Source organism: Schistocerca cancellata, chromosome 7 (assembly GCF_023864275.1).
Source record: "Schistocerca cancellata isolate TAMUIC-IGC-003103 chromosome 7, iqSchCanc2.1, whole genome shotgun sequence".
NCBI lineage: Eukaryota > Metazoa > Arthropoda > Insecta > Orthoptera > Acrididae > Schistocerca > Schistocerca cancellata.
In genome coordinates this window covers 152046140-152190318 of record NC_064632.1, presented here as the reverse complement: position 1 = coordinate 152190318, position 144179 = coordinate 152046140, and the positions used below count along the sequence as shown (strand labels likewise).

Genomic DNA, 144179 nt, shown 5'->3' with positions numbered 1-144179 from the left:
AACTTGTAAAAACATCGGGTGGTGAGAGTTCATTCTTTGAATCACCAATAACATAGTATGAGATTAAAACGCCAATAACCTTTTACACATTTCAGACGTGGAGATACCACAGTAACACTTGACAAGCATCTTACACAATTTAGATGAAGAAATACTTAAGCTGAAGGTTCTTTGTGTCTAACACCAAGTGCAAGCCTAAAACTGAATTTCATTACATTCTAAAAGCAGCGGAAAGTAATTAAGACTGCCAATTCGTTTGTGTGCTTGCCTCCCTAGCGTAGTACTTTAAGCAACATGTATTTTGTGCAGGTAAAAGCTTGGTCACGTTAGTTTTGCTATACGCCTCATTTAGGTCTAACACGAAATGTCATTTTTTAGCCGCGCATGTTTGGTAACTACCCTCGCGCGCAAAACTTGCGGACGAAAATAGTTTTCACATAATGTTTCACACTTGTGTAGGAACGCAGCGCATTATCATACAAGCTTATCGTATCTAGGAAAATAATAATGTGCCGCATTCCTACAAGACATTAATTTTGTGCCATTTATATCTTGTTAAGCAAATGTGTTCCTGCACAGTACAAAACAACATACTCTACTTGATAGTAGCGTGGAAGCCGTAATCCAGATTGTACCCAGGAGATATACAGAAATATACTATCAAATGACGGTATTTCACGTATTCCTTAAAAAAAAAAAAAAGGGTCGGGTGAAGTTGTGAAGTTACTGCTGCAGATGTCGCAGTGCTCGTGTGTGGTCCGGCACTGTCGTGCTGAAGGAGAACTCTTAGAATTCGAAGCTCGATTACAGCACGCTGTTTCTCACGCTCCGACACAGTTACGTTACACACCGCCATGTTACACCATACAGTTTGGAGTTCTCAAGCGACAAAGAGCTGCAAATAATTAGTCACGAATAATTTGTATGTCGAATGTCAATAATGCTCGTTTTATTTAAAAAGCTTAAAGAGTTTTCGCACAAAAATTCGGAGGCATTACTTTTCAGTATGCCTTCCTATTCAGATGTAGATATCAAAACGGCAGTAGATTCCGGAAGTCATATTTACGCTGTGTTTCTTGACTTGAACGTAGCTTCGATAACGTCACGTACTAATCAAAAAATGTCTATACTTCATATATGAAGAGGTATGCTGTTGTAGTGAAGGCTTCCTAGTAGACGGAATAGAGTTCGTCTTTCTTAATTTTGACCCTATCAGAAGCCATGGTAGCGTCCTGTGAACCTCAAAGTAGGGTGATAGGGCCGCCGTTGTTCATCATATAGCGATGTTTTTAGTTCTACACGTCTTGTAATCGTTCGATGGAAAGAACTGCACCTTTTTTCCATTCAGTTTATAAGCTTTCTGCTTCTCGTTTAATTTCTAAATGGTTCAAATGGTTCTGAGCACTACGGGACTTAACTACTGAGGTCATCAGTCCCCTAGAACTTAGAACTACTTAAACCCAATTAACCTAAGGACATCACACACATCCATGCCCGAGGCAGGATTCGAACCTGCGACCGTAGCGGTCACGCGGTTCCAAACTGACGCGCTTAGAACCGCACGGCCACACCGGCCGGCCGTTTAATTTCTGATTACGTGCAAACATGCCCTCTTGTATACGTAGTTTAGACCAATGAAATGTCAAGATAATGCTGTTTAACTAAAATTTCTTAAACTAATAGAATAAGAGAAGGCTGGGAATACTTTGCGCAACATAATAAAGGTGGACATAAATAAACACTTGACTGGATTCTACTAGCGTACTAATTCTGTAAAGAGCGTCAACAACAATACCAATAACCTGTAAGTAACACAGTGTTCGCCAAGTTACATGCAGTAAGTATGCTTAATAGTCTATTACCCTAGCTTTTCTGCTAACAAATATAAAATTCAAAGAAACGAGAAATCATGTCGTATATAAAGTGATGAACCGCCGGCTGCCTCTGCAATCCCAAATGGTGACTTAGATTCTGATCTGTAAAACATGCAAAGAAATAGACAAAGTGTACTAGTGTCTGCAATTTTGAAAAACATATATGATGACAAATAAGGGATCACGGAAATTGGTATCTCTGATGAGGGCAGGAAATATACACTCCTGGAAATTGAAATAAGAACACCATGAATTCATTGTCCCAGGAAGGGGAAACTTTATTGACACATTCCTGGGGTCAGATACATCACATGATCACACTGACAGAACCACAGGCACATAGACACAGGCAACAGAGCATGCACAATGTCGGCACTAGTACAGTGTATATACACCTTTCGCAGCAATGCAGGCTGCTATTCTCCCATGGAGACGATCGTAGAGATGCTGGATGTAGTCCTGTGGAACGGCTTGCCATGCCATCTCCACCTGGCGCCTCAGTTGGACCAGCGTTCGTGCTGGACGTGCAGACCGCGTGAGACGACGCTTCATCCAGTCCCAAACATGCTCAATGGGGGACAGATCCGGAGATCTTGCTGGCCAGGGTAGTTGACTTACACCTTCTAGAGCACGTTGGGTGGCACGGGATACAAGCGGACGTGCATTGTCCTGTTGGAACAGCAAGTTCCCTTGCCGGTCTAGGAATGGTAGAACGATGGGTTCGATGACGGGTTGGATGTACCGTGCACTATTCAGTGTCCCCTCGACGATCACCAGTGGTGTACGGCCAGTGTAGGAGATCGCTCCCCACACCATGATGCCGGGTGTTGGCCCTGTGTGCCTCGGTCGTGTGCAGTCCTGATTGTGGCGCTCACCTGCACGGCGCCAAACACGCATACGACCATCATTGGCACCAAGGCAGAAGCGACTCTCATCGCTGAAGACGACACGTCTCCATTCGCCCCTCCACTCACGCCTGTCGCGACACCACTGGAGGCGGGCTGCACGATGTTGGGGCGTGAGCGGAAGACGGCCTAACGGTGTGCGGGACCGTAGCCCAGCTTCATGGAGACGGTTGCGAATGGTCCTCGCCGATACCCCAGGAGCAACAGTGTCCCTAATTTGCTGGGAAGTGGCGGTGCGGTCCCCTACGGCACTGCGTAGGATCCTACGGTCTTGGCGTGCATCCGTGCGTCGCTGCGGTCTGGTCCCAGATCGACGGGCACGTGCACCTTCCGCCGACCACTGGCGACAACATCGATGTACTGTGGAGACCTCACGCCCCACGTGTTGAGCAATTCGGCGGTACGTCCACCAGGCCTCCCGCATGCCCACTATACGCCCTCGCTCAAAGTCCGTCAACTGCACATACGGTTCACGTCCACGCTGTCGCGGCATGCTACCAGTGTTAAAGACTGCGATGGAGCTCCGTATGCCACGGCAAACTGGCTGACACTGACGGCGGCGGTGCACAAATGCTGCGCAGCTAGCGCCATTCGACGGCCAACACCGCGGTTCCTGGTGTGTCCGCTGTGCCTTGCGTGTGATCATTGCTTGTACAGCCCTCTCGCAGTGTCCGGAGCAAGTATGGTGGGTCTGACACACCGGTGTCAATGTGTTCTTTTTTCCATTTCCAGGAGTGTACATCACGTGAGATAACGCGACGCCGACAGCAAAATGCGTACTAAGTTGTCGAGATATTAGAATTTTAAAGCAGTGCCTAGGGATCACGAGTAAACGTTAGAATCTCTGATCAAGAAAATATAATTGCATTTTAAGCGTAGTTATGGTCAGCACGACGCGCACAATATCCGCAGGTGGAACACGTGGTACAATAAATCACCAAAAACGAAATATTGAAACATGAAATTCGTCTGTGATGACCTCGAAGTCGACGAGACGGTATACTTTCATCTTCGTTCCTAAACAAAGAAAATTTCATTTGCATTACAAAATATTGGAAAAGGCTCACTAAACGCAGATGTGATGAATTTAACTGCTTTAGTATTGGGATGAACTAATGCAAGCCCGATTCTGTACCACTCTTCGGAAACTGCCCATCTTACCAAACTAAATACCTCAAACTACTGTAAATATTACGCCAACCCTTGGAATATGTAGCAGAACCTAGGCACCTAACATTTATAGCGTGAGATCTGAGAATGAGCAATAGAAAATGACTTCAATTTTACTTAATATCTTGCTCAACCACAGCAACGTCTTCACGCACTAATCCATACGGAGCGACAGCGGTCGGGCAGATTTTTTTTTTCTTGATTGGATTTCAATCCCCCCCCCCCCTATGGGGGGGCGGCGGGGGGGGGGCTGGCAGCAGCGTAATATGCTGAAAAACATAATGAGAATAGAAACAAACAAGAAAAACAAGCGATAAAACGGTGATATTGTAAAAAACTGTGAAATGGCAGTAAGTTGTGGACTTTAAAATATAAAAACACTGCGGTGACGATGCGGATGAAGGCACACAAGAAGTAGACGGGCACAATTAAAAAACACGGCGACAGTCTGATTTCTCTTCGCACGAGATAAAAAAATACACAAGTAGCGACAGTATGGCGGCTGTTCGCAACACTGACACAGTGGACGCACAACACTGAATACTCAGTTATAAAAGCACTATACAGATGACATGGCGGCAGAAAGGTGGGGGGGGGGGGGGGGCGGGAAGACCCGGACCTATGAGGGGGAAAAGGGAGAGGAGAGGAAAAGAAAAAAGGGGGAGCCGATAGAGGGAGGGACATAGGAAAAGGGGGGCTGGGCGAACGCGAGAAGGAATAGGAAAAGCAGTAGAGGGGAGCGTCGAAAAGAACACACTTTGTGCCTTTAAACTAAATGATTCCAGTGAGCCACGCGGCGCGTTCGCCCCTGATTCATCCGCCTAAACTGCTGATCAAAGTGTTTAGTCCTATACTCCTACGAAGTGAATCAAAGACGTTTATGTTTTCAGAGATCGATTGCTAGGTACAGAATTATAGTTGAGGAGTGCCTGCGATTTATAGAACGTGAAAGATAAATCAGTACTGAAAGTTGAGATTGTGACAGACAACTTTCAACTTGGTAGGCGCATTTCTTCCAGCAACGTATGGTTACCTGTTGCCAGAAGGCCAGGCAATTCCTCCGCATATACGTACTAATATCATGGGTGCGAAAGTAAGTCTGCCTGTTACGTTTTCACGACTAAACCGCTGAACCTATTTCGATAATATTTGATATGGAATTAGCTTGAACCCTGAGGAAGAAAATAGGCTACTTTAGAAACTGTGTAGCGCAAGATATTTTAATTAGGTTGGAATGCATATGACCCCACTCTGACCAGCGATCGTTGAATATAAACAATGGAGAAAAGAAATGCAATCTTGTGGTTTTATTGTTCAGTATATTTTTAAATAAAATTCTTTAAAAATTATATAGCTTCCTATTATTTTGCTATTCGTCGGTGTCTCAACAGAGAGAACCACACGTCTCTGGCGTCATGTTTTCTTCATGTTGAACCACGTAAGCAACGGCTTCAGTTCATCTTAGACTCCAGTATGCTCTACATCTATCAATATTGTTTACCACGTGACACTTTGGACTAAAGTTACTTGTGTGCTGCTTGTTTCTTCACGTAGGATACGTTGTTGAACACCTTATATTCCTTCCTGATTCTCCTGTTCTGTAATTTGTAACGCTGTGGATGAATATGTAATAGAATCTGCTTTCATAGAACGACAGATTGCGCGATCGATTGCTGTTATTTTCTCCATTGTCTACGGGATATTTGTTGATTTGAAGAATATTAAGCGAATTACGTAGAGAGAAGTATTTGCTCTGTGAAAAAGTTACTTACTCTTTGACTTTTGAACGTTATCGTATTTGTGAAAGTGCTTTTATTGGCTGGTTCAAATGGCTCTGAGCGCTATGGGACTTAACATCTATGGTCATCAGGGAATCGAACCCGGGAACCCGGGCGTGGGAAGCGAGAACGCTACCGCACGACCACGAGCTGCGGACGCTTTTATTGGTTGATATGTTCTACATAATACGATTCAATGTAATGAATATAATGCTTATACAATCATCAACGTGTCTGATCCACACGTCCATACTAATATCATTAAATGCAAAAGTAACTCTGTCTGTTACGTTTTTACGATTAAATCGTTGAACCCAGATCGACGAAATTTGGTACAGAGATAGCTTGAATCCTGAGGAGGAACTTAAGTTACTTTAGGAGATAAAACGCCTCTAAGAGGGTGAAATAGGGAACCAACACCTTTTACGTCAGTCATCGTAAAAAATGTTAAAAACTTAGTAAATTTGCTGCATAATGTACACGTTGTAGAATACACAGGTACTGCAGCAGCAAGATGCATTGGTACTTGCTCCTGCCCATGCCCCTCTGCACACATTACGTTGTGCGCTGGGGCAGTTGGGAGGGCGCACATCACAAGCTGTGCTTGTCCGAATTGACACTTGATGGTAGCTCACGTTATTGGACGTACAGTAGCTTGCTTACTCAGCTATAGTCGTCACAATAAAACTGTGGGTAACAGCTACTTCAGTAAGTAAGATGCTGTCAGACTAAAACCAAACACCCGCCACAATGGGACCGTGAAATGTTTCCATTCAAACGTAATCATCACACGCATTAAGACATTGATCCCACGAGAAACGAAACGATCAACTGCTGTTCTGTAGAATGCAATCGGTCGCTTATAAACCCACAACTGCACCCAACCTTACCGGCCGCTGTGGCCGAGCGGTTATAGGCACTTCAGCCCGGAACCGTGCTGCTGCTACGGTCGCAGGTTCGAATACTACCTCGGGCATGGATGTGTGTGATGTCCTTAGGGTAGTTAGGTTTAAGTAGTTGTAACTCTAGGGGACTGATGACCTCAGATGTTAAGTCCCATAGTGCTTAGAGCCATTTGAAGCACCCACGCATGCAATTCCTCGAAACTAAATTCCATGCTTGCATTTCTTTATGTCGCCAATGATGTGAAAACCACATGGTGAACGATCTGACCAGTGCTTCTCAACCAAATCGCTAACGTGTAGCCTTCGTTCAATTGATAGGGCGTGGGATGTATTATCTTGCAACAGAATGACTGTCCGACAGCATTCTGACATCCCGAGAGCGAATGACAAAGCAAACAATGCAAATAACCCAGATCCTCCCCGCCAAAGAAACCCAAAGCACAAGTTCCAGTAAGGTCATGGTGACCTTCTTCTTTAGCTACAGAGGCCTCGAGGATGGAGCCACAAGCAATGCGTAGCACTCTGAAGACTTTGCACAGACTGTGATGCGCTATAAAGTCGTAACACCTAGGAATGCTGTCAGACGGAATCATCCAGTTCCATAATAATGTCCATCCGCACACTGCCAACTGGACAAGGGCTAACTTCCAGCGATTTGATTTGGGGAACGCTGCAACATCCTCCGTGCAGCCCAGAACGTTCACCGTTTGATTTTCACATCTTTGGCAACCTGAAGAAAGACATTTGTGGACGTCGGTTTCAATCGGACGAGGAAGTGCAAGAGTGGTGTGGCTGTGGAGTCGTCAGTGGCCGGTCGCCTTCTGAGAAACAGAAGGATAAATGTCTTAATGCGTTTGGAGATTACTTTTCAATGGAATCATTCCATGGTCCCATAGTGGTGCTTGTTCGGTTTTCACTTGGCAGCTCCTTGTAGGATATAACGTGGAAACAGAATCCTTGAGAACATATCGCCCCCGACGCCCTTCTGATTACATGGCACGGCTCTCAGGGACAGATAGTACCACACAAGAGTTTCACATTACATCGATTTTAAGTCAGTGATCATGAAGTGTTGTGTGTCCCTCCTAATCGTTTGTGTACTGTGTGCTTGTCCTGTGGTATAAAAGGCTGTTTCAATCCTGTGTATTCTTCTTTTTGTAACAAGATTCGCACATGCAATGAATACCGCTTAAATCAAACACATATTCCGCTCCAGAGTGAAAGATTCACCTACATTGTGGCTAAGCTATTTCTCCACAGTGGTTCGGGTTTTGAGTATTTTCAGTTTGTTTTTCCTGTAGGAGTAGACGCTTCTTTGCGTCTGTATTGACTGCCAGTTTTGCAAGGCGATCGGGCACATCGTGGGTCGCGGACAGTTGTTTCTGTAAGAACACCGAACACTCCAGTAACGACTCTCGGGCCAACACAGTTTTAACTTTCAGCAAGTTTCAAAGAAAAATTCATTCTGCAAAAGCAGCTGGACTAGCCGTCAAGCACACAAGACAGCGTAGTGAGGTACAGAAGGAGTGCTTCAGAGCCGCTAGGAGGGCAGAGGTGGGGAACTCCGGGCCCGCCGCCTTGACCGCTGCGGTGGCACCGCCGGCGGATCACTGACCCGCGCGCCGTGACCGCCTGTGATTGCGGGCCAGGCTACTACGTCTTGATAAGCGCGCCGCCCCACCTGTTGAGCGGCTGATAGCTGCCGCCGCCGCCTTCTCCTCCTCCGCCCCCGCACTGGAGGCGCCGCGGCTGCGCGTCCGTCTTCGCCGTGCCAGCTGCCGAGACAACCACCAGCCCGTAAGCGTGGAATATACGCTGAGTGCCTCACGGCATGTATCCGTCTACATATACACCTATAATCTGCAAACCGTGTGAAGTGCATGGCAGAAAGTAATTCTCATTGCGCCATTTCTTGCAGCTCCAATTGCGTGTCGAGCGAGAAGGAGCACAACTGTTTTAATACCTCTGTGCGTGCTGTAACTAATCCAAACATTTTTGTTGAAGTAATCAGCAACCAGTTGCGCAAAAGAAATTTTATTCCTTTATCGGTTTCATGCACCTAGTGGCCTTCTTCAAAAGGATTATTGGCGATACATTCCTTGTTAATCTTAATATGGTTGGGGTTTTGAGTATTTTCAGTTTGTTTTTCCTGTAGAAGTAGACGGTTCTTTGCGTCTGTATTGGCTACTTGTACAGGAGAAACAACCTAAAGACTCTCAAGATCTCCAGCCAAATTAATTTGAATAAGAAATGTATCGCCAATAAGCCTTCTCAAGAAGGGCACTATATCCCTAAAACCGGTAATGGAGTAAATTTTTTTTCGTGCAACTACTTGCTGATTATTTCAACAACTAGGAACACAGCTGCTGAGCATGGATAAAATACTAATCCAATGTTGTCATCGCTATCCCTGAAAGAGCAATAACTAGATTGTCATTTTTATTAATTTATTTATTCGTCGTAATTACGTCATATTATCTGAAAATCTAAAACAGACCATAAACACATTTCCTTGGATAGTAATAAATTTATATGTTAACTATTTATTGCCGGCCGCTGTGGCCGAGCGGTTATAGGCGCTTCAGTCCGGAACCGCGCTGCTGCTACGGTCGCAGGTTCGAATCCTGCCTGGGGCATGGATGTGTGTGATGTCCTTAGGAGAGTTAGGTTTAAGTGGTTCTAAGTCTAGGGGACTGATGGCCTCAAATGTTGAATCCCATAGTGATTAGAGCCATTTGAACTATTTATTCCTGATACCTTTTAGATACTACAACTACTTCAATTACTAAAAAACTAAAATAAAACCCTTTACCAGTTACCCAACTATTAATACTGCTATAAGCCCCACAGAATCTGTTTTCTCTGGTTTTTTTTATTTCTTTTGGTGCATTTAACTTATGCATTGTTCTCATACGTCCCCTCTCAACTGCCAACGATGGGGTTGCAGCACTATCCTAGATTCCTCACTTAATACTGGAATGTTATTTCAAATGTTCGTGGAACAGTTGGCGTCTATCTTCGAACACCGGCCAGTTCATGTTTTTGAACACGTCCAATGATGCTCTTGGTTCAAATGGCTCTGAGCACTATGGGACTTAACTTAGAACTACTTAAACCTAACTAACCTAAGGACATCACACAACACCCAGTCATCACGAGGCAGAGAAAATCCCTGACCCCGCCGGGAATCGAACCCGGGCGTGGGTATGATGCTCTCCCATGGGTTAAATAAACCGTACGTGCTGCCTTCTTTGCAAACGTTGCATATCCCTAGGTACTCCTATTTGGTACAGATTCGACACACATAAGCATTAATCAAGGATGGGTTGCACTAATATTTTGCAAGTAACCTCCCTTATGGACTGTACTTTACCGGTTTCCTACCAATTGATTGAAGTCTCCACCTGTTTTATCTACAGATGAGACTATGTGATCATTCTATTTCGTATCTCTACTAACTGTCAGACTCACGTACGTGTATGAGGTGAGTGATACCAGTTGTGACACAATGATATTGTATATATGAAGTCTTCACGGGTTGTCAGCCGAGTAGCATCGTAGTCTCGTAGTAACGTTTCGATGGAATGCGTCTCCATTATCTTCAGTCGAAGATGATGCCAACAGTCCGCACTATCCTTTGAATATCTACGACCATGTAGCATCCATACCTTGATCCATCTGTATTCCCTAAGTTTATTGTTCGCTACACGTACTGGTAGAGTTTGAAAGCGTACTATTTACCCTGAAAGTTGTTGCCAAGTGCATGGTTACCACTACCTTTGAGTACATTCCATCCACCTGAGATGTGACTAAAAACTCTGCTGTTGCTCTAAGAAGTAATTAATCCCTGAGAACTGTCGACGAACATCTTTCAGTAGTAACACTAGCTCACTAGCTACCATACGACAACGGACTTTGATACTTGCCCTGGAGTACTAAAAGTAGAAAGCAAGCAATTTACGTAAATTTTGTTCCACTTTTTCCCGCCATTTGAGCAATATCGACTTGTTCAGGACGATATATTATCGTCGCCAAATCCTAATATTTTATTGCGCAACAGTTATGTCTCTGTGATGTGGTTACACGTGAAAATCTTATTAAACGCTATTTTGAGTCAGATAATTCTTGATTCCTTTACACTTGAGGTGAACAATCATAAGATGCAGCAGTGCATGGAGAGGGCAGAAATTGGGAAAGCAACCTTGGTTAAAATTTGTGTTTTATTACAGTAATCAACAATCAATATGAAAGAAACATGAGCTGATACCATACCAATTCTAAATTGTACAGTCCCTTATTTGCATGGTAATCACACTTAAAGAAGACTACAGGGAAATCCAGCGCGATTATTTCGAAGGCAGAGACTTGGAGACTGGGAATGCATTCAAAAAAGAGAATAATTTTGCACGGACAACAAAATAATCACACACAACATAGTGGCCAAAAGAGACAGTTCCCTCACCACCACCTCCACCGCCAATGAAGCACCCAAGTGAAAGAGAGTGAACTAAAACGTAGCTGAATTCGATTTCAGAGCCTTTCGACTAAAATTGATGCATTCCATAACTACCACCATATTTTTAAATAAAATTAAGAAAATAAGGAGTTCACTGAGTAAAACCACTTACTGTACTTAGTAGCAAAGCCTGTGTTCACAATATATTTCCTTTGTTCACATATGGTGACAAGGTAACACACAACAGCTACTTAAAATTTGACCATGACATTCACATCATACTCTTTGCGACTACAAGTTGGCCAATGAAGACAGTAACTTTGAGTAGTTGCAAACTGTCTTTCTTGTACACCAGATTCAACACACAAAATCATCAATCTGCTTATGTTGTAAAAATTGATTGACATCAGCACCGTTATGCTCGCAAACTGAAGGAAACTCTTCTTTTAAATTAATGCGAAAGAACCTCGAGTAAATAAACGCCAATGCTTGTGGCACATGGTTGATTCAAATGGGCCTGAGCACTATGGGACTTAACTTCTGAGGTCATCAGTCCCCTAGAACTTAGAACTACTTAAACCTAACTAACCTAAGGACATCACACACATCCATGCCCGAGGCAGGATTCGAACCTGCGATCGTAGCGGTCGCGTGGTTCCAGACTGTAGCGCCTAGAACCGCTCGGCTCGGCTCGGCCGGCGTGGCTCATGGTCATGAATCCAAGATTCGGAGTAAGAAACAGTCTCGAATATTTAACGAAATTAATGAAGTGAGAAAAGTCAGGTACCTGTCCTCAATAATCGAAACTGAAATTGTGCCACAGCATGCTGCAAGGAACATTCATGCTTACGAGCCCGGTAGCTAAACCCAAAATGTATTCCAAAACCGCCAACTAATGGCCGTTGCCGTGAGGGCCCGTTTCCTTAAGAAGAGAACAGCAGTGTTGGCACTACTCTACCCCAGAGCACAAGAAGGTCTCGGTTTCCCTCAACGCCAGATTTGAATACGTATAGCCACACATTCACAGTTGTTGAGATTATTTTTGGATATGAAATGGACGAGAAAAGGATGCTTGTTTTTAAGCATAACAATTATTTTCGCACCTTGCGTGTTCTCCTACAAAGAGACTACAACAGACGGAATACGATCTGTGCAACCAGCTGTGCATGAGGTTATCAAGCAATGTTATACAAGAAACATGAAAGTAATTATCACTTCGAAAATGTCAGCTGCGACCATTAAACTTGGTGATGATGTTACACCTTCTTTAGATATTCATCCTTCAATGGGACACGTTTTTCTCCAACGATCCATGACTTGGCGGAGACCTTAAATGTACAAGACTGCCTTTAGGCTATTCAGGAAATGATTCACCTCGAAAACTTCCTCGTCGTCATTCTGGGAATTGCTGCCATGCATTGGTTCCTTTATCTCGGGAAAGATAAAGAAGGTACTGGGTGTCATGTAAGTAGAGTATGGCAGTGAGGAAAAATCTGATAGCGGAAAGAAGCAATATGAGTATACTTTTCCGTGTAATGTGCAGAATGAGCTAGGGCGTTGTCGTGAACCCCTTGGACAGCTTCCTACGACAGAACCTCCCGTATCCTCGGGAAGAGAGTCTGTAGTTTGCTCCTGTGACGGTTTGACTGTTACGAGTGTAATCTGTCAAGCACCATACCAAAACAGTGCCGAAAACAGTAAGCATAATGACTGGATTTATATCTTCTTCAGTGGTGGTGAATCCAGGTGTTTCCACTGCTTGCTTTCCTCCGTTGCCTTGGGATCATAGTGATACATACTCCTACAACACTCATCCATGATGATCAGGCGGCTAAAGAAGTTAACAGCTTTGACCTGAAACAGTTGCCTACCTCGGTTCGGGAGGCTTTCTGAGTGAGTGGAGCAGTCGCAGTACCCAGTGCGGTACGGAAGGGGTGGGGGGGAGGGGGGGGGCGTCAATCAGTACAGGTAATTTTATTTCTCTTTCACCGTCACAATACCCGGACGGTAGCCACACGGGGCATGTTTCCAGAATGAGATTTTCACTCTGCAGCGGAGTGTGCGCTGAGTGAAACTTCCTGGCAGATTAAAACTGTGTGCTGGACCGAGACTCGAACTCGGGACCTTTGCCTTTCGCGGGCAAGTGCTCTACATCCCCCAGACTGTGGCTAAGCCATGTCTCCGCAATATCCTTTCTTCCAAGAGTGCTAGTTCTGCAAGTTTCGCAGGAGAGCTTCTATGAATTTTGGAAAGTAGGAGACGAGGCAGTGGCGGAAGTAAAGCTGTGATGACGGGGCGTGAGTCGTGTTTGGGTAGGTCAGATGGTAGAGCACTTTCCCGCGAAAGGTAAAGGTCCTGAGTTCGGGTCTCGGTCCGGCACACAGTTTTAATCTGCCAGGAAGTTTCAAGAGCATATGTTAATCGAAAAGCGCACAGTTCGCGACTTAACACAGACATGGCAATCATTATTGACGATGGTTTTTTTATTAATTCGGGAGGGCTGAAAACTTTATCTAGCCATGCCAGTTGTTACTCTGTGGCATTCTGTAACCTATTACATAGCATTTATAATTGCACCAGAACATGCGACTAAAATGTTGCGAAACTGGTTATGTGGATTTATAAGTGACCTGAAAAATTCAGATACAGCGGACCATTGGACATTTCATTCAGTTTCATTTGACTAGTTTTAACACCTGTATTTTTTAAAAAAAACTGTTCACTTTATGAATTGTCAAGCAACCATGGACGTCAGTCACGTTCAAAATGTCGTACAATGCTGATATACCAGACTTTGAATAACAGGACCCCGCACTTCTCTTCCAATTCCAGGTTCTTCACGGATAGTCTTCGTTCTCCGTCACAGCACACTGGAAGTTTCTGTGTCACCTAACCACTGTGTCATCTGGTGGTATATTGTTGCTGTACGCTTCCATCAATTCAATGTGGATTGTTGCTGCTTTGTTCTTTAACACTTTCAGTACGATTTTTTCGGAGTGAAAGACATTAATGTATGGTTATCATAAGTAATATAGTCAGACGCAAAAATAACAAAAAAGTTATTCCCGTCGTTCCATTTTCCAGCGCGGGGAGGGATGGGACATTTGCGCCCCGCTGGTATTTTGATGTGGGACCCTCAATGGTTTGACAACCACATGGAAACACTGTAAGAAATGCATGCTTGAACATGTGTGCAGATGCCAGCCGAGACTACAGGCCGTGCTGTTGTATTTGTCGACGAACGGCACCTGTGAAGTGTCCTCAATACGTTGCAAGTTGTCAGTCGTGTCATAACAAGTGTTCTCTGCAGCTGTGACAGCGTATGTTGTGGCTAAGTGAATTAGAAATGGGCAAATTGTTGGTGCATGAATAGCGGTTGTTTTCGTAACCGAGAACTTTTCTAAGATTTAAAGAGCATACAGGGAAAGGAGAAAAACATCAGCCGCTAATTCACAATGCGGACGAAACTGTCTGTTGGGTGATTGTAATAAACGGTCATTGAAGAGGACTGTAACGACGGTAAGGCAGATGCCAGACTGAGATTCATTGGAAGAATCCTAAGGAAATGCAATCCGAGAACAAAGGAAGTAGGTTACAGTATGCTTGTTCGCCCACTGCTTGAATACTGCTCAGCAGTGTGGGGTTGATAGAAGAGATAGAGAAGATCCAACGGAGAGCAGCGCGCTTCGTTACAGGATCATTTAGTAATCGCGAAAGCGTTACGGAGATGATAGATAAACTCCAGTGGAAGACTCTGCAGGAGAGACGCTCAGTAGCTCGGTACGGGCTTTTGTTAAAGTTTCGAGAACATACCTTCACCGAAGAGTCAAGCAGTATATTGCTCCCTCCTAAGTATATCTCGCGAAGAGACCATGGGGATAAAATCAGAGAGATTAGAGCCCGCACAGAGGCATACCGACAATCCTTCTTTCCACGAACAATACGAGACTGGAATAGAAGGGAGAACCGATAGAGGTACTCAGGGTGCCCTCCGCCACACACCGTCGGGTGGCTTGCGGAGTATGGATGTAGATGTAGATGTAGACAAATGAGAGGGCGACAGCTGCAGAAAGTTACTGCAGAATTAAATGTGCCACTTGCGAACTCTATCAGCACGAAAACAGCAAGAAGGGAGCTCGATTAGATGGGAATTGCTCGGCGAGCTGGAATTCCAATATCACTCATCAGTTATGCAAATGCCCGCAACAAGGAAATGTGATGTATAAAAACGGGACTCTGGCGTAACGAAGGAAAGTCTTTCTTCAGACAGTTTACTGACTTGGTTTACGTCCCATGAGTGAAAAATGGCTGGGGTTCGGCGATGTTTTGGATAGCCACATCGTGAGATTCCATGGACTCCGTCTGTGCTCTTCGAGGTCGCTTTACTGCCAAAGAAAAAGTGACCGGTTTGGCTGTTCAGGTCCATCCCATAGTACAAAGTTTGTTCCCCAGTGGTGATGCTGTAATGAAAGAGCCCTTGGCCACACAGCTCACACCGTTCAGGACTTCTTTTGTGAGCACAAGGACGAATTGTCACGCCGCCCACGCTACCCCAGTCACTAGATCTCAATCTTATTGGGCCTGAGTGGTCTTCTTTGGAGAGGAGGAAGCATGATCGCAATCCACTTCCAGCATCGTTACCTGAAATTGCCACTGTTTTTGAGCAGGAGTGGTTAATGATTACCTTGAAAACCGTACAGGATACATATTTATCCATTCTGAGACCGCTGGAAACTGTTTTGAATGCCAGCTGGTTCTCTCCACCGTACGCCTATTAGAAGTGTTCCCACGTAAGGTGCCCATTATTTGCAGATAAGTGCCCATTTTCTTTACTTCCAGATTTGCTATTTCACATACGTGAAGTGAACGTATCAGCGCTGCAGTACGTACGGAGTAAGGAGCGAGCGGTAGGTTCCCATGCTGGACATCTGGCGCTTTCAGAGTCAGTGGGATGAGGTGCCGATGCAGAAATCGCTCGTGAAGTCAGCAGAGAAATACGCAGGGAAAGTACATTTATTCCGGCACGAATGAAGTAGTTGTTATTAATACGAGAGCAGTTCAATAAGTAATGCAACACATTTTTTTTCTCGGCCGATTTTGGTTGAAAAAACCGGAAATTTCTTGTGGAATATTTTCAAACATTCCCGCTTCGTCTCGTATAGTTTCATTGACTTCCGACAGGTGGCAGCGCTGTACGGAGCTGTTAAAATGGCGTCTGTAACGGATGTGCGTTGCAAACAACGGGCAGTGATCGAGTTTCTTTTGGCGGAAAACCAGGGAATCTCAGATATTCATAGGCGCTTGCAGAATGTCTACGGTGATCTGGCAGTGGACAAAAGCACGGTGAGTCGTTGGGCAAAGCGTGTATCATCATCGCCACTAGGTCAAGCAAGACTGTCTGATCTCCCGCGTGCGGGCCGGCCGTGCACAGCTGTGACTCCTGCAATGGCGGAGCTTGCGAACACACTCGTTCGAGATGATCGACGGATCACCATCAAACAACTCAGTGCTCAACTTGACATCTCTGTTGATAGTGCTGTCACAATTGTTCACAAAAATCTGAACGAACTTCTCCTTCTTCATGACAACGCAAGCCCTCACACAAGTCTTCACACCCGAGAGGAGCTCACAAAACTTCAGTGGACTGTTCTTCCTCATGCACCCTACAGCCCCGATCTCGCACCGTCGGATTTCCATATGTTTGGCCCAATGAAGGACGCAATCCGTGGGAGGCACTACGCGGATGATGAAGAAGTTATTGATGCAGTACGACGTTGGCTCCGACATCGACCAGTGGAATGGTACCGTGCAGGCATACAGGCCCTCATTTCAAGGTGGCGTAAGGCCGTAGCATTGAATGGAGATTACGTTGAAAAATAGTGTTGTGTAGCTAAAAGATTGGGGAATAACCTGGTGTATTTCAATGCTGAATAAAACAACCCCTGTTTCAGAAAAAAAATGTGTTGCATTACTTATTGAACTGCCCTCGTAAATACTTGCTAACAAAAGTTGCCTTTTACCACTCAGAAATTACGAGAAGTGTGTGGGTCATAATTGCTACCTTTGAGTAAATTTACGATGCCAGAAAACGTTGATATTAATGAATAAATGAATAACTTTGACATAACGAAGATGTAGGATACTATACGAACTTTGTCGATTGTATGCTCAAGTCACAGACTGTGCGCCATATTCGGCTGTCGTCGATAGGATACCTTCCGATCTAGTCATGTGGTAGACCAGTCGCTCGTACCATTAATAGTTGGCTTATAATCAGTGTGAATAAGTTCATTTTACGATGTTTCTTGAATAAACGCGCCATAATGGCTAAAAAATGGTTCAAATGGCTCTGAGCACTATGGGACTTAACATCTGTGGTCATCAGTCCCCTAGAACTTAGAACTACTTAAACGTAACCAACCAAAGGACATCACACACATCCATGACCGAGGCAGGATTCGAACCTGCGACCGTAGCGGTCATGCGGTTCCAGACTGTAGCGCCTAGAAACGCACGGCCACACCGGCCGGCACTCCATAATGCCGTCTCGTGTAAAAATTTATTTGCACAACAAACACCTTCCCGGTTCATTACGTAAATCACAGACATTAGTGTCTATTAGACCGTCAGTGACAGAGCAATTCGAGTTCCTGCTGCTAATAAGGCGAGTACACCGTTCGTTTGTTACATATTTTTACGAGCTTCAAAGAGGAGCGACTTCAGTAATGGATAGGAAATGTGATTGCTGTGGACAGTTGCGAGATGAGTTGGTGACCCTTCGCTCACAGCTCCAGGCAGTGTTGGCTTCCGTCACACAGCTCGAACCTGCTGCCAAGGGCCGGCCGCTGTGGCCGAGCGGTTCTAGGCGCTTCAGTCCGAAACTGCACTGCTGCTACGGTCGCAGGTTCGAATCCTGCCTCGGGCATGGATGTGTGTGATGTCCTTAGGTTAGTTAGGTTTAAGTAGTTTCTAAGCCTAGGGGACTGATGACTTCAGATGTTAAGTCCCATATTGCTTAGAGCCATTTGAACAATTTTTTTGCTGCCAAGGGGCATCACTGTGATGGTTGGACGCGGGATGCGAGGGACGTCGAGCCACTGCTATGGCCGCCCCGGGTACTGCCTGCACTGTTGACCTCTCACCTGTAATCGAGTGAGAGATCATTCCAAAGACTGGCAGGCAGCGAAAGATTTTGCGTGGGGGCGATCTTAGGGGCTCCACGGTTCGTTTCACAAACAGGTTTCGGGCGTTATCTGTGGCCGGATGCAGTCGTCCACCCTGATCCAGAGGAAACTTCTCGGCTTACAAGGTCTGGGCATTCAGAGATGGTGGGTTTGCTGGTAGCTGCGAGGTCCAACCTTAGACGCATAATGGTGCCCCTTATGAACATGGCTGCCAAGGAGGGGAAGGAAGCCAGTGTGCACTCCGTGTGCATACCGGGGGGAATCATTCCGGATATGGAAAGGGTGATCCGGATGCCATTATGAGAACAGGGTGCAGCCAACTGCAGGTCGGTTCCAATGGCGTGTGTCGCTTTGGATCGGTGGAGATTCTCTCTGGTTTTGTGCGGCTAGCGGAAATGGTAAAGACTGCCAGTGTTGCTTCCGAGATTAAGGGGGAGCTCACCCTCTGCAGCTTCGTCGTTAGAACTGACTGTGGTCCTTTGGTGCAGAGCCGAGTGGAGGGTTTGAATCAGAGGCTCAAGCGGTTCTGTGACTGTGTAGGCTGCAGATTCCTTGACTTGCGCCATCGGGTGGTGGGTTTCCGGGTTCCGCTTAATAGGTCACGAGTCCACGACACACAGGAAGCGGCTACACGGGTAGCGGGGGCTGTGTGGAAGAGACTGGGCAGTTTTTTGGGTTAGAGGGTCTCAGGAAACCACAAAAAGGGCGTCCGTCTAAAAGGGGGCAGGTAAAACACAGTAAGGTAGTTGTAAAAACGATCGGTATTGTAGTTGTAAATGGTTGTAGCTGTGTTGGGAAAGAACCAGAGTTCCAAGACCTAATAGAAAGCAATGAAGCTCTAATAGTTGCAGGTACAGAAAGTGGCTAAAGCCGGAAATAAGTGCAGCTGAATTTTTTCAAACGACCTAACAGTTTTCAGAAAGGATCGATTAAATACAGTTGGTGGTGGAGTATTTATTGCTGTCGGAAGTAGTTTATCTTTTAGTGAAATTGAAGTACATACTTCCTGCGATACAGTATGGGTAGAGGTTATACTTGACAGTCGAACTAAACTATTAATTGGATCGTTTTACCGACCCCCCAACTCAGAAGATAGAGTTGCTGATCAGTTCAAAGAAACCTTAGGTCTCATTTCAAACAGGTACCCAACTTATACAGTTATAGTCGGTGGTGACTTTAATCTACCCTCGATATGCTGGAAAAATTATACGTTTAAAGCCGGCGGCAGGCATAAAACGTCATCCGAAATTATACTGAATGCTTTCTCAGAAAATTAGTTTGAACAATTAGTTCATGAGCCCACTCGAAGCGTAAAAGGGTTTCGAAAGCATACTTTACGTCTTAGCAACAAATAATCCTGGACAAATAGGGAGTATCATGACGAATACATGGTTTAGCGACCACAAGGCAGTTGCTGCTAGGCTGAATACCGTAACACCCACAACCATCAAAAAGAAACGCAAAGTACATCTGTTTAAAAAAGCTGATAAAAATGCTCTGAACCCCTTTTTAACAGACAGTCTCCACTCCTTCCTATCCGATCATGTAAGCGTAGAAAAGACGTGGAATGATTTCAAAGAGATTGTATTGACGGCAACTGAGAGACATATAACACATGAATTAATAAGTGATGGTACTGATCCCCTACGATACACAAAACGGGTCTGATCGCTGTTGCGAAGCAACGAAAAACGCATGCCAAATTTAAAAGAACGCAAAATCTCCAAGACTGGTAATGTTTTGCAGATGTTCGAAATATAGCGCGTACTTCAAGGTGAGATGCTTTTAATAACTTCCACAACGAAACTCTCTCTCGGAATCTAGCAGAAAACCCAAAGAGATTCTGGTCACATATAAAGCACACCAGTGGCAAGACGGAATCAGTACCTTCACTGCGCGATAACAACGGTGAAGTCTGCCACTAGAGCAGAGTTATTAATCACGGTTTTCCGAATATCCTTCACCAAAGAAGACGAAGTAAACATTCCTGAATTCCGTCAAGAACAACTGCCAAGATGAGAAGCATAGAAGTAGACATCCTCGGTGTAGGAAAGCAGCTTAAATCACATAATAAAGGCAAGGTCTCCGGTCCAGATTGTATACCAGCCATGTTCCTTTCAGAATATGCAGGAGTAATCCGCTGAATTACAGACCCATATCGATAAAGTCGATTTGCACTAGGGTTTTGGAAAAATACTGTGTTGACACATGTTCAGCACAGATTCAAAAAACATTGTTCTTGTGAAACACAACTTGCTCTTTATACTCATGACGTAATGAGTGCTATTGACAGGGGGTGTAAAATTTATTCCATATTTTTAGATTTCCAGAAGGCCTTCGACACCGTTCCTTCCAAGCGTCTTCTAGCCATACTGCGTGCTTATGCAATATCGCCTCAGTTGTGCGACTGGATTCGTTATTTCCTGCCACAAATGTCACAGTTCGTAGTAGTAAACGGAAAGTCATCGAGTAAAAAAGTAGTAATATCCGGCGTTCCCCAAGGAAATGTTAGGCCCTCTGTTGTTCCTGATCTATATTAACGACATAGGAGACAATCTAAGTAGCCGTCTCAGATTTTTGCAGATGATGCTGTCATTTACCGTCTTGTAAAGTGATCAGATGAACAAAACGAATTGCAAAATGATTTAGATAAGATATCTGTAGGGTGACAATTGACTCTGAATAAAGGAAAGTGTGAAGTTATTCACATGAGTACTAAAAGAAATCCGCTAAATTTCGATTACGCGATAAGTCACACAAATCTGAAGGCTGTAAACTAAACTAAATACTTAGGGATTACAATTACAAATAACCTAAATTGAAATGATCACAAAGATAATATTGTGGGTAGAGCAAACCAAAGACTGTCATTCATTGGCAGAACACTTAGAAGGTGCAACAGGTCTACTAAAGAGACTGCTTAAACCTCGCTTGTCCGCCCTATTCTCGAGTACTGCTGTGCGGTATGGGATCCGCATCAGGTGGGAATGACGGATGACATCGAAAAAGTTCAATGAAGGATGGCTCATTTTGTATTATCGCGAAATAGGGGAGATAGTGCCACAGACGTGATACGTGAATTGGAGTGCCAATCATTCTAACAAAGGCGTTTTAGGTTGCGACGTGATCTTCTCACAAAAGTTCAATCACCAGTTTTCTCCTCCGATTGCAAAAACATTGTATTGCAACCCACCTACATGGGGAGAAATTATCATCACGATACAATAAGATAAATCAGGGCTCGCACAGAAAAATTAGGTGCTTGTTTTACCCGCGCGCCGTTCGAGAGTGGAATGGTAGAGAGAGACAGCTTGAAGATGGTTCATTGAACCGTCTGCAGGTACTTTATTGTGAATAGCAGAGTAATCACGTAGATGTCGATGGGTACTGTACTTTCTGAATCCGACGGTGCAGGTACGGCTCGGCAAGTGGACATAATACCACGAGAGCATCTTCACTTAACAAGCAGAAAGAGTCCCTACGCCGAAGCTCACTAAGTCAGTTCAAGAATGGACTGGTTTAATTATCGCAAAACTCGGATGGCATAGCGTGGCCGCCGGCCGCAGTAGCCGAGTGCTTCTAGGCGCTTCAGTCCGAAACCGTGCAACTGCTACGGTCGCAGGTTCGAATCCTGACTCGGGCATGGATGAGTGTGATGTCCTTAGGTTGATTAGGTTTAAGTTGTTCTAAGTTCTAGGGGACTGATGATCTCAGATGTTAAGTCCCATAGTGCTCAGAGCTAAGCCCCCTTATACCACCACCTACGGCGTCACCGAGACTCACTGAGACATTTCTGGAGGTTTAGTACGAAGGAGGGGGGAGGGGTCTTGCAACACCCTGCACGTGTCCCAGAGGTAATGAAACGAATGATCACCCTTTATTTTTCATTTATGATACATACTTTCAGGAAAGCACTTGGTTTGTATTAACGATTACAAATATTTGACATTAGATAGATTATTCCAGATGGCAAGCTGTTTAACATTACATGCAAATTCTAGTGTCATGTCGCTTCTCCTACTTCTGATACAGTGTGGAACAGTTTTTGCACAAAACATGTACATCTACATCTACATTTATACTCCGCAAGCCACCCAACGGTGTGTGGCGGAGGGCACTTTACGTGCCACTGTCATTACCTCCCTTTTCTGTTCCAGTCGCGTATGGTTCGCGGGAAGAACGACTGTCTGAAAGCCTCCGAGCGCGCTCGAATCTCTCTAATTTTACATTCGTGATCTCCTCGGGAGGTATAAGTAGGGGGAAGCAATATATTCGATACCTCATCCAGAAACACACCCTCTCGAAACCCGGACAGCAAGCTACACCGCGATGCAGAGCGCCTCTCTTGCAGAGTCTGCCACATGAGTTTGCTAAACATCTCCGTAACGCTATCACGGTTATCAAATAACCCTGTGACGAAACGCGCCGCTCTTCTTTGGATCTTCTCTATCTCCTCCGTCAACCCAATCTGGTACGGATCCCTCACTGATGAGCAATACTCAAGTATAGGTCGAACGAGTGTTTTGTAAACCACCTCCTTTGTTGATGGACTACATTTTCTAAGGACTCTCCCAATGAATCTCAACCTGGTACCCGCCTTACCAACAATTAATTTTATGTGATCATTCCACTTCATATCGTTTCGTGCGCATACACCCAGATATTTTACAGAAGTAACTGCTACCAGTGTTTGTTCCGCTATCATATAATCATACAATAAATATGACACGTCATACATGAAGTCATTGTTCTAGTTTCTTTCTTTCTCTTAGCACGTCCGGTGCACCTTCTTCTTGTTCCAACTTCAGATGGTGGGCGGTCCTCAACAGATTTGTGCACAGTACTTGAGCTTCCAGCATTTGTCATCCTTTTGCGAATCGCGTCTTTCTCTCCCAGTGTAATCGTTTTCTCTGCAAGTGAGATAAGAAAGAGTTAATTTAGAAACGAAAAAGTTTAGCACTGCTACTATGGCAAACTGATATTTCGGTTTTTTAGTCAGTTACCAGTAAAAAATTGAAACGCCTGTCATTACGGAGTCCAAACATTTACCGAAAAATACCGGTTATTCAAAACTAAAATACTGGTATCGCTTTTATCCGGCCGGTTTTCCCATCTCTTATTTTTGTAGATAACCAGTTAATAACAATACCATGTTGCAGTGCATGTGTTATACTGATTACCATTCAAAATTCCTTTGGACATGCATGCAGCAAACGAATTCGCAATTGCGAATAAGGACAACTGTCGGCTGTAGAATGGAATGAGGACATTGAAAATTTGTGCCGACCGGGACTCGAATCCGCATTTCCCGCTTATCGCGAGCTGTTATCTTACCTTTGTTTATCAGAATGATTTGGTACTATCATGACACTTCAGTAGACCATAGTCATATTATCATGTAAAATAAGCTGCAAATGGGAGGAAAAATTATTTATGATAACAGAATAAGAAAAAATGAAAAGAATTAAAGAAGAAAAAAAAACAGAACATTGCCGACAAACCACCACCAAACTCACACGATAAGTGCTGTTGTTGTTGTTGTCTTCAGTCCTGAGACTGGTTTGATGCAGCTCTCCATGCTACTCTATCCTGTGCAAGCTTCTTCATCTCCCAGTACTTACTGCAAACTACATCCTTCTGAATCTGCTTAGTGTATTCATCTCTTGGTCTCCCTCTACGATTTTTACCCTCCACGCTGCCCTCCAATGCTAAATTTGTGATTCTTTGATGCCTCAGAACATGTCCTAGCCAACAGGTCCCTTCTTCTAGTCAAGTTGTGCCACAAACTTCTCTTCTCCCCAGTCCTATTCAACACCTCCTCATTAGCTATGTGATCTACCCATCTAATCTTCAACATTCTTCTGTAGCACCACATTTCGAAAGCTTCTATTCTCTTCTTGTCCAAACTATTTATCGTCCACGTTTCACTTCCATACATGGCTACACTCCATACAAATACTTTCAGAAACGACTTCCTGACACTTACACCTATACTCGATGTTAACAAATTTCTCTTCTTCAGAAACGCTTTCCTTGCCATAGCCAGTCTACAATTTATATCCTCTCTACTTCGACCATCATCAGTTATTTTGCTTCCCGAATAGCAAAACTCCTTTACTGCTTTAAGTGTGTCATTTCCTAATCTAATTCCCTCAGCATCACCCGACTTAATTCGACTACATTCCATTATCCTCGTTTTGCTTTTGTTGATGTTCATCTTATATCCTCCTTTCAAGACACTGTCAATTCCGTTCAACTGCTCTTCCAAGTCCTTTGCTGTCTCTGACAGAATTACAATGTCATCGGCGAATCTCAACGTTTTTATTTCTTCTCCATGGACTTTAATACCTACTCCGAATTTTCCTTTTGTTTCCTTTACTGCTTGCTCAGTGTACAGATTGAATAACATCGGGGACAGGCTACAACCCTGTCTCACTCCCTTCCCAACCACTGCTTCCGTTTCATGCCCCTCGACTTTTATAACTGCCATCTGGTTTCTGTACAAATTGTAAATAGCCTTTCGCTCCCTGTATTTTACCCCTGCTGCCTTTACAATTTGAAAGAGAGTATTCCAGTCAACGTTGTCAAAAGCTTTCTCTAAGTCTACAAAGGTCAGTAGTGCCTCACGTGTTCCAATATTTCTGCAGAATCCAAACTGATCTGCGCCGAGGTCGGCTTCTACCAGTTTTTCCATTCGTCTGTAAAGAATTCGCGTTAGTATTTTGCAGCTGTGACTTATTAAACTGATAGTTCGGTAATTTTCACATCTGTCAACACCTGCTTTCTTTGGGATTGGAATTATTATATTCTTCTTGAAGTCTGAGGGTATTTCGCCTGTCTCATACATCTTGCTCACCAGATGGTAGAGTTTTGTCAGGACTGGCTCTCCCAAGGCCGTCAGAAGTTCCAATGGAATGTTGTCTACTCCCGGGGCCTTGTTTCGACTCAGGTCTTCCAGTGCTCTGTCAAACTCTTTACGCAGTATCGTATCTCCCATTTCATCTTCATCTACATCCTCTTCCATTTCCATAATATTGTCCTCAGGTACATCGCCCTTGTATAGACCCTCTATATACTCCTTCCACCTTCCTGCTTTCCCTTCTTTGCTTAGAACTGGGTTTGCATCTGAGCGCTTGATATTCATACAAGTGGCTCTCTTTTCTCCAAAGGTCTCTTTAATTTTCCTGTAGGCAGTATCTACCTTACCCCTAGTGAGATAAGCTTCTACATCCTTACATTTGTCCTCTAGCCATCCCTGCTTAGCCATTTTGCACTTCCTGTCGATATCATTTTTGAGAAGTTCGTATTCCCTTTTGCCTGCTTCATTTACTGCGTTTTTATATTTTCTCCTTTCATCAATTAAGTTCAATATTTCTTCTGTTACCCAAGGATTTCTACTAGCCCTCGTCTTTTTACCTACTTGATCCTCTGCTGCCTTCACTATTTCATCCCTCAAAGCTACCCATTCTTCTTCTACCGTATTTCTTTCTTCCATTCTTGTCAATTGTTCCCCTATGCTCTCCCTGAAACTCTGTACAACCTCTGGTTTAGTCAGTTTATCCAGGTCCCATCTCCTTAAATTCCCACCTTTTGCAGTTTCTTCAGTTTTAATCTACAGTTCATAACCAATAGATTGTGGTCAGAGTCCACATCTGCCCCTGGAAATGTCTTACATGATAAGTATGAACTATTATTCTTATATGGTTTTTTCAATAATTTTTTAATTTTTTAATTTTGTGTTTTTATTTATTTTTATAGTTTGTAATGGAATCTACAAATAGAAGGAAATCTAAAGCAGATTACATTGGAAACAGCAAACTAAGAAAAATCCAAATGTGATTGCAAAGATTGTCGACGCTCATGTGTATCCATACTTCATCTATACACATTTAACAGTAGAACTGGAGCGATGCTGACTCAGTACACAAAACAAAACGAACAGCGAAACCAGGAGAGCACAAGCCGAAGCAAAGCATATGGGAACATACATAACAAGAAAAATACTTATCAGAAAAATGAAATTAAACAACACCTTGCCGACGGAAAACAAGATTCAACATGCTAGCGAAGAGATCTCGATATCGATGCATTCGCAAGCATGCCCAATAGGCAGTGATCATGTACTGCATGAAGTTAATGTGATCTTCCCCCTCGCCTTCTACAACATAATGAACGAAGTGTCCCAGCAACCACGTAATGCCATGAGTTTTCGAGCGTGGAAAGAAAGAAGAATCTGGGCGCAATATGATGTCGGTAGTGTATGCAGCCTCAGAAGATCAGGTAAGGAAGGCCAATTGTGTCCTCATCCAAGACCAGTTTGCCATATGACCTCCACAAGTAAAGCCACGTCGTATCGTATCTAGAGACTTAAACAACGACTACATAAATCCATGTCACTAAGGCCAAAACGGAAAAGTCGCTCGTTCGTTGGAATCAAGTTATTGACTACCTTATACCACGAGGAACCTACGCGCATCGGCAAAATTGGAAGACTGATATTGAACCAAACTGTCGTCCAGGTTGTATGCGGCGATTCTCTTTCAACTTAATTCGGGCAAGGGACTGCTTCCCATCGAGTCTTCAGGAATTTCATGGTGAGGACAGGTCGCCATGAGATGTCAGCCCCTAAATAGCTCACCGAAAGATAGAAGTCACAAATGTGTTTTAACTTATAACTTATTGGACCAGCATCAATAGAGGGTTCAAGACTAGCAGGACGGACACAGAGAAATAAATGAGACGTGAATGTGTAAGTTTCTTGAGTCATCGTCAAAACAGTACGCCGCACATACAGCATCTGCGTCTTCCTCCGTATATCATTCAGGCCTAACCCTCCAAAGATGCGAGGTGTCGTGATCACCTCATCCCGGAAGCGAAATATATACGTCTCTTCCGTAAGAAAAGACCAGACAATTGGTGTAGTTTCTTCGCCATCATCGCGGGATGGGGATAAACTTGGACTACGTAATAAGCTTTGCATCAGACATATGTATCCAGTATTCGGACTCTCTGGAGTAGATTAAGAGAACGCCTTTCGTGCTTAGTATCACTCCCAGAATTTTTTCCCTAACGGACTTCCAACTGAGCGTCGCCATTTTGAGTGGACAACGATCAATGATGATACCGAGAGACGTATGCCTATGCACCGCAGTAGCCCATGGTACAACCGCAACATCAAAACCTCGCAAGGGAAAAAGCATGCATTTACCTTCATTAAGTTTTACACCTTAACTCCGACAAAAATCGTCGATTACAGCCTTCAGTCGAGGTATCTCAGCAGGATTGCGAAGTAGAACCATCTCGTCATCCGCGTATGCATGAACTGCTATAGTTCCGCCGGGAAGCGTCCAACCTGTCAGCTGGGATGCTAACATCCGAAGGAGAGGCTCCAGAGACAACACAAACCAAGTCATTGACAGCGGGCTTCCTTGAGGCACTCCCCTACGGACATTTATTGGGGAGGCGTCAGTTGGCCATTAACAACCACCGAAGCCGAAATACCCCTAAACAGATCTTAGAGCATTCGCCGTGTGTCAACAGTGAAACCAACTGCCTCCAGAATCCGAAGCAGCAAGTCGTGATTAACACGATCAAATGCCTTATCGAAGTCTAGAAAAGCAAGGGCACAGGAGACGGACTTTGCAGCAGCAACCGAGACCACATCACGACACTCGACTATAGGGGTAAGAATGGTACGACCAGGTACGCAGCTTTGATGTTTTGCACCAATCTTCTCCATCAGAGCCGACATCCTACTATTAACTGTCCTCGCCACAGTCTCATAATGAAAGTTTAACAAAGTAAGGGGACGAAAACTATCAGGGGCAGCCGGTCCAGTGCGTTTCGGGATTAAAATAATTTTTCCCACTTTGAACGAGGTCGGCACGACTCTACCCTGTACCAATTCATTCAAAAGGGAGTTAAAGGTAGCACCCAACAACGGCCAAAATCGCACGGAAAATTCCTTTTGAAAGCCATCTAGACCCTGGGACTTTTGAGAAGGCGATCCCACAATAAGTTTGTAAACTTCCTCAGGCTGAAAGGCAGCTAAGAGCGTTGCATTATGGTCAGGTGTAATTGTCGTATCCAAGATACTGACAAGTGGGTCGTAAAATGTTTCATTGGACTCATCGATGTCACAGATGCCTACGTAGTACTGGTGTAAGATACGCACTACATCAGCTTGCGCCATTACGGTACGTCCATCGTTTGTCGTGAGAGAATGAACACAAACGCGTCGGCGATGGGTCTGATGCCGAAGCAAATGATATAAGGAAGTGAGTTCTTCCCTCGCCAATGAACGCGGCTTCGATCGATTTTTCAAACCTTCCATTTGTATTCTCTTCAAGTTCAACAATTTTACTTTTACACGCCTCACATCCGCAATTCGCAGAGGGGCGTGATCCGAGGCAACATAAAGTTAACGCAGGATGGAATAGTAATATTCATAAGTCCTCCGAAAGTCTAGCGCTTTGGCAGCACAAAAAAGTATCTAAGTTTGCCTGACCCTCGGTTTTGCTAGCTGTCTACCATTCACGGGTGTAAGAATATTTCCTAGTGGACCGTAGAGTGCGCTCCCACACGACTCGCATCACGTCATCGAGAGAGGGGTTAGCTAGGTGAGCGACGTTTACCATCCACGGAGGTCGAAACAATCTGACTGGTTGCCGTTCAAGACTGAGAGCTGTGGCCACAGCACAGTGATCCGTAAAGGAAGCTGGGATGACTTCAACATTAAGAATACTATCGCTGAGGCAGTCTGATAAGTAATACCTATCTAACCTGCTACTAGAAGTCGCAATGAAGTGGGTAAATTTAACTAACGTCGGGTATTTACATATTCAGATGTCTTTTAGGCGTAAGGAGCGGACCAATTCATGTAATTCACGAAAAAATTAAAATTAGGAGGTTGATCTGCAGGACGCAATACACAGTTAAAATCACCACCCAACAGAATACCCAGAGGACTCTTACGCAACAGATAAACAATATCCTCTTTATATAAACGCGAACGATCCACCGCGAGACCAGTGCCAGAAGGGGCATATAAAAGAACCGAGGTAAGATTAAAAAGTTGACAACCTATGCCTCTGCCATAATCAAACATTTCCACCTCAGCAATAGGAATGCCTTCGCTAAAGCATAAGGCGCTCCCCATAGAATATTCGGGTGCTACATTAAAGATCATACGAAAACCAAGTAAGCAGAAATTACTAAATAACACCTCCTGTAAGAAGAATCATAAATGAACTGACACAGCGAGTCAATCGCAATTCTGATTCCAGCCGGCCGTTACGGCCGAGCGGTTCTAGGCGCTGCAGTCCGGAACGGCGCGACTGCTACGGTCGCAGGTTCGAATCCTGCCTCGGGCATGGATGCGTGTGATGTCCTTAGGTTAGTTAGGTTTAAGTAGTTCTAGGGGACTGATGACCTCAGATGTTACGTCCCATAGTGCTGAGAGCCATTTTGAATTCTGATTCCACACGATTAACGTTTACGGAAAGGAACGTGTAGGCTTGGGACATTGATCACAGCTGGACAGGGATGTACGGAACCGCCGAGTAGAATTAAGTAGACAGTTTGATAGTCAAAGTCCATTGCGGAATCCACAGAGGAATCAGACATCGGGGGACCAGAGCCCCCGTCATTGCAACCTTTTTTCTTAGATTTCTTACGTGCCACCTCAAGGTCAGGTTGTATACGCTGTTTCTGTCGGCTACGTGGGATGGCGGCCTCTGCAGACGGAGGCGTGGGAGGGGTCATAGGCACAGCGTCAGCGTCCTTCCTTACAGAACTAGGGTCATGTAATGCATTTCCAGTCACTAAGGCGGAAGCATGCTGTGGAATTGCTAAAGCAACAGGTGATACTTGGTCGCTAATTTTATTCTCCTTGGGAGTTCCTGTAGTCGGCAAATGCAGGAAACCTTCGGCGGCTGAAGACGAAGGAGCAGGAGTACATTGCATCGTCTCAGACTGTAATAGAGGACACAAAGACGAAGGGGGGGGAGGGGGACTCCGCTCCCTTTCCACACACCAGCAGCTCTGAAGGAGCCATCCCGCGAGCACGAGGGGTGCTGGAGATAACTTCTTCGCCACTCACCGAACCACGCACGGAAGGTATCGTAGCATCGAGAGGAGCAGGGGATACAATCGATGCGGAGGAGGCTGGCGCAGAAGGCACAGGCAAGTCCTCACCATCACCATCCTGAGTGCGACGTCGCTTGTTTGTCGCCGTTATGTGTTCTATCCTGGGGCCAATAGGATTCTGAACGCCAGACGGAGTGGCCGAGCGGTTCTAGGCGCTTCAGTCGGGAACCGCGCGACCGCTACGGTCCCAGGTTCGAATCCTGCCTCGGGCATGGATGTGTGTGACCTCCTTAGGTTAGTTAGGTTTAAGTAGTTGTAAGTTCTAGGGGACCGATGACCTCAGATGTTAAGTTCCACAGTGTTCAGAGCCATTTGAACCGTTTTTATGATTCTGAACCTGTCGCGGAGGTAAAGGCGTAAATTCATTGACACGATTATCAGAACTGACTGTTTGTTCATTATAATCCGAAGCAGAAGTAGGCCCAACGGCGGGAGTGGAAGGAACAAGATCAGCAACCGGCGACGCTGCAATAATGACGGCTTTAATACAAAACCCTCCGCGGATAATTAGACCGAACGTGTCCACTTTCATTACATAGGTAGCAGGTCCCCTCTTGACCAGTATACATGATACGAATGCCGTAACTACACACTTGTAAATGCGATGGAATATTGCGTTTGACATGCATTTCCACGGAACGAATTCCACTATAACACTGTAATCTGTGTTGAGCAGACCAGCGCTTATGACGGACGTTTTCACGTTACCATATGCAGTCAATATCTGCGCCAGAAAGTTGTCATCAACTTCCGGTGTGAGGTTTGAAACCTTCCCGTCTCCTCTATTACGCAACCTTCCCTTCTACAAAAACCTATGAAACCTTCCGTTAGGATTACTATCTCTTGCTTAATGATAACAAATGAAATCTTCCCTTTGAAATAAATTCTCTTTCTCAATAATAATAAGTGCAGTCTTCGCATACAAATTTAAATGCTGCTTTTTAAAAGTGATTTGCTGATTATTTCGACGAAACATAGAATGTGTCTTCGTCGTGGCCCTCAGTCGTTACCTGCAATAATCCAAAACTGTTCCTTACCTTTCTTACTGTTACTGGATCGCCATATGACTACTACATCGAACTGCGACATGAATATACTTACTCTGTTCTACTATACTCTAATAGCTGCTGGTGAGGTGTCATAATAAGTGGCTGTATTTATTACCAAAGCTGACGTTATTCTTTAATTAATTTGACCGAAGTTACGTAATTTTGCAAAGTTTTAGTTGACGTTTATTGGGATGGATTATAATCAGTAATGCAATATTGCTGGCAAAAATTAATTATATTCTGAAAACGATTCTTCAAATATTTACTGTTGGTAATGAAATGATTTTACAATCGTTCAAATGGGACTTACTTTTTACAATAATCTTACAACTAGCATTGCGCAAACGTACCTTCAGTAGTCTTGAGTTTCTCAAAAAAAAAAAAAATAAATAAAAATAAATCAATAATATTAGTTCCTCTTATGATAATAGTTAGCTGATGTCTCTGTACATCCGTTTATAATCCCTTGTAAATCATAGCTGGTGGCTGGCAGGCACACCGCTCCTCTCAACCTCTCGCTTCACATCTCGCTTACTACTGACTTCCTACGAACGCTAAAATGCGGTCTCTCCCGCCAACAATGCTTTCTGGTGCAGACAATCCCTGCTACCATTACAAAATGTATCAATGCGTGGTCTTTCCCGCTCTTTTCTTAAAATGTATCCATACGCGGTCTCTCCAGCCCATTTTAAAATTGTATCAATGTGCGGTCTCTCCCGCCAACAATACTTTGGTGCAGACATTCCCTGCTACAACAATTATTTCAAAAATGACAAATATTAATTACTCCTACTTAATCCTATTAATAAAATATAAACATCTGTCATAAATTGTGGTTTACAATAGACAATAGAAGTATACACGCCTTACAGGTTGAATACTCGAACACTGGTATATTCGATTTCAGCATCTGCGAGGGACACCGTACTAATGGAATTATCGCGATGTTTGAACGTGACTTGAGAACCGTGTCGCGACAGTAATCTTTCAACGTGAAGGGGATCCACAAATTTCACGTAAAGCACGTACTCGTCTGCGTCAAAATAAGCGATGTGGGCCTGATGAGAGTTCACATGAATTGTATCGACAACCCAATCTTGGATTCCTAGAGACGCGGGCTGCACGAGTCGCGTTGTTTCATCGAAAGTAAAGCACACAGTACCTTTCCGTGGAACACACTTGGAAACCATGGTAGCCATAGCGGAGCGGCCGACGCCGCTGCAAGTAAACGAACACAGACAGGCAGTAAAGGCGGAGCGGAGGCGCTACGACTCACTCGGCAGAAAGAACAACACTAACGAGGAAAACTCCACACAAGCGACGCTGCGGCAAGTAAAATAAACAAGAACATTCCCGCTACGTGCTGAAAGCGGAACTGCCATTTGGGTATTCGTGCACGGGTCACGGCCAGACCGAAACTTCCATATGTCGTGAACCATGCGTCTACGACCTGTACTCGTACGTCCATTGTGCATATTCTCGTACAGGTCAGACGTTGTATTTGAAAATCGCTTGCCCAGTATCGGCAGATAAATACGATATTGCAGTGCCAGTGTTATTCTGATTACAATACAAAGTTCCTTTGGACATGCATGCTGACCCGTACGGGAATATACATAATGGATGTACGAGTAAAAGTCGTAGACGCATGGTTGGCGACATATACAGGGTGGTCCACTGACCGTGACCGAGCCAAATATCTCATGAAATAAGTGTCAAATGAAAAAACTAAAAAGAGCGAAACTCGTCCAGCTTGAAGGGGGGAACCAGATGGCGCTATGGTTGGCCCGCTATATGGCGCTGTCATATGTCAAACGGATATCAACTGCGTTTTTTTAAATAGGAACCCCCATTTTTGTTACATACTCGGGTAGTCCGTAAAGAAATATGAATGTTTTAGTTGGACCACTTTTTTCGCTTTGTGATAGATGGCGCTGTAATAGTCACAAACATATGGCTCACAATTTTTGAATAACAGTTGGTAACAGGTAGGTTTTTTAAATTAAAATACAGAACGTAGGTACGTTTGAACATTTTATTTCGGTTGTTCCAACGTGATACATGTACCTTTGTGAACTTATCACTTCTGAGAACGCATGCTGTTACAGCGTGATTACCTGTAAATACCACATTAATGCAATAAATGCTCAAAATTATGTCCATCAACCTCAATGCATTTGGCAATACGTGTAACGACATTCCTCTCAACAGCGAGTTCGCCTTCCGTAATGTTCGCACATGCATTGACAATGCGCTGACGCATGTTGTCAGGCGTTGTCGGTGGATCACGATAGCAAATATCCTCCAACTTTCCCCACAGAAAGAAATCCGCGGACGTCAGATCCGGTGGACGTGCGGGCCATGGTATGGTGCTTCGACGACCAATCCACCTGTCATGAAATATGCTATTCAATACCGCTTCAAGCGCACGCGAGCTATGTGCCGGACATCCATCATGTTGGAAGTCTTTCAGTGAAACATCTTGTAGTAACATCGGTAGAACATTATGTACGAAATCAGCATACATTGCACCATTTAGATTGCCATCGATAAAATGGGGGCCAATTATCCTTCCTCCCATAATGCCGCACCATACATTAACCCGCCAAGGTCGCTGATGTTCCACTTGTCGCAGCCATCGTGGATTTTCCGTTGCCCAATAGTGCATATTATGCCGGTTTACGTTACCGCTGTTGGTGAATGACGCTTCGTCGCTAAATAGAACGTGTGCAAAAAATCTGTCATTGTCCCGTAATTTCACTCGTTCCCAGTGGCAGAACTGTACACGCCGTTCAAGGTCGTCGCCATGCAATTCCTGGTGCATAGAAATATGGTACGGGTGCAATCGATGTTGATGTAGCATACTCAACACCGACGTTTTTGAGATTCCCGATTCTCGCGCACTTTATCTGCTACTGATATGCGGATTAGCCGCGACAGCAGATAAAACACCTACTTGGCCATCATCATTTGTTGCAGGTCGTGGCTGACGTTTCACATGTGGCTGAACACTTCCTGTTTCCTTAAATAACGTAACTATCCGACGAACGGTCCGGACACTTGGATGATGTCGTCCACGATACCGAGCAGCATACATAGCAGACGCCCGTTGGGCATTTTGGTCACAATAGCCATACATCAACACGATATCGACCTTTTCCGCAATTGCTAAACGGTCCATTTTAACTCGGGTAATGTATCACGAAGCAAATATCGTCCGCACTGGCGGAATGTTACGTGGTACCACGTACTTATACATTTGTGACTATTACAGCGCCATCTATCACAAAGCGAAAAAAGTGGTCCAACTAAAAGGTTCAAATTTCTTTACGTACTACACGAATATGTAATAAAAATGAGGGTTCCTGTTTAAAAAAAAAAAAAAAACGCTGTTGATATCCGTTTGACCTATGGCACCGCCATGTAGCGGGCCAACCATAGCGCCATCTGGTTTCCCCCCTCAAGTTAGACGAGTTTCGTTCTTTGTAGTTTTTTCGTTTGATGCTTATTCCGTGAGATATTTGGCCCGGTCACTATCAATGGACTACCCTGTAGAAGATGGAGACGGGCCGTGAGACATGCACGGATAGCAAAATGGTAAGGCAACCGCTCGCGATAAGCGGGAAATCCGCGTTCGAGTCCCGATCCGGCACAAATTTTCATTGTAGTCATTCCATTCTACAGCTGATTGTAGTTCTTATTCGCAGTTCGGAATTCATCTGATGAGTTAATAGTAAGATCGCCACGTATGCAGCTCTCATTGCCGCTCCACAGTGTCTGTAGTGGCTCTTGAACAACAAAGCTTGACGACCACTGCTATAGATCGATTGAGTTTTACTTCGCTAATAACATTTCGTGTATTAATCTTCACTGATTCCATCCCGATTACCCCCATTCATTTCATGTCACTCAAATGTATTCCACTAACCACTGAATTACGCTCTGCTGCTGAAGAGTCCTTTAAACACTCGCGTTACTGGAGCACAGTAGCGAGGTTGGGCCCGATCGATTTCGAACAAACGGCACCTGCCTTTGTGACGATTGTCGGTACGCGCCGGGGGACGAGTTATTTCGATCGGCGCCGCCTTGCGGAGCAAAGTGTGTGGGCGGTCGCTAGGTGGGCGTGCGTGGCTGCCGGCTACCGGCTGGCGGCAGGTGCGCCGATGATTTAGTGGCAGTAGCGGCGGCGGCGGCGCTGCGCGGGTCGAAGCCCGGGTCTCGCGGGTGCACGCCGCAGTACGCGCCCCATCCCACTGCCCCGGCCGCCCCCACCCCGCCCCCTCCGCCCACAGCTGGCGGCCCCACCCGCCCCCAGTGGCCGCCGCCGGGCCCGGGCTGCGGTGCCGTGGGGTGGGGTGAGTCAGCGCCGGAGCGTCGGTACAGTCGCGGCGCGCTCGCGATAGAGCACCGCCACACGGGGGCAGGTGCCGGGCTGCGCCGCCGCCGCCTCCCTGCCCTCGCGACTAAACGTTACACTGAGATGGCAGAAGCCAATGAGATAGCGATATGCACGTACACAGATGGCGGTAGTACCGCACACACGAGGGATAAAAGGGAAGTGCATTGGCGGAGATGTCATTCGTACTCAGGCGATTCACGTAAAAAGGCGTCCGATGTGATTATGGCCGCACTACGGGGATTAAAAGACTTTGAACGTGGAATGGTTGTTGGAGCTAGACGCACGGGACAATCCATTTCGGAAATCGTTAGGGAATTCAATATTCCAGATAGAGGGTGACAATTATTGAACCACATGAAATAAAAGGGTCATAATTCCTGAACGGTTTGCGTTAGGACGTTCAAACTGCAGGGTTGCCTGCGGGACATGATGAGAATTGTTGGTGTGAATATGGTTTGGTTTACCTACGAACCCACTTTCATTTGGATGGCTTTGTCAGTAAATTGGTGTATTTGGGGGACTGAGATTCCGCATTTCGTGGTCGAGAAGTCTCTTCATCTTCAACGGATGACTGTGTGGTGTGCAATGTGCACTCACAGAATAATCGGTGCGATATTCCATTACGGCACGGTGAACACCGAACGGTACATGAAGCTTTTGGAAGATGATTTCATCCCCATTATCCAAAGTGACCCTGATTTCGACAAGATGTGGTTCATGCAAGACACCATCGAAGCAGGGGAGTGATGCCCTGGAGGAGCACTTCGGAAACCGCATTCTGGCTCTGGGGTTCCCAGAGGCCACTGGAATGGGTCTCGATTGGCCTCCATATTCTCCAGGTATGAACACATGGGACTCCTTTTTCTGTGACGATATTAAAGACAAGGAGTACAGTAGTAACCCCAAAACCACTGCTGCACTCAAAACAGTCATCCAAAAGACCATCGACAGCATCGATGTTGCGACATTTCAGCGGCTTGTGCAGAATTTCGCTGTTCGCCTACGCCACATCATCGCCACTGATGACAAGCATGCCGGCCGCGGTAGCCGTGCGGTTCTAGGCGCTTCAGTTGGGAACCGCGCGACCGCTACGGTCGCAGGTTCGAATTCTGCCTCGGGCATGGATGTTTGTGATGTCCTTAGGTTAGATTTAAGTAGTTCTAAGTTCTGGGGGACTGATGACCTCAGATGTTAAGTCCCATAGTGCTCAGAGCCATTTGAACCATTTTTGAAGACAGGCATGTCGAAAATCTGAATCCGAATATCTGTAGTGACCCCATGTTGTATAAAGTGTGTGGGCGCCGTTGTTTGTAATAATTTACGTTTTCTTTCATGTAGTTCAATAATTGTCAACCTGTACACAGTGTCAAGGTATGCCGAGAAATTTCAGGCATTACCTCTCGCCAAGGACAACGCAGTGGCCGACGGCCTTCACTTAAAGACCGAGAGCAGCGGCCTTTGCGTCGACTTGTCAGCGCGTTAGGACAGAGCGGTGAAATTTGCCGTTAATGGGCTACAGCAGCGGGCAACCGACGCGATACTCTTTGCTAACAGCACGACATCGCTTACAGCGTCTCTCTTGGGCTCGTGACCATGTCGGTTGGACCCTAGGCAACTGTAAAACTGTGGCCTGGACAGATGAGTCTCGGTTTCAGCTAGTCAGAGATGATGGTAGGGTTTGCGTGTGGCGCAGGCCCCACGATTCCGTGGACCCAAGTTGTCAACACAAAGCAAGCTGTGGGTGGCTCCTTAATGCCTTGGACTGTGTTTATATGGAATGAACCGGGTCCTCTGAATGCTGGGCTACTTGAAGACCATTCGCAGCCATTCATGGACGTCATGTTTCCAAATAACGAGGAAATTTTTGTGGATGACAGTGCAGTATGTCACCGGGCCACAAGTGTTAGTGACTGATTTGAAGAATATTGTGGAAAATGCGAATAATGATTTGGCCACCCAGGTCGCCCGACATAAACCCCATTGGACATTTATGGAACATAATCGAGAGGTCAGTCCGTGCACAGCATCCTGCACCGGCCACTCTTTCCCAATTATTGACAGCTATGGATCAGTATTTCTGAAGGGGACTTCCAACGACTTTTAGAGACCATGCCACATCAAGTTGCTGCACTACGCCGGCAAAAAGAGGCCAGACATGATATTAGTAGACATACCGTGACTTTTTTGACCTCAATATATCCCTGTGTTTTTCCATAATGGACTAAAGAACACTGTGACTGTGGCATACATTACGGGAAAGTTTATTTAAAAGGTTCCATTCCACCTGTCTAAGGTTTTCGTTTATTTTCTATAATATCGTGATGTTTATGTCTTCGGCTAATATCAAATATCAGAATTCAGTGCTGGGGACACAAGGTACGATTTATGACCTGCTGGAAAGGGCGAGCAGCAACCTGTGACTGTTTGTTGATGACTCTGTAGTGTACGGGAAAGTGTCACGATATGCAGGATCATTTAGATAGGTTTTCTATTTGGTCTGATGAATGGCCGCTTGCTCTAAATGTAGGAAAATATAAGTTAATGCCGATGAGTAGAAAAAAAACCTATAATGTTTGAATAGAGAATAAGATGTTTCAAAAACAATATATATATATATATATATATATATATATATAGAGCCTATTAAAGTATAGGGTGTTTCAAAAAGAATGACCTGATTTCAAAACTCCATATTTATTGATAAAACCATACTATAAACATGAAATGAATTGCAAAATATTCCAAAAATCTATAAATATGGGGTTTTGAAGTCAGCTCACTCTTTTTGACACGTCCTGAATTATGTTGTCAAAACTATCGATCGCTGAGCCAAGGCTCGGTTATTGGAGGGACGAATACATCGTCTATTTTATATTCATTATCTCGAGTTGTCGGTTTTCTTCTGTTTCCTTGGTTACTGTCACATGCTGCAAAATGGCTACTCCGCAACAGAAATTATTTTGTGTCCTCGAGTTTGCGAAGGGTAATTCCGTATTACAGCGCAAGGATGTTTCAGGTTGAAGTACAAACACTGATACTCCGAAAGGATGGAACATTCGCAGATGGTATCGACAGTTTTTAGACACAGGCTGTGCATGTAAAGGAACGAGTCCTGGCCACCCTCGTGTTTCTGACGAAAATGTCCCACGAATTCAAACCGCCTTCCAACATAGTCCTAGAAAATCAATTGGTCGTGCTGCTCGGGAACTAAAACTGCCATCGACAACAGTTTGCCTTGTTTTGAGACGTCGATTGGTTATGAAGCTGACAAGTTACAGCTGTTACGGGCTCTGCGTCATGACGACAAACGCAAACATGTGGCATTTTGTGACGAGTTGCAGAATGTTATTGACAATGCTAACACTTTCACACAACGCTTCGCTTTCAGTGAAAAAGCGCAATTCCGTAAACGAACTAATATTCGGATTTGGAGCCTACAGGGCCCACATGCACTCACTGAAAATATACGAGATTCACCCAAAATTATTGTGTTTTGTGCCATGTCCCTCTCATCTCTTTACGAGCAATTCCTCTTTGACGGAAACATCGTTAGCATTCATCTTGCTATGTTATAAACTGAATGTTTCGGAGGCTGATTGACGACAGGTTCATTTTCCAACAAGACGGGGCACCCCCTCACTGTAGTCGCGAAGCGACTGAATATCTGAATGAAACCGAGTGTTGAATTTGACGTCAGACAGCAGGGGATGTAGCACTTCTCAGCTGACCTCCACGATCACTGGATATAACACCCTGTGACTTCTTCCTGTGGGGTTTCATCAAAGACGCCGTTTATGCGCCAACACTACCACAGAACCTAGAAAAGCTGAAGAACCGCATCGGTACTGCCACAACATTAGTGACGATGGACGTCCTTACCCGTGTATGAGAGAAATTCAAGTATCGATGTGATAAAGAGTGTGTCGCTGGTGGATGACATATTAAACATCTGTAATCTAAACTTGAGAGATTCTTAAATATGTCCCAAGTTTCATAATTCTGTGTCTTACAGTTTAATAAATATATGGGTTCGAAATATGTATCATCTTTTTGGAACCCCTGTATTAGTGGTATGCCGCTTGACACAATCACATTGATTAAATATCTACCATAACGTCGCAGAGCTATGTAAATTAAAGGAGCAGGTGAGCTCAGTAGTAGGGAAGGCGAATGTCAGTTCTGTTTTATTAGGAGAATTCTAGAAAAAAAGTGTAATTCATCTACAAAGGAGACTGCCTATAGCACACTAGTGCGACCCATGCTTGGGTACTGCTGCAGCGTTTAGGATCCGCACCAGGTCGGATTAAAAGGAGGCTTAGAAGAAATTCAGAGGCGGCCGCTAGATTTGTTACTAACAGGTTCGCAATACACGAGTATTATGGAGATGGTTCGCGAACTGGAATGGGGATACGTGTAGGGAAAACGACAACCTTATCGAGAAACACTATAGAGAAAAACAATTTATGGCTGACTGCATAACGACTCTCCTGCAACCAACGAACATTTCGTGTAAAGATCTCAAAGACAAGGTAAGAGAAATGAGGGCTGTCATTTTTCCCTTCTTTGTGACCGGAACGGGAAATGAAGTAACTAGTACTGGTAGAAGGTACCCTCCGCTAATAAGCGTATGGAGGCTTACCGATTATGTACTTAGATCTAGACGTATATGGCTAAATTTGTAGGTGATTTGAAGATATGTAGCATGCGAAGTTTAGTAAACAGAGCTGTTAGCTCTGGCACTAACAGTGGGTTAACCTGCCCACGCGTCGGGTACAACTGATCTTGGATGACAGATATGGGCCAGTCATTCCATGCTGCTTCAGCTCCGTGCCAGAGCTCATTAATCGTAGCGACTGGCCAAAATCTAAGTGCAAGCCTCTACTGAGGTCACAGTGAGTTGCTACGCACAGGTACAGCTGATCTAACACTACACAGTGCGGTCACCAATCTGAAATTTTTGCGCAAAAGTATAAACCGTCAAATATTGTGCACTTCACGCAGAACTTCTTACGCTGTAGAGGAACTGAGCAGGATGAGAACAAACCTCCCTGGTGCGCGAAACTTAAGGACGAAAGTAACTTTGTATGACGTGTCACTGCCAAGTAACATGGCTCTATGAAACTTGGACCATACATAGAAAGAAATACTACAGTATAGTACCGAAAGTAACTGAAAGAAATATGCAGTGAGAAGAAAAAAAATTGATATTTTGATTCAAAGACAATAATTACACTGGATTCATCGCAATCCATGACGGTCCCCTGGACATTATAAAAGGCGGGACATGGGTGTTTGACCACCACGGACGGCAATGCATGCTGACCAACGTGCTCCCAAGCTGGAACAAGGTAAGTCCTTGTAGTAACGCCTTCCATTCCCCCACCACTGTGATTGACATTTGCTGGGTGATCGCTGGTGCACGTGGACGTTCTGAGCTTCATATAATGTGAAAAATACAGCTTATATATCACATGATACAGAAAAACATTCAGGAGATTTTGAGTACAAATAGGTTGTTCCTTATTGTACAACAAAGGTTTGTGAATTTATTTCCCTAAATGTGACATTTTAAAGTGATGCTATCCCATGTTTACCAGATGCTCATGTCTCAGAAAACGGAGTGTCGTCAACTGTGATTTCCAGAAGCTGTTTAACCTTGTCTACGATTTATGCTGCTTACGAATGAACATTCCAGGTCATCAAACATAAGCGCTTGAATAAACTGGTATCCTTCAACGATACTTACAAATATTACACCAGATGGTTGCTTAAAGGCGCCTCTGCTCACATTGAGTGAATGTGAGCTAATGTAATTGTTTATACGGCTTCCAGTGAACTCGCCATATTTTAACTTCGAATGTCTGAGGGATGCAATACCGTCGTCGACAATCATGGTATCAACGCGGCTAATTTACTTCCTTCTGAGTGATGAAGGATAACGGTTAAAATTTAGATAAATATTTAAAACAGGGAATTAGAAACGCTTGTCACTCATCACATTAATTTAGTCGGTTGTTAGGCATACTTTCGAATAAAAAAACTTCTGTCGGATATCATGCTCTATAATGTTGCCGTAAAGAAGCTGAAATAAAATACAATTTATTCTATTATTACAACTAATCAGCGACAAAACGGTGGAGATGGGCCTATTGTTATTTTCTTTTTTTTCTTTTCTGCAGCATTTTTGAAACCAGTGAATTTAACATAACATTTGGAAACGGAGGCATAAAAAATGTTTTGATATTGAAGAGGACTAAAAACGAAGGAGATAGGATACATTATAGATGAGTTAACACTGCCACCGACCGACTAGGGATGAAAACTTCGGACTTGTTGCTTCGAGCCATTGATCGCCAGTCACAGTTCTTAAAATTATATTAATATAACAGGGGCACTGAGGAGTGGGTGTATGGTTGATACTCCAGCGGTGTATTGGTTAGTCTAGTATTAGTACCCTACATATCTGCTGTCATTGTTCAAAATGTTCAAATGTGTGTGAAATTTTATGGGACTTAACAGCTAAGGTCATCAGTCCCTAAGCTTACACACTACTTAACCTAAATTATCCTAACGACAAACACATATACCCATGCCCAAGGGAGGACTCGAACCTCCACCGGGACCAGCCGCACAGTCCATGTCTGCAGCGCCTTAGACCGCTCAGCTAATCCCGCGCGGCGCTGTCATTGTTATTCTAGGTGTATATACGAGGGCTGTCCAGAAAGTAAGTTACGATCGGTCGCGAAATGGAAACGACTATGAAAATCCGATAAAGCTTTGGAAAGATGTGTTGGGCAGTGTCTCTAGTATGACTCTAGGTAGAATTATGTCGCTATTTTCATTCCTGAGCTCTTAGTGAGCTCGTAAAGATGTTATAGAAAATAGTGTCTCCCGCCAAGTACGAGGGCCTGGTGAGAATTTTCCCCTGAAGCTATGCAACCAACGTTACATAACTGTCGTGCGGTTTCTTCTTCAAGACAATTCTCAGCCTCATTCTGCAGGGGCAATGAAGATGTTCCTGCATCGTTTCAATTGGAAATGTTTGGTTATCCACAATACAGCCCGTAATTGTCTCCCACTGAGTTTCATCTCTGCTCAAACGAACCGCTGGCTATGAAGACAACATTTTGGCACAGACAAGGAGCTTTAGGCCAGCGTAGAGAATTGGCGGAAAGCACTGACGGCTGCCTTCTATGATGAGGGTATTGGAAAATTGGTACAACGCTACGACGAATGTCTGAGTCAGAACGGCGACTACGTAGAGAATTAGCTGAAAGGTGTAGCTACCTGTTACAACTGAAACATTTCTGATTTTCACTGTGATTTTCATTTCGCGATCAATCGTAACTTACTTTCTGGACAGCCCTCGTACATGTTTATAACTCGTTTCTCTGATAATACGCATACACTGTCTTATACTTTATTATATAGGTTAAGAGTAGAGTATTGCGGCAATTCATTTTGGGCTATGGTACGGTTATGTCAATGGACCTAAGTTTTTTGTTGTAGGACAATCGTCGCTTTCTTCTTGTTCTTCTCCTTCTGCATCTCTCCTATGGAATCCGTCATGAGGTAGCATATAGGCTTGTTGTCTGTGGGTTGGTGGTCGTATATAATTTCAATATGTAGCTTTGGTGGTCTCTGTCTGTGTGTTAAGTTTAGTACATCGCTCTTCGTTTTTAATTAATGCGTATACAGGTGTTCCACGAGGAATGATCAGAATTCAGGGATACGACAGGAACGATCCTTTGAAGCACAATGAATCTAGCAACCATGGGCTCTAAAACGCATACCTTAACACCTATGAGCACTTCTTAACCTTCGATACTGTGAAACAAATCTCTTCCACTGGAAGCTCTTTGCTTCTCTCTTGGGTGGAGGTACTATGGACCAAAACAAGAAAAAAAGTTCAGCAAGCATGGACTCTAAAAGTGCATACCTTAAGAACTATGAGCACTTGTTCAGTAGAAGAGGTGTGTCACTCAGCAGCGGATATAAACAAGTGCTGATAGCTCTTTCGATAAGCATTTTAGAGCCCATATTTACTCGTATTGGGCAAATTTTTTTCGTATTTTGGTCCATACTATGACCTTCCAAAACCTGGAAAGCAAAGAGTTTGTGGTGGAAGAGATTTGTTTCACATTTCTTAAACTATGCGTTTTAGAGATAATGTTTATTGGACTTTTCGCTCTGAATGATCGTTCCTGTCCTATACTGAGTGCTGACCATTCCTCCTGGGGCACCCTGTATATGTGGTTCTGTATTACTGTTGTCTTGGTAAGATGTTTCTCTGATGTTTCTGTACTGTCCGCAAAAAAAGACCGCGTGTTCTGGGGCATTTTATGTTCCTGTCATTTGGCATAGGCCCTATATCACATAGGCTATAGGCTGGCGCTTAGTGATACGCCAGTGTCGCGGCAAACCATTATTCATTTTTTCCAGTGGGTGACGGATCTGGGGAACGTGCTGGCCTGGGAAACAATCGGATATCCTCTGCATCGAGCAAGGCCGGGACGGTACGGGCAACATGTGGTCCTGCGTTATCTTGCTGAAATATAACGCTTTTCAGAATCGAAGATAGAGGACGTCATTGATCTCTAAATGTAACGGCTGCTCTTCCAAATTACGCGCTATGCGAACCAGAGGCGATCGTGATGAGCACCAAGAGGCAACCCACAAACCCACACCAACAACGCAGCTGCTGGGCCAGTATGGCGGTGATGAATGCAATCTGACAATGTACGTACCCTCGGAGCCTCCACGCACTATATGTCCGCCGTGATACTGTCTGCAGAAATTGAAGTCATCTCAAAAGACAACGTGGTGTCGTTCCTGTGTCCACTGTTGTCGTTGGGCCCCTCAATATTGTCTGTAAGCTTCTCTCTCTGCCGTCGCATCAATGGAACTTTACATGGTCGCCATGCTGACTGTCCGTGGTGATCAAGTCGTCGACGCACCGTCCGTGTGAATTGAATACCTGCCTTGCTACGACCAAGGGCATTTTCTGACTAAAGTGGAGGCCCACGAGAAAGACATACGCTGGCACGTACGTCAGAGCACGTGACACTGCAGGTCTTACCAGTGCCAGCAGCCGTCTCCGGCGAGGAGCGAGTAACTATTTCAAACGAGTTTACAAATTCTTGAATGCGCTTTTAAATGCACGCAAGTTATCGATACCACACGACAAAACTCAGACCTTTAGTTGGTACCTTCTCAATTTCATATTTATGTCCCGTGGGCCCTGCACAGAGCTGAGATTTTGCGAAGAGTGGCGGGGCATCCGACTAGCGAGACGTCACAAGTTCTTTGCAGGGCCCGTATACCTCGTTGGTCCCGACTAAAAGTACGTGACGTGGCTGTATCATGCCGCATGACGCAGCGAACGGTGTTAATAGTCACGCTGTCAACATCTGTATTTAGGCAGTTGAAAACAGTTACTATCTTCATATATAGTTAAAGGCTACCCGGCCATTGACCTTCGTCTGTGCGAGTGCGCACAGGTTGCTCGAACTCTTACGGGAATCGTCAACTTAAGTGGGCGCGAGTAACGAGTGAATGGGCGGAGTATCTGTTAGGAACATTACGTATGTAGATTGTGGACAGTTGGGAATATGGGTCTCATTGGAAGTGTGCAAGGCATAAGTCCCCGCAGTCGCGCTATTCATCTGTGTCTTCGGTGACTCAGGTGGATAGAGCGTCTGCCATGTAAGCAGGAGATCCCGCGCTCGAGTTCCGGTCGCGGCACACATTTTCAGCTGTCCCCATCAAGGTATGTCAACAACACCTGTCGGCAGCTGAGGGTTTCCATTAATTATCACTTGAAAATGACTTGAGGCTGATATTGTGCTACAGTACAGAAAATAAACCAATGGTGGAATGAAATCATTTAAAACTTCGTAGCAGCTGTGGGTCAAGAAAATACTCATACTATGTTTGTTTGCATGACTGTGGTAAGATACATTTTACGCCAGAAAAATAGCGCACTAGGCAGTTAAATTTCATGGACATCAGCAAAGAGATGAAAAAAACCAACACACATTTGACATATACCGAAAACCGTCAACAACAGGCACATTTAAGCATGAGACATCACAACACACGAATTCTCAACTTACTTAGATACTTAGATACAACTCTACAGACTAAACACAGTATCATTAGACAGAGACAACTACCAAAAAGAAATGAATACCGTTATACGAATAGCCACAAACCATGGATACAAATGGCCGTGCGGTTCTAGGCGCTGCAGTCTGGAATCGCGAGACCGCTACGGTCGCAGGTTCGAATCCTGCCTCGGGCATGGATGTGTGTGATGTCCTTAGGTTAGTTAGGTTTAACTAGTTCTAAGTTATAGGGGATTAATGACCTCAGAAGTTGAGTCTCATACTGGTCAGAGCCATTTGCACCATTTTGAACCATGGATACAAAGGTTAATAATAAAATCAAAAAACAGAAAAGAACAAACACCCAGCTGTCACCAACACAAGGAGAGAATCCTTTACGAACAAACAAAGAAAATAAAATAACAGGAATAATGCAAAGTGAGAAAGAAACAGAAAACGGAAGATGGTACACAATGGATACAACCACAAACATAGAATAACCAATATTTTCAAAAACAAGGCATAAAAAGCCCACCAAACCAACAATTCAATTCAAAAATACTATACAAAAACAACAGGAAAAACTTATCTAAATCGGAACTATACCAACTGAAATTCAATACATATGATGGAAGATACATAGTTCAAACCAGGGTGACATATGACACCAGATACAAAGAACATATAAGAGCATGGAAGCATAGAACAAATCGTTCAACTTTTGCAGAACACTTACACCAACGCCAATATAAAATTACCACCAGAGACATAGGCACGGAAATCTTAAGGATAAACAACAACAACAAAAAACACCTTCTCACCTTACAAGAAAACTACCACATTCAATAAACAGTAACAGAAAAGAAACAGCTCATAAATGATCAGATCAACCTATCAAACCTTACACTCTCTAAACTGATTGACCATTTAATGTAACGTCAAATATACACATATAACCACAGGCTTCACTTGCCGTTGTCATATCCTCCTAGTTTCTTTCTTATAATTACCATTCCCGCCCAAAAACATCGAGCCACACTTCACAATTACCGCCTCCCGCAATCTCCTCTCATATCTCTCCCGAACATATATTTTCACTAATTTACAGTAACTGATACGCACACATCCACACACACACACACACACACACACACACACACACACACACACACACCACCCTCTAACCTCCCCGACCTAATCTCTCTCTCTCTCTCTCTCTCTCTCTCTCTCCTCTCCCTTCTCATTCCCCCCCCCCCACACACACACACACACAAACACTCGAATTATATAAAAAGCATGTAGTTCCACAGGTTGGCAGTGCTGATGACCTACACAAAAACAAACGAGCAGACATAAACAATGTAATACTGTGCTGAGTGAGAACAAGCCCAACTTTAATTCAATCTCCAAAATGGAAGTGTAAATAACGCAGATGCAGCGTAAGAAAAAGTGCAGAAAGGCGAAAGATGCCAAGTGTATGTGTGATGTCTTTCGACGTAATCCTTTGCTAACAAAGAGCGAAGAAGCAGTGGTTTGAAGAATATGTCACTAAGAGGCAGAAACACAGTAAGTAAAGTGCATACCAACTTTAGAAACAAAAATGCTGTTTTTAATGTGAAACGATCAAAAATGTAGAAACATATATTTCCAGTTTACAGAATGACCACAGAAGATGCTTCATAAGTAAAATCGTAACGCTTCTGGTGTGAAACTCTTTAATCAAATTGCAGTAAGCTTAACGCGAAAAATCAGTAATAATTGGAATACTAATACAATTGAGTTTTGTCACTTTCGTCCATCTCTTCCTGGGTGTGCTACTCTTTTATCTCTGCATACATATTATGTCATACGTGCTCGCCGGCCGGAGTGGCCGTGCGGTTCTAGGCGCTACAGTCTGGAACCGGGCGACCGCTACGGTCGCAGGTTCAAATCCTGCCTCGGGCATGGATGTGTGTGATGTCCTTAGGTTAGTTAGGTTTAAGTAGTTCTAAGTTCTAGGGGACTGATGACCTAAGATGTTAAGTCCCATAGTGCTCAGAGCCAGCCAAACGTGCCCGACCGTCTTACGTCTTGTAATCATTATTTGTGTTTACAGATTTTTCCGTCTACTGCTTCTTCTCGTGCCAAGACAGTTAATCCTTGATTCATTAGCACTCGTTCCACTAATTTGTGCCGTTCTTCTCCTAAGAGATCTCTGTGAACTATCCTAAAAAAACACTGTCAATTACGTACTACAGGGGAAGATGATGAAATAATTTTTAGTTGGATCCTCTACCCACTCGCCACACAGGACGACTTGCAGGGGGCACCACAGCACTTTAGTCTGCTTCTGGAACACCCAGTTTCTGTATTCAGCCGTTCACCCTGCAGGCCGATAAAAATCCAAGCCTGGCTTGAATTACATCAGCTGCGCTGCAGAGTAGCCTATCGGCCAGGCGCAGCAGGTATGTTCCCTCTCCTCGAGCAGTGTTAGAACAGAGCGCCCTCGGCAGTCGTGTTAGTTTTGGATCAGAAGGTTCAAGCAAAATGATGCTCGTTCAAACGTGGCAGTTATTTAGTATAGTAACTGCTGTACTTTTAACCCAGCGCTAAAGAAAAAACACCAGATTGCGCACCAGGAGATGGCTGTTACATCGGACGGTGCCGTAACGATCTTTCACAGTTCGAAGGAGATAGTCATCAAAATATCGTAAGTCTTCAAGATACGGACAGTTTCCAACTTCACGTGATAATGGGCCCAGAGAGAGGCAGACAAGTGCAGCTAGTATGACAAGAGAAAGAAAAATGTCATTTTGTGCGACAACTATTGGGAATGTAGTTGAGAGCTTCTGGGAGGAAAAATGAGAAAGTAATGATCGGGCATGTAGGATACATCGCACAAGTTATTTGTAAGCAATTTCCTTTGTGGACTGATTGCATTTCCCGATTATTCCACCAATGAACAGTTGCCGGTCAACTTCTTTACCTACGACTAAGTCTATATGATCGTTCATTTCACATACCTACAAATTGTTATACTCATTTACTTGCGTGCGCTGTGATTCGTTGATATTGTACTCATAGGATACTACGTCTTTTAGTGAAGTTCAAATATTACACTTTTGAACATTAAACACATGTTGCTCACGTGTGCAGCACTTTGAAATCAAGATCTGACTGAATATTTGTGAAGCCTTTTTCACACAATACTTCATACAGATACCTGCATCTTCCGCGAAAAGCCTGAGCTTACCGTCAATAATGACTATATAATCATTAACATACAGAATTAACTGCAAGGATCACAATATACTTCCTGGGGCAGACCCAAATTTACGTCTAGCTGTCGATGAGTCTACATCCAAGGTAATTGTATTGTGATATTCCGTAGAGAAATGATTTCGGAAGATCGAATTCTCTGTGATGCAGTAATGTCACTAAGAGACTGTAAAATTGATTTGGATACTTTACTGACTACATAAGACCATATCTGATTATGATTTCTTGTCAAATCGGTAGGCGCAACTTTTTCTTCGATATCACGGAACCACTGTCGTATCGCTATCGTTACGTTCATTCTGGCTTCGTTCGTTTGTCAACAAGGTGTTAACACTGTTTAAATCAGCGATGAATCTGTTTCGCGTCTTAGCAGTCTTTTGACCTGGATACTAAGTCGTCAGTTACCTGATACGCCCATACGTGACTGAGCAGCACTGGTTCCCTTGGATTTTATCCATTGGTACTCGACATTTTCGTCCCTATAAATGAAAACTGGATATTGTTTGTCAAAATAATATGCAATCCGCTTTGTTACCACATTTGCTAAGCATAAATTTTGTTATAAACACCTATAGACGTTGGTGCTATACCTACATCAACGAGTTTGTGACACTTACCAGGAGATCAACGTCATTGACCTCACAAGTCGATTGTGTTAGTGCTCAAGGTATTATTTATTCGAAAAAGCAAAAGAGGGAATGAATTAACAACTGTACCACCGCTGCCCAAAATCTTGCAGAGTCAATTGCGCTTGGAGTCGCTAGCGGAAGATGATCTTTGCCAGATGCAGGAAACAGCTGATACAGAAACAGGGATTCCATGGTGTGTTATCCGCAGTTACAGTTGGTGGTAATCGAAGGGAAGTGCCATTTCTGGAGATTATTCCTGGACCTTCCAGCTCCAGATAGAAGGCGGTTGCGTGACCTCCAGTTCTGTTCACGCCCAAGTGGAAAAGTTCCCGAATGAGCTGACCATGTCTCTTTTCCTTGCTGTGGTGCTGCTGTTTGCACACTGAAGTGCCCTTAATCAAACTTCTGCTGGACCTCAACCTTGAGGCTGCAGGAACGGGCCCATATAATGGATGGCTTTCCCGATAACATACCTTCACGAATCCTTGTCCATGACATTTGTTTTAACCGCGTCAGTCTCTCAGTCTGTTTATGGCAACGGTCACGAAATTTAGGCGCGACATTACCGAAGTTTTCTCTAAGGCGTCCAGCCATTGCAGCTCCTGAGGCAGGCAGTTTATGATAGGAACCATCTACTTCGCTACCTACCTTTGACACTTACCTTCTTCCAGATTGTTTTGCGTTCAGATTTTATAACCTAACTAGATATTTTATAGATCCTTAAGTCGATAAACTGTCGGTGCGATATATGTTTCAGTAGGGATTTAAGGTTTCACTGCTGTACACTGCTAGTTTCATCCATGTTTCTGTTCTAATATTATATGGGGACTATCACTTTTTTATAAGATAAACTAATTCCGGTTGGTTGGTTGGTTTAGGGGGAGAGGACCAAACAGTGAGGTCATCGCTCCCATTGGATTAGAGAAGGATAGGGAAAGAAGTCGGCCGTGCCCTTTCAAAGGAATCATCCTGGCATTTGCCTGCAGCGATTTAGGGAAATAACGGAAAACCTAAATCAGGATGGCCGGACGCGGATTTAAAAGGTCGTCCTCCCGAATCAGAGTCCAGTGAGCTAACCACTGCGCCATCTCCGTCGGTAACTAACTCCGGTACCTTGAAACACTTCCTCTGTAGCTTTCACACAGTTTTGGTAGAGATCTCTCCAGTGGGCCGAATTATACGAGGGCACTGAAAAGTAACGCCTCCGAATTTTTTTATGTGAAAACTCTTCATGCTTTTAAAATGAAACATATGTTATTAACATTCTACATCTTTATCCTCAAAATATACGTATTTGCAGCCCTCTGCCGCTAGAGGGCTCCGGATTGTAGCGTGTAACTTGGCGGTGTGTAACATAACCATGTCGGTGCGTGAGAAACAGCGTTCTGTAGTCGAGTTTTGACTTCCAACAGTTCATCCACATATGACAACGCGAGATCACACACGAGCGCTGTGACATATGCAACAATCCAACGTCTTGGTTTCACTGTCATCGATCTTCCTCCATTCAGTCCCGACTTGGCCCCTGTCCGATTTTCACCTGTTTCCAAAAGTTAAAGAACGCCTTCGTGGACTTTGATAGTGATGAAGCGGTGCAACCAGAGGTGAGACTTGGTTCCGTCAACAATGTCAAACATTCTACAGTGACGGTATCAACAAACTGGTCTCTCGTTAGGAGGAATGTGCTCGTCGGCAGGGCGACTATGTTGAGAAGTAAATGGGTAGACACGAAGAATATAAACGTAGAATGTTACTAAAGTACTAAAAGTTACTAAAGCTTTCAGAGTTTTCACATAAAAATTTCGGAGGTATTGCTTTTCAGTACGCCCTCGCACAGTGGTTAAAGTACGGTTGGAGGACGGCATTGATAGAATAGAATCATGGACTGTGAAAAAACCGGCAAAGAAAGTGATCGAAGAGTTTGAGACGTGGTGCTGTTCAAGGATATCGTAAATAAGGCGGACTGATAAGAAACGACGAGGTTCTCCGCAGAATCGTCAAGGAGAGGAACATGTGGAAAACATTGACAATGAGAAGAGACAATCTAATAGGATAAGTGGTAGTTGTAGGATGGAAATAATGTAGAGGAAAATCATACTGTAACAAATCCAACAAACAATAGAAAAAATTGCTACTTTAAGGTGAAGTGATTGGCAGAGGAGGGGAATTCGTGGCGAGCCGCATCAAACACTTAGAAGACCGATGACTAAGTTATACAAAACAAACTTTTCTAGACAACACATGTTTAAATGACGAAAATTGGGTGAAGAGAAAAATATATGGGAGAGTGTGGGACCTTGAGGCTAGTGTACCTAGGAACAAATTATATTTCTTGGTCGATGTTTCATTCTAGTGATAGATGTTAGTGTCACGTGAAAGAATGCGCACTAGAGACCGCTATGAACATATTCCAGCATTTTCTGCTGTTTTTGTTGTTGTGAGACGAGTTGTGCTTTGTCTGTCATTTGTAAATACTTTTAGTTCTACAGATTCAAGGGCTGTATAATATATTAAAGCTATTTGGAAGATACCGTTACTCCTTCAGTTACAGAATTCTCTGATGAGTAAAATTCTGTATATTTTTAAAAGTAGTTACGTAACGGGTGAACGTTTAAACTATACTCTGTCGATCTTGCATCATCATGTACCTTGAAACGGTCTTTGACCATATAAAATTTAATATTTGCAGTTGAATTTTACCTATCTAGAAAACGGAAATTTCTATTAGTTTCCAACGGCTTCTGTTTCAAAATATATTCAACTTGTAACTTGTTTTTCGTAATACTTTTATTTTTTTGAGAGCACATTGTGATCGTGTTGTGATAACGTAATAATGTAACATATAGACTATTAAATACAATTTTGACAAGATTTTCTCGATCGCTATACTTTTAAATTTCTGCGGAATATTTGTTCCTGGAATATTTTTCCACATTTTGAAAAATCTCATATTTCCGAACTAATTTTTGTAATCCTAAAAAAAAGACTGCAGCGCATTAAAAGTGAATGCTTTTATTTATAAATGGAATAAGAAGATATATTATACTTCTATTACAAGGCAGACAATGAACGATTATCCGAAAGGTGTTCCTAGGTCCTCACTCTCTCCTACATTCGATCGGTAGTCAGAGGACACGAAGCACAAAATACATTAGGAAAGACATTGAAAGCGTGTGTGTTGCATTATTTTTCAAATGGACAAAGTGACCACGTGGTCACAACGATTAACTGATAAAGCGAAAACAAATTGGAGATGTCACTGCAAAGGTAAGCCTACACGCAGTTTTAAATATTTCACAGCAGGAACTAGCGTAAGCTCAAGTGGAGAATGTTGCGTTCAGACCACTGCCTTCACCGACCTGAAGAAATGACAGGTCGTGTAAAAAAAATAAAATTGTATGCTGTGTACCAGAGTGGCGTGCGATGTCAGCATTTGTTTGGACAAAATCATCACACTGGAATAGCAAAAGCCTTAAGCCCAGCACGGATGGATGTACATAGGTTTACCCATCACAATGTGTGGCCCTGATCATTAGGAATATGGTAGCCGGAGTGGCCGAGCGGTTCTAGGCGCTACAGTCTGGAACCGCGCGATCGCTACGGTCGCAGGTTCGAATCCTGCCTCGGGCATGGATGTGTGTGTTGTCCTCGGGTTAGATAGGTTTAAGTAGTTCTAGGGGACTGATGACCTCCGAAGTTAAGTCCCATAGTGCTCAGAGCCATTTGAACCATTAGGAATATAGCCTGTGCGTCATTGTTCGTATAAACAAGTCATAGCAAATACGCGATTTAATGAAAAATAAATTGCAATTTAATAGCGATTAGACCGCAAAATTCTGCTAACGGCCTTGTCAAAGAAGGCGGAGGAGCGGACAGAGATTCATGGCACTCTCTTGTTCTAAGGGTGGGAAACTGCCAGTGAGGATGCGCTCGACAGGAAGTAGTGGCAAAAGTTTACTTTTCTAAAAGAGTCATCCGATATATTGCTTTCTCCTATATACATCTTGCAAAAACAGCATAAAGGTAAAATTAGATTCAAATCACACGGAAGCACTATTCAAGATTGGAACAGGTAAGGAAGGAAGTGACAATGGTACATAACGTACCCTCCCCACACCGTATGGAGGGTTGCTGAGTTTACGTGTAGATGTAGCTAGTGGACTCTACATTAGAGATGGCAGTTATCATTGATCCATCCGGTTTCCGGTTATTCGTTTTCTTTTCTTTTTTTTTTTTTTCACGGCTGTTTCTCCTGCCTGTTGCAACCGCTCCAAATTACCAGTTTCTGACATTACCGAATTTCATTTTTTATTCCTTTTATTTCCTGTAATAAACTTAAAGACTGCAAAATTTTGACTCACTCAGTTTCAAGATACACAGAATCAAAATATTAAATTGAATAGGCAAATAAAAGAAAACTTAGTTCGTGCACCGTTCACGTTTTTTCTTGAAAACTTGTAAGTGGCTGAATTCTACAAAAAAAAAATCACCAGTATTCTCTTAGTAACAGTAATTTTTTGGAACTCTGTTCAAAAATCACGCTGTAATCGAGGATCATACCACTGTTTGGGCAAACTGAGGTTGAAAATATTTTTCGTGTTAATTTGTCCATTTCAAGCAGTACAAGCAGATAAAGGCATATTTCGCAGACACATGCAACACATCGGCTACTTTATATTTCTGCTGTATAATATGAATGAATTGCAGTTAAGTTTTTAATGTATTAATATTATCATAATTTCCATGCTCTTTTATTATTTCATAGAAATGGCAGAGAAATCTGTAATTTTTTAAAGTAAATGAAGCACTGCACTGCTGCCTCCCTTCGTTAAAATTGTTTCCAGACTGGGGTTGGTGCCATTCTCCAATACAACGGATGCCGGCGACAACAGCGAGAAATTACCGTACAGACCAGTCCTGTACACTCAACTTACACGCGTATCTTAAGCCACAACACATGAAAACAATTCTTAATTCATGTGTTTGATGCTCGTTTCTATTGACACTGTTACTAAACTAGTACTGATCGCTCTTCCCATTGTGTACAATAACACAATATTTAAAACCAGTGCAAATTTTACTAATAAAAATTACTCTTTTTTTTAAAAAAGAAGTTTATTTAAAAACGATAAATTTTAGTTCTGCCGCTATGGTTAAGTGACAATTAGATTTTTTCTCGGTTACTAGTAAAAAAAACTGTTATAACCGAGACCAAATACAGATTATACAGGACTAAAACACCTACTCTACATCGATGCAGGACACACTCTGCTGAAGAAGAAACCTATAGATGTATGAGCCACCTTCGACCAGTGTCAACCCAAATATGAATAAACTGCAGAGTCAGTGCTGAACGAAATGATCATGTTTCAAAGGACTTGCTTCGCCCTTCCTCTGGTTGTAATGACCAGCAGCTTACTATGCGTCTTATTTTTCTTGCGTGGGATATTACAGGGGGTAGGACGGAGTGGGTGGAGGGTATAAAGAATCTAGTCCTATTGGAACTTCTTTTCAGTTAACGAACTCTACGATATCACCTGAACTGAAGCTAGTTCTGAACTGATTTCCATGCGTAAATTACACAATAGATGTTTGTGAATATTCATTAAATTTTCTGGCTGTTTGGCACAGTTTTTTCGTAAATATAATTTTTCACTTGTATGTGGAAATATCTGCAAAATTCGGTCTTACGCTATGAAAATTAATCGGCAAACAATCAACAGCAAATAAACTAAAAACAAATCTATATTAATTTTGCTGTTTTCACTATTCAGTTTTAAATGCAGATAAAACATATGTTTCTATTTATATTTTATTTATTTTACAATCAGTACGTAATCGATATTACCACATACCTGGAAGTTTCTACTTTTTATACTTACAAATTTTGTAACTTTTGTCATTTGATATTATCACTACATGTCTTTACGCAAATACGTATCGTCGAACTATATTATACACAATAAATGCGATAAATAATATAAAAACCGAAGTTACCTAAATTTTCCTTCGACTAACAGATTATTCAGGATTGCTCTAGAACAGTTACACATCTTATATTCCGTTCGTTTGGCGCCAGTTTCTTTTGTCTCGCGTCATTCTGTTCTTGATATGGTTGGGGGTAACGCCTAGAGAGCTCTCTGGAATGTGCATTAGACACAGACAAAGAAAGGAGCTCTGTATTTTATATTTTGACACATACTTGCGACAGTCTGAAAATGTATGTGAAACGTTTTGTAAAATAATAACCAAACAACGATTTATAACTGCGAAACTGCTAACTCCAGCATGAGTCGTTCAAGAACCCTGGACCTATATACACTGAGGTGACAGAAGTCATGGAATACCACCTAATACCGTGTCGGACCTCCTTTTGCCCGACATATTACAGCAACTAGACGTGGCATGGACTCAACAACTCGATGGAAGTCCCCTGCAGAAATACTGAACCGTGTTGCCTTTGTAGATATCCATAATTGTGAAAGTGTTGCCGGTGCATGATTTTGTGCATAAGCTGAGTGATCTCTCGATTACGTCCCGTAAATGTTCGATGGTATCCATGTCGAGCGATCTGGGTGGCCAGATAATTCACTCGAATTGACCAGTATGTTCTTCAAACCAGTCGCAAGAAATAGTGGCCAGGCGACATGGCGCATTGTCATCCATAAAAATTCAATCGCTGTTTGCGAACATGAAGTCCATGAATGGCTGAACATGATCTTCAAATAGATCAGTGGGATCAGAGGACCCAGTTAATTCCATGTACACACAGCCCACACCATTTTGGAGCCACCACCAGGTTGCACAGTGCCTCGTTGACAACCTAGGACCATGGCTTCGTGGGGCCTACGCCACACTCGAACACTACCGTCAGCTGTTACCAACTAAAATCGGGATTCATCTGACAAGGCCACGATTTTCCATTCGTCTCGAGTCTAACCGATACGGTCGCAAGCAGAATAGGCGATGGAGGCGATATCATGCTGTTAACAATGACACTCGAGTCGGTCGTCTGCTGCCGTAGCCCATTAACGGCACGTTTCGCCGTACTGTCCTAGCGGATACGTTCGTCGAGCGTCCCACATTAATTTTTTGCGGTTACTTCACGAAGTGTTGCTTGTCAGTTAGCACTGACAACCCTACGCAAACGCCGCAGCTCTCGGTCATTAAGTGAAGGCCGTCGGAGATTGCGTTCTCCTTGGTGAGAGGTAATGCCTGCAATTTGGTATTCTTGGCACATTTTTGACACTGTGGATCTCGTAAAACTGAATTTCCTGACGATTTCCGAAATGGAATGCCCCATGCGTCTAGCTCCAACTACCATTCCTCGTCAAACTCTGTTAATTCCTGTCGTGCGACCATAATCACTTTGGAAACCTTTTCACGTCAATCGCATGAGTTCAAATGCCAGCTCTGCCAATGTAGGCCTACTGCCCTTTTATGCTTTGCATACGCAATGCCATTGCCATCTGCCCATGTGCACATCGCTACACAAGACTTTCTTCATCTCAGTATTGTATTACACAATGGTCTATTGCCTTTCGATGCCGCCTTAACAACTTTTTTTTTTTTCTTATGATGCCGACCGCCACGAATCCCTTTCCTGTGCTAACCTCTTCATCACAGAATAACACTTGCAACCTACGTCCTCACTTATTTGCTGGGTGTATTCCAATCTCTGTCTTCCTGTACAGTCTTGCCCTCTACAGCTCCCTCTAGTACCATGAAAGTCATTCCCTACTGTCTTAACAGATGTCCCATCATCCTGTCCCTTCTCCTTATCAGTGTTATCCACATATTCCTTTCCTCTCCGATTCTGTGTAGAACCTCCTCATTCCTTGCTTTACCAGTCCACCTAATTTTCAACATTCGTCTGTAGCACCACATCTCAAATGCATCGATTCTCTTCTGTTCCGGTTTTCCCACAGTCCATGTTTCACTACCATACAATACTGTAATCCAAACGTACATTCTCAGAAATTTTTTCCTCCAATTAGGGCCGATATTTGATTTTAGCAGAATTCTCTTGGCCAAGAATGCCCTTTTTGCCATTGGTAATTTGCTTTTGATGTCCTCCTTGCTCCGTCCGTCATTGGTTATTTTACTGCCTAGGTAGCAGAATTGCTTAACTTCATCTACTTCGTGACCATCAATCCTGATGCCAAGTTTCTCAGTGTTCTCATTTCTACTACTACTCATTACCTTCGTCTTTCTTCGATTTACTCTCAATCCATACTCTGTACTCATTAGACTGTTCATTCCGTCCAGCAGATCATGTACTTGTTCTTCACTTGCACTCAGGATAACTATGTCATCAGCGAATCGTATCATTGATATACTTTCAGCTTGAATTCTAATTCCACTTCTGAATCTTTCTTTTATTTCCATCATTGCTTCCTCGATGTACAGATTGAACAGTAGGGGCGAAAGATTACATCCTTGTCTTATACCCGTTTTAATACGACCCCTTCGTTCTTGGTCGTCCACTCTTATTATTCCCTCTTGGCTGTTGTACATATTCTATATGACCCGACTCTCCCTATAGCTTACACCTGCTTTTTCAGAGTTTCGAACATCTTGCACCATTTTACATTGTCGAACGCTTTTTGTAGGTTGACAGATCCTATGAACGTGTCTTGATTTTTCTTTAGTCTTGTTACCACTACTAACCACAATGTCAGAATTGCCTCTCTCGTGCCTTTACCTTTCCTAAAGCCAAACTGATCGTCATCTAGCGCATCTCCAATTTTCTTTACCATTCGTCTGTATATTATTCTTGTAAGCAACTTGGATGCATGAGATGTTAAGCCTTGCAGATACCACTTGACGTTGGTGAACTACCGTTTCTTTGATCAAGAGGCTCATTTTCCTTTTTTGCACTATAATCGGATAGCCCACTGTACTAATTACTTGTAATTTTAGGACTCAGTGTTATGGTCTTGTCCCACGGTTATTTTGTCCATTTGAAAATCTCCCTTTTCTCGAGGGACAGCGTGAGGGAAAAAGTTCCTTCTCGTCCAGTAACGGCCTTTGGAGAAAAACAAATCTGGAATGCGATGTTGTGGGATCAGGCCGAAATTGTTCCCGCCACGCTGGTACTACGTGTACCTCAAGCATATTCCGCTTTCTAGTTACTTTGCAATATCCAACAAATAATTGAGAATATTCGGTGTAAATTCTACTCTGAGATGAAGAGTGTAGTGACTTATGCCATGCGGCAGATATACTTCGTTCGGAATTCGTTATGTCACATAATAATTTAAAACTTTTTCGTTGACTCTGTACAGGTACGCTCACACCACTACTTTTTTATATTTATTTGTTATTTATTAACTTACATCGTCGTCTTCTTCAGAAGAAATAGGGACGCTAATATATGATGACTTCTTGTTGGAACTTTGTATTACGGTCGTTAGTTAATTGCTGCGTTGCTTAGACCACCATCTCAGTACACCGGATCTATGGATTTAGTGCTATCACTGAAACTGAAATTAAATAATTTCAGTATTAATGTACTTTGTAAGTATTTTCTGTTCCGTGTAGCTAAACAGTCTTCACTCTTAAAAATATTTATTACTCATTTAAAATCATGCTCCGTCAATCTGTTCCAAGAATCAAAGATATTATTAGTTTATTATTTTCCACAAAGTTCACCATTCCAAACTTAATTCTGGACACAATCGCTCAAGTTGTGGCTAAACCATGTCTCCATAACATCCTTTCAGCCAGGAGTGCTAGTCCCGCTTGTTATGCAGGAAAAATTCTGTGAAGTTTGGATGGCGGGAGATGAGGTACTGGCGGAAATAAAGGTGTGAGGACGGGTCGTCAGTCGTACTCGGTTAGAGCACTTACCCGTGACAGGCAGAGGTCCGGGTTCGAGTCCCGGTCCGAGGCACAGTTTTAATCAGCCAGGAAGTTTCATATCAGCGCACACCTCGTCGCAGAGCGAAAATTAATTCTGGATATATGTGTATTGTAGCCAAAGGTAAACAATCATAATATTAACACCAATATGTTTAATTTTACAATATGCATTTATTAATCATCGTTGCAGTAGATACTGCGTAGCCTCAGGCGTCTTCGTGCGGCAGACAAACGACAACTTCGTGAAGATTTAACCCGGTGGCGTGACACCCTCGTGCCGTGCGAAGAACAGCCGTCGGCTCTTGCCCCATCTCTGCGTCGCTCGTACAACAAATAAATCCCAAAACAAACACTTTGTAGTTTTATCAATATCAAGTAGCAAATATGTTCCAAAGCGCCACGCGTGAAAGCGGAATTTTTCGGTCCTCGTACCTTGGGTTCTAGTGTAACAAAAAGATAGGGTCACGTGTTTTGAGACCATTTGGTCATCCAACAGAACGATCGTCTTAGTGTCACTACCTTCAGTTTAGGGCCAAAGTATGAATGCATTTGATGTGGTCTGTGGTGGGCTTGATGGGACTTATGGAGGTACCATTAGTTCATAGGCGCTTTCTCAGAAAACCCCAAAAAATGTTTTTTTACTACTTTTCGCCGGCATTAGCGGACCATAACCCAGTCGCAGATTCCGAGGCGGCTATGCGCAGCAAATAGCTGTAATTTTTACGATGTTTCCCCAAGATTCCGATTCGAAAAACTTTGAAAATTTTTTACATATCTTTATCCGTTTTCGAAATACAGACGTTCAAAGTCACCTTACTTTTTCAGATAAAATACAAACGTAAAATCCGGAGTGAGGCGAAAGCGTAGCGTATGAACTGATGATGCATGGAGAAATATGCTGTCGAGTGTCTCTGGTACCATCTGGGAACCCTATGTTGTATTACTGAAGAACACGAAAACTATTTTTGCACCTAAAATCCGGTCTGAGGTGTAAAATTTTTTCTGCGTTATTTCAGTTTCACATAAGTCAACATTTCTTCTCGTATGAGATACATACTCTACTGCAGCAGGAAAAAGAAGGGAACCAGCGGAAAAATGCTCCTATCGCAGTACAAAAAAGGCGAATATGTTTCTATTTATTTAAAAGACCCTGACTGAATATTGGCGTAGCAGGTGCCTCATTCAGCATTCCTCAGTAGCTTTAAAAAATTTCACATAAATTTTGGAATGCAAACATATTCGCATTGTTTATGCTGAGAGAGAAGAAGGCAGTGGCAATGGCAAAGAGGCTGAAAAGTAATAGATACTGGAAGATAGTAGACAGTGGTTGTGTTGTAGAAAGGGCAAAGGAGACAATGGCAGTGTGAGAGAATTAGGGGGACACGGTGGAATGGCAACATAGTTGACAGTGACGGAACAGTGCCAGAAAAAGAGGAGGAGATAGTGCCACGGGAGGCAGAGGGGGGCAGGGGAATAGAGAGAAAGAGGAAGTGGGTCAGAGCTTATGATAATGACAGAGTATATGATGGTGGCAGTGAGGAAGAGAGAGATAGTAACAGTGACAAGGGACAGTAGCGACAGGAAGGAGATGATGAGATACACTACTGGCCATTAAAATTGCTACACCTAGAAGAAATGCAGATGATAAACGGATATTCATTGGACAAATATATTATTCTAGAACTGACATGTGTTTACATTTTCGCGCAATTTGGGTGTATAGACCCTGAGAAATCAGTACCCAGAAGAACCACCTCTGGCCGTAATAACGGCCTTGATACGCCTGGGCATTGAGTCAAACAGAGTTTGGATGGCGTGTAAAGGTACAGCTGCCCATGTAGCTTCAACACGATAACACAGTTCATCAACAGTAGTGACTGGCGTATTGTGACGAGCCAGTTGCTCGGCCACCATTGACCAGACGTTGTCAGTTGGTGAGAGATCTGGAGAATGTGCTGGCCAGGGCAGCAGTCGAACATTTTCTGTATCCAGAAAGACCCGTACAGGATCTGCAACATGTGGTCGTGCATTATCCTGCTGAAATGTAGGGTTTCCCAGCGATCGAATGAAGGGTAGAGCCACGGGTCGTAACACATCTGAAACAAGGTCCACTGTTTAAAGTGCCATCAATGCGAACAAGAGGTGACGGAGACGTGTAACCAGTGGCACCCCATACCATCACGCCGAGTGATACGCTAGTATGGCGATGACGAATACGCGCTACCAATGTGCATTCACCGCGATGTCGCCAAACACGGATGCGACCATCATGATGCTGTAAACAGAGCCTGGATTCATCCGAAAAAATAACGTTTTGCCATTCGTGCAGCCAGGTTCGTCAATGAGTACACCATCGCAGGTGCTCTTGTCTGTGATGCAAACTCAAGGGTAACCGCATCCATGGTCTCCGAGCTGATAGTCCATGCTGCTGCAAACGTCGTTGAACTGTTCGTGCAGATGGTTGTTGTCTTGCAAACGTCTCCATCGGTTGACCCAGGGATCGAGACGTGGCTGCACGATCCGTTACAGCCATGTGGATAAAATGCCTGTCATCTCGACTGCTAGTCATACGAGGCCGTTGAGATCCAGCACGGCGTTCCGTATTACCGTCCTGAACCCACCGATTCCATATTCTGCTACCAGTCGTTGAATCTGGACCAACGCGAGAAGCAATGTCCCGATACGATAAACTGCAGTCGCGATAGGCTACAATCCGACCTTTATCAAAGTCGAAAATATGATGGTACGCATTTCTCCTCCTTACACGAGGCATCACAATAACGTTTCACCAGACAATGACGGTCAACTGCTGTTTGTGTATGAGAAATCGGTTGGAAACTTTCCTCATGTCAGCACGTTGTATGTGTCGCCACCGGCGCCAACCTTGTGTGAATGCTCTGAAAAGCTAATCATTTGCATATCACAGCATCTTCTTTCTATCGGTTAAATTTCGTATCTGTAGCACGTCATCTTCGTGATGTAGCTATTTTTAATGGTCAGTAGTGTATTTGCAGTAAGAGGGAAACAGTGAAATTGAGAGGAGACTCTGACAGCAGGACAGAACGAAGAGCACTGTGGCTGTGATGCAGAAGAATGACAAAGAGACACAAAGAGATAATGACTGAATGAGTCAGTGAGAAAGTATGAGCGAACTACAGCGATGGGCTAGTGAGTGTGATTGAGTTACAGTTTGGGAAGCTAGTGGGAGTCTAAGGTGAGTTGCGTGATAAAAAAAAAAAAAAGCGTGAATGTGTTCGCATGGCAATATATTTGGTGATAGGGGCATCTTCATGCATGTATAACATATTGTACGGCATACTTTACTATATTAACACAGAGGCGGGAAGCCAAATTATGTACCACTACAAGAGGTTGACACCAGAGAGGAAGTATGTCGAGTCATATCACACCAGTAAAAGGACTGATGAAAATAAATCAAATGTAAAAATGTAAATCAACGGAGGAAGCCACCTGACAATCGATAAAGTCATTAAATGTGAGTCAAGTGTAGACCACAGCGATGTTAACACAGCAGTGACTTTGTCAGCCACGTGCAGTTATAATGCAATTCTGAGTGACCCAAATTTCATCAGCCCCGTAGTAGGGAGGTGACGGGCGTGTGCACCGATCGAAGCTGGCACTGTATCGACAGGAGAGGGGTTGAGGGAGGGAGGGAGGAAGGGGCCGGCTGTTGGGGAGGAGACCATTGTTGGGGGTGGAGGGTATGGAGTGGAAACGGAGAGGAGGTAGGGCCGGTCGGTGCACTAGGGGACTGGGTTGGACGCGGCGGTGGCAGAATTTGCGTGCGGTTCAGAGTTCGATATTATCAGGCTGGCAGCGGCGTGGCCGTCTCCGGGCTAAATGACTGCCCGGCTGATGCTCGTCAATTATTCGTAAGGCCGGGCCGGCGGCGGGGGCGGCGTGGGCAGCGCGGGGGCGGCGGAGGCGGCAGCGTAAGGCCGGCCGCCGTGGTCGATAACATCGGATTTTCGCCGTGGCGGCCTCTCGCTGCAAGCCGCGTGTCCGGAAACATCGTGCATCGTTCATAAAGCGCCGCGCGCGATCATAACTGATGAATAATTCGCAAGGGGGCCGTGCCACAGATAATGGCGCTGCGGTATCAAGTGTTTTCTGACGTGCCCCTCCCAGTCGCCGTCCGGAAACCGCTGTGCGCTGTCGGTTCGTGTGTGGAGAGTTCAACGCGACCACCACTCCCTGTGGCTAGGAGCTGCTCAAACCCACGCCACACGTCGAAACTAATTTGATGAATTACTATCATTTCCACTTCTGAAGGTGGCAGGGGTAAAATACAGGGAGCGAAAGGCTATTTACAATTTGTACAGAACGCAGATGGCAGTTATAAGAGTCGAAGGACATGAGAGAGGAGCAGTGGTTGGGAAGGGAGTGAAACAGGGTTGTAGCCTCTCCCCGATGCTATTCAATCTGTATATTGAGCAAGCAGTGAAGGAAACAAAAGAAAAGTTCGGAGTAGGTATTAAAATCCATGGAGAAGAAATAAAAACTTCGAGGTTCGCCGATGACATTGTAATTCTGTCAGAGACAGCAAAGGACTTGGAAGAGCAGTTGAACGGAATGGACAGTGTCTTGAAAGGAGGATATAAGATGAACATTAACAAAAGCCAAACGAGGATAATGGAATGTAGTCGAATTAAATCGGGTGACCCAACAGTAGAAATGGCATGACCATCTACTACGTACAAATAAAAGCCGGATATTAAGGAAAAGCTATGCCTACAGACCCAAGAGTAGAGGAAGGAGAGGTCGATCACCAAGAAGACAGGGCGATCATCTTCAAATTTCTTGGTTTCGGAACAGGTAAAGATACACTACTGGCCATTAAAATTGCTACACCACGAAGATGACGTGCTACACATGAAATTTAACCGACAGGAAGAAGATGCTGTTATATACAAATCATTAGCTTTTCAGAGCATACACACAAGGTTGGCGCCGGTGGCGACACCTACAACGTGCTGACGTGAGGAAAGTTTCCAACCGATTTCTCATACACAAACAGCAGTTTACCGGCGTTCCCTGTTGAAACGTTGTTGTGATGCCTCGTGTAAGGAGCAGAAATGCGTACCATCACGTTTCCGACGTCGATAAATTCGGATTGTAGCCTATCACGATTGCGGTTTATCGTATAGCGACATTGCTGCTCGCGTTGGTCGAGATCCAATGACTGTTGGCAGAATATGGAATAGGTGGATTCAGGAAGGTAATACGGAACGCCGTGCTGGATCCCAACGGCCTCGTATCACTAGCAGTCGAGATGACAGGCATCTTATCCGCATGGCTGTAACGGATCGTGCAGCCACGTCTCGATCCCTGAGTCAACAGATTTGGACGTTTGCAAGACAACAACCATCTGCACGAACAGTTCGACGGCGTTTGCAGCAGCATGAACTATCAGCTCGGAGATCATGGCTGCGGCTACCCTTGACGCTGTATCACAGACAGGAGTGCCTGCGATGGTGTACTCAACGACGAACCTGGGTGCACGAATGGCAAAAACGTCCTTTTTCGAATGAATCCAGGTTCTGTTTACAGCATCATGATGGCCGCATCCGTGTTTGGCGACATCGCGGTGAACGCACATTGGAAGCGTGTATTCGTCATCGCAATACTGGCGTATGATCCGCCGTGATGGTATGGGGTGCCATTGGTTACACGTCTCGGTCACCTCTTGTTCACATTGACGGCACTTTGAACAGTGGACGTGACATTTCAGATGTGTTACGACCCGTGGCTCTACCCTTCATTCCATTCCTGCGAAGCCCTACATTTTAGCAGGATAATGCACGACCGCATGTTGCAGGTCCTTACGGCCCTTTCTGGATACAGATAATGTTCGACTGCTGCCCTGGCACAGCACATTCTCCAGATCTCTCACCAATTGAAAACGTCTGGTCCATGGTGGCCGAACAACTGGCTCGTCACAATACGCCAGTCACTACTCCTGATGAACTGTGGTATCGTATTGAAGCTGCATGGACAGCTGTACCTGTACATGCCATCCAAGCTCTGTTTGGCTCAATGCCCAGACGTATCAAGACCGTTATTACGGCCAGAGGTGGTTGTTCTGGGTACTGATTTCTCAGGATCTATGCACCCAAATTGCGCGAAATATAATCACATGTCAGTTCTAGTATAATATATTTGTCCAATGAATACCCGTTTATCATCTGCATTTCTTCTTGATGTAGCAACTTTAATGGCCAGTAGTGTATCTAAACGAAAATATACATTATGATGATACTATCTCCACACATCTCTATACGCACCTTGCTCGGTAATACCTTGCAGTTACATTGATCCCGTTGAATTGTTCTATATTAACTTGCTTGCCCCATTACAAATTTCCTTGTTATTATCTTCACAACAAGAATCATTCTATTCCTTTTGGCACTGTCAAACGCGTTTATTCCTCCCAATAGCTGCTGTTTTGATTAGGAAGACAATTCAGAGTGAGGCGTGTCGGTTGAGTTGTTTGGCATGACAACAAGGTGCTATAAATCCGGTCCCTGCTGACACACTGAGAAAGAAGCTCCCTATAAGATCACACAAATGTAAGAAAAATAATGTCATGCAACAAATAACTTCTTTTTGAAGGAAAGTTACTAGAGGTGGCCCAATTAAGCATAAAATTACGGTTATCACAGCTCGCATGGTTATGTTAATGGATGGTGTCGTCAACTAAAAAAGGAAACTAGCGCTCACTATGACAATTTGCTTTGTTACCGTAAGATATTGAACAAATGATTTACCCTTTCTGTTAAGCATGTAAACATTCGGCTAGAGTACTCTCTTCTTGTCTATACTGTTTATTGTCCTCATTTCGCTGTCTCATCATGCTACACTCCAGAAATATACTTTCAGGTGTGACATCCCATCATCTACACTAACATTCAATGTTTATGTATTACCATTTTTCAGAAGAGCTTTTCTTACTATTCCCAGTTCACATTTTAAATCCTCTTTACTTCCGCCTTTGTATGTTATTTTGCTTCCCAAACAGCAAAACTCATCTATTACTTTTAGTGTTCATTTCCTCGTCTAATTCTCTCATCATCGACTCGTGTTTTGACTTATTTCAACCACAGTCCATTACCATCGTTTTACTTTTACAAAAGTTCATCATATAACCCCTTTTAAAGTCGTTATTGATTTTATCGAATTGATCGTCCAACCGCTTGACTATTTCTGACAATTATAATTTCCTCGGCAGACCTTAATGTTTGCCGGCCGGCGTGTCCGAGCGGTTCTAGGCGCTTCAGTCTGGAACCGCGCGACCACTGCGGTCGCAGGTTCGAATCCTGCCTCGGGCATGGATGTGTGTGATGTCCTTAGGTTAATTAGGTTTAAGTAGTTCTAAGTTCTAGGGGACTGATGACCTCAGATGTTAAGTCCCATAGTGCTCAGAGCCATTTGAACCATTTTGAACCTTAATGTTTCTGTCTCTCCCATCTGAAACCAAATAAACAATTTTTGCGCGGCTTGCTGGTGCAGGCCTTTTGATCTGACGCCAGTTCGGCGGCTTATAAGTCAGCTTGCTTCTTGTTACACCAAGCAGCTTCTCGTTCCGTCTCAGGTGGCTCAATGGTCACTGCTCCAGACGTTTCTGCCCCGGATAAATCTGTCACTGGGAACCGAAACCTGGACCTAATGTTAGTTGCGAACAACACTAAGCATGGAGGCTGTCCATTATAATGAATTTTTTTAAACAAAAGCTAGAAGTAGTAAGGCTACGAATATGTAATACTGCGTAGATCTCAACGTGTGTGAAACACCAATTGTTGGTGTAAAACTGTGAGAGGTCAATAGAATCGATGTTGTGGTACGCGACTTCAGAGCAGCGATAGCCCGCGAGGTGGCCGCTTTGTAGTTCCTATGAGCTTATGTCCTGCAATACGTTGGTCATATGATACAGTCATTACACATCACCTCAGTACCACAACGTACTTCAGTGGACAGTGGGTGGTGATGAACTTCTACATTAGCCACTTCGAAAAGCTAATTATTTCTTAATTACATTAATCATTGATAAAACGTGCACTTAAGTGCGTTTTCAATCAATAACAAATAAACGGAATGGGTGCGCCTGCTGTAAAATGTAATTAAATTACTTCATAATTGTTTCCATTTTAAAAAACTATTGTTTCACAGTTTCCAGCTAAGCTGAGTGTAGATACTATCTATAAAATTTATACCGAAAGAAAAGTTTTCCATCCCACTAAGACTGAAAAGTAAAATAAACATTCCCATTATATTAATATAAACCTCAGGGTCGGTTTCCTGAGTGTGATCTGTTACTTCAAAACAAAGGACTCATTGCAGTAGACTTTGACAGAGAGCTTCAGTGCATATCATTATCAGGTATTGAGCAATCTATTGCCAGCTTAGGCCTTTGTGTGGTGTCTACACTGCACCCATGGAGATAAACAACCTCTACAAGTGGCAGATGAGTACGCGGGAAAGGCACTGGACGTTATGGGATTGGGCGAGGCACCTGCTGGCGCACATACTCAAGCTTACTCAAGCACTTAGACTCAGTACCAAAGTTTTTGAGTACTTTCCAGACAAGGTGCTTTACAGCGGAAATTGCAACAGAATTAGATCTACATTAATTAGTGGTCCGCGCTTACGGAAAACTTGCATGAATTAAAATTGTAAAGCGAGAAATTTAAAAATTACAAAATAAAATTGGTGTTTTAAAAAATAATTTTAAATATTTTGGATAAATGTACAGTTAGAGATCTCGCTGCCTTGCGGTCCAGGATGGAAGTCTCGATTTGCAGTGTCATCCTAAAATTCTACGAGTATGCTAGTGCTAGATGTTCGAAATTCAGAAAAAAACAGGGGTAAGAGAAAGGCTGAACAGTGCGATTTAAAATGGGGGTGAAATGATATCGATGATAAGAGTCGCTGATGATATTACTGTCCTCAGTGAAAGTGAAGAAGAATTATAGGATCTGTTGAATGGAATGAACACTCTAATGGTTACAGAATGGTAGAAGGACAGTGAAATTACCACTGGCCGCTAAACGGTGAAATGCGGAGATTTGTCTGTTCTGTAAAGTACGATAGATGGTGATCTGTAGCATGTCACCCGAAAGAGTACAATGGTCGTCTGTGCACAAGTGTTTCGCAGCACATGGTTCATCGTACAATGTTGAACACGGAGCTCCGCAGCAGACCACCCCTGCGTGTTCACATGTCGACCCAACGACACTGTCAATTACGATTGTAATGGGTACGGCTTTATCGCGATTCTACCGTCGATCAATGGAAACGTGTCGGCTCTTCGGGTGAATCCCGTTTTTGCTCACTAGGTCGATGGTCATCTCCACAAACGGCGGCTCGGAACGTGCAGCGTGCCACGGACGCAGACTGGTGGGAAGAGTATTATGCTTGGGAGACATTCTCCTGCGCTTGCATGGGACCTGCGGTGTAATCGAAGACACGCTGACAGTTACGAAACACCTGTAACCCTTCATGCTTGATGTCTTCTCCGATGGCGACGTCCCTGTCTCGGAGCTATAACCGCGCTACAATGGTTTGAGAAGCATTAGTGAACTCAAGGTGATGTCTCGCTGACCAAATTCGCCTGGTGTAAATCCTATGGAACACATCTGGATCGCTGTCGGGCGTCATCACCGCTTAAGCACAACAGCGGTCCGTTATTTACGCAGATTACATGACCTGTGCGTAGACATCTAATGCCACATACCTCCATAGACATACCAACAAACTTTCGCATCCCTAATACGCGGAATAATTTTTTTATTTCGTTCCAGAGACGGACAGACAAGCTATTAAGGAGGTGATCATAATGTTTTGGCGCTTCAGTGTATCTCAATGCCAAAACTTCGGTAAAGAGATTTCAACATTCTTCAAATGTGTTATGACATCGACTTACTTTTAATTTAATAACGAATTTTTCAACAAATTGACGGTGTCGCAACGGATAGTCCCTTATCGCGATTGCTGATCTACTTGTTTAAGGAGGACTTTGAAGACAACAAGCTGGAATCTGCTTGTTTGAAACCCGCAGTATTTTGGCACGTTTGTAATATAGCCGCAGGTAAATTACAAGAATTTTTAAACCATCTAAATTGCATCCAGGAAAAATTCTAGTTTATTATGGAAACCGAAATGATTCATTGCTTTAAATTTAGGGTCTTTTCGCTCGTTGCAAATGTGAGGACACTTTGCGACACGCAGTTTACTGGAAGCCGACCCATACAGAGTGATATTTACATGCAAATAGCTGCCACCATCCTTCCCAGACGATGAATAGTCTCAGAATGTTGGTTCACAGTACACATACCATTCGTGACGAGAGTGGTCTGTGGGATGAACTTCTACACTTAAAAGTAGTTCTTGAGGCAAATGGGTATTTTCCACAAGAGATACGTAACTCACTACGAAAAAATCGAAAGGTGGACGTAAGGGATGAGGAAGAAGACAGACAGTTTTAAACCCCCGGCTCATCTGACACGTATAGAAAGCCTGTCGTCAAAAATAGTACGGATCCTTGTAATTTTTCCTCCTATCTACGTGATTATGTAGCTCTCAATTCGTTCGAGCAATCAATCATTCATGATAGGAAACAGAGTCATAGCTCAGTCACTCAAAATGATTCAGAAATTTTACTTGTTAGAATGAAATCAGGCGATGATTCTCCTTCTCTGCAGGCTCGTGCTTTGCGGCAGTCTGCTAATCTGTACAAATAAAATGCCTCGTAATTTTGGGAGCGTTGTATAACCAGTCGGGAAACCTCAGATCAAGCGGATATTTGGCTTTGATGAAGTTTAACCTTCGGAAGAAGTAATGGAGCTCTTGGATTATTAAATGCAGGTTCGTATCCAGTCTTTCGGAAGTTCCCTAATGATTAACAACTACGCAATATATCGATAAATATCATCAATTCTCAAACGTCAAATACATACCTTTTGTATGAAGGAGCAATATATATATATATATATATATATATATATATATATATATATATATATATATATATTTCCATTTTAATCGTACAATTTCGTATCAGTTATCTTCTGTCATAAATCTCAATAATCAGATTACAGTCCTTCAAACCAAAGCTCAGGCTAATCGGCACGAAGACAATCTCGGAAGCTTTTTTTTCTAACAACCACCAGAGAGAGTACTACAAAGAATAATTATGCGCTCATGGCATAGCTATTGTATGAAACTATTTTGCGCATGGATTCTGCGAGTATGAAGATAGAAAATTAGTAAACGTCATTCAAGGGTAGAATTGTATCAGAATAATTCATCGAATATAAAGAGATATTACATCCACATGAAGCACAAACTGAAAGTGATTTTTTGCCCTCCACCGAAGACAGCATACTTTTGAGTTCTGTTAAGGATGGAAGGCCGGAGTGGCCGAGCGGTTCTCGGCGCTACAGTCTGGAACCGCGCGACCGCTACGGTCGCAGGTTCGAATCCTGCCTCGGGCATGGTTGTGTGTGATGTCCTTAGGTTAGTTAGGTTTAAGTAGTTCTAAGTTCTAGGGCACTGATGACCTTAGAAGTTAAGTCCCATAGTGCTCAGAGCCATTTGAACCATTTTTTGTTAAGGATGACTGCGCAAGGCTGTGCTCGATAAGATCCCCTGCGAATGTGGCCTTTCATACATAGGATATGTGACTCGTACAGTCCTTGAAAGATGTCCAAAACACCTTAGGTTCACCTGGCCCTTGCAGCCCAAAAAATCGGCTGTGGCAGAGCACTGCATCGACATAAGTCGCTCTCTGAAATGAAAAAGCCGAAATACTGGGACCTGGCGGTGAAAGAAAGAGATCCGGACTGCAGGATGGATGAGGAATAACAGTCCAAAGAAGCTTTGTGAGCTCTTTTCGGGTGCGTAGACTAGTGTGAGGTCTTGCTTCGTCCAGGAGAAGGGGAAGTTCGTTTGCATTTTTGTCACGACGGACATGGTAAATTCGTTTGTTACATTTCCTGAGCGTAGCGCAATACACTCCGTAGTTGATCGATGCAACATGAGAAAGGACATTAAACAGAATAACTCCTTCAGAGACACAGGAGACTGTCGCCAGGACATTAACGGCTGAAGGTACGACTTTGAATTTTTTTCTTCGGAGAATAGGTGGGTAGGTGGTGCGGCGCCCCTTCATTGCCACTTTGTTTCCGATTCGAAGTGATGTCTTGTGACTAGGGCCTCCCGTCGGGTAGCCCGTTCGCCGAGTGCAAGTCTTTCGATTTGACGCCACTTCGGTGACTTTCGCGTCGATCGGGATGAAATAATGATGATTAGGAAAACACAACACCCACTCACTGAGCGGAGAAAATTCCCGACCCAGCTGGGAATCGAACCCTGGCCCTTAGGACTCACATTCTGTCGCACTGACCACTCAGCTACCGGGGGCGTACATTCGAAGTGATGAACCCATGTTTCATCGCTTGTGACGATGTTCGACAAAAAAATAAAAAAATCGACATGTAACGCACAAGCAATTCCGCACAGATGGCCCTTAGTTGCTCAAAGGTCTTCTGTTATTCGACGAGGAAGCGAGTGGTCACACACACTTTCGGGTAGCCCAGATGATGGACGAGTTTGTCAGCGCTACCAACTGAGACGTCCAGTTGTGCAGCGAGGCGTTTGACTGTGGTCTGTCGATCAGTACGAGCGAGAGTGTCTCCTCGTTCCAACACTGCAGGAGTCACAGCTGTGAGCCACCGACCGACACGTGGGAGATAGGACAGGTTCGCGCGACCATTTTGCGATGATGACAGACGCCACTCCCAACGACTCGATGTGCATTTGTTCACTACCACGTCTCCGAAGACATTCTGCAAGCGCCTGTGAATATTTGCAATGCTCTGCTTTCCCATAAAAAAAAAATTTTTTTAAAAAATGAAATAAAATAAAAATAGAAACTCAGTGACAGCTGTCTGCTTGGAACGCATCTCCGTTACAGACGCCGTTTTGAAGGTTACGCATAGCGCCGTCACGAATCGAAAATTCATGAAACAATAGGGGTTGAATCGGGAATTTTACACGATGTCCCACAACAAAGTCTACGTTTCTTTCAGCCGAAACTGGAGGAGAGAAAATGTGTGTAACATTACTTACGTCTCGGGATGGCTTATCAGAGAACCAGTGAGAATTGCTGAATGTTACTGCCGTGTATCATTGCCCCGCATGTAAATGGAAGCCTGCTAATCGTTTCCAGAAGCCATGTAATTACAGCTTACACCTGTCTTTAACTTCCATTGTTAACCTTTGCTCCGTATTGTCGCATCAGAATAGTTCGCTCGTGCAGATAGACAACCAAGTTAACAGAGTTGGAAAGCGGGCTGCTCTTGCTCCTACCCAGGAAATTCGTGTCAGTGAACTGCAGGCACCTACTGATGTTTGCCAATTGGTTCAAATGGCTCTGAGCACTATGGGACTTAACGTCTGAGGTCACCAGTCCCCCTAACTAACCTAAGTCCATCACATACATCCATGCCTGATGCAGGGTTCGAACCTGCGACAGTAGCGGTCCCGCGTTTCCAGACTGGAGCGCCTAGAACAGTTCGGCCACAGAAGGCCGGCGATGTTTGCCACGTTACAAACTGTTCCCATATTGAGCACGTATAGTTTGATTCACAGACGTGTAGAGACGCTGTATGCCCCCTCATGTATGTCTATTTTCTGTACGTCTTATAGTTTCTGCGCTGTTTTGCTGTTGTGCTGTTTTATCATTACGGAAATTATCGACATTAGTTGGTAGGAACCATTTGGACGCAGTGCATTAAAAATGATGTATGAGATGTGATCAAAAAATTGGTGAATGAATTTTTTTAGCAGCAAATGCCGACATTATAACCATTTGATGTAATTTGACCGACAGCAGTGTCAAGAGACGCTAGGGTGAGGTTGTGTTCACCGTGTCAGCCACGCGTCACGGCTTTCAAACAAACCCTGAACATTAAGTCCTGTTTCAAGTCGTAAAAAAGTGCCAAAGAAAATCATGAAATGTTGAAACTGGTATATGGCAATAATGCTGTAACTCGGAAGACTGTTAACAAGTGATATGAGCGAATCAAAAGCGGAAATGGGTCGGTAGAAGACGAACAATGTTCGGGACGTCCGGCCGGCCGGAGTGGCCGTGCGGTTCTAGGCGCTACAGTCTGGAACCGCGCGACCGCTGCGGTCGCAGGTTCGAATCCTGCCTCGGGCATGGATGTGTGTGGTGTCCTTAGGTTAGTTAGGTTTAAGTAGTTCTAAGTTCTAGGGGACTGATGACCTCAGAAGTTAAGTCCCATAGTGCTCAGAGCCATTTGAACCTTTTTTTTTTTCGGGACGTCCATTAGCTCGAAAACAGAAGAAAACGTGCAAAAAGTGAGGAAACATTGTTTGTTCAAACAGGCGAATAACTGCCGATAATCTGAGTGAAGAACGTAGCACCTCTTACGGATGCATGCAAAGCACTGTAACCGTTAATTTGCAAATGAGACAAGTGAGTGCAAAATTTGTTCCCAGACTTCTGAGTAATGAACAGACGGAAAATCATGGGTCAGTCTGCACGGAGTTGAAGGATCGTCTTCATTCATATGAAAATTGTATCTGGAGATGACATTTGGGTCTATCTGTATGACCCTGAGAAGTAAATGCAGAGTTCCCAGTGGAAAACAAGCGAATCTTCTTGTCTAAAAATACACGTCAACCAAAATCGAATATTAAAGTCATGCTGATTATTTTTTCTGTTTTTCTTGTTTTTTTCAATACTGAGGGTATACGAGGTGGAATCCAAAATTTTCGGGACTGTTCCTGCCATCTGGAAAGTAGGAGTAGTAGATCTTTGCAGCGCTAGGTGGCGAGAGCTGTATATCTGATGAGTGTGCGGAGTGGCATTCAGCTGGGAAGACGTGTTGCGTGTCCACAATGATTTCCGTAATACTCTGTGTTTGGTGTGTGGCGATTTTACGATGGATCCGTGAACAGAACAGCGCGTGTGTATCAAATTCTGTGCGAATCTCGGGAAATGCTACAGAGACCCTTGCAATGATTCAGCAAGTGTTTGGGGGACAGAGCATAAGCCATACGCATGTGTTTGAGTGGCATGCTCGGTTCAGAGCCGGCCGTACAGACGTCGAAGATGATGCTCACACTGGAAGGTCCGTTAGCCGTATAACGCCAGACATTGTTGCCAATCGACAACAATTGGTTCGTGTGGATTGACGTCGAACCAGTCAAGACCTTGCGGGTGAAGCGGGTATTGGTTATGGGACAGCATGCATCGTGTCGCAGCAACATTTGTGCCAAAGATCTTGACTGCCGATCAGAAGGCACAGCGTGTTAAAGTGTGCACGGACCTTCGTCAGACCGCATCTGATGATCCAACCTTCTTGTCACGGGCTATCACTGGCGACGAGAGCTGGATTTACGGTTATGACGCAGAGACAAAGTAACAACTACTCCAGTGGAAGAGCCCGGGCTCTCCGAGACTCAAAAAAAGAGAGTCAGGTGAAGAGCAAAGTGAAGAGCATGATCATCGTTTTCTTCGATACCAAGGGAATTGTGCTCCAAGGATTCGTCCCACCCAACCAAACAGTGAATTCCGTGTACTTCCGTGACGTTTTGCGACGGCTCCGTGAAAACGTGCGGCGACGACAGCCCGAACTTTGGCCTCAAGGGAACTGGCTGCTACACACGACAACGCGCCCTGTCACACGTCCTTGCTCGGCAAGACCTTTTCGGCAAAAAAAAACATGGCCGTTGTACCCCACCCACCGTACTCGCCAGGTTTGGCACCTTCCCAAAACTTAAACTCAAGTTGAAAGGCCGTCGGTTCGACACTCTAGAGAGGATTCAGGAAGCATCGCTGGCGGTGATAAACACCCGCAAAGAACAGGACTTCAAAATGGTTCAAATGGCTCTGAGCACTATGGGACTTAACATCTGTGGTCATCAGTCCCCTAGAACTTAGAACTACTTAAACTTAACTAACCTAAGGACATCACACACATCCATGCCCGAGGCAGGATTCGAACCTGCGACCGTAGCAGTCGCGCGGTTCCGGACTGAGCGCCTAGAACCGCTAGACCACCGCTGCCGGCAACAGGACTTCCAGAAGACGTTTGACCAGTGGCAGAAGCGCTGGGATCGGTGTTTACGTGCGGATGGGAACTACTTCGAGAGTGATGGTGACCATTAGCCCAAAGGTAAGGTTTTCAACAGATGGCAGCACCAGTCCCGAAATTTTTTGATAGCACATGGTAGTACGATCGGCGTTCGTTCCAATGAGAACGAATTTTACAAGGTCGAACTGCAATGGTGGCTAAAAGAGGTATGAAGTAAGGGACCACAAAAATGGGCCGTGTCATACCTCATTTTTGATTCGCGAGTTTTTCGCCGGAAAACATGCTCTTGTCGTCCACATCCGTCTTACTCACCAGATTTAGCACCGTGCGACTTCTGGATCTTTCCATAAATTAAAACCGTGCTTAAAGGAAGACGTTTTGACACTATTGTTCACATCGAGAGGTCCACGACAGAGCAACTGAACGCCCTTCCAAAAGAAGCCTTCCAGGGCTGATTCCAGTCATGGACTCAGTGTTGGGAGAAGTGCATTGCTAGTCAAGAACAGTACTTTGACGGAGATTAAATGAAATTAAATGTAAGCTTATTACTTTGTTTCCAATAAACTTACTCACCGGAAGTTTTGATCACAGCTTTTACGTTTTCCTGTCTTGAATACCGTTAGATACTTACAGAGCATTAATCACTAACTTTGGAGGAATTGCAAGTTTAACGTTATCTCGCTGGTCAAAGTGAGACTGTCACCTCACATTAAGAGTATTTTGTAAGTGTCACAGAGTAGAAAACTGATGCATTTCCGCCAATAATCCCTTCCTAGTGAGCCAGTAATTTGTCTAGTGTGCCGACAGTGCGTGGTTTCGGACCGCAGCCTCGGGTTATTCCTTGTGTAACACATTTCGGCTATTGCCGTCATCGGACCCAAACGTAAAACTTCCGAAATAAAGTTCAGCGTCACTACGGGATGAACCCGAACTCCACTGACACATTTTCGGAGGCTGATCAGCGACATTTTCTTAGTATTGTTGTTTAAGAGACCAGTCCATCTTCGGCGGCTCGTTAAAGTGTAATTACGCAGTTTTGATTCATTCAGTTTGTTACCCCCAATTACCTTTGTTTCTGTGAAAGTACCTTCTCGACTTCTACTGCCCTCGATGAACCCATACAGGGGACGAATATCGGCCAACCTGTCCATACTGAGGTTTATCAGTCTTAACGTACAACTAAACGTGCAGGAAAAAACAAACCCGAGACAGAGCTGAGCAGTACTGAACGCAAGCTTGAGGGGGAAAGAGTAAAGTCGGCATCACTATTTCCAACAGCAAGACCTTGAGAGTCTGAAACAGGTCTGTTTCTGAACGAGGCACACAGCACAGACCGTCGTCATTTGCACTGATCTGCAGATATTTCCAGAGCAGTATGGATAAAAATATATATGGCATTAAGAAATCAATTGACATGCAGTTACTCTAACGAGGTAGCGAATTTTGTGCCACAATACTCAGAAAGTATCCCTTAACAACCTACAAAATTTTGTCGGTGCTCTTCCGGTTCCACCTATGTACATAAATCCTATACCGAATCATGAACTGACATCACGGTACTCTATGGGGTTAACTTTTTATTAACATTAGACTTTTTTTCATTCGGAAGCTCTAAATTCCGATGATCGCAATACCCGAAAAATGTTACGCATAAGAATATAAAATTTGAAACATCCTCAAGTGATCTAGAAGTCGTTATTGGTAAGGTTGTTTTCGTCTGTTTGGAAACCTGATAGGCGGTGTTCTCATGATTCCAAAAGAGATTCTTCTTATTGACTGCCTTACAAAAGGAAGCACAATAACTGCTTACTACCACGCAAACCTTCTGAGTGAACTGGATGAAAAAGTAATTAAGACAGGACAACGCGTCCGCCCGCAAAGATGATCTCCAACTGAAAAAAGTGCGCGGTTTGAAGCAGTTTTAGCAACCTCGGTATGCCACGTTATAAATTATTTATGGCTGAAAAAGTTTTGAATACAATTAAAAGGTGGGGTCTGTGTAGACCAAGCGTGTAATTTTCAAAAGTTAACCGGGCATCTTGAATTCACTTAGGTTTATCTTGTCTGTATAGTAAATAAATGCAGAAATTGGTACTTCTATCGACAATTTTGACTTTCGTCAGTAATTTTGTTTACTACTACCATTTGGTTGCGATAGAACCGTGTAGAATGCGAAGGGCTGAGAAAAGTTAATAATCGTTACGTGACAATAAACAGTAGAACTTTGCGAAGAAAGTTACTTGTCTTTTTAACCGTAACTTACTGCGCACTATATACTATAAATGAACTTACTTCTCTTGTGACACGTTTCATGGATAGAGCTATTGTATATTGTAAGTATTCGTTACTGAGTAACGAATATGCTAAGAATGTAGAAGTATGTTTCAACCTGAAATGTTTCTGTACTGCCTGAAAGGTTTCGTTACTCACTTGCTTTCTTGCCCGCATGAAGTTCGACCCCAATTTCGGTCAAGTCAGTAGTTTTCTCATTCTTCCAGTTCGTTACCCTCAGAGGACTGGGAGTTTCTGGAACGTTTCGTTCTTCCCTTCACGCAATTCGTGACAACTTGCTGGTTTTCGAATTTCTTATTCACAGCGGTCCAAGTTGGCAGTGGCATGGAATGCCGAATACATTTTGTCACTCGAGATGTTTTCGTTTTCACATTCAGTTCGTGTTCGGCTCGGGCCGTATCGGCAATATTCGTAAGCCTCCTATTCCTTACTCCCAGATAGTTTCACACGCGTCTTGTGAATTTAAATGCCGTGCGCGAGCAACGGATGGGGTGAGTGACTTGTGCGGGAACTGTGTGTGTCTCTGACATAAATTAGTTCGACATATCTGCTTTCTTATTAGGTTCAGTTCGACCAAAAACTAAACTGTTATCACAGCTGAATGGACTGATCAGTTCTGTTTATCTGTTTTTTTTTTTATATTTCTTTATTTTGAGTCATCTATCTTCTGTCTGGTTTGATGCGCCCACTCATGAATTCGTCTCTTGTCCCAACCTCTTCATTTCATAGTAACATTTGCACCGAATTTCCTCAGTTATTTGTTGGCTACATTGTAATCTCTAATATTCTAAGCTCTTCCCCTACAGCTTTTACGTCTACCATGGAGGTTATTCCTTGTTGCCTTAGCATATATCCCACTATCCTCTTCTTCTCGTCAATGTTTTCAACATAATCATATCCTTCCCTCTTCTGCGGAGATATTTCTCATTTCTTATCTAATCAGTCCACCTAATTTTCAGTATGTTTCTAGAGCACCACTTCTCAAACGTTTTGATTCACTACTTTTCCTTGTAAAACAATAAACTGATAGCAAAGATCGCAGGAATACTTTTTATTCCATGATTTCCGGTTTCAGCGAAACTAAAGCCGCCATCATCGGATCTTAGGACACATACAAGTTACAACAACAAGGCAAACAATAGGTGCCTATAACACGCAGGCCTTACAAAATTTTCGTAAGTAGCACATAGGCGTTCAAGAGAGATGACATTATAAATGTTAAGTGTCTCCACCTCATAGAAGCGCAAGCTAGGTACTACCGCAACTCCGGCTCTGTTCTTATACTAATGGCCGTGTCGCGAAACGGCGGTAGCAGAGGAGGCGCCAATGAATGTCACAGCTTGCGTCATAACAGGCTCTGCGTGTGTTGTAACACTACGTCATTAGGGCTTGTACATAATTCTAGAGATTACTTTATCACGTAAACATATATAAAACTTATGAAAGCTGCAGACCCACACAATTGCACAAGTGCCTGGTCACATGTATGACATATCGAAAAGCAAATGCAAAATTTCATGAGAACTGCGGAATTACAAAAATGTACATCTGTCTGGTCCTATATGTAATAAGATACGATCACACGTAGATATTTTATGCGATCTGCAGGGTTATACACAGCACATCAGTCTGGTGATATACACTCCTGGAAATTGAAATAAGAACACCGTGAATTCATTGTCCCAGGAAGGGGAAACTTTATTGACACATTCCTGGGGTCAGATACATCACATGATCACACTGACAGAACCACAGGCACATAGACACAGGCAACAGAGCATGCACAATGTCGGCACTAGTACAGTGTATATCCACCTTTCGCAGCAATGCAGGCTGCTATTCTCCCATGGAGACGATCGTAGAGATGCTGGATGTAGTCCTGTGGAACGGCTTGCCATGCCATTTCCACTTGGCGCCTCAGTTGGACCAGCGTTCGTGCTGGACGTGCAGACCGCGTGAGACGACGCTTCATCCAGTCCCAAACATGCTCAATGGGGGACAGATCCGGAGATCTTGCTGGCCAGGGTAGTTGACTTACACCTTCTAGAGCACGTTGGGTGGCACGGGATACATGCGGACGTGCATTTTCCTGTTGGAACAGCAAGTTCCCTTGCCGGTCTAGGAATGGTAGAACGATGGCTTCGATGACGGTTTGGATGTACCGTGCACTATTCAGTGTCCCCTCGACGATCACCAGTGGTGTACAGCCAGTGTAGGAGATCGCTCCCCACACCATGATGCTGGGTGTTGGCCCTGTGTGCCTCGGTCGTATGCAGTCCTGATTGTGGCGCTCACCTGCACGGCGCCAAACACGCATACGACCATCATTGGCACCAAGGCAGAAGCGACTCTCATCGCTGAAGACGACACGTCTCCATTCGTCCTTCCATTCACGCCTGTCGCGACACCACTGGAGGCGGGCTGCACGATGTTGGGGCGTGAGCGGAAGACGGCCTAACGGTGTGCGGGACCGTAGCCCAGCTTCATGGAGACGGTTGCGAATGGTCCTCGCCGATACCCCAGGAGCAACAGTGTCCCTAATTTGCTGGGAAGTGGCGGTGCGGTCCCCTACGGCACTGCGTAGGATCCTACGGTCTTGGCGTGCATCCGTGCGTCGCTGCGGTCCGGTCCCAGGTCGACGGGCACGTGCACCTTCCGCCGACCACTGGCGACAACATCGTTGTACTGTGGAGACCTCACGCCCCACGTGTTGAGCAATTCGGCGGTACGTCCACCCGGCCTCCCGCATGCCCACTATACGCCCTCGCTCAAAGTCCGTCAACTGCACATACGGTTCACGTCCACGCTGTCGCGGCATGCTACCAGTGTTAAAGACTGCGATGGAGCTCCGTATGCCACGGCAAACTGGCTGACACTGACGGCGGCGGTGCACAAATGCTGCGCAGCTAGCGCCATTCGACGGCCAACACCGCGGTTCCTGGTGTGTCCGCTGTGCCGTCCGTGCGTGTGATCATTGCTTGTACAGCCCTCTCGCAGTCTCCGGAGCAAGTATGGTGGGTCTGACACACCGGTGTCAATGTGTTCTTTTTTCCATTTCCAGGAGTGTATAAGATCTCCCGAGAGTATATACAAATTTTAAGAAAATTACAAGGTTGCACAGTGTATACCCGTCTGGTCATATATTTAGAATTATGTACAAGCCCTAATGACGTAGTGTTACCGCACACGCAGAGCCTGTTATGACGCGAGCTGTGACATTCATTGGCGCCTCTTCTGCTAGCGCCATCTCACGACGCGGCCTGTAGTGTGAGAACAGAGCCGGAGTTGCGGTAGTACCTAGCTTGCGCTTCTATGTGATGGAGACACCTAACATTTATGTCATCTCTCTTGAAAGCCTATGTGCTACTTACGACAATTTTGTAAGGCCTGCGTGTTACAGGCAACTATTGATATCACCATTGTTTACCTCGATGTTGTAACCTGTATGTGTCCTAAGATCTGATTATGGCGGCTTTAGTTTCGCCGAAACCGGTAATCATGGAATAAAAAGAATTCATGGGATCTTGGCTACCAGTTTATTGTTTTACAAGGATCTAGATCGCTCCCACATGAGCATAATGTGCTCCCTACAAAACACTACTTTTCCATTTCCGATAGTGTATCATTTATTTCCATACAATGCTGTGATCCAAATACACATTCTCAGAAATTTCTTTCTCAAATTAAAGCCGATGTTTGATAGTGTTAGACTTTTTTTGGCCACAAATCCCACATTTGAAATCATTTCGCAGTGGAAGAGAAGCAAATGGTGTGGTTGTTTTCAGAGAAGAGCCAGTCAAACTCAGAGGAGTGTCGACTACAAATTTAAAGAAAACGGACAAGTTCTAATGGGACTCGGGCTTTAAGGATTCTTTGTCAACTTAATTAAGTACACAGATAGTTCATTTACAGGTTTCGGAGAGTGATCTTACGTGTATCAAAACACATGACATAAATTAACGTATTTTTTGATTGCATTGACTTAGAACCTTAATTTTTTTACACCGCCAAGGGACCATAGACCTCAGTATTTGATATAAATTTCAACTTGATACCGTTACCCTTTCCTGAGAAACAGGGGCCCTAACAGACAGACAGACAGACTACAAATGGCAAAAAAATATTTTTATATTATATAATTACAAATTAACAATTTTCGTTCTTTTCTATATTTTTAAAACTTGGTTTTTGCTAAATTTCATTATTCGAGGTCAGCGGGAAATAACCCACATGTTTTGCTGAGTGAGTTACCGAGTATCAAAATATATGACATAAATGGTCGTATCTTTCGATGGCACTGACGAGCTTAAATTTTTTGCGCCGCCAAGAGCCCATAGACCTTTGCATTTGACGCACATTTTAGCTTAGCACCAATACCGTTACAGAGAAGAAAAGGGTCATCAGACGAACAGACACACGAACAACAAAGTGATCCTATATGGATTCCGTTTTTATCTGTTGAGGTACAGAAAATTAAAAAAGCATTTGCACATAATGACATTCAGTAGGCTGTAGTAACGATAAACGAATACTTTGCAATGGATATGTGTACCGACGACACCGAATACATACGATCGTTCCTTTTACAGCCCCAGTCATAGGCGCAACTACATTCTCGCTCGGGTAATGGATTATTATGTCAGTACTTCCTAGCTGTTGAAAGACACTGGGAACCAGGGAGTAGTTTTAAGTGGTAACGCTTAGCTCATTCTCTCAGATTTATTTTTTCTTTTTTTTTCTTTTTTCTTTTTTTTTAGATTCTAGGGAGAGTCACTTATGACAAAAGTATGCCAACGTATGTGAAAATCTGTGAGACTTCAAGAACAATGTTCTGTTGAACTTGTGGACGTACCATTTCGTAGTGCATCATGAACTGAACCTGTGTTGTGGAATTTTCGAATTAAATGACGTACGGTGTCACGATGTGGACACCTGGAAGCACGAAAACACTATCTGAATTGCCGCTTCACGTGCTCTGTAAAGTTTCCTCCTCCACTAAAAACGCTCTCTCTGCAATAGTAAGCATTCTCACTACACTCGCCTTACACTACTAACAGCTACAACGCACACACAACACTACTACCCCCACCCTATTAGGACTGTTGGTATTTTTAAAAATATCGGGAATCCGATATATCAGTATTTTAAAAAATATCATTAGTGGCTCTCGATATATCGAGAAAAATCGGTACGTAAAAGTATCGGTATACCGACTTATCGACGGAACACATTTTAAATATACTTCCGGCTTTAGAGCTGTATATTTGGGTATTGATTTAATATTAGATATTCTGTATATCAACAGACTAGAGCAAGAATTGAAAGGAAAACAATGAACGTTCAGGCTTGGCGATAACCACAGAATGGTAACTGCATGTAAATGGCTAAATGGCACAATAAAAGGTGTCTGATGGGTCTGCAGTTCGGTTTCGTCACATATCGCATTTTTCCGGAACATTTCGTGTCGACTTCCCTATTTTTTAATTTCTGCCATTGACAGCGATCTAGTAGTTGTAGTGACTCAGCCCACTGTAAACATCAGTGTTCTCATTCCGATTTTTGTTCATCATTTTGTTTTGAAGATACCGCAGTTGGTGCGCAATTTCTTCACATCGAGAATTTTGTTATTCCATTCACATCGCCCCTCCCCACCCCACCCTCATCCACCACCCCCACCCCCCTACACCCCAGTGCAGCCGGACATCTTCTTCTGTGCCCTATATACTTGATTCTAGCAAAAAGAAAGACTGGACGTGACGAAAGTTCAAAACTAGTAAGACACCTTCACACAGTAAAAGTAAAATTACGTTCTACTATAATTTCAGAAGAACAACTTCAAATATCTACCGAAAATGGTGAAAAAAATTTAACATAAAATAAAAATACCGGCACTCAATATTGCCATTTTGATATCGATAAATTGAGGCAAGATGTCGCCTACACATTTCGATATTTTTGAAAAATATAGCGATATATTGATATTTTGTCAGCAGCCCTACACCCTACCATTGGAGGTCCACAGAACACGTGCAGACGAGACTCGAATGTGCTGCCAACCTTCATGCGCCCTACAAGGGGAGACTCACAAGGCTCGCCCCTGCGAAGAGACTTGGCAGGCACACGGTATTATGACCACGACAGCATAATAAGAAAAATTTAGGCTTATACCGAGAGGTACCGTAAGATGTTCTTCCTGTGTATAAACCACGAAAGGAAGAGAGTAAAGCGTTACTGATGCCACCTGAATCCTCCACCTCTCACCGTCCGACTGACAACGCAGTGGACTTGAAGACGTAAATGTATAGCTTAAACTAAAAAACCGACTTATGGCGCAACTTAAAAAAAAGCACTCCGTCTTCAGGCCACAAGTGTCCCATCTGGACCATCCGACCGCCGTGTCATCCCCTGTTGAGGATGCGGATAGGAGGGCCGTGTGGTCAGCACACCGCTCTCCCGGTCGTTATGATGGTTTTCTGTGACCGGAGCCGCTACTATTCGGTCGAGTAGCTCCTCAATTGGCATCAACGAGGCTGAGTGCACCCCGAAAAATGGCAACAGTGCATGGCGGCCGACAGCGCTTAACTTCGGTGATCTCACGGTAACCGGTGTATTCACTGCGGCAAGGCCGTTGCACAACTTAAAAACATAGTACGAAATTTCTTATCTTAAAAGCTCATGCCTGTCTCCAGCCTTCCAAACTTTACTGGATGGGCCTTTTGGAGTCGGTACCTTCGTGAGAGAAGAGGCCGCTTAGCGGAAGGTGCACATGGGTAGATGCAGTGAGGCGTGCAGCGGGTATCCCATGCCTAAGCGCAAATAAGCGTCCCGAAAGCTTACTTACATGGAAGAGATGGACGCACAGACGCTACGGAAGAACGCTGAAGATATGTATCAATCGAATAACTAACGTGAAAGCAGTGAATCGAAACCCACGCGGCAATTGATCATGGCAAGGGATCGACTGATAGGACACATTTTGAGAATTTAAGGATTCGTCAGCTTGCTTGGTAGTGGGAGGGGTGAGGGGTTCGGGAAGGAAAGCGGGGGGGGGGGGGGGGGGGGAATTGAGGAGGAACTTGTGCTGGGAAACAAATTAGTTCCAGCTGTGGGCACCAGGTGCAAACCTGTCGCTGTAGACTATTTGTACGATGGTACGAAATCCACGTTGTCATCTGACAAGCTATAAAGTGAGTGAACACTATGGCTATCGGGAAGAGAGACAATACTCTGTTAGTTAAGCTGTTTTATTTGAACGGCAGCAATTAGAGTGCTGCATTCGGAGAGCATCGCCGACTGAAAGGTCTGAGGAGATGCCTGATGTCGTTAAATGGTTTAAAGAAGATGATAATGAAACTGGAAAACACGAGTGTGCTTGATGTGGCAACTGGAAGTCGAAAGCGTCCTATCCCGGTGAAAGTTACTGACAAGGTTGCTGTTGCTGTGACTGACCATGCAACGCGTGGTCCGGGTGGTGCTACTGCTCGTACAGTGTCACGAGAATTGTGCATCCCATGGTCAACAGCAAAGAAAGTTTTTCAGTTTATTTATTACTGGCACCCGTACAAGATCGAGACAGTGCAGCAACTGAAACCTCATGATTCGCAGTTACGTTCTGAATTTGCTCTTCAGTTTCTGGCACTTCTCGAAGTTAATCACGTGTGGCCGGGTAATACTCTGTGGAGCGACAAAGCACGTTTTACACTACAAGTAGCTGTGAATACACACAACTGCTGAATGTTAGGTACTGTTAAACCGCATGTAGTGCATGTAGAGCCATTGCACTCCCTGTATGTGACTGTGTGTTGTGGATTCAAAGACACCTTTTGTTCTCGGGCCGTTCTTCTAAGAAGACAATACACTAACAGAACCTGTAAGGTGTACCGTGACGTCTGCACGTTATCGAGACCTTCTTGTACATTATGTGATTCCTGCTTTGGAAGAGATCAACTGCGTAGTAATCGCTGTCTTCATGACGCTCGCTCATTGAAAGATCTGCTTAATGCAATCCTCCATGAACGTGTTGTCTCCAGAAATTTTCCAGATCCATGGCCTGCAAGACCAGATGATCTGAACCCATGTGACTTTTGGCGCTGGGTGTATCTAAAACAACGCGTTTACCGTGGACACGTTCGGACTCTGTCTGATCTGGAGGCAAGTATAAAGGAACACGTCGCTCAGATTCCAGCGGGGCCCCTGCGAGTAACTGTTGATCACGTCGTTTTCCCTGTGCAGCGTCTCGTCGATATCTCTGGTGCTCATACTGACCAAATTGTGTATGTGGCGGTAACAATGCCGCGTGTCTAGGGCCTCCCGTCGAGTAGACCTTTCGCCGAGTGCAAGTCTTTCGATTTGATGCCACTTCGGCGACTTGTGTGTCGATGGGGATGAAATGATGATGAGTAGAACAACACAACACCCAGTCCCTTAGAGGAGAAAATCTCCGACCCAGCCTGGAATCGAACCCAGGCCCTTAGGATTGACATTCTGTCGCACTGACCACTCAGCGACCGGGAGCGGACTATGTGGCGGTTAATAATAAAATCAACGTTAAGCGTTTCTCACTTGTTTGAGATTTTCTGTCCGCGTCCCGTTCCAAATCCATTACATATGGAAACATTTCTAACTGCCTGCCTTGCAGTTACAACGCTTGATTTGGACCTGGTAGCCAAAATTGGAACTAAATTTTTTTCCAGCCTAAATCGCTTCCGCGTTAACGTATTATAATACCTACCAAGCTTCGCTGTCATACGATACTTACATCTCATACTCAACCTCCGTGAGTAGCTGCATTTTAATTATAACGACACGGTGGTCGAGATGAAACTGAAGGTGCTTGCGCAGGAGAGACTAGTGCGGAGAATTGCATCGAGCCAGTCTTCGGATCACAACACAATGAGAGTGTCTGTTCACGCGAGTCAGGCTAAACGCGTAGGAAATTGCGAAGTGGGGTCCATTTTTTCGGTGCATGGAGCCTCGCAGCGCAGCAAACACCTGGCCAGGTTATGCGTGGGCGCCTCCGCACCGCTAGAGGGGCCACGCCCTGCCCTGGCCGGCGCTGCGCTGCGCTGCGCGGTGTTTCGGACAGCGCACCAGAGCGTACCGGCCGGCCGCAGCGCCTCTCCCCAGCGTCCAGGCCGCTGTGTCTGCCGGCCCCGGCTGGAGGAAGGGGCGGGCGAGGGTGGCGGCGGCGGCGGGGGCGGGGCGGAGGGCGCCGCTCCAAAAGTCCGCGCCACGACGCCGCTCTCCTCTTTCATATCGGCCCTGCCGCTGCCGCACGGCGCGGGCCCCTCGCCTCCGCCGCCCCCGCTTCCGCCGCCACCCCCAGCCCGGCCGCCGGAGTTAGGTCTGGTTCAAGGGGCTTTGCGCTGCGCCGCGTTCCGTCCCTGTCTGGCGCTCCCCCGAGCACACCCTCCCTCTCTCTCTCTCTCTCTCTCTCTCTCGCTCGCTCGCCGGCAACTTGCGCACAAAAACCCGGGGCCGGCTGGCCGCGACTCCCGCCGCAAGGTACCTGCTGTTGCCGCCGCCCCCGCCGCCCCCGCCGCCGCCTCCTGGCCGCCCGCTCCTGCCGCGCCGCGACGCCAAAAAAACACTCGGGCTGCGTCGGTCGCTCGTTGTGCCACACGCGCGCGCTTTTCTATAACGCTGCTTTTGCAAACGTACGCGCACTGGGAAGTTTTTCCTCTCTTTCCGTCTCGTTATTTTTTACCGTCGCCGTTCAGTGTAAATTGGCGCGAGCGAATTTAGCGCCGTATGCATATCGTCTCTCTTACAGTTCCCGCGCCCAGGCTGTTACTGTACATGTAAGACAATTACAGGTGTAACCGAAGTGATGCCATCTAGAGGATCTGAACCATCAAGAAATGAATCTTCAAAGATTCAGGCATAGTTGTGGCACATTGGGATGGTCGTTCGAAAGGAATCCCTGCTCGAACTACAGAAATTATTTCTCTTCCATTATTATAAAGAACGTAACGGGTATAAGTGGATACATTTTTATTGGTGACTGAGGATAGTGTACTGTACTTTCATCAGTGCTTACGTCATTTGGAGACTAATAGTCGTAGCTATTACAGGTCTATGATTTTAAGTTGGTTAGTATTTCCAAGCAGGCAGCGGCCTTGCCGCAGTGGATACACCGGTTCCCGTAAGATCAGCGAAGTTAAGCGCTGTAGGGCGTGGTCGGCACTTGGATGGGTGACCATCCAGGCCGCCATGCGCTTTTGTCATTTTTTGGGGTGCACTCAGCCTCGTGATCCCAATTGAGGAGCTACTCGACCGAATAGTAGCGGCTCCGGTCAAAGAAAACCATCGTAACGACCGGGAGAGCGGTGTGCTGACCACACGCCCCTCCTATCTGCATCCTCCTCTGAGGATGACACGGCGGTCGCGTGGTCCCGGTAGGCCACTCGTGGCCTGACGACGGAGTGCTTTTAGTATCTCCAAGTACATGAGGCAAGAGCCAGCCATTAATGTTTATTTCCTCCCGGGCAGCAGGTCAAGTGTAGAAGTGTGGACACTTCGATACAAAACGGTTAGTCTATGCGCAGACCACTTAGCGATGCAGCTACGATCGTGCAGAAAACATCAGATAAAGTTCAAAAATGTGCGTGAAATCTTATGGGACTTAACTGCTAAGGTCATCAGTCCCTAAGCTTACACACTTCTTAACCTAAATCATCCTAAGGGCAAACACCCACACCCATGCCCGAGGGAGGACTCGAACCTCCGCCGGGACCAACCCCACAGTCCATGACTGCAGTGGATTAGACCGCATCAGATAAAGTTTATGTTATGTTTCGACGCTGAGAAAAGACAACCATCACACTCATGGATGCACATCTTAGATACCACACATAAAACATCTGCACTTATACCATTACACGCTGCATACGTTTGCAGGCTTCCGTAGACGTTGTCATTGAAGGTAAAATCTTCTAGGTTATTGGGCCGCAGCATCTTCCTCTTTAGTTTCTCCTTATAATCGACGTTACGACTCGCCTGCTAGAATTTTCTTCAGGATCTTCCGGTGTTTCCTGTTACGTGAATACTGTCAAAAACCAGGGTCGTGTTCACTTATAAAAATAAGTTTTTTGCGCTTATTCCAAAGAGGTGAACGCGAAGCTGGTCCTTGACCGTGTTCACCCAACCACGGGCACCATAAAATCCTGAATAAGAGCCCTGCAAAGGAGTCGAAACATCGATTATAAAAAAAAGGAAAATGTAGCGGCCCAACATCTTAGGAGATTCTTCCATTACTCTTGTACAAATGCGAAACCCTGAGTATAACTTATGATCATTTAAGACAAACTTAATCATCTTACTAGAGGTTTCTTCGTTGTCAAGCGTGATATTCGGTCTTAAATCATAAGAACAATGTATCAGGCAGAATTTAAATGTCCAGTCAGTTACAGACGTTATAAAGAAATACACAATAAACTAGAGGGATAATGTGCGGCTTATGGAGAATAATGCATTGGCTAAGATTTATTTGCAGTAAAATCCCAAATACAAATATTGGCTACCGTATAAACAGCCTTGCTGCAGGGTAACAACGGTTCCTGTCAGATCACCGAAGTTAATCCCTGTCCTGCTTGGCTAGCACATGAATGAACGACCGTTCGGTCTGCCAAGCGCTATTAGTAAGCGGGGTGCACCCAGCTGAGGAGCTACTTTACTGAGAAGCAGCGGCTCCGGTCACGAAAACCGGCAACGGCCGGGAGAGCGGTGCCCTGAACCCATGCCCCTCCATATCCGCATCCATAGACATCTATCGGCCGAAGATGGTCGGTTGTTGCCGTTGGGTCTATTGATGCCTATTCGAGGAGTTTTAAGCAGATGACTTGAACAGCTTTGTGGCTGAACAGAACCGTATCTCTGTGATGACGATGATGGTAATTATGACGGCCTCCACGGCTTTTTCTACATCATCAAGTCAGTGCCGCGCGATATTCCCTGTAGGGGTTGCTAACATTTTATCTGATACATACGTTGCCACGTGTTCAGAGATTTGGCAATTCTGTACTACTGTGCAATATTTAAAGGACTGACCAAGTCACCTCTATCGTTCGTTGCGAACAATGGTCTAGTACACATGTTGCGGCTGTGCGATGGGTACCGATTCACTGCTCACTTAGCTCCGTAAGCTCGACAAATACGCTGCCCGATTAACGGTGACAAACTATGTCACTCGTCAAGAATAGTTGCTAAAAAGTGACTGCATGGGGTATGTATAGGAAGCTGGAGTATAACCGGGTATAGGGGTGAAACTGGGAATCTTCATATTTCTCTTTACTAGCAAGTAACTTTTTACAGGCTTTATGAAAATATGCCATGTTAAACGATTCCCCACCTTATTCCTTATTCAAGAGGAATTTTGCAAATGAGATACAGTTAGAGTAAAACCAGGTATGAACAATAGGGTAAAACCACACTGCTTGCTATTACTCCATGACTTCGTTACACATAATTTATACTGTATGTGTGACGTAAGAAGTATATGCTATTGGGGTACGCTGCTTGTGTCTACACGCTTTAATAACTTACGATTTAATAATTACATGTTCAATTTACAATTGTTTTGCATCAATATTCGATTATTTTTGTCACTGATAATTTGATTAATAATGGCTTATTGAAGAGGTATAGGAACAGTTAAGCGCTTTATACGGTCAGGAACTTAAGACATGCCTTAACAGTCACCCGGGAAGAATGGAAATCCAGTATCAAATAATGCAAAATGTCCTAATTGGGGTAAAAAAGACGAATGTTTTTCCGCTTAATGCAAATGCATTTGGCGAAGAGGAATCTGCACCATCAAATACAACAGAAAGAATAATGCCAGATTCGCAGAACTCAACAGTTACTACTTCTTCTCCACATCTTGGTCCGTCGACTGACGTGCAAACACAGCCTTCATTCACTGTATCACGGGAGAGTGTAAAGCCAGTGCCTCAATACGAGAGACCATCATCAACCAAAGAAAAATGAACCGCGATCGCGAAGTCTTCCTACAAAAGTGAACTTAATGCAACAAAAACATCTTCCCGGCAGATTGAAAAATGTGGAAGGACTCCATGTCTAGACCATAAAAAAAATCAGAAGTGTCTGAAGAAGTGAGGCAAACATCTCTTATGAGGAGGAGAATGAGAAGCCTTATCTTCTTAGCAAAGCGACCTAATCGTCAACAAAAAAAATTAGAAGACTTGGTAAAGTATTTAAAGTTTGAGAAATGAGCCTGTGAGGATTGTACAGGGTAGACTGAAGATATCTTGCAAAAGTATCGCTATGAACAGAACCTCAGACGGAAAATAGCTACCCGATTATAACTCAACTTCCCGTACTAGACTGCATAGCGCTGGTTGGTATCCCGCTTGAAGTTTATCCTATACATCTCGTCTAGATTCACTAACTAAATGAGTTAAGTGCTTTGAAAAATTACGAAGTTGTACTTTCAAATCGAAACGCCACAAAAACTACCACCAAGTCTACTACTGAACTGTCGGAAATGGATATTTATTTTATTAACATGAACACATTAATATATAAGTGCAATCTTTGTTCGTTCTCGAATTTTATTGTATACAATATCGCTTACGTTGTTAATACATGTCTTGTGATAAACTATATTTTGTTGTTCACAGGAGAACAATGTTGTTTAGGTTTCAATTATGATACGATCCGAAAATATTATTCTGTATCTAAGGTATATATATATATACATATATATTTTGCATGGATATATATATATATATATATATATATATATATATATATATATATATATATATATATATATATATATATATATATATACTCCTGGAAATGGAAAAAAGAACACATTGACACCGGTGTGTCAGACCCACCATACTTGCTCCGGACACTGCGAGAGGGCTGTACAAGCAATGATCACACGCACGGCACAGCGGACACACCAGGAACCGCGGTGTTGGCCGTCGAATGGCGCTAGCTGCGCAGCATTTGTGCACCGCCGCCGTCAGTGTCAGCCAGTTTGCCGTGGCATACGGAGCTCCATCGCAGTCTTTAACACTGGTAGCATGCCGCGACAGCGTGGACGTGAACCGTATGTGCAGTTGACGGACTTTGAGCGAGAGCGTATAGTGGGCATGCGGGAGGCCGGGTGGACGTACCGCCGAATTGCTCAACACGTGGGGCGTGAGGTCTCCACAGTACATCGATGTTGTCGCCAATGGTCGGCGGAAGGTGCACGTGCCCGTCGACCTGGGACCGGACCGCAGCGACGCACGGATGCACGCCAAGACCGTAGGATCCTACGCAGTGCCGTAGGGGACCGCACCGCCACTTCCCAGCAAATTAGGGACACTGTTGCTCCTGGGGTATCGGCGAGGACCATTCGCAACCGTCTCCATGAAGCTGGGCTACGGTCCCGCACACCGTTAGGCCGTCTTCCGCTCACGCCCCAACATCGTGCAGCCCGCCTCCAGTGGTGTCGCGACAGGCGTGAATGGAGGGACGAATGGAGACGTGTCGTCTTCAGCGATGAGAGTCGCTTCTGCCTTGGTGCCAATGATGGTCGTATGCGTGTTTGGCGCCGTGCAGGTGAGCACCACAATCAGGACTGCATACGACCGAGGCACACAGGGCCAACACCCGGCATCATGGTGTGGGGAGCGATCTCCTACACTGGCCGTACACCACTGGTGATCGTCGAGGGGACACTGAATAGTGCACGGTACATCCAAACCGTCATCGAACCCATCGTTCTACCATTCCTAGACCGGCAAGGGAACTTGCTGTTCCAACAGGACAATGCACGTTCGCATGTATCCCGTGCCACCCAACGTGCTCTAGAAGGTGTAAGTCAACTACCCTGGCCAGCAAGATCTCCGAATCTGTCCCCCATTGAGCATGTTTGGGACTGGATGAAGCGTCGTCTCACGCGGTCTGCACGTCCAGCACGAACGCTGGTCCAACTGAGGCGCCAGGTGGAAATGGCATGGCAAGCCGTTCCACAGGACTACATCCAGCATCTCTACGATCGTCTCCATGGGAGAATAGCAGCCTGCATTGCTGCTCTGTTGCCTGTGTCTATGTGCCTGTGGTTCTGTCAGTGTGATCATGTGATGTATCTGACCCCAGGAATGTGTCAATTAAGTTTCCCCTTCCTGGGACAATGAATTCACGGTGTTCTTATTTCAATTTCCAGGAGTGTATATATCCATGCAAAATGTCGCGAAGACTAAGAATATTTTGCTATTGATACAAGACAGTGTGAGATGTGGTGTCGGAAGGGGGCGCGCTCGCAAACGTGGTAGGCGTGCTATAGGGACATTTCAATTTGATTGTGAGACTTTTTACTAACAGGTCTGAGTTCGAACAGTTTTGGAAGTTGTTCCGCAGAGACTCTTTTGGCTGTACTCGGTTAAGTGATGACGACGTGAGGCTGTGAAATAGCAGTCTTGTACTCCGCAATATTACGTTGTGCTAAGCCCGAAGATTATTAAAAAACATTGTCCTTGGATTTGAACTGTTTGGGAGGTGGCAGTTTAATAGATGAAAATTCCTAATAAGAAGTGCGAACTGTGTTAATTAGATGCTATAAAGTTGTAAGTAGGCTGTTTAGGTTTTTATGTTGGTAACGCCATGTAGCCCTCTATATGAAAATCACTGGCTGTGCTGTGTGTGATGATGATGATGTTTGGTTTGTGGGGCGCTCAACTGCGTGGTTAGCAGCGCCCGTACAATTACCCAATCTTTGCTCAGTCCAATTTCGCCACTTTCCTGGATGATGATGAAATGATGAGGACAACACAAGCACCCATTCATCTCGAGGCAGGTGAAAATCTCTGACCCCGCCGGGAATCGAACCCGGGACCCCGTACTCGGGGAGCGAGAACGCTACCGCGAGACCACGAGCGGCGGACTGGCTGTGCTGTGTGCAGTCTGTGGCTGGTTTGCATTGTTGTTTGCTATTGTAGTGTTGGGCAGTTGGCTGTTAACAGCGCGTAGCGTTTCGCAGTTGGAGGTGAGCCGCCAGCAGTGGTGGATGTGGGGAGAGAAATGGCGGAGTTTTGAGAGCGGATGATCTGGACGTGTGTCCATCAGAGACAGCAAATTTGTAAGACTGGATGTCATGAACTGCTATATATATTATGACTTTTGAACACTATTAAGGTAAATACATTGCTTGTTCTCTATCAAAATCTTTCATTTGCTAACTATGCCTATCAGTAGTTAGTGCCTTCAGTAGTTTGAATCTTTTATTTAGCTGGCAGTAGTGGTGCTCGCTGTATTGCAGTAGTTCGAATAACGAAGATTTTTGTGAGGTAAGTGATTTGTGAAAGGTATAGGTTAATGTTAGTCAGGGCCATTCTTTTGTAGGGATTATTGAAAGTCAGATTGCGTTGCGCCAAAAATATTGTGTGTCAGTTTAATCAGAATAGGTAAAGAGCGAAATGTCTGAGTACGTTCAGATCTGCTCAGCTGTTTGAAAATCAAATAATGTAAGAGGCCTATCAGCACAGTAATTCATTAATTTTTCAAGGGGACGTTTCAAAGTGTATCTAGCTTTGATATGTTCTCCAGTGATGTATTAAGGAGAGACTAAAGCCCCTGTTACACGATCGACTTTCTTGTCTCAATTGCCTACACGAAACAAGTGGATCTATTGCAACGCTCCTTGCGCTTTATTCCTATACTAGGTCTCGACCGTCTCGAGTGGTCATTTTCGTTTATACGTCAGAGCCAAATTTCCGTAAGTTATGAGAGCAGTGAGCTGTGCAATTTGGCAATTGAATGGTGAAAGAGAGGTCATGAGTGACTATTACTTTTAAGAAAAAATCGTAATATAGTAACAAAATTTAGGAACAAGCAGTAATAATAAAGTTTATGAATGACTAAAACAGAATTCATAGTAGAAGTTATGATAAACGTCATGTGGTAAATTCTTTATACTCCTGAGAACGGAAGGAATAGGAAAAGTTTCGCCGAAACATTTCAGAACGTGTACGTTTATTTGCTCTAGAAAATGTATACTCATAAATACATCAGACAAGATCTAGAAAGCAGCAAACAGCGCCATTCCGCCTTATTCTTTATACCTTGTTTCCTTGCTAAGAGTAAATAACATCGAAAATGATTTTTTTCGTCAGATAATTTTGACTTTCTCACTGTTGAAATAATTTTTATTAAAACACATTTATCTGCTTCCGTTTTAGTATATGCATAGTGTAGCCTTTTTCTCTGTAAAATGTACATACCTGTTTTGCTTCCAGACATTTCATCTCTGTTGCAGGAGAACACTAGTAGGAAAAAATACCAGGACCTCATGTATGTTTTCAGTTGGTCACGAAAACTAAGCAAACGATACAATAAAGACTCAAAAGACCCCAAAACACAGCATTTATTTCTGTAATCGCAGTGAGCTCGCTCGACCTGAACAGTTTAACTTCCAGTGTTAGCAGACGCCGCTCCAGTCCCTTGTTCCTGGACATGTGCAATGTGCAGCATTCTCGGAAATTTGAAACTGCGCGCTCATACTCAAACCTCGAGACGTCACACATTCAAATCAGTACCAAACGTTGTATGTCGATAGAGTATCCACCAAAACACCAATTTAGTTCGTGCTATGTGCCCAGTAGAACACGCGTAAACGTCGTAACTGCGGAGGACAGGAAAAGAGCATCTGTGAAACACTGATTTGTAGATGTCGCGTGGGTTAGCTGGAAGAGCGTGCGGTCGTCTTGCGAAAAGTACCCCGTTCGAATCCCACTGATGACAATTATTTTGTAATTGTTTACGCGTGAAACTGTTATAAGAGAGAACATTTTCCTGATATGTAAACGGACTTTTCGGAGGTTGTAGCGATGTACTTTCTGCAGTCTGCTTTCGATTCGTTAGTTGAATGTTATGTGCTTATTATAGATCTTATTATTTTGTTTGTTACTACTACAACTACTACTATTATTGTTATTGTTATTATTATTATTATTATTATTATTGTTGTTGTTGTTGTTACTTCTGCACATGTGATGCAATTGTTTCTTTATTTTTCTGTTCTGATTGTATATTTTGTGAAACTACAAATATACTCTACAGGTTAACTGTTTCACACAAACCATGAGAAAGCAGACTGCCAAGACAACATAGCAGTAAATTTCCAAATAGCCCTTTTACATCTCATAAACAAACTGTCCCATATAACACGTTAACGCATAAGACAGTAAAAAAATTGTCGTCATTGGGGTTTGAACCAAGGGCCCTACAAACGACGATCTAACGTTCTACCAACGTCCCAACGGAAGCTATGCCTGTACGTCCTCACAGTTATGCTTTTCCTGTGCTCCGTAGTTCTGGCGCTACTTTTAATTGACATTTACGCCGGTTCTGCTAGACGGCAGCACATAGTACGAATTAAATCGGTGTTTTGGTTAATACTCTATCGACATACAACGTTTGATACCGATTTGAGTGTCTGGTATCTGAAGGTTTGACGTCGTAGACACACCCACGAAGGCCCACGAGAAAGACCGGCAGTGGTACTTAAGTCACAGCCCTTGACACCGTAAGTCTTACGAGTGCCAGCGGCCGTCTGCAGCGGGGAGCCAGTAACTATTTCATACGAGTTTAATCATTCTTGACTACGTGTTTAAGTGCATGCAAGTTCTCTATAGCATACGACAAAATTAAGACCTTTAGTGGGTATCTTAACAATTAAATACTGGTTTCCCGCCGGCCGGAGTGGCCGAGCGGTTATAGGCGCTACAGTGTGGAACCGCGAGACCGCTACGGTCGCAGGTTCGAATCCTGCCTCGGTCATGGATGTGTGTGATGTCCTTAGGTTAGTTCGGTTTAAGTAGTTCTAAGTTCTAGGGGCCTGATGACCTCAGCAGTTAAGTCCCATAGTGCTCAGAGCCATTCGAACCATTTTGAACTGATTTTCCGAGAGCCCTGCACGGATCCGATCGTTCGACAAATGGGTGGACAAGCCGACTAGTGTGACGTCACAAGTTCGTTGGCAGGCCAGTATTCCTCATTCGCTCCGCACACTCACGTCGTGATTATTTGCTGATTTAGACGCAGGGACGAAAGCCACACGCACTTCGAGCGATTTTGCCAGAAAATCGCTGGTGTAAAACAGACTTTAGATTCTAAGTGATCGACTGAAATTTAAACGGATGGAAACTGACCGATTGTATACGGTATTCGTGCATTATACTTGTTGTGTACCATCTTTAACCATTTTCTTGTTGGTGTGTCAGTTGTTGTCAAGTCTTCAAAGCACACACTTCACAAAAAATTCACGGAAACCAAGTACTGATGCATGCATGCATCGATGTATCTAGTGCTCTGTACATGGAGTGCATAGGGGCCAGAAGACGACATTAATGAGATGCTGAAACTGGTCGTAAATAAAAAGACAAGTTCTGAAATATTCGGCCCTTTGGTGATATTTCTTTGGTAATTATCTGACCGACCGCTGCCTCGTATCCATGACGGATCAACAGAGTATCACAAAGATCTTCTCAACAGTATTCATAAAGAACAGGCATAAATAGCAACGTTTCTCTCACGTGAAACTATGCCTCACTCCAGAATGGCATTTACAGAGTGATAGTTATTGAATTACACACATCAAAAAAAGTTTTGCATCACCCCAGTTCCCAGAACTCCTGAAGATACACGTTAACTGTGGATATTGTTTCACAGACATAGTCCCTTTGACTGTTCAGAGATGGTACTGAACACGCCCTGCGATGTTGTTCGGACACGGAGGAGATACAAAGAGACAGGAACTGTCGATGACATGCCTCGCTCTGGCCGCACATGGGGTACTACTGCAGTGGATGACCGCTGCCTATGGATTATGGCTCCGAGGAACCCTGACAGCAACGCCACCATGTTGAATAATGCTTTCGTGCAGCCACAGGACGTCGTGTTACGACTCAAACTACGCGCAATAGGCTGTATGATGCGCAACTTCACTCCCGACGTCCATGGCAAGGTCCATCTTTGCAACAACGACACCCTGCAGCGCGGTACAGAAGGGCCCAACAACATGCCAAATGGACCGCTCATGATAGGCATCACTTTCTCTTCAATCACACAAACGTCAGAGACGTGTTTGGAGGCAACCTGGTCAGGCTGAACGCCTTGGACACACTGTCCATCGAGTGCAACAAGGGGAGGTCTCCTACTGTTTTGGGGTGGAATTATGTGAGGCCGACGTACGCCGCTGGTGGTCATGGAAGGCGCCGTAATGGATGTACGACACGTGAATGCTATCCTCCGATCGATAGTGCAACAACATCGGCAGCATAATGGCGAGGAATACGTCTTCATGGACGCCGATTCGCGCCCCCATAGTGCACATCTTGTGAATGACGTCCTTCAGGATAACGACAATGCTCGATTACAGTGGCCAGCATGTTCTCCATTCATGAATCCTATCGAGTATGGCTGGAATAGATTGAAAAGGGCTGTTTATGAACCACGTGCCCCACCAACCACTCTGAGGGATCTACGCCGAATCGCCATTGAGGAGTGCGACAATCTGGGCCAACAGTGTCTTGATGAACTTGTGAATAGTATGGCACGATGAATACAGGCAAGCGTCAATGCAAGAGGACGTCATAGTGGATATTAGAGTTACCGGTGTGTACAGCAATATGGACCACCACCTCTGAATGTCTCGCTGTATGGTGATACAACATGGAACGTATAGTTTTCATGAGCAGTAAAAAGGGTGGAAATGATGTTCATGTTCATCTCTATTCCAATTTTTTTGTATAGGTTCCGGAACTCTAGGAACCGAGATGATGCAAAACCTTTTTTGGTGTGTGTATATGAAAACAACGTAAATTAGTTACAAATTACGGCGTGCATGCACTGTATTCAACATGTAAACGTCACTACAGATATTCGGATTAAGGTTATGACATGTGCGATATGCCTGCTATCTTTGGGGATGATGTGGCGCAGACGAATAGCGAAATTCTGCATGACCCGCTGAAATGTCCGAACATAGATGCTCTCGGAGACGTCCTGAATGGCTGCTTTCACTCAGTAATGGTTTTGAGGTTATTACAGTACCTTGTCTTTATTACAACCCCACAAAAATGAGTCGCATGTTTTCAGATACGGATAATATGGCAACCAATTCAGGCAAATGCCAGTGGCCTCTGGGTATTCCAGAGTCAGAATGCGGTCCGCAGAGTGCTCCTCCGGCTCCTCCTCCTCCTATGGGGATCAGCTCCGCCTTGCATGAACCACATCTTGTTGAAATCAGAGTCACTATGGATAATAGGGACGAAATCATTATCCAAAACCTTGACGTAGCGTTCGGTAGTCATCACGCCATCAAGGAATATCGCACCGATTATTCTGTGACTGCCGCCCGCGTTGGTCTAGCGGTTCTGGCGCTGCAGTCCGGAACCGCGGGACTGCTACGGTCGCAGGTTCGAATCCTGCCTCGGGCATGGGTGTGTGTGATGTCCTTAGGTTAGTTAGGTTTAAGTAGTTCTAAGTTCTAAGGGACTTATGATCTAAGATGTTGAGTCCCATAGTGCTCAGAGCCATTTGAACCATTTTTTTCTGTGACTGGACATTGCACAGCACACAGTCACCCGTTGACGGTGAAGAGACTTCTCGATCGCGAAATTCGGATTCTCAGTCCCCTAAATGCGCCAATTTTTCTTATTGACGATCCCATCCAAATGAAAGTGGGCTTCGTTGCCAAACCAAACCACGATGGGCATACCAGTTCCCATCATTTCCTGTGGCCAACCGTCCAGTTTGAACGTTCTAACCCAAACCGTTCAGAAGTTATGACGATTTCATTTCATATACTTCAATAACTGCCACCATGTATCTGTTTCGTAGTTATGTCTGTGAATTCGTAGCTTCCAGAACAATTATTCTGAAGGGAAAAGAAAAAAATAGCCATTTCGTTAACCCAAGTACTTTTATGTCGGAGGTTTGAAACTTTACGAAAAACGAAAACACTTTTAATTATATTCTTAGGTGTTTGTTACTGTCGAAGCGAATATAAATTATCAGTGACTTTAACGCATAGGGAAACTTTTGAGGTGACATCAGTAGAGGATAGAATGTGGCACACAGTATGATGCCAGCATCTCAGAAAATGAAGCCAACTATCCGCACTGAGGGTAGACACTTGTCACAAAACGTGCTTCCTTAGCACCATTCCTCTCCCTAATGACACTTGCTGCACCCACTCTCTGCAGCCCCGTTTAAAATCATCCAAATTAAAGCGTGTATACTATATTTAAGCCTACTGTTTGTAGATCACTTGACAGCTGGATTTCTTACTTCTGGACTGGCACAAATTGGATTTCAGACTGCCAGTGCTTTGTGTTTGAGCATTGTTACTAATAACAATAATAGCAATAATAATAATTCAGTTTAAGCCCGACAGTATTTTAGTAGCCATTGCATAAGTACTGTTGTGTTGTACTGTCAATTTGTTTGTGTATTGTTGCAAAGTGAGTAATGACTCAATTTCTGGTCTATTGCAGTGGCAACATACAAGTCGTAGAAGGTATTTTCATGAGATAGTTAAGTATATGAGATGTAAATGTCTCAGTCTTACTGTCAAATATTCATGGCACAAAATACAAACCATGCGTGTCGAGGGTAGGCTATGTGATGACGGTGTTCAGACATTCATTTCATGAACTGTAACGTCCACCACATTGTGTCACATTTTGAAGCCAGTATTTTTTTAATTTGATTTTATTAGAGTCTTACGAAATAGTGACAGTAGTATGATCTATTAAAATAATTGTTTCGTGACCGAAATACAGTTGAACCCTTTTATTTTTGCAATCGGAAAATTATATTTTATCTGTGGGAGTGGGGCAGGGGGAGGTTAGAGTGATGAAATTTAACCTAAGACTTCGGAATAGATCTAGGTGACCAGGCACTGGACACTACCACCTTGCCCGCCGAATAAAGACTCTAAATACTTATTCACCATCGTGATTCCAATTCCGAGTCGATAAGCCAATATACATGCGTTCATTAGCGATGTCGGCTGGGAAGACGGGTAAGGCATTACATGTATGTGGTTGATATTGAACAATAAGGAGAAATTACGAGAGGCGCTCCATTACAAGAAAGGTAGGTCCTCTTGAACGTCCTCTAGAAGCCCTATTATTCATACCACGCAACGGATTGTGCAGTACATTTCAGTGGTCGTCACACCGCCCTTCCCTGCAAGAAGGCGGTGCTGGTGTCCATGACTGCTCGACCTCGCTGCACTCTCCTGCGGCTCCTCTGTTGATAAGAGAAACCAGGGCTCATACGGTATCATATAGACAGTTCTTTTTTTCTAGCGCCATTTGCGAGTGGAATAGGAAAGGTAATGATAAGCACCGGAACAAGGTGCACTCCGTCATCCTCCGTATGGAATATGTATGGCCGGCCGCTGTGGCCGAGCGGTTCTAGGCGCTTCAGTCCGGAACCGCGCTGCTGCTACGGTCGCAGGTTCGAATCCTGCCTCGCGCATGGATGTGTGTGATGTCCTTAGGTTAGTTAGGTTTAAGTTGTTCTAAGTCTAGGGGACTGATGAACTCAGATATTGTACCATAGTGCTTAGAGCCATTTCAACCATTTTGAATATGTATGGAGCTGTAGAAAATTGTTATCAACAGTATTCAGGATAACTCCCGAATCAGCACCAAATATCTGCCATGCCAGATTGTGGTAAGCTATGGCAATACACATACACTGCCCACTATTTCCTCTAATAAGTAAACCAAAAGAAAGAGTCTATTACATCTACGTCTCGATCCACAATCTGCAAACCACTCTGAGGTGTGTGAAAGATCATACTTTACAATGAACCACATATTAGTATTTCTTCCTGTTCCGTACACGCTTGGAGTGCAGGAAGAATAAATACTTAATAGCCTCTGTGCGAGCTGTAATTAGTCTAATTTTGTCTTCGTGGTCCGTACAGGAGCGATCCGAAGTGGACAGTAAGTTGTTACTGGACTGCTCACTTAATGCTGGATCTTGAAACTGTAAGTAGGCCTGTGCGGACAGTTAATGCCTGGCGCCCACGTAGCCTGCTGGCTGACTCTCAGATTTGCAAGCTATCAACTGCTCCGTGAAATTGTTTTTTAATACCCATATCTTTTAGAAGACCAATTACGAGCAGCATTTTCAGTGGCTGTTTCACGCTCCTATTAATAGCACTCCTTTGCAAAGTGCTGCTTCATACCTGGACTTTTCAGAAATTTATTTACTACAGTTTCTAAAACCACCTGCCATCAAGGCGAAATCATTAGCCTTGAAGACATCATGTAGGTCCCAATCGCAACCCATTTAGAGGAATTATGAATGACTTATCCATCATCTCTAGGACAGACAAAGCCGTCCTGCCCAGTTAACGGCTGGTTTTTCTTCTTCTTTTTAGAATCAGTCTTCTGACTGGTTTGATGCACTGCCACAGATTCCTCCCTGTGCCAAACCTTTCACCTCAGAGTACCTCTTGCAACCTCGTCCTCAGTTATTTGCTGGATGTACTCGAATTTCTGTCTTCGTCTACAATTTTTACCCTCTGCAGCTCCCTCTAGTACCAGTAGGTTATTTTCTTATGTCTCTAACAGATGTTCTGTCATCATGTTCCTTCCTCTTATCAGTGTTTTCCATAATTTATCAGTCCACCTAATTCTCAGCAATCTTCTGTAGCACCACATCTTAAATGCTTCGAGTCTCTTCTGTTTCCGTTTTACCACAGTCTGTGTTTCACTACCATACAATGCTGTGCTTCGCACGCGCATTCTCAGAACTTTCTCCCTGAAATTAAGGACTATGTTTGATACTAGTAGACTTCTCTTGGCTAGAAAAGCCCTTTCTGCCACTTCTAGTCTGCTTTTCATGTCCGCCTTGCTCCGTCAGTCATGAGTTATTTTGGTGCCTAGGTAGCAGAATTCCTAAACCTGACTATAGTGAAGGTAAAATCTTCTGGGGTATTAGGGCACATCATATTTCTTCCATATGATCGAGCTTTCGACCCCTGTACTGTGATCTTCTTCAAGCTCTTGTGGCGTCGATGACTGAATAAACAGAATATAGAGTGGATTCCACTTAATTCTGGATTTGAATAGCAAGTGATGCAATGCTTGTGGTAGAGAATTTTACTCACATCACGAGATTATGACAATGTTTGTGAAGTATAGACAAAGCCCCAATTTTTGAAGGACTCGGTACTCACCGAAATCACCTGATAGTTCGCGAGTGAATGATGGAATAAAGAAATCTTTACTTCGAAAATATGAACAGCCGAATGAGATGTTCACTCTGCAGCGGAGTGTGCGCTAATATGAAACTTCCTGGCAGATTAAAACTGTGTGCCGGACCGAGACTTGAACTCGGGACCTTTGCCTTTCGCGGGCAAGTGCTCTACCATCATTTTTTTTATTAATCTCATTTTGTTTGTTGTATCTGCTCCGGGCGGACGTCGCAAGACACCCATTTTTAGTTCGTCTTTGATCCATCAACTCAGCTTTTTATTACGGAGGTCAGCTAACCTTCTGACCGGAACACGCTGCTTTACCGTGCCGGCAACCATCTGAGCCACCCAAGCACGACTCACACCCCGTCCTCACAGCTTTACTTCTGCCAGTACCTCGTCTCCTACCTTCCAAACTTTACAAAAGCTCTCCTGCGAACCTTGCAGAACTAGCACTCCTGAAAGAAAGGATAGTGCGGATCGATGGCTTAGCCACAGTCTGGGGGATGTTTCCAGAATGAGATGTTCACTCTGCAGCGGAGTGTGCACTGATATGAAACTTCCTGACAGATTAAAACTGTGTGCCGGACCGAGACTCGAACTCGGGACTTCTGCCTTTCGCGCGCAAGTCTCGAGTCTCGAGTCTCGGTCCAACACACAGTTTTAATCTGCCAGGAAGTTTCATTAACAGCCGAAGTTTGCAATGTGATTTTTAACCTTCGAAAAGTTTCCTGCGGCTGTGAACTAGCGCATAAGGAAACTAATCAATCTGAATTCGTTTCATTCTCGCGACTGGCCAAAAACTTCGAGTTTTTCTCACGACATCTCAGTGGATATTGTAGATTGTAGTAACAGGACTCTTCTGTTTTCGCAGTACTTACGCGATAGACAGGCTAGACCAGAAGTCTCTATATATTTGGCGATATCCAGTTTATGGGGTCCGAAGCCGGAAGAGATTTTCAGTGAAAAATTAAAAAAAAGACCTTTCGAACGCTGTACGACATTTTTTTTTTCTGCATAGCTGTCGGCCGTCCTACCGGAATAATGGGTGCTTGGCGCGGCGGCGACCGACGCTGGCAGATATATCGGAAATCTGTCTGCAGTGGCGAGACCACTGACACGGCATCTGTGCGGTTCACAAACGCCGGAGAGCGCGAGCGCATAATTAGCTGCAAATTGACCGTCCCTATTCCGTTTCAAAAAAGGGATCGCCGCCAACTGCGGACAAGTTTTAAAGCTGCACGTGGCCGGCGAATTGGTCCGTCCGGAGTGCGTAAATGTGTGTGTGTGTGTGTGTGTGCGTGTGTGTGCGCGTGTGTAGTGTGCGCACACGCTCCCTGGTATCGTGTGCGCGGGATTCGGCTCGGGCAGAGGGAGGCGGTCGGAGGGGTTTGGCGTGGCATATCGCGTGTTCTAAACATAACACGGCCGATGTCGCTGGGTAAACAGAGCAGATGTTTTGCTACGATTCGCCGCGAGCCCGAGTTACGATCCGCGGTCGCCTGAATACGTGACAGCTACGCATCGTCCGGCGTCCGTGCAACCTCCTCTCTGTGCCGAATGGCTGCGTTCTCGTCCATCACGGCGGAGCGGGGCGCGGTATGCGGCCAACAGAGACGCCAAATATCGTCTTCATTTCCGCAGTTAACGTGCCTCCTATGCGTAAGGATACACAGAAGTGGATGGACAGTCGTACCACAAGTGGCAGGAAGCGCGTGTAATAATACACTTGTTGCCATTATATATTCAATGCAATGACGGCAGTAACTAGTAAAAGTCACACTGGCATGAAACGTACCATATTATGGGTGATTCAAGAAGAAAGAACATATTTCAATTGTTTATTACAGACAAACTGTGAAAGATAGAAACCCATTGCGCATGTCGCTGGATAGAGGAAGGTTCAGTGTTTTACTCTAAAGAGCCGAAAAGCTCGTACACCTGTCTAATACCGTGTAGGACCCTCGCGACCACGCAGAAGTGCCGCAACACGACGTGGCACGAACTCGACTAATGTCTGAAGTTGTGCTGGAGCGGACTGACACCATCAATCCTCCAGGGCTGTCCATAAATCCCAAATACTACGAGGGCGTGGAGATCTCTTCTGAATAGCTCGTTCCAATGCATCACAGATAAGCTCAATAATGTTCATTTCTGGGACGTTTGGTGGTCAGCAGAGTACTTTAAACTCACAAGTGTGTTCCTGGGGCCACTCTGTAGCATTTCTGGACGTATGGGATGTCGAATTACCTTGTGGAATTGTCCAAGTCCGTCGGAGTGCACAATGGACATGAATGGATGAAGGTGATCAGACAGGATACTGTCTGTCACCTGTCAGAGTCGTATCTAGACGTATCAGCGGTCCCATATCATTCTACCTCCACACCATTAAGAGCCTCCACCAGCCTGAAATGGTTCAAATGGTTCTGAGCACTATGGGACTTAACTTCTGAGGTCATCAGTCCCCTAGAACTTAGAACTACTTAAACCTAACTAACCTAAGGACATCACAAACATCCATGCCCGAGGCAGGATTCGAACCTGCGACCGTAGCAGTCGCGCCGTTCCAGACTGTAGCGCCTAGAACCGCTCGGCCACCCCGACCGCCACTAGCTTGAACAATCCCCTGCTGACACGCAGCGTCCATAGATTCATGAGGTTGTCTCCATACCCGCACACGTCCATCCGCTCGATACAATTTGAAACGACACTCGTCCGACCAGGCAACACGTTTTTAGTCATCAACAATCCAAGTGTCGGTGTTGACGGGCCCAGACGAAGCGTAAAGCTTTGTGATGTGCCGTCGTCAGCCGGCCGGCGTGGCCGTGCGGTTCTAGGCGCTTCAGTCTGGAGCCGCGTGACCGCTACGGTCGCAGATTCGAATCCTGCCTCGGACATGGATGTGTGTGATGTCCTTAGGTTAGTTAGGTTTAAGTAGTTCTAAGTTCTAGGGGACTGATAACCACAGATGTTAAGTCCCATAGTGCTCAGAGCCATTTGAACCTTTTTTTTGTGTGTGTCATCGTCAAGGGTATACGAGTGGGCCTTCGTCTCCGAAAGCCCATATCGACTATGTTTCGTTGAATGGGTAGCACGCTGGCACTTGTTGATGGTCCAGCACTGAACTTTGCATCAGGTTGCGGAAGGGTTGCACTTTTGTCACGTTGAACGATTCTCCTCAGTCGTCGTTGGTCCCGTTCTTGCAGGATCTTTTTCCAGCCGCAACGATGTCGGATATTTGATGTTTTACCGGATTCCTTATGTTCATGGTACACTTGTGAAATGGTCGTACGGGAAAATTCCCATTTCATCGCTATCTCGGAGATGGTGTGTCCCATCGCTCGACTATAGCACCACGTTCAAACTCATTTAAATCTTGATAACCAGCCATTGTAACAGCAGAAACCGATCTAACATCTGCGCCAGACACTTTTTGCCTTATATAGACGTCGCCGATCGCAGCGCCGTATTCTGTCTGTTTACATACAGTATCTCTGTATTTGAATACGCATGCTCATACCAGTTTCTTTGGCGCTCCAGTGTATCTTCGCACAGACACTATACCATACAGTCATCATGAGTACCATGACTTGCTCGAGAAACATTCCACACACGAGTCAACAAGTCCCTGTTTATTGAACCGACAACTTCAACAATTATATTTCTCAGTTCTCAAAGAGAAGCTGCTCCAGATAGGACAAAGACTCTGTTTCTTATGTACTCCCGCAGAAAAAATTGCAATGTGTGAAATCTGGTGACATGAGAGACAAAAACTATGAACAATATCTTGGTCTCCATCTCTTCAAATTCAACGACGCACCTAAAGGTTAAAGTGAGGTGGGACGCCGTCAACTTCAAAAACTGAATTCACTGGCACATTCGTGAAGTTAGGGTGACAATCAGTTTGACATTCCTGACACAGTTTCGTCCGCAGAAACGAAAGGTCCACAAAGTTTGTGAACAGAAAAGGCAAGAAGCAGATATGGTTTCGTTGAGTTTCTTTCATGTTCGATGACGACGCCAGGATTTTGAGACCCCCAAATTCTTACACTAGCAGTTTACTACACCCGAAGGATGAAAAGTCGATTCGTCCGAAAAGATGAGGCGTTCGGATAAAGTGTCCTCCGCCATAACCTAGACAAGTGCAATACAAAACTTGTACCTTCTGTTATGGCGGCAGGGACGCAGTTGCTGCAGTGGCTGCAGCTTGGAAAGCTTCAGATTCAGGCGTCGTTTGACAACACGCCACACCGTATTTTAAGGTGGTTGAAGTTCCTGCCATTCTTGTGGACTTCCGAGGGCTCCGTGTGAACGCATCTCGGATACTGGCGACGTTTTCATCAGACGTGTGAGACCGAGCCCTTTGCTCGTGCAACCAGCTTCCGATAAATTTTTATACCAGTCATAAATCTGATTGTGCAAAAGCGGCTTCTTGCTGAATCTCCGGCGGAATGCACGTTGCAGTCGAACAACGGATTGACTTTGCGAAAATTCCAAGGCCCAAAATTATTTCTCTTGTGGTCCAGCCACCTTGCCTTGTTGCTGTAAACAAAAGCGCGCCTGTAGCAAAACTTTGAACCTTCCTCTATCCAGCGACATGCGCATTGTGTTTTTATCTTTTGTAGACTGTAATAAACAACTGAAATCTGTTCTTTCTTTCTGAATCATCCTGTACTTCCATATGCAATTTATTGGCATTCTAGCATAACCACACACATTGGGTAGGACTAATGTCATCCACAGGGCGAACTAAAACTCGACCGAGAAATTTTCAGAGGTTGTTCAGTGATACCTTTTGCGTATTTTGGTATAAGGAACCAACGGTTTCCGATGGCTCGTTACAGAGTTACAATGTAATTATGATTTATTCGGTTTGTTGCCGAAGTCGCCCTTGTTTCTGTGAAAACACCTTGACAGCTGTGAGGAAGGGTGAGTCAAATGAAAACCTTAAATTTGTAATAACAAATCGAAATTTCGCGACGTTATCCTGTAAGATGGTAAGCGTGTTAAAAACTGCGTGCAGAATGGCCTGTAGGTGGCAGCATAGCGCAGATGCACACATACCGTCGCAGTATCAGTATAAAGATGGCCGCCCCACTTGCGACTTGCACTAGGGATAACAGCGTTCTGTTATTCGGTTAATGCGTAGTGAATGTGTGAAACCTATTGAAATTCTACGACGAATGAAGGTTCAGTACGGTGATGCATGTTTGTCACAGCAGCAAGTCTACGAATGGAGTAGGAAGTTCGCAAATGGTGTGACTTCAGTGGAAGATGCTCCTCGTCCAGGTCAGGCACGAGTTGTGACTCCACAGAACATTGCAGCAGTTGAAGCCATAGTGAAGGAAAACCGCCGAGTGACACTGAATTACTTGCAGCATGTTTACAGATTAGTCATGGGTCGACACACCAAATTGTGCATGATGAGCTCCAACTTCACAAAGTGTCTGCAAGATGGGTGCCACGGCAGCTGACTCCTGAAATGAGAGAACGACATGTTGATGCTTGTGAAGAACTTCTTCGGCGCTTTGAACGAGAAGTGATGGCTTCCTTGCAAGAATCGTTCCTGGGGACGAAACCTGGGTTCACTCCCACCAACCGGAAACGAAGACATTCCTCATCACCAAAACCAAAGAAGTTTCGAACAGAACCATCAGCAGGAAAGGTTATGCTGACTCTCTTTTGGGACAAAAAAGGCGTCAGTTTGGAGCATTGCATGTCTAGAGGGACCACTGTCACCAGTGCATCATACACAGATCTCCTAAAAAATCATCAGCGGCCTGCAATCAAATCAAAGCGACGTCGATTGCTGACAGCAGGTGTCCTTTTGCAACATCACAATGTAAGGCCCAACACTGTCCGTACAACAGTTGCAACAATCACAGACTTGCATTTTGAGTGTCTTCCTCATCCACCATACTCCCCAGACCCTGTCCCAAGTGATTTCTATATGTCTGGACCACTCAAAGACGCAATGGAAGGAAAGAAGTTCCGTTCTGATTAAGAGGTACACCACGCGGTGCATGAGTGGTTGCGCGGACTACCAAAAGAATTTTTTTTTTGTTTCTAAAGGAATGTATGCACTTTGTAAGCGCTGGAGGACTTGCATTATGCGTGGGAGAGATAATGTTGAAAAGTGATACAGCTTTGTTCCACTTCTGCACAGTAAATAATGTTGTTGTTGTGGTCTTCAGTCCTGAGACTGGTTTGATGCAGCTCTCCATGCTACTCTATCCTGTGCAAGCTTCTTCATCTCCCAGTACCTACTGCAACCTACATCTTTCTGAATCTGCTTAGTGTATTCATCTCTTGGTCTCCCCCTACGATTTTTACCCTCCACGCTGCCCTCCAATACTAAATTGGCGATCCCTTGATGCCTCAGAACATGTCCTACCAACCGATCCCTTCTTCTGGTCAAGTTGTGCCACAAACTTCTCTTCTCCCCAATGCTATTCAATACTTCCTCATTAGTTACGTGATCTACCCATCTAATCTTCAGCATTCTTCTGTAGCACCACATTTCGAAAGCTTCTATTCTCTTCTTGTCCAAACTAGTTATCGTCCATGTTTCACTTCCATACATGGCTACACTCCATACAAATACTTTCAGAAATGACTTCCTGACACTTAAATCTATACTCGATGTTAACAAATTTCTCTTCTTCAGAAACGCTTTCCTTGCCATTGCCAGTCTACATTTTATATCCTCTCTACTTCGACCATCATCAGTTATTTTGCTCCCCAAATAGCAAAACTCCTTTACTACTTTAAGTGTCTCATTTCCTAATCTAATACCCTCAATATCACCCGACTTAATTCGACTACATCCGATTATCCTCGTTTTGCTTTTGTTGATGTTCATCTTATATCCTCCCTTCAAGACACTATCCATTCCGTTCAACTGCTCTTCCAAGTCCTTTGCTGTCTCTGACAGAATTACAATGTCATCGGCGAACCTCAACGTTTTTATTTCTTCTCCATGGATTTTAATACCTACTCCGAATTTTTCTTTTGTTTCCTTTACTGCTTGCTCAATATACAGATTGAATAGCATCGGGGAGAGGCTACAACCCTGTCTTACTCCCTTCCCAACCACTGCTTCTCTTTCATGCCCCTCGACTCTTATAACTGCCATCTGGTTTCTATACAAATTGTAAATAGCCTTTCGCTCCCTGTATTTTACCCCCGCCACCTTTAGAATTTGAAAGAGAGTATTCCAGTCAACATTGTCAAAAGCTTTCTCTAAGTCTACAAATGCTAGGAACGTAGGTTTGCCTTTCCTTAATCTTTCTTCTAAGATAAGTCGTAAGGTCAGTATTGCCTCACGTGTTCCAGTATTTCTACGGAATCCAAACTGATCTTCCCCGAGGTCGGCTTCTACTAGTTTTTCCATTCGTCTGTAAAGAATTCGTGTTGGTATTTTGCAGCTGTGGCTTATTAAACTGATTGTTCGGTAATTTTCACATCTGTCCACACCTGCTTTCTTTGGGATTGGAATTATTATATTCTTCTTGAAGTCTGAGGGTATTTCGCCTGTTTCATACATCTTGCTCACCAGATGGTAGAGTTTTGTCAGGACTGGCTCTCCCAAGGCCGTCAGTAGTTCCAATGGAATGTTGTCTACTCCGGGGGCCTTGTTTCGACTCAGGTCTTTCAGTGCTCTGTCAAACTCTTCACGCAGTATCGTATCTCCCATTTCATCTTCATCTACATCCTCTTCCATTTCCATAATATTGTCCTCAAGTGCATTGCCCATGTATAGACCCATCTGAGCTCTTGATGTTCATACAAGTGGTTCTCTTATCTCCAAAGGTCTCTTTAATTTTCCTGTAAGCAGTATCTATCTTACCCCTAGTGAGATAAGCCTCCACATCCTTACATTTGTCCTCTAGCCATGCCTGCTTAGCCATTTTGCACTTCCTGTCGATCTCATTTTTGAGACGTTTGTATTCCTTTTTGCCTGCTTCACTTACTGCATTTTTATATTCTCTCCTTTCATCAATTAAATTCAATATTTCTTCTGTTACCCAAGGATTTCTACTAGCCCTCTTCTTTTTACCTACTTGATCCTCTGCTGCCTTCACTACTTCATCCCTCAAAGCTACCCATTCTTCTTCTACTGTATTTCTTTCCCCCATTCCTGTCAATTGTTCCCTTATGCTCTCCCTGAAACTCTCTACAGCCTCTGGTTTTTTCAGTTTATCCAGGTCCCATCTCCTTAAATTCCCACCTTTTTGCAGTTTCTTCAGTTTTAATCTACAGGTCATAAACAATAAATTGTGGTCAGAGTCCACATCTGCCCCTGGAATTGTCTTACAATTTAAAACCTGGTTCCTAAATCTCTGTCTTACCATTATATAATCTATCTGATACCTTTAAGTATCTCAGTATCAGTATCAGTAAATAATATTTTTAAAAAATATTTAAGATTTTCATTTGACTCGCCCTCGTACAATAACCAACACGTACAACGCACAAAACAGAGGAATGCGAGAGTCCTCAGACGCAAAAGTAGTGAGGCGCGGTTGCAGTCGGTGTGGGAACAAGTCAGCATAGCACCATTGTGTTGCACCTCCATTGCAGTCAGTGGACCCATACACGATAGGCATATCGGCAAATTCTTCATCAGTAAACCTATCCACAGTACTGCTGTGTATTACTGTTAACGTTACCGGATAATAAAGCCTTAGACAGAACCGAGCAGTACTAACTGCAGGCCCGTGGGCATCGAGGTCGTCGTCGTAACTGCCGCCTGCCTCACGTCTGCTGTGCGGCGAGCTACCTTAATTTAAGTATTAACTGTATTTTTCTTACTTGTCACTTCTTCGTCCGTGTGTATTTGCTTTTAGGAAGCTTTAATTGTCGGGTGCTATTAATAGTGTTCCATAGATTTCGTGTTTGTTTTGAATACAGTCAGAGAGAGTCCCTTTAGTCAGCCATAGTGCCCGTAGAGTCAGTGTCGTCGTAATTGCCGCCTAACTCACGTCTGCTGTGCAGCGAGCTACCTTAATTTAAGTATTAACTGTATTTTTCTTACTTGTCACTTCTTCTTCCGTGTGTATTTGCTTTTAGGAAGCATTAATTGTAGGGTGCTATTAATAGTGTTCCATAGATTTCGTGTTTGTTTTTAATACAGTCAGAGAGAGTCCCTTTAGTCAACCATAGTGCCAGTAGTGCTAGTGTTTTCAATACACTCCAGAGACAGGTAGTGCTATTTTCATTGTTTTCTACAAGAAGTGGCCAGCAACCACAGTTTAGTGAATAAACAGCCGCCTTTAGTGAATTAGCAGTCGAGTTAAAGGTTGATTAACTCTCTTCAGTAAATTGATTTCTTAGGATGGATAGGATGTGTGACTGCTGTGTACGGACGCAGGAGGAGCTGGCCACTGTTCGCGAACAGCTGAGCGTGTTGATGGCCGCGGTCAGCCGTCTTCAGGCTGCTGCCTCGGAGTGTAGCGGCAGAGGGGAGTCTGGTGCGTCGCAAGGTACACCCCAGGTGTTACATGCTTCACCCACTGTCCCTGCTGTCGAGACATCTTCGCGGGTACCGGGCGTGGTTGGGCCACCCTCTCCCCAAGGGGAGTGGCGGGTTCAGCGGCGTTCGCGGCGCACGAAGCGGAGGGTCAATGTGGAGGCTGGCCGTGTGGCATCGCCCGCTCTGCCTGTGAGTGGACATGTGGCTGCTCCTTCAGCAAGGTCCGAGCAGGCACACGGGGGGAGGGGTTTATTAGTTATTGGGAGCTCCAACATTAGGCGGGTGATGGAGCCCCTTAGGGAAATAGCGGGAAGGTCGGGGAAGAAGGCTAGTGTTCACTCTGTCTGCTTGCCGGGGGGTCTCATCCGAGATGTGGAGGAGGCCCTACCGGCGGCGATAGAGAGCACTGGGTGCACCCGACTGCAAATTGTTGCTCATGTCGGCACCAATGACTCCTGCCGTCTGGGTTCAGAGGTCATCCTCAGTTCGTACAGGCGGTTGGCGGAATTGGTGAAGGCGGAAAGCCTCGCTCGCGGGGTGAAATCAGAGCTAACTATTTGCAGTATCGTTCCCAGAACCGATCGCGGTCCTCTGGTTTGGAGCCGAGTGGAAGGCTTAAACCAGAGGCTCAGACGATTCTGCGGAGATCTGGGGTGCAAATTTCTCGACCTCCGCTATCGGGTGGAGAAATGTAGGGTCCCCCTGAATAGGTCAGGCGTGCACTACACGCCGGAAGCGGCTACAAGGGTAGCGGAGTACGTGTGGAGTGCACATGGGGGTTTTTTAGGTTAGAGAATCCCCTCCCTAGGCCCGACAAGACGCCTCCTGAGACGCGGCAAGGTAGGAGTAGGCAAAATGCAACAGGGAATAACAATATTAATGTGCTAATAGTAAACTGCAGGAGCGTCTACAGAAAGGTCCCAGAACTGCTCTCATTAATAAACGGTCACAACGCCCATATAGTACTAGGGACAGAAAGTTGGCGGAAACCAGACGTAAACAGTAATGAAATCCTATACTCAGATTGGAATGTATACCGCAGAGACAGGCTGGACAGTGAAGGAGGAGGCGTGTTTATAGCGATAAGAAGTGCAATAGTATCGAAGGAAATTGACGGAGATCCGAAATGTGAAATGTTTTGGGCGAAGGTCACGGTTAAAGCAGGCTCAGACATGGTAATTGGATGTCTCTATAGGCCCCCTGGCTCAGCAGCTGTTGTGGCTGAGCACCTGAAGGATAATTTGGAAAATATTTCGAGTAGATTTCCCCACCATGTTATAGTTCTGGGTGGAGATTTTAATTTGCCGGATATAGACTGGGAGACTCAGACGTTCATAACGGGTGGCAGGGACAAAGAATCCAGTGAAATTTTTTTAAGTGCTTTATCTGAAAACTACCTTGAGCAGTTAAACAGAGAACCGACCCGTGGCGATAACGTATTAGACCTTCTGGTGACAAACAGACCCGAACTATTTGAAAAAGTTAATGCAGAACAGGGAATCAGCGATCATAAAGCGGTTACGGCATCGATGATTTCAGCCGTAAATAGGAATATTAAAAAGGGTAGGAAGATTTTTCTGTTTAGAAAAAGTGACAAAAAGCAGATTTCAGAGTCCCTGACGGCTCAACACAAAAGTTTTGTCTCAAGTACAGATACTGTTGAAGATCAGTGGACAAAGTTCAAAACCGTCGTACATAATGCGTTAGATGAGTATGTGCCAAGCAAGATCGTAAGAGGTGGAAAAGAGCCACCGTGGTACAACAACCGAGTTAGAAAACTGCTGCGGAAGCAAAGGGAACTTCACAGCAAACATAAACATAGCCAAAGCCTTGCAGACAAACAAAAATTACGCGAAGCGAAATGTAGTGTGAGGAGGGCTATGCGAGAGGCGTTCAATGAATTCGAAAATAAAGTTCTTTGTACTGACTTGGCAGAAAATCCTAAGAAATTTTGGTCTTATGTCAAAGCGGTAGGTGGATCAAAACAAAATGTCCAGACACTCTGTGACCGAGATGGTACTGAAACAGAGGATGACGGACTAAAGGCCGAAATACTAAATGTCTTTTTCCAAAGTTGTTTCACAGAGGAAGATTGCACTGTAGTTCCTTCTCTAGATTGTCGCACAGATGACAAAATGGTAGATATCGAAATAGACGACAGAGGGATAGAGAAACAATTAAAATCGCTCAAAAGAGGAAAGGCCTCTGGACCAGATGGGATACCAGTTCAATTTTACACAGAGTACGCGAAGGAACTTGCCCCCCTTCTTGCAGCGGTGTACCGTAGGTCTCTAGAAGAGCGTAGCGTTCCAAAGGATTGGAAAAGGGCACAGGTCATCCCCGTTTTCAAGAAGGGACGTCGAACAGATGTGCAGAACTATAGACCTATATCTCTAACGTCGATCAGTTGTAGAATTTTGGAACACGTATTGTGTTCGAGTATAATGACTTTTCTGGAGACTAGAAATCTACTCTGTAGGAATCAGCATGGCTTTCGAAAAAGACGGTCATGTGAAACCCAGCTCGCGCTATTCGTCCACGAGACTCAGAGGGCCATAGACACGGGTTCACAGGTAGATGCCGTGTTTCTTGACTTCCGCAAGGCGTTCGATACAGTTCCCCACAGTCGTTTAATGAACAAAGTAAGAGCATATGGACTATCAGACCAATTGTGTGATTGGATTGAGGAGTTCCTAGATAACAGGACGCAGCATGTCATTCTCAATGGAGAGAAGTCCTCCGAAGTAAGAGTGATTTCAGGTGTGCCACAGGGGAGTGTCATAGGACCGTTGCTATTCACAATATACATAAATGACCTGGTGGATGACATCGGAAGTTCACTGAGGCTTTTTGCAGATGATGCTGTGGTGTATCGAGAGGTTGTAACAATGGAAAATTGTACTGAAATGCAGGAGGATCTGCAGCGAATTGACGCATGGTGCAGGGAATGGCAATTGAATCTCAATGTAGACAAGTGTAATGTGCTGCGAATACACAGAAAGATAGATCCTTTATCATTTAGCTACAAAATAGCAGGTCAGCAACTGGAAGCAGTTAATACCATAAATTATCTGGGAGTACGCATTAGGAGTGATTTAAAATGGAATGATCATATAATGTTGATCGTCGGTAAAGCAGATGCCAGACTGAGATTCATTGGAAGAATCCTAAGGAAATGCAATCCGAAAACAAAGGAAGTAGGTTACAGTACGCTTGTTCGCCCACTGCTTGAATACTGCACAGCAGTGTGGGATCCGTACCAGATAGGGTTGATAGAAGATATAGAGAAGATCCAACGGAGAGCAGCGCGCTTCGTTACAGGATCATTCAGTAATCGCGAAAGCGTTACGGAGATGATAGATAAACTCCAGTGGAAGACTCTGCAGGAGAGACGCTCAGTAGCTCGGTACGGGCTTTTGTCAAAGTTTCGAGAACGTACCTTCACCGAAGAGTCAAGCAGTATATTGCTCCCTCCTACGTATATCGCGCGAAGAGACCATGAGGATAAAATCAGAGAGATTAGAGCCCACACAGAAGCATACCGACAATCCTTCTTTCCACGAACAATTCGAGACTGGAATAGAAGGGAGAACCGATAGAGGTACTCAAGGTACCCTCCGCCACACACCGTCAGGTGGCTTGCGGAGTATGGATGTAGATGTAGATGTAGATGTAGAGGTGGCGAGGACGCTGCTGTTTGTCAACAGCAGGTACCGTGAGGGAATGGAAACGACACAAGCAGCGCAAATCGTCCACGTTTGCAGTGTTCTGCACTTATTTTCTGTGCAATCTATACTTCTATAATACCCTGTATATAGACAAGTCGTTGTTTAACGTTGTTACTAAAAATCTCGAAAACTTATTGAGCGATTTACCTCACATTTTTACACAATACTCTAGCAAACATTCGGACGGACACAGGCTATATATTCTTTTAGCATAATATCGCAAAAACTCTTTACCGATTTACGTCAGTTTTTTGCCGCCCAGCTCGATCTAATCTAATGTACCATCACGTAATGTAACAGGTGAGTACGCTTACCTCACAAATATTTTTCTATTAATATTTTATCATGATCATTTGTAAAAATAATTTTGTAACTGGTTGTATACATTGTTAGAGCCCACTACTTCTGAAGAAGATATTTTCACAAAGATCGAAACCTGAATCAAGGGCTAATAAACCTTTGTTTGCAACTGGTTGTCTGATTTTTCAACCTCTTCAGATTTACACAGTTGCTGTTTCGCACCCACGTTTAAGATTTTGCACGATACTCTAGTCATTCGGACAGACGTAGGCTACATATTTTATTCACCACACATGATATACAAATATATTTATTATACATAAAGGGGAAACATTGTTAGAAAAACTCTCGAAAAGTTCTTCGTCGATTTACTTCACCTTTTCACTTGATATTCTAATAAACGTTGGGACGGCCATAGGCTAGGCTACATATTTCTTTAATGTATATGGTATATAAATACATACATAACACGTAAAGAGTAAACATTGTTAGCAAAAATTTAGAAAAATTCACAACCGATTTACATCAATTTTTATACGATACTCCAATAAACATTCTGGCCAACACAGGCTACATATTCATTTCCTGTACGTAAATATATCTGTAATACATAAAGAGGGGGGGGGGCTTTTTAGCAAATATCTCACAAAGTTCTGATGAACGATTTGCTTCAAATTTTTACACGATACTGTAATAAACGTTCCGATAGACATCAGCGACAAATTTTTTAGTATATATGGTATACATAAAGGAAAAATATTGTTAGCAAAAATCTCTAAAATCTTTACCTTCAAATATTTACAAGAATCTCCAACAAAGGTTCAGGTGGACACAGGCACATATTTCTTTAATATACACACATCAAAAAAAGTTTTGCATCACCTCGGATCCGAGAGTTCCGGAATCTGTACAGAAAATTGTAATACAGATCAACATAATCATCATTTCCGCCCTTTTTATTGCTCATGAAAACCACGCATTGCATGTTGTACCACCATACAGCGAGACCTTCAGAGGTGGTGTTCCAGATTGCTGTACACACCTGTACCTTTAATACCCAGTATCACGTCATCTTGCATTGATGTATACCTGTATTCGTCCTGGCATACTACCCACAAGTTTATCAAGACACTGTTGGCCCAGATTGTCCCACTCCTCAACGGCGATTCGGCGTAGATCCTTCAGAGTGTTTGGTGGGCACGTCGACCATAAACAGCCCTTTTCAATCTATCCCAGGCATGTTAGATAGGGTTCATGAGTGGAGAACAAGCTGGCCACTCTAGTCGAGCGATGTCGTTATCCGGAAGGAAATCATTCACAAGATGTGCACGATGAGGGCGCGAATTGTCGTCCATGAAGACGAATGCCTCGCCAATATGCTGCCGATATGGTTGCACTATCGGTCAGAGGATGATGACATTCACGTATCGTACAGCCGTTACACCGCCTTCCATGACCACCAGTGGCGTACGTCGACCACACATAATGCCACACCGAAACCGTCTAGGCATGGTTGACCTACAGACAACACGAGCCGTGTACGTCCTTCCTGATGGAATGACTGGACCCGATCGGCTGTCGGACCCCTTATATGCATGGTTGTTTACATCTTTGGGCGGGTTTAGTGACCTGTCTGAACACTCAAAGGGACTGTGTCTGTGATACAATACACACAGTCAACGTCAATCTTAAGGAGTTCTGGGAACCGTGGTGATCCAAAATTTTTTTTGATGTTTGTATATGCCATACAATTACATATAAATACAAAATACATAATGCTTCTCTTACTTTCCAAACTTCACAGAAGCTCTCCTGCGAACCTCGCAGAACTAGCACTCCTGGAAGAAAGGACATGGGGAGACATGGCTTAGCCACAGCCTGAGTGATGTTTTTAGAATGAGATTTTCACTCTGCAGCGGAGTGTGCGCTGATATGATACTTCCTCCTAGCAGATTAAAACAGTGTGCCGGACCGAGACTCAAACTTGCGATCATCGTCTTCCAGCAGTACTAGTTCTGCGAGGTTCGCAGGAGAGCTTTTGTAAAGTTTGGAAGATAGGAGACGCGTACTGGCGGACGTAAAGCTGTGAGGACGGGGCGTGAGTCGTGCTTGGGTAGCTCAGTTGGTAGAGCACTTGACCACGAAAGGCAAAGGTCCCGAGTTCGAGCCTCGGTCCGGCACACAGTTTTAATCTGCGAGGAAGTTTCATATCAGCGCACTCCACTGCAGAGTGAAAATCTCATTCTACATATGGAGTCGAGTCGATATGGTGATACTCGGCTCCATCATGATGGACGTATCCGCGTGTGAGAACTAAGGGGAGAACAAGCGTTTCTATATTGCAAACACCGTCTTAAATGCATGGGGTGGTGGCATGGGGTGCTACTGGTTACACGACATGATTATAGCTGGTCCACATGTACAATTTGGTCATAAGACATTAGATTTCTGGTGTGTTAAGCCGGGTGGCTGTGCCATTGGTCGTGGTCTCCGCGACGTTATTTTTCAACAAGATACTGGTCATATTCGTGAGATCCTTATTTGTATAAAATGCTTTGCATCTGTCGTTCGTTGTTTTTATTATTTCAGACTGACTAGTATCGGGCAGTGTTGCACATCTTCAGGTTGAAAGACAGTTGTTTTGCAACGAGCGCCTTTCGTAGGAAGCGCTCTTGTTATTTCACAGGCAGTCAGCCACGAATCCGTGAGAGCGATGCATCTTTACCAAAACAAGGAAGTGCTGGATTCTCGTGCTACGAGATCAAAGCTTTGACCAGAGAACTGTGTTTCTTTAGTTTCATCTTGCACCTGAATTACAAAGGCACTCTCGTCTCATCCTCCGCCATGGCTGTCACGCAGCTGCAAGCAGTACTAGTATTCAGACATTTGTCTTGTCTTGCGTTTGACATGGCTGCATTCGACAGGCAACCTCTAGTCGCGTCACCGTTTGTTACAGTATTTGTAACGGAGAAAGAGAGAGTGAAATATGCCTTGGATCATGGCCTAATGTTTTTAAAACATAAATCACCAAGGATGCAAAAACCGGCACTACTGATTAAAAGTGCACATGCTATAGTTCATAGACCTAAGACAACCAACATATAGGTTTGTATAAAAATTTACAGATATAACACTAGAGCTACTGAAGAACACGTAAGTTTTGAAATACGTCTGGATAAAAAATTTGAAATGTAAAGAAAGAAATTGTGTTTCGCCTAATTTAAAAACCTAAATTCAATTAGCAAACACGAAAAGCAGTAACACGAGTTTCCAACCGCAGAATTTCTTTCATTCGAAAGTTTTTTTTTTAACTCGTAAAGCTTCATAGGACAGTGGGAGAGCGTTACCGACTGATTTCTTTCAGGGGAAATGGTCGCAGAGAGTTTGGCAACCACGTTGCGAGTGGGTACTTCGGGTACTTGAATGCGTACACCCTTCATTACCACGTTTGCTTATTGAAGTTCCCGAAGCACTCATTCCTAGCGAAAATAGTCTACGTCCAGACCACTGCAACGCGGCCAAAACGCTGGTAATTCCAAGTATTTTGCGTGGCGGGGCAGCCATACACGAAGTAGGATTTTATGAAACTGTGGCAAATTTCCGTCTCATAGCTTCCTAACGATTGCCTACTGCTGAACAGTAACATAGAACAATAGGGCCATTCTGAATGGTCAGGAGACTCTTCTTCGAATTCCAACCCACAGCGACTCGACGAAAATAGATATTTATCAAAACCTTGCTGTACTCGGGATGCGTTGCAGTGCCTCTTTTTCTTTCTAAGTGAGTACGCATGTACACAGCGGACACAATTAACTGTACAACCTAAAAAAAAGACAACGATTTTTTGGTGCAATAAGCTAAAGCTGAAAATGTTTATTGACTGCTTTGGAATAGACAGTGTTTCTGGCCTTTCCGTCATCTGTAGAAGCACATAAATTTTTCAATTGCTCCACTCCTGACCATGCGAAAGCATGGGTTTTTCCGCATACACACATGTCACATATGTTTCGCACATACGTATATTCAACATTCATTTTACATATTTCAAATATATCCTTAGCGAACTTCTCACTGCAGTTTCATCTGAAATCTGAGGAATGCTGGAATTCTGCAAGTAACAGATTGTCGTTTCGAGAAAAAGAGCTGTCGCTGGCAACTGTCTGATTTCCCGCTGGTTACACCATGCAACTCTACTAGACAGACGCGTGTCATGATCTTTGGCCCCGAAACATACATGCAAAATTATTGGCTATCTACAGTCCTCATTCTCAGACGTGGTTGATGCTTTTAACTATGTAAGTAACAGGACAAGGCGCTACATACTTTAAAAGTATCCCAAATGAACTAATTGCAGGGAATAAATACCAACAGGTCGTTTTTGTTCGTTTCTAAATGTGCCCTTCTCATCGTCACCTTCACCCCTAGGGGTACCTTATTCGCACGGTACATATAAGAGAGGCGTTTGAAAAGTTCGTGTAAAGTCCGAGAGATGGCACCACCGGCGCGTATCGAGGTCATGTTTAGTTAGTAGCATCTTTGGAAAGAACGCACACCAAGTTTCAGCTATATTGGTCTATTTATTTGTGTTTGGTGTTCGTGTGAATCAAGGAAGTCGAGTGATTGTCAAAAAATGGACGAAAAAGAATTTCGTGTGATGATTAAACATTACGCCTCAGGAGACTAAAGAAAAGCTTGATAAACAGTACGGTGACTCTGCACCTTCGATTAGAACAGTTTATAAGTGATTTCAAAATTTTCGGAGAGGCCATATGGGCACAAGTGATGCTGAACGTTCTGGACGCCCTGTGGATGTTACGACTCCATAAATCATTGATAAAATCCATGATATGGTGATGGATGACAGAAGAGTTAAGGTGGAGGAGATTGCTAGTGCTGTGGGCATCTCGAATGAACGGGTACATAATATTTTTCATAAAGATTTGGACATGAGAAAGCTTTCCGCAAGATGGGTTCCGCGATTGCTCACGATTGACCATAAACGGAAACGTGTGAAGTGTTCAGGAAGAATCCGCAGGACTTTTAAGCGTCCTTTTGGTCACTGTGCATGAAAACATGGATACATTACTATACTCCTGAAACCAAAGAACAGTCTAAACAGTGGGTTACGAAGGGAGAATCTACACCAAAAACGGCGAAGACCATTCCTTCGGCCGGAAAGGTTATGGCGACTGCCTTTTGGGATTCGAAAGGGATAATCCTCATCGACTATCTGGAAAAGGGTAAAACTATTACAGGTGCATATTATTCATCGTTATTGGACCGTTTTAAAACCAAGCTGCACGAAAAACGCTGGCGATTGGACCGCAAAAAAGTCCTTTTCCAGCACGACAGTGCACCAGCACACACCTCAGCAGTTGTGGTCGCAAAATTATTGGAAATAGCATTCCAACTCGTTTCACATCCCTCCTATTCTCCAGACTTGGCTCCCTCGGAGTACTATTTGTTCCCCAATTTTATTCTAACGAGGAGGTGGTTGAAACAACTAATAGCTATTTTGCAGACTTGGATAATTCCTATTATTCGGAAGGGATCAACAAATTAGAACAGCGTTGGACGAAGTGTATAGGTCTAAAAGGAGACGATGTCGAAAAATAAAAAAGGTTTACCCCAAACACGTAAGTAGTTTTTATTTCTGCACGAACTTTTCAAAAACCCCTCGTATATTCCTGAATTACGCATGTATGTCACGCCTTTTCACTCCCACCCTCAGACGTAGAGGTTTTCCCCAGAGAGCAAGTAGTACGCGTGCCAATTTTGAAACAAATTCCTTCAGACATTACAGACATATGCACCCCTCTGTCCCCAAATTTAGGGATGAAACATAATCTTGACTGTCACCAACAAGACTAGCTACTCGGAAAACTATGGATTCTATACTAATATCGATAGTTATCGAATATATTTTTAAATGTCACGTCTAGTCACCCCCAACAACACCCCGGTGGACGGCTGCGCTATATTATCCCACAATATTTATATGCAAGTGATTACAAAAAAATGGTTCAAGTGGCTCTGAGCACTATGGGAGGTCATCAGTCCCCTAGAACTTAAAACTACTTAAATCTAACTAACCTAAGGGCATCACACACATCCATGCCCGAGGCAGGATTAGAACCTGCGACGGTAGCGGTCGCGCGGTTCCAGACTGCAGCGCCTAGAACTGCTCGGCCACTCCGGCCGGGCAAGTAATTACACTAACATTGAGTAATTTAATACAAACTTTGATTGAAACTGCTCCAGAGGTAATTGAATTATGGCGCCCCTATTGGTGGGTGGTAGGTGATTCTTACCCCCACAGAAGCCTCCACGGGCGTACGTACAAAAACTCAGCTTAAGTTTCATTGTCGGAGAAGCAACAAATATTCACTTTTATCTATTATACTATGGCTGATTTTAGTTGCTGCTGATGCCATGCCTGAAATTATTAACCATCGCCTGATCATACGCTAAGGAGAGATGGGCGGTCTAGTATTCTATCCGCGTGTGGCATGATGGGGAGGGTTGGGGTTAGTGGGCCGCACCAGCGTCGGAAAAATTGTCGGGCAGTTACCGGGAAGTGCTGGCGTGGCACGGCCCCCGCTAGCGGACGCTAAAGGCTGTTACGCAAGCCCACGTGCAAACAAGTCAACGGCTCCCTCACTATAATAAAATTAATGCGGCCCGCTGCAAACGTGTGGATCGAATTCGATTTATCGTCAGCCAATTTTGTACCTACGGCTCGCCCGGCGTTCGGCCGGGTTGAAAGGAGGAAAAGAGGTGGACGACTAGGGCTGGGGGAGGAAGGTGGGAGGCGCGGAGGGCTGCGGCGCGAGGTGTCGCCGGGGGTGGGGGCGGGCGGAGAGGGAGGGGGAAAAAGCGAGGCCATTCTGCCGCAGCCAGTTGCAGGCGCCGGCGCCAGCGAGGGACAAACACTCCTGAAAGTAAATTGGCGAGTACATTTAGCCGGGCCGTGGGTGGCTGGGTGGTTGTTATAATATCGCTGACGCCAGCCGGCGCGCCGATGGGGTGGGTAGGTGGGAGCTGCGGCTGTTTTTTGGAAGGGCTAGGCGCGGGCAGGGGGTGGGGGAGGAGCGGGGGCGGCGGCGGGGAGGCGGCGGAGGCCTGAGTGCGCTCCGCTCGGCTGCGCCGCTGCGGGGGCGGAGGGACGCGCCGGCTCGGCTGGCTGGCTACGATGGGGGAGGGGACGTGAGCGAGCACCTCATCCCTCTTGTCACACACCCTCTACCCTCTACCCTCTCCCGCAGAGGGGGGTGTTGCCGCTCTTGCGGAAGGGCCGTGTGTCCTCCCCTCGGCTTCCTAAGCCGTACGCAGACGCCGCCTCTTACGTCGGCCCGACACACTGCACGTCATCCGCCCCCGACACTGCGCCCGTTATGTATGCGTTAGGGAACGATCCCACAAAAAGGACTTGTCTTCCAATTGATTGAAACAAGAATAGCAGTTCGTATATGGCGACGAAATACAGCATGGCTACTTTCTGGTATTTATTTTTTATTCAACACATAACTGGTTTCCGAGCAGCCACTGCCCATATTCGGAGACACGTTGTGAGGTGTCGAAGAGACACACTTCTATGTTAATTATTATTTATTCATTTGCAAATGACAAGGAAGACTTGTATCATGACATGACAAAGGAGAGACAGGAGTCGATAGAAAAGAGATAGGTGATCTAGTTTTAGAACCAGAATTTAAAAGACTTTTGGAAGACTTGAGGTCGAATAAGACAGTGGTTGTTGTGGTCTTCAGTCCAGAGACTGGTTTGATGCAGCTCTCCATGCTGCTCTATCCTGTGCAAGGTTCTTCATCTCCCAGTACCTACCGCAACCTACATCCTTCTGAATCTGTTTAGTGTATTCATCTCTTGGTCTCCCTCTACTATTTTCACCCTCCACGCTGCCCTTCAATACTATATTGGTGATCCCTTGATCCCTCAGAACATGACCTACCAACCGATCCCTTCTACTACTCAAATTGTGCCACAAACTCCTCTTCTCCCCAATTCTGTTCAGTACCTCCTCATTAGTTACGTGATCTACCCATCTAATCTTCAGCATTCTTCTGTAGCACCACATTTCGAAAGCTTCTATTCTCTTCTTGTCCAAATTATTTATCGTCCACGTTTCACTTCCATACACGGCTACACTCCACACAAATACTTTCAGAAACGACTTCCTGACACTTAAATCTATACTCGCTGTTAACAAATTTCTCTTCTTCAGAAACGCTTTCCTTGCCATTGCCAGTCTACATTTTATATCCTCTCTACTTCGACCATCATCAGTTATTTTGCTCCCCAAATAGCAAACCACGTTTACTATTTTAAGCGTCTCATTTCCTAATCTAATTCCCGCAGCATCACCCGATTTACTTCGACTACATTCCATTATCCTCGTTTTGCCTTTGTTTATGTTCATCTTATATCTTCCTTTCAAGACACTGTCCATTCCGTTCAGCTGCTCTTCCAGGTCCTTTGCTGTCTCTGACAGAAGTACAATGTCATCGGCGAACCTCAAACTTTTTATTTCTTCTCCATGGATTTTAATTCCTACTCCAAATTTTTCTTTTGTTTCCTTTACTGCTTGCTCAATATACAGATTGAATAACATCGGGGAGAGGCTACAACCCTGTCTCACTCCCTCCCCAACAACTGCTTCCCTTTCATGTCGCTCGACATTTATAACTGCCATCTGATTTGTGTACAAATTGTAAATAGCCTTTCGCTCCCTGTATTTTACCCCTGCCACCTTCAGAATTTGAAAGAGAGTGTTCCAGTCAACACTGTCAAAATCTTTCTCTACGTCTACAAATGCTAGAAATGTAGGTTTGCCTTTCCTTAGAACAGATAGATAACATTCCATCAGAATTTTTAAAATCATTTCGGGAAGTGGCGACAGAACGACTATTTACGTTGGTGTGTAGAATGAATGAGTCTGCTTATATAACATGTGACTTTCGGAAAAACATCATCCATACTGCAAGAGCCGACAAGTGCAACGATTATCCCATACTTAGGTTAACAGCTCATGCGTCCAAGTTGCTGACAGAAGGATGGAAAAGAAAACTGACGATTGTTGGTTGGTTGGTTGGTTTGAGAGAGGGGACTAAACCGCGAGGTCATCTGTCCCATCGGATTAGGGAAGGATGGTGCAAGAAGTCGGCCGTGCTCTTTTCAAAGGAATCATTCCGGCCTTCGCCTGAAACGATTTACGGAAGTCACGGAAACCCCAAATCCGGATGGCCGGACGCGGGTTTGAACCGTTGTCCTCTCGGATGCGAGTCCAGTGTGCTAACCACTGCGCCACCTCGCTCGGTGACGATTGTTGATCAGATTGGCTTTAGAAACTGTAAAGGCGCCAGACTGGCAGTTCCGACGCTGCGGTTCATAAGGGAAGCAAGACTAAAGAAAAATCAAGACACGTTCAAAGTACTTGTCGACCTGGAAAAGGCGTTCGACAATGTAAAATGGTGCAAGGTCTTCCAAATTCCGAGCAAAATAGAGATAAGCCATAGCGAAAGACGGTAATGTACCACATGTGCAAGAGCCAAGACTGGAAGACGAAAAACGAAGTGGTCGAATTGAAAAGAGTGTAAGACAGCGATGTAGTCTTTCGCTCTTCAATCATTACGTCGAAGAAGTAACGATGGAAATAAAAGAAAGGTCAAGAATGGAATTAAAGTTCAGGATGAAAGGATATCAATGAGAAGATTCGCTGAAGACATTGCTATCCTCAGCAAAAATGAACAAGAAATAGAGGATCTGCTGAGTGTAATGTATAGTCTAATGAAATCGGAATATGGATTGAGACTAAATCGAAGAAAGACGGTGTAAGTAGGCTGTTTAGGTTTTTATATTGGTAACGCCACCTAGCGCTCTGTATGAAAATCACTGGCTGTGCTGTGTGCAGTCTGTGGCTAGTTTGCATTGTTGTCTGCCATTGTAGTGCTGGGCAGCTGGACGTGAACAGCGCGTAGCGTTGCGCAGTTGGAGGTGAGCCGCCAGCAGTGGTGGATGTGGGGAGAGAGATGGCGGAGTTTTGAAATTTGTAATACTGGATATCATGAACTGCTATATACATTATGACTTTTGAACACTATTGAGGTAAATACATTGTTTGTTCTCTATTAAAATCTTTCATTTGCTAACTATACCTATTAGTAGTTAGTGCCTTCCGTAGTTTGAATCTTTTATTTAGTTGGCAGTAGTGGCGCTCTCTGTATTGCATTAGTTTGAGTAACCAAAATTTTTGTGAGGTAAGTGATTTGTGAAAGGTATAGTTTAATGTTAGTCAGGGCCATTCTTTTGTAGGGATTACTGAAAGTCAGATTCCGTTGCGCTAAAAATATTGTGTGTCAGTTTAAGCTCAGTCTTGTATAATTCTTCAAAGGGGACGTTTCATAACGGAACTAATGAAAAGTAATAGAAATAAGAACAACCAGAAATTTAACATCAGGATTCGAGAGCACGAAGTAAATGAAGTTAAGGAATACTGCTATCTGGGCAGCAAAATAACCCATGACGGACGGAGCAAGGAGGACACGACAAGCAGACTGGCACTGGCAAAAAGAAATTCTTGACCAAGAGAAATCTTCTAGTACGAAACATAGGCCTTAATTTGAGGAAGGAATTTTCGAGAATATACGTTCGGAACACAACACTATATGGTAGTGAAACATGGACTGTGGGAAAACCGGAACGGAAGAGAATCAAAGCATTTGAGATGTAGTGTTACAGAAGAATGTTGATGATTAAGTGGACTGATAAGGTAAGGAATGAGGAGGTTCTTCAGAGAATCGGCGAGGAAAGGAATACACGAAAAACACTGACAAGAAGAAGGGACAGGATGGTAGGACATCTACTAGGACATCACGGAATAACTTGCAGTGTATTAGAGGGAGCTGTGGGGGGTAAAATCCGTAGAGGAATACGGAGACTGGAATACAGCAAGCAACTAATTCAGGACGGAGGTTGCAAGTGCTACTCCGAGATGGCGTGGTTAGCACAGGAGAGGAATTCGTGCCGGTCCGCGTCGAACCAGTCAGAAGACTGATGATTCAATAAAAAAAATTTTTTTTAATTTTTTAGCGTTTCCAGTAAAACTTCTCTGTGTATCACTGCCTTTCTTCTTCAGCTGGCGCTTGCGAATAACTTTGTCTTCAGCTATCGATTCAGACATTCCTTGCCAAAGACTAACGTTCCACCAGTTGAAGTGTCATGCCTGTGTCTCTCGGGTTCCATGTGATAATCAAACAGCCTTTGTACAGAGCCACCTTTGGTTGGCATTCTAGGAGAAATGATGAAAGTCTCCATTTCACAATAACATCACCAACAAACCCCTTGAGCAGCTGTAAAGGGGTTGAAATCTCCCTGATGGATTTGTTACTCAGGTGACATCCAGTAACTACTCAATGTTCGCAGTCACGTAACACTACTGACCGACTCATTCTGTAGCTACTGCTTCTATGTTCTCCTCACCTCATTTTACACTGGCGGGTGCACCTCACGTAGAATCTAGTGATCAGTTCCGCTTTATTTAGAGGTGTCCGGATACTTCTGATTAGATAGTATAGAAACTTTGGACATCAGCGATGTTCCTGGGTTCGCTGTGTTCTGTGAAATAAATGGTAATACAACATCCCTCTATAGTCGCGGTAAGATTCATCAGAGCAAGGCGTCACTCTGAAGACGTCCAACTTAACTGTGGACCAAATATCAGGAATGAGGAAGTTCCATGGACCACGACCGTACGACCTGGAAATTTACTAGCGACAAATCAACCGGTCGTGGAAGCTTTCATTGTAAGAATCTAAAGCCCGGACATTCCAGAATTCAAATGAATATCGAAAGAAAAATCCTCGTTTAAGAGAGTAATATTCCCACAAACTACCCTACTGGCCATTGAAATTACTACACCACGAAGATGACGTGCTACAGACGCGAAATTTAACCGACAGGAAGAAGATGCTGTGATATGCAAATGATTAGCTTTTCAGAGCATTCATACAAGGTTGGCGCCAGTGGCGACACCTACAACGTGTTGGCATGAGGAAAGTTTCCAACCGATTTCTCATACACAAACAGCAGTTGACCGGCGTTGCCTAGTGAAACGTTGTTGTGATGCCTCGTGTAAGGAGGGGAAACGCGTACCATCACGTTTCCGACTTTGATAAAGGTTGGATTGTAGCCTATCTTGATTGCGGGTTATCGTATCGCGACATTGCTGCTCGCGTTGGTCGAGATCCAATGACTACTAGCAGAATATGGAATTGGTGGATTCAGGAGGGTAATACGGAACGCCGTGCTGGATCCCAACGGCCTCGTATCACTAGCAGTCGAGATGACAGGCATCTTATCCGCATGGCTGTAACAGATCGTGCAGCCACGTCTCGATCGCTGAGTCAACAGATGGGGACGTTTGCAAGACGACAACCATCTGCACAAACAGTTCGACGTTTGCAGCAGCATTTGCTGTTAGCTCGGAGACCATGGCTGCGGTTACCCTTGACGCTGCATCACAGGCAGGAGCGCCTGCGATGGTGTACTCAACGACGAACCTGGGTGCACGAATAGCATAACATCATTTTTTCGGATGAATCCAGGTTCTGTTTACAGCATCATGATGGTAGCATGCGTGTTTGGCGACATCGCGGTGAACGCACATTGGAAGTGTGTATTCGTCATCGCCATACTGGCGTATCACCCGGCGTGATGGTATGGGGTGCCATTGGTTACACGTCTCTGTCACCTCTTTTCGCATTGACGGCACTTTGAACAGCGGACGTTACATTTCAGATGTGTTACGACCCGTGACTCTGCCCTTCATTCGATCCCTGTGAAACCCAAACCCTACATTTCAGGAGCATAATGCACGACCGCATGTTGCAGGTCCCGTACAGACCTTTCTGGATACAGAAAATGTTCGACTGCTGCCCTGGCCAGCACATTCTCTAGAGCTCTCACCAATTGAAAACGTCTGGTCAATGGTGGCCGAGCAACCGGCTCGTCACAATACTCCAGTCACTACCCTTGATGAACTGTGGTATCGTGTTGAAGCTGCATGGGCATCTGTACCTGTACACGCCATCCAAGCTCTGTTTGACTCAATGCCCAGGCGTATCAAGGCCGTTATTACGGCCAGAGGTGGTTGCTCTGGGTACTGATTTCCCAGGATCTATGGATCCAAATTGCGTGAAAATGTAATCACATGTCAGTTCTAGTATAATATATTTGTCCAATGAATACCAGCATATCATCTGCATTTCTTCTTCGTGTAGCAATTTTAATGGCCCGTTGTGTACTTTTGTAATATACGTGGCGTCTGTTCTTTCGTATATGTACGAAGAAACAGACATCATTTTGATCTAGCAGCCACTATGAATTAAGACTTAAGGTACGAGTAGGCGTTGAATTAAATCAATGGGGAAAGTTGAAAATTTGTGCCGGTCCGGGATTCGAACCTGGGTTTCCTGCTCTATAGGCAGATGCGCATGTCCGAATTATCAGACATCAGAAATTTACAATTAAGGCGAGGACGCTCAATGATAGCTTCAATGCAGATGTTCAGCAGGCTCGAACTCTTACGGGAATCGGCGAAATGCCGCGAGTAATGAGGCTGATGTGCAGCGGTACCACATCAGTAGTTTGTGATTTAAGTTGAGAATTTGGGTCTGGCGGGAGGTGTACCAGTGTAATCCGCGCAGTTGCAATCACCACTGTGGGTGAGCTGTGGTCAGCGCATCTGACAACTAAACAGGGGACCCGAGTTGGAATCCCAGTCCGGCACAAATTTTCAACTTTCCCCGCTGGTTTAAAGCAACGCCCACTCGCAGCTAATGTCTGTAATTCTTGTGTATATTTTTGTAATACATTCAGCGTTGTTTTACAACTCATAGGAAATTTTCTCATAAGAATTGTTGCCTGTGAGGTGTTTCGGACTTTTTTGTCTGGTTGTTTAAGGCTTGCATGAGTAAAGTTATTAAACCTTTGCCAAATTATCATTAGAGCCCCCTGCCCCCCCCCCCCCATATTACTATGGCATCAAATAAATATTACGAAATCTTATCCATTCACTTTATTGAAGATAATGCCAGAACCAAGTATAGATTTCCACTTTATTATTTTATTTAATTTTTTGCACAGGTTAGAAGACCGAAGCACTTTCAAATTATTTGATATTCATTTGCTGTCAAACATTTATCACAAGTGCCTCACCTCAACTGTATATTTAACTAAATTTTTGGATCCATTAGATTATTCCGTTGTGCAAACATCTACATATGTGCATATCTTATAACACTCGTTAAGAAAGTCATCGTTCGACTACACTGTGTTTTAAGAAATTGTACTTCATCACCGAACGAGGTGGCGCAGTGGTTAGCACACTGGACTCGTATTTGGGAGGATGACGGTTCAATCCCGCGTCCGGCCATCCTGATTTAGGTTTTCCGTGATTTCCCTAAATCGCTCGACTAACGGTGTGATGCCGACCGTTTTTAGTCGAGCAGCGGTCATGTACCTAATAGTTTTATCTTGTGACTTCGTTTTTACATATCTTATGGAAAAGAATGACCATGAGAGCAGTTGCTTTTTATTTTTTGTGAGAATGATTTTACATCAGCTGGTCTGCCACATGTATCGTTATATCCAAATGGTTTATAAATGTTAAGCTACATTCAGATCCGATGATGGCACCTTTAGTGTGTTGAAACCGGTTATCCAGTAAACAGTATTTAAGCGATTTTGACTTTTGAATTATTTCTACAACAGAGCGATCGCCCCATTACGCACTATGTGTTCACAGTAAATAATTATTTCATTCAACGAGTGCAAGAGTGTATCGGGGTCCAGCGTCACCGCTTTGAGCACCTTTGAATGTTCTACTCCCGGGCCATGGCACAGGAGAGTCAAAGTCAATTTTGCGTTATGTTTTTACTTGGTTTTCATTTGTTTTCTACCAACTCCTGCTAGTGGACGAGTTTGTGATCCCGGGCTCAAAGTCAATGTTGTGTTATGTAATTAATAACATTGTGTTTCAGTGAATGGTACACTGTGATACATTTTTGAATAGGTCTTTAGGAGAGGAAATGAATTACCGAATAAAAAATACAGGGTGCCATTTAAAAAAAAGTAATACCGCTGTTCATATCTTTGTAAAAAACAAAGATACAACGAAGGGAATCATGCTGATTGATGTCCCCCTGACGGCTAAAGAACATTTGCTTGAAACATTTTGTAATTTGCATCTGGACAAGCAGTTATTTAGGGTGGTCAAGATAAATGGGCACACTGTATATCACTGTCATATGAGCCACCGTGATGTTGTCGATCTGCATTGAGAATAGTTTAAAAGCAGTCATGTAAAGTGATTCGGGTCTCGGAAATAAACGTTTTTTTTTTTTTTTTTTTTTTGTTTTCGGTGAAACGCAATGGGTAGGACCTCTCGCGTGCCGAATGCACGTGAATTCCGATTTTGGTTGCGAGTAAGACTTCTTCCAGTATCATAGGAACCATGAGAATGAGACAGTGCAACTTTTCACAACGTGTGGTGTATATATTTCCAACTTTTTTCTTTAGTTTTATAAATTCAACATACACACGCCCCTCCTATCCGCATCCTCAGCCGAGGATGACACGGCGGTCAGAGGGTCCCGATGGGCCACTTTTGGCCTGAAGACGGAGTGCATATTTCTCGATCACAGACATGCCAGATCTGTTCCTGAATTGATGTTACACTTACTCTCATTGTGCTTACAACAGTGTAAAGACAAGTCGTACTTGTTTTGTTTATCACTTTCGCATACAAATTTAAATATGTTGTTATCAAACCACTTCATAAAAAGGAGGATAAACTAATAGTAAAGAACTACCTATCCATCTTGACATTGTTGACAATATTTTCAATGATTCTGAAGAAGATCAAGTAGAGTAAAATTCATAAGTACTCTGCACATAATACGTTCTTAGTAGTCAATAATTTCGATTGCCAAAAGCTATGTTAACTGAACAGGTTTTATTCACCTAACTAGACGATAAACTACAATCAGTCATACGGAAATTTTACCATGCCATGCGGAATATTTTGTGATTTGGCTAAGGCTTTCTGTTGTATAATAACGTCATGTATAAAACTGAAATATTACGGATTAGTCGACACAGCAAGTTCAAGTTTCTTATCCACATGACAGAAAGCTGTGTGTCAGTTCCACGTCGATCACTCAGCAGTAAACACTGTTATTTTGATCCGACAGTGTGTACCACGGGGTTTTGCTTCGGATCTCCTGCTGTTCCTGATATAAATAAATGCTCTTCGAGTGGTGTCAGACGATGCCAGCTCCGTGCTTTCTCCAGATCGAAGTATGGAAAAGGCGCGTAGCGAAGTGTTTAAAAATCTGAAATCACGGTTCAAAACAAATCGATTATCATTCAATCTGAATAATACTACGTACACAGAATTCAGTATTTTCCATTGTGATTGCTGGCAGCACTTCGAAACTCACGTGTCATTCCTTCTGCTGACATAATTTGATTTTTGTCTGCGACGCTGAACTGTTCCTGTCCGTCAGTAGCCTGCCTGGTTTTGAAGAATTTGTGGTTTTTCCTTTGGGTCTCCATTTCACAATAACAACACCAACACACCCCTTGGGCAGCTGTAGAAGGGTTGAAATCTCCCTGATGGATTTGTTACTCAGGTGACATTCAGTAAGTACTCCACGCTCGAAGTTACTGAATTCTACTGACTGACTCATTCTGTAGTTATTGCTTGTATGTTCTCCTCACCACATTTTATACCGGCTTGTTAAGATTCATCAGAGCAAGGTATCCCTCTGAAGACGTCCAACCAAACTGTGGACTAAATGTCGGGAACGAGGAAGTTCCGTGTACCTCGTTAGTACGGCCTGGGAATTTAGTAGCGACAAATCAACCGGTCGTGGAAGCTTTCATTGTTAGAGTCCAAAGCCCGCACATTCCAGAATTCAAATGAATATCGAAAGAAAAATCCTCGTTTAAGAGAGTAATATTCGCACAAACTACCCTACTGGCCATTAACATTGCTACACCACGAAGATGACATGCTACAGACGCGAAATTTAACCGACAGGGAGAAGATGCTGTGATATGCAAATGATTAGCTTTTCAGAGCATTTACACAATGTTGGCGCCGGTGGCGACACCTACAACTTGCTGACATGAGGAAAGTTTCCAACCGATTTCTCATATACAAACAACAGTTAAGCGGCGTTGCCTGGTGAAACGTTGTTGTGATGCCCAGTGTAAGGAGGAGAAATTCCTACCATCACGTTTCCGACTTTGATATAATGTCGGATTGTAGCCTATCGCGATTGCGGTTTATCGAATCGCAACATGGCAGCTCGTGTTGGTCGAGATCCAATGACTGTTAGCACAACCTGGAATCGGTAGGTTCAGGAGGGTAATACGGAACGCCGTGCTGGATCCCAACGGCCTCGTATCACTAGCACTGGAGATGACAGGCATCTTATCCGCATGGCTGTCACGGATCTTGCAGCCACGTCTCGATTCCTGAGTGAACAGATGGGGACGTTTGCAAGACAACCATCATTTGCACAAACAGTTCGACGAGGTTTGCAGCAGCATGGACTATCAGCTCGAACACCGTGGCTGCGGTTACCCTTGACGCTGTATCACAGACAGGAGGACCTGCGATGGTGTACTCAACGACGAACCTGGGTGCACGAATTTTCAACGCCATTTTTTCGGATGAATCCAGATTCTCTTTACAGCTTCATGATGGTCGCATCCGTGTTTGGCGACATCGCGGTGAAAGCACATTGGAAGCGTGTATTCGTCATCGCCACACTGGCGTATCACCCGGCGTGATAGTATGGGGTGCCATTAGTTACACGTCTCGGTCATCTCTTGTTCGCACTGACGGCACTTTGAACAGTGTACGTTACATTTCAGATGTGTTTCGTCCCGTGGCTCTACTCTTCATTCGATCCCTGCGAAACCTTACATTTCAGCAGGATAATGCGCGACCGCATGTTGCAGGTCCTGTACGGGCCTTTCTGGATACAGAAAATGTTCGACTGCGGCGCTGTCCAGCACATTCTCCAGATCTCTCACCAATTGAACGTCTCATCAATGGTGGCCGAGCAACTGGCTCGTCACAATACGCCAGTCACTACTCTTGATGAACTGTGGTATCTGTTGAAGCTGCATGGGCAGCTGTACCTGTACACACCATCCAAGCTCTGTTTGACTCAATGCCCAGGCGTATCAAGGCCGTTATTACGGTCAGACGTGGTCGTTCTGGGTACTGATTTCTCAGGATCTATGCACCCAAATTGCGTGAAAATGTAATCACATGTCAGTTCTAGTATAATACATTTGTCCAATGAATACCCGTTTATCATCTGCATTTCTTCTTGGTGCAGCAATTTTAGTGGCCAGTAGTGTAATTTGACACTCAGCGCGGTACCGGAGGGGAGCGACTGTAAATGGGAAATGCCTCTACGGTCGCTTCCATCAGTCACAGCGTCGAGTATGAACTTAGTTTGCGCGTACAGTGCAAGACTTGCCCAATAGGTCGCCATAAATTACGCCAGCTTAAAAACAGTTTCGTCGGGCACTGTATCAGATTATACAGCACGTGTCCGGCTGCTACAGTGGACACAGAAGGCAATCCTTCAAACCTCTCCCAGCCGCTTCGCGTCTCCCTTCCACTGTGGCACCGCCCCGCATTACCATACGGCCCCTGGCGCAAGTGTTGCGCCGCGTATTAGTCGTACGTCACGCAGGGGATTAGCGCGATAATGAAGCGGGACCACGCCAGGAAGTGCGCCGCTGCGCTTATCGGGCCCTGCCCTGCCCCGTGCGAGGGGCCGCGAAAAAAAAAGAAGGAAAAACAAGACCGGCACAAGAAAGCGGCACACAACGGGCGCCGCAGTAGCAGCCACAGCCGAGCCGGTCAAGGACGGACCAGCTGTCCGCGTCGGTCCACGGACAGCGCTCGGGCGCCGCCTTGCAACCCTGTTTCGCAACACATCAGAAACGTTCATTTCGTCCGTCTTACGGGCTTCCGTGGCGTAGCGCAAAGTTCTACACGCGCGGACTCCGCACCTCTCTGGCAACGTGCTGTCCCCGAGTCAGATTAGGAGATGTGCAGATCCACAGATTTCATCAGAAGTGTTTACAGGATTAATTCTCAGCACTGTCAAAATCAGACCGATTCAGAGTCGCCTGCCTCGTTTTGACCCGCGAAACAGAGGCTACTTGTTATTTACTGGCTTTCGGGACGTGCTTGTACAGCCATCTCAACAGAGGAATGTCAATTATGACCATACGAACGTGAGGACAATATCAGTCGCCGAGGGGAGAAAACCTCCGACGCGGCCGGGAATCGAAAGCGGGCCTTTTGATTAGCAAACCGCCATAATGCCCGCGCAGTGACCGATGCAGAGTTAAAAAGCTTTGGCGATTTAGTTGTTTGGGCATCTGGCCGTGGTCTTACGCCGTCCTCACACGTGACATGTTCCTCATCACGATAAACACCAGACGTGGCATCTGTCATCGCTACGTCTCGCATTGTCGTGATTTGCGACCGCAGCGCTCTCCAGCGGCAGTTGGCTGCATCTGGCGCACTGATCACACAGTTTGTTTACAAAAAGGGACGCGCGTAAAATAGCTGCATGAACTATCTTAACGATCGTCGAAGAAGGGTCGTAAAGATGATTCTGTACTTGTCGATGGCTTGAACAGCTGCATATGCTGCGTATCGATCTCAGATACATAGGGTAAGGTTGCTATCGATGGGCCATGTCCTTCGATGGATCGGCTCGATTGCTCTGTGGAGATCGACAATAGGCGGATGCTAGCGATCATTAGCCGTATCCGTGTTGACACAGATACGTCGTCTTAGTCGTCAGTTGTTCCACGAAGACATTAACGAACAGTGAGCAAAGGTAGGATTTGTACTGTGTTCTTGTAACTGACTAGCATTACTGATTGAAACATTATAGTGATATGGTAATAGTGATTAACCTTGCCGGCCACGGTGGCCGAGCGGTTCTAGACGCTTCAGTGCGGAACCGCGCGACTGCTACGGTCGCAGGTTCGAATCCTGCCTCGCGCATGGATGTCTGTGATGTCCTTAGGTTAGTTAGGTTTAAGTAGTTCTAAGTTCTAGAGGACTGATGACCTCAGATGTTAAGTCCCATAGTGCTCAGAGCCATTTGATTAACCTTCTGCAGCTTATCAGTTCACATAATTTTGTCACATTGGGAGTACAAAGTTATCTGCCTTGGATGGATGCTAGCTATTCTTAAGCAATGCAGTGCGAGTTGCCTTCAATAGGCCGTCTCGAATTTTGTCTAGTCTTCAGCGTAAGTAGATCACTGTGAACTAATTTTAAGTAACGGTTTTTATTACCTGTTTTCTAATAGTATGTAAGTGTTTTGATAATCAGTCAGATGTGATTTTTTTTTTACCGGCGAAGGCGACATTTCTACTTCTAGCCACGTTGGTTTCGAATAGATTATAGTCGCTTTCTGATGCCAACAAAAAGCTCCAAAAAAACGTATTGCTACTTATTTAGACATTTGTAGCATTTAACAGATGCTGCGGCTCATTCGCGGAAATTGCCTGGCCCAATGAAGCCGATGACTTACGGTTTCGTTTTTCAAATATTTCATGAATAGTGAATATTTATGACCTCTGTGTCTACTGTAGTGACATGCAAAAGAAAAGGTTCACATTAAACCGGAAATAAAATATTTATTACAATATCAGAGGAATTTATTACACATTTTCTTTAGGTGGTCGACCGATGACAAACTTCCCCTACTGACAGAAGTTATTCGTTAACTCAACTGAATCGCTATCAAATTTTCGGTCTTCAATTGAATATCGTTGAAGTATAGTGTCCAATGTCAGTTTCCACGTGCATAGTACCCATATCCTTGACGTTGCAGTAGACTAGAAGTGATCACATAGATTTCAAGATCGAAATTAGTTTCGTAATTTCTTTCGAATGAAACAGGAGATTTTTTCGAAGCTACTCACAGTCATTGAGAAATATATTTGACTCCGGGATACAAACATGAGGCAGCCCATAAAACCTATACTAGCTGACCCGTCCATACGTTACTGTGGATCTGTGGTTATAATAGGTTGAATTAATTTTTTACTCATCTCTTTAATACCATAAAATTAATATTCACTAATAAAGTTGAACATAGTTTAGCCGATATTAAAACATACGGAACTGAGAATCAAACGTTATGCTAAAATTTGAAAGTAACTGGTAAAGTATCGGAATGTTCAAATTAATACAAACCAATATACAGTTTTTAAATTTACATTTTATTCATCTCAGATTAACTATAGTTTGTAATCAATGACTTATTTACAAAATATTTAATAAATTAATAATACATAAAAATTTAATTTTATATTTGAGGCAGATAACATTGATTGTTAACTATTATTTCCATTATTTTAAATTATTACAATTTAAAATTTGAAATTATCTAAGCGCTAATTGGTGCACAATATTTTTGGTAACACGAATAGATTTGATGGTTTTCCACACGTGAGCGGGCGACATATACTTGCCCATGGGAGAAACACGTATTTTCCAAGTGCAAACCGCAAGTAGACATTATTTGGCCTTAAGACTTATTGATGGTCATCGCTAAAGCCAAAAGTATCGAAAATTGTAGCCGTCTAAGTGATAATGGAGATTCTGACGGTGTCATTGGAATACGTGGTACCAGGACGATTTCTCCTTTAAACTTACGCGTCAAAATGGCTCCTTCGAGAACATTTCCGGTGGTCCTTTTGATGATCAAAAGTGTACCGTTGCATACTCTAGGTGAGTTTAAATTGCGAAGAAGAATAATCGATGAACCAATCTTTAACTGAAGATTGTGTGGTGGCATTCCTGGTATATCCAGAGAATTTAAAAATTAAGTTGGAAAATTTATGGCTTCGTTTTCATCAATTATTGAGTCGATTGATTTAAAAGGTATCAAATCACCGGGCAACAGCTGTTGTATCTGTAAATTAATTTCGTCAACATAAACATTTCTTACTGGCAAAATAGCATGATTACTGGCCCAATTATGATCTAAGTACTTATTCAATATATCCGGGAAGAAACTCACGACTAGTTCACTTTTTGTATCAACAGCAGTGCCGAAATTGTCTGGCCATCTGATGTATTGTGTATTCTGATGCAGTTCAATTTCACCGTTTCCAATATCCAGTTAATTGCTTAGAAAATACTTGTGCCGATGGATCATGTTGTAATTGTACTCGCATGTTCATGGTCAATCGAAAATATTGTCGTCGCAGGAGGGTACTGTACTCATCATGAAATATCGCAACTTAAGCTTATCGAGTAAATTATTATTCACCCCCTAAGAGAGCACACTGGTCACTTTGGAGATCTGTGGGACGGTGTAACGTTGTATCAGGTGAGCATGTGACCTTTCGCCGTTGTTCTATGTCATGTCAATGAAATAATGTGTATGTGCCATCGGTTGTATGGAATCAGATCAGTAAGATCAGTCGACATGGAGACTTCGCGGAATGGCAGAAAAGAGCTGCCGTGTTTGGATGCGCTCATAAAAACACCGCGAATGGAGTTGCACTGTTTGTTTGTGTATCAAAGCGGATTGTCCAACGTGTCTACATGAATGGTGTACTACTCGCCCCCATGCAACAGGGCTTAAGAATATTTGTGGTAAAAAGAACCTAACAGACACGAATTGGAAAACAGTGTCACAGCTAGTCAATGGCAATGGTTCAAACACGACAGGAATTTCTCTCGCCGTTCAATGCACGCCTATCTCAAACAGTCTCAGTCGGAAAGAATACAACTGAGGGGTGATTGCAACGAAGATTTCAATATCTGTTCGTCTTCCTGTGTAATACTTAATATTATCAAACGCTTATTGGCTGAGTAATGGATTAGAACAGTGTAATTTTGATGCTTCGTCCTAGTGATTCTTTCTCAGTATTTGTGCCAGACAAAAATTAGCTCAGTTATCTCCTCACTGCTTTCCCTTAATTTTGGTTTGACTGTTATAATGTAAAATGAAAATGCTTCATCTTATTTAACGGGTCTTTTCTTTTAAATTTCAGAGCATTTACTACTACAGAAGTCTTCCCATTTTCCCTCTTTATTACCGTAGGGCGGGCTAGCTGAGCAATTTTTCACTTGACTGGTTGTAGCTCCTCAACAATATGTCTTAATGGATTGTTATACATACTGATGGGTAAGTAATTTATCCCTTTGTAAGAGTGTCCGTTGTAACTTATTTCTATGCGATTGCAGTCTTTCTCGGCATATTCCAATGATGAATTGTTCTCGGGTTATCAAACGAGTGGTGGCGTCGTTTTGTCGCAACGCTTCGATAGGTTTCGTACCCATTATCTAACCCGAGAAGAATTCATCAACTTATTTCTAACATGTCGCATTTAAGAGCTAGAGCTGTTTAAATGCAGACAGTCAAGTATGCTCAACGTACTCTATAGGTGAGGTAAGTTGAGCAAAGATATGGGGCAAATTAAGCACTTAGAAATCTAGCCAAACCATGAGTTCAGTATTAGCTAGCACTCACTCCGTCTTCCGGCCACGAGTGGCCTACCGGGGCAATCCGACCGCCGTGTCATCCTTAGAGGGGGATGCGGATAGGAGGGGCGTGTAGTCAGCACACCGCTCTCCCGGTCGTTACGATGGTATTCTTGACCGAAGCCGCTACTATTCGGTCGAGTAGCTCCTCAATTAGCATCACGAGGCTGAGTGCACCCCGAAAAATGGCAACAGCACATGGCGGCCATCCAAGTGCTGGCCACGCCCGACAGCGCTTAACTTCTGTGATCTCACGGGAACCGGTGTGTCCACTGCGTCAAGGCCGTTGCCTCCAGTATTAGCTAGACATGAAATAAAATTTCTAGTTGACAATCACCTTTTTATTAATAATCTTTTAATGACGTAAAACTACAAGTAATTTTCTTTTAATAATAAACAAAAAATATAATCAACAAAACATTAATGTATCTTAAGATTAACTTTTGGATTAGACTCAGTCTTTCTATTCAAAATCGGACTTGACTATTTATGTAATTATCAATATAGCTTATACTGAGAACGATAATATTAATAAGATCTTGGAAACTTAATCGTCGTTGTCAGTGCTGCAATTTACGCAAATGAAAATAAGACCAGCATCTGGCGCACATTTTATATATGCCCATTGCGTGCAAAATTGACACTGGATCCATGTTTCCCCTGGTAAACTTGCAGAATAGTCTTCGCAACAAACCTGACAAAAACGGAGTCACCATCGTTGCTTTCCTCACTTGACTGAAATTTTTTTTTTGAAACACTCTTCATTCTTTTTTTAACAGTGTTCTTCCTTGGCTTTTTAGTTTTTTTAGTGGTTTTATTTTGTTCGGGGGTGTCTGATAGAGCATTAGCTTTCCTCTTTCTTCTGCTAGTTTTGGTAGCTTTCCTACGACCTGCTTTTGGATATGGTCGAACAATTTCTGGAGAAAATGTATGCGTTACATCGAACAACTCGTTTTTTTTTTATTGCTCGTACCAGGTTCCGGTTCAGTTTGGCTGGTGGACATAGAAGGAATGTGATTAGGTTCAGTGTTGCATATAAGGTCTAAGCTTCCTCTGGACGATCTTTTTCCAGCTCGACAGTTTCAGGGTCTCGACGGAATGCTACAAATAATGGTAAAACCTCATCCTCACTAAAAATGTTCGCATTATACGGAAAGATGCAAGTCTTTCGGAAACCGTTGACAATACACTACTGGCCATTAAAATTGCTACACCACGAATTATCACCTTCAATTAATTTCTTCAAAAATCTTGTCACAGCCATTCTGTTGATACCGAATTCTTTGGCGGCGGCATTCTCACTTTTTCCCTCAGCACTGACAGCCTTTGCAGCATCATTTAAGTCTTCACTAGTGTAAGAACCTTTTGTAGGCTTTCTTTTACACTACTGGCCATTAAAATTGCTGCACCAAGAAGAAATGTAGATGATAAACGGGTATTCATTGGACAAATATATTATACTAGAACTGACATGTGATTACAATTTCTTGCAATTTGGATGCATAGTTCCTGAGAAATCAGTAGCCAGAACGACCACGTCTGACCGTAATAACGGCCTTGATACGCCTGGGCATTGAGTCAAACAGAGCTTGGATGGTGTGTACAGGTACAGCTGCCAATGCAGCTTCAACAGATACCACAGTTCATCAACAATAGTGACTGGCGTATTGTGACGAGCCAGTTGCTCGGCCACCATTGACCAGACGTTTTCAATTGGTGAGAGATCTGGAGAATGTGCTGGGCAGGGCCGCAGTCGAACATTTTCTGTATCCAGAAAGGCCCGTACAGGACCTGCAACATGCGTCGTCCATTATCCTGCTGAAATGTTAGGGTTTCGCAGGGATCGAATGAAGGGTAGAGCCACGGGTCGTAACACATCAGAAATGTAACGTCCACTGTTCAAAGTGCCGTAAGTGAGAACAAGAGGTGACCGAGACGTGTATCCAATGGCACCCCATACCATCACGCCGGGTGACACGCCAGCATGGCGATGACGAATACACGCTTCCAATGTGCGTTCACCGCGATGTCGACAAACACGGATGCGACCATCATGATGCTGTAAACAGAAGCTGGTTTCAGCCGAAAAAATGACGTTTTGCCATTCGTGCACCCAGGTTCATCGTTGAGTACACCATCGCAGGCGCTCCTGTCTGTGATGCAGCGTCAAAGGGTAACCGCAGCCTTGGTCTCCGAGCTGATAGTCCATGCTGCTGCAAACCTCGTCGAACTGTTCGTGCAGATAGTTGTTGTCTTGCAAACGTCCCTATCTATTGACTCAGGGATCGAGAAGGGGCTGCACGATCCGTTACAGCCATGCGGATAAGATGCCTGTCATCTCGACTGCTAGTGATACGAGGCCGTTGGGATCCAGTACGGCGTTCCGTATCACCCTCCTGAACCCACCGATTCCATATTCTGCAAACAGTCATTGGATCTCGACCAACGCGATCAGCATCATTGTCACGATACGATAAACCGCAACCGCGATAGGCTGCAATCCGACCTTTATCAAAGTCGGAAACGTGATGGTACGCATTTCTGCTCCTTACACGAGGCATCACAACAACGTTTCAACAGGGAACACCGGTAAACTGCTGTTTGTTTATGAGAAATCGGTTGGAAACTTTCCTCATGTCGGCACGTTGTAGGTGTCCCCACCGGCGCCAGCTTTGTGTGAATGCTCTGAAAAGCTAATCATTTGCATATCTTAGCATCTTCTTCCTGTCGGTTAAATTTCGCGTCTGTAGCGCGTCATCTTCGTGGTGTAGCAATTTTAATGGCCAGTAGTGTATAACTCCGCATCCTACGACAAAATAAACATAAGCAATTGGAGTTCACGAAAGGCAGTCGAGACACGACTGAAGAGTGGCTCCGCGGCCTATAAAGGCCGCTGGTGCTGTCATAGATTGGGCGGCGGGTGTCTCCGCGCGCAGCGCTGTGCCGGCGACGGCGGCGCTCGCGGGTTTGACAAGTGCCTTCTTGCAGACGTCATCGCAGTCCATGCCTTCCGGCAGGCTTCCAAATCGTCGGTCAGGGATACCGGTTTACTTTCGTTCAAAGTCATGGGTTGGTTGATCAACTATTGCTCAACTAACCACAACCCAAAAATTTAAAACAAAAATGAAGTTATGAAACAACGGTTAAAATTGTATCCAGAACTTTTATACATCAAAAATATACTAAATTTATCTAAGTTTAACACTTACCTGATTGAAAGCGGATAACATTTGACTAGCGCAGAAGAAGTATTCCGGTTTCCAATTACTTTACTTTTTGATCACAAAATAAACAATGCATGGCGGTCGCGCGATGGGTTCCCCTCCCACGACGAATTCTTTCCGGAATTTGATGCATTAGCGTGCGATGAATAGTTTTCGCGATATTTCTGTTGCCCATCTTAATCCTATGCTCAACTAGCCCCGCCCTACCCCACCATATATTAGTTTTCTCTCTCAGAAATTTTCAGTCCTCCATCCATCTCTGTACGTACCGGTACTATTCTTATCAGGATATCAACTGCATAAGGCAGCTGGGGTTATTTACTACTTCCACTTTTATTACTGACTGTTATCAATCTGTAATTCTCTATCAAACTTTTCTGTAGTTGGGATGAACATAAGTGAGTACTGAGCATCTCCTTGCC

General features: G+C 44.3%; 1 protein-coding gene across 1 annotated transcript; it reads right to left on the bottom strand.

Annotated features, from left to right (window-relative positions):
- Nucleotides 1-35581: 35581 nt before the first annotated feature.
- LOC126092674 (uncharacterized) lies at nucleotides 35582-143538 on the bottom strand. Its single transcript, XM_049908396.1, has 4 exons — nucleotides 143415-143538; nucleotides 123830-124085; nucleotides 35850-35943; nucleotides 35582-35803 (listed from the first exon to the last, which is right to left on the bottom strand). The coding sequence occupies exons 1-4, from the start codon at nucleotides 143536-143538 to the stop codon at nucleotides 35582-35584; spliced, it is 696 nt and encodes a 231-aa protein (XP_049764353.1).
- Between the last annotated feature and the right edge of the window lie 641 nt (nucleotides 143539-144179).

Bases quoted from the DNA above. Each gene is read 5' to 3' on its own strand.
- LOC126092674 (XM_049908396.1), bottom strand. From the start codon at position 143,538: ATGGACTGCGATGACGTCTGCAAGAAGGCACTTGTCAAACCCGCGAGC. The intron at 124,086-143,414 runs GCCGCGGAGCCA...CCCCCATCGTAG, and splicing joins AGCACCAGCGGCCTTTATAG to CCAGCCAGCCGAGCCGGCGC. The intron at 35,804-35,849 runs GTACCGACGCTC...ACGGCACCGCAG, and splicing joins ATCGCGAGCGCGCCGCGACT to CCCGGGCCCGGCGGCGGCCA.